The sequence below is a fragment of the Centroberyx affinis genome, unplaced genomic scaffold (genome assembly GCF_046629955.1).
Source record: "Centroberyx affinis isolate AG114_WGS23_722 - 3 ecotype Tasmania unplaced genomic scaffold, CSIRO-AGI_Caff_v1 ptg002859l_1, whole genome shotgun sequence".
Lineage (NCBI taxonomy): Eukaryota > Metazoa > Chordata > Actinopteri > Beryciformes > Berycidae > Centroberyx > Centroberyx affinis.
In genome coordinates this window covers 125,207-269,385 of record NW_027280994.1, presented here as the reverse complement: position 1 = coordinate 269,385, position 144,179 = coordinate 125,207, and the positions used below count along the sequence as shown (strand labels likewise).

Sequence of the window (144,179 nt, the reverse complement as noted above, 5' to 3'; positions counted from 1 at the left end):
TTTCGCAAACAATATTTTTAATTGGACAATTTGGACTGGCTGTGAAATGGTTGGCATGTGATTGGCTGCAACGCTTCTCCTGTGTTCTAGAGTGTTCTGTGTGGAATGTTCTCAAGCCAGCAGAGAGAGCAGTTTCTCTTTCAGAGAACTGGGAGGAACCCATCAGATTCACTCAGCGTGAAACCTGCCAGTGGCACTGACGCAAGTCACTGCAACGTTAGGCTGACAAACGATATTCAGAATTTAACAAAGGTAAGTATAACGTTAGGTGCATCTGTTGTGGTATCATTTGAGCAGGGAGATAGACAAATAGCAGTAGCGTATATTGCTAAACGTCAACTAACGTTAACGTTAAACATTCGGTGACGTTACAGGTAGCCAAGTTTTAGTTAACGTTAAATAATCAACACAATTTTCGCTGTCGCCCAGTTAATATTATTTATTATTTGCCAACTGAGTTGCCCTGGATGCTGTAAGTTAACTGTCTGTAGCTTGCGAGCTATCTGAGAAATAAAGTTAGCCAGCTAGGAAACAAAGTTAGCAGGTAAGAGATGAGACAGCTAACAAGCTGGTGCGTGCCTGCCCAGTCAGACTGGGGCTTGCTGTCACGTCAGGACTTGGCTGGCTAAGGTATGGTAAAGTGATTCAGCTTGAAGGCTTGGCTTTTTAATTATTGTTAACAATGTTATTTGGGTGGCACACAACGCTTCCTGACTGGTGTACAACTGGTGAACCGAATGTTCCAGCAATTTCTCAACCACCCAAATCCAGGAATGGCACGCCCTCTTACTGTAGCTGTTGTTGTGATAATGATGCAGCATTCACTTTACTGTTGTTGTATAATGAAGGCCAATATGACTTACATCACGTTAAATGGGTTGACATGATATTGATGGGCTGCTGCTGTAGCAACACTAAACTGCCACCCTGTCTGTTGTTGCCATAATAAAGCTGTTGTGTTGCCAAGCTGTCAGAAGTGGGAGGCTTGAAAACAGGTGCTGGGGACCTTCATTGAGAGAATTTACTTCCACTTATGTTTGCTCAAACTCTAATAATAGCATCATTATCCCATACAGAAGTCTATCTTGGTAGCCACCCATAGTGCCTAGAGAAGTCATTTATACTCTTTTCAAAACCCTAGGCTGTTCTATAGAAGATTACAGTGCTTTTGAGTGTGGCTATTGAGTTATTGACATTTTCAGTAATGTACCATAATTTAACAATCTAATAATTTCCCCATTAACTCAGGAACCATGTCAAAGGGACCAGCTGTTGGCATTGACCTGGGCACCACCTACTCCTGTGTAGGGGTGTTTCAACATGGCAAAGTGGAGATCATTGCCAATGACCAGGGCAACAGGACCACACCCAGTTATGTTGCCTTCACAGACACAGAGAGGCTGATTGGGGATGCAGCCAAGAATCAGGTGGCCATGAACCCCACCAACACAGTATTTGGTAAGAAAACTTTATTGCACAAAGTACAGGCAGTGAGCTCTGCTGCTTTTGCTTATTCATCTCCTTTTATTCTCCCCTCAGATGCAAAGCGTCTAATTGGACGGCGGTTCGATGACAGCGTCGTCCAGTCAGACATGAAGCACTGGCCATTTACAGTCATTAATGATTCGTCCCGACCCAAAGTACAAGTGGAGTACAAGGGAGAGACCAAGGCCTTCTACCCAGAGGAGATCTCCTCCATGGTGCTGGTCAAAATGAAAGAGATCGCTGAGGCCTACCTTGGCAAAGTAAACAAGCATCATTAATTTATACATCTGTGTCATTCGTTCACTCATTTATTTTATTTTATTTTTTTATATTTTTTATTTGGAGCGGAGGATCTAGGTCACAGGGGTGGTCCACATACGCAATATACACCTCATAAAAAATAATATTTGTTTCATAATCATTGCATAAACAATGCACCACCGGAAGTTGCCAGGTTGTTCATCAAAGTCCACTGTTTTGGATGTGATGTTCCCAACATGCAAATGTAAACAAAACCTGCACAATTTGTGTCCTGTTCTTTTGTTTAAACAGAGTAGAAATCTGTCTGCTCTCATTTAAGTAAATATGACTAAAATACAATTTTAAAAACAGACTTGGAACAATTGGTAATATCCACAGTTGTCATCAACGTCTCATTAACTAAGTTGTTGTAACTGTTTCCCCTCTGCAGTCGGTGACCAATGCTGTGGTGACTGTGCCTGCCTACTTCAACGACTCTCAGCGTCAGGCCACTAAAGATGCAGGGACCATCTCTGGGCTTAATGTCCTCCGTATCATCAACGAGCCAACGGCTGCTGCTATTGCTTATGGCCTAGACAAAAAGGTGAAATAATTCATAAGCTACAGCTTCCTATATAATACATACTTTACTTTGATTATAGATATTAGAGGCGTATTGACAAAGTGTTTTTTGTAGTTGCATCCTAAAGGCCCTATCTATAATTGCAGTAGCCTATAGCTAACCCTTTTGAAAGACTATCACTCCTTTTAAGGGTTTGTTTACATAGTGATTTATAGGATTTATAGTCTTTTTTATGACAGCTTAACATATTTTGACAGTTTCACATGGAATTTAAGGATCTACAATGTCTAATATTTGTAACCACTGAAGTACAATAGACCTCTATTTTGAGGTTTTGATAGATTATGAAAGTTTCAAAAAGCTTATTTTCCACCTACGTCTAAGTCTTCAAGAATACAAGTGAATATACCCAATATTTAGATGGTCAAATAAATTCCAGATTGTATTTAAATTACAGGTTGGATCTGAACGAAATGTCCTTATCTTTGATCTGGGCGGTGGCACATTTGATGTCTCCATCCTGACTATTGAAGATGGGATCTTCGAGGTGAAGTCCACAGCAGGGGATACACACTTGGGTGGAGAAGACTTTGACAACCGCATGGTCAACCACTTCATCTCAGAGTTCAAACGCAAGTACAAGAAAGACATCAGCGACAATAAGAGGGCTGTGCGTCGTCTGCGCACAGCTTGCGAGAGGGCCAAGCGCACCTTGTCCTCCAGCACTCAGGCCAGCATTGAGATTGATTCTCTGTACGAGGGCATCGATTTCTACACCTCCATCACCAGGGCCCGATTTGAGGAGCTAAACGCAGACCTGTTCCGTGGCACCCTGGACCCCGTGGAAAAGTCTCTCCGTGACGCAAAGCTGGACAAGGCCCAGATCCACGACATTGTCCTGGTGGGAGGCTCCACTCGTATCCCCAAGATCCAGAAGCTGCTGCAGGACTTTTTCAATGGGAAAGAGCTTAATAAGAGCATTAACCCAGATGAAGCTGTGGCCTATGGTGCAGGTATGGCTCCTGTATGCTCTTTTCTTAACATAAAAGGCATAACTAACCTGTTGAACTAAAAATCTGACAAATGTGTTGCTACAGTTTTAACTTGCAAATCCACCTATTTGTTTTGTAGCTGTGCAGGCAGCCATCTTGTCAGGCGACAAGTCAGAGAATGTGCAGGACCTGCTGCTGCTGGATGTTACCCCCTTGTCACTAGGCATTGAGACTGCTGGAGGAGTCATGACTGTGCTCATCAAAAGGAACACCACCATCCCCACCAAGCAGACCCAGACTTTCACCACCTATTCAGACAATCAGCCTGGTGTGCTCATTCAGGTATGACTGCCATCTTCTTTTGCCTCAGCAGAGTAGTGGTTTTTGTATATTTATATATGTTTGTATCTTGACTGGACTTAAACATGTTAATTAATGAAGGAATAATTTTATAATATTGACTCAAAGATACTTAAAATGGGTTTAGAGCAGACCTTTGAATTTCAAATTAATCTACTTGATGGGTTGACCTGAGATTGTGCCCGCAGGTGTATGAGGGTGAAAGAGCCATGACCAAAGACAACAACCTTCTGGGGAAGTTTGAGCTGACTGGAATCCCACCAGCCCCCAGAGGAGTTCCTCAGATTGAAGTGACCTTTGATATTGACGCCAACGGCATCATGAATGTGTCTGCGGTTGACAAGAGCACCGGCAAGGAGAACAAGATCACAATCACCAACGACAAAGGTAAACTGTAAAGGACTTTGCTCAAGACGTTGTGAAATTTGACTTATTCACCCCCATCTTCACTTTGTCAGTATCTTTCTAACAAAATCCATCCTTTGTTCTGCCACTCATCAGGTCGCTTGAGCAAGGAGGACATTGAGCGCATGGTCCAGGAAGCTGAGAAGTACAAGGCTGAGGATGACGTGCAGAGAGACAAGGTGTCTGCCAAGAACGGCCTGGAGTCTTACGCCTTCAATATGAAGTCAACAGTGGAGGATGAGAAGTTGAAGGGCAAGATCAGCGATGAGGACAAACAGAAGATCCAGGACAAGTGTAACGAGGTCATCAGCTGGCTGGATAAAAACCAGGTATGAATTAGGTGGATACATGATGCAATGTGACAATCAAAGATTACAATATACACTGCCAGTCAAAAGTTTGGACACACACATTTTTCTTTATTTTTACAATTTTTCACATTTTAGAACGATAGTAAAGACATCAAAACTATGAAATAACAAATGCAGTGACCAAAAGAGTTTTAAACAAATGAAAACTATCTTATTATCTTTAAAGTAGCCACCCTTTGCCTTGATGGAAAGGCATAAATTCAAACATAGGCATCAACTTCACTATTTATATTTGTCTAAAAAACAAATTTCAAGCATTTAAGCACAAGCCTTTAGATCTGACTTTAAGATAATGAAAAACATAGTACGTTCAATCAGGTGTGTCCAAACTTTTGACTGGTAGTATAGCTTCAGATCTCTCCGGACGCAGTGTGGGTTTTTCTAACTTTTTTGAACACGTGTTTATACAATCGTCAGCCCGGTATCAGATTGACATTTCAGTTCCGCTTCTTTCTCTCTGTTCTCAGTCTGCGGAAAAGGACGAGTTTGAGCATCAGCAGAAGGAGCTGGAGAAGGTGTGTAACCCCATCATCACCAAGCTGTACCAGAGCGCTGGGGGAATGCCAGGTGGGATGCCAGGTGGCTTTCCGGGGGCGGGTGCTGCTCCCGGAGGAGGAGGATCCTCTGGCCCCACCATCGAAGAGGTCGACTAAACCATGAGTTGTCCTCTTGCCTCTTTTGCGGTTAGTGTGAAGAGCTATCGCCTTGACAACAGCGCTGAATTATCTAAATCATTATAACCAGAATCATTAACCACCTGTTTTATGGGATAAGTTCATATTTGTATATGCTACGCTAAATGCAACACCTCTGTGGCCTTTTGGTGAGCATTCTCTCCTACAGTGTCCATGTTGCGTTCAGTTAAACCAGTTAATGTTTACATTACCACAGCATGTTTTTCTTTGTGAGTTGGTCTACAGGGTTGAAATGGTTGCTATTGCACTAAAATAAAGATTTTTTTGAATTCTGATTCATCCTCATGTTTCATCACCTTTACTGTAACACTTATCAGGATGAACTTCTCTGTTATTGTTTTTGGATGTTATCACTGCTGTTTTATTAGCATAGAGAAAACGTTTTTTAACTGATGACAAACAAATATTTTGGATATTCCCATTTATTTTGCTTATTCTTCAATGTCCAGGTTAACAGGAAAAGTCTAGGAAAGTTCACAGGGATATTGGTTCCTCATGGCCATAAATAATGGACCAGTGCTGGTGTGTGTGTGAAAGTGTTTGGCAGATCAACGTGAGTTAGAGTTTCTTGGGCATTCATGCATCCGGTAGGCACACATGTAGAAGATACCTAGAAAGAGAGAAATCCAGGTTATACAAATCACAAAGATGTGCATTATTCCGATAACAAATAAGTAGGCTTATTAGCAAAGTTTGAACATTTGAATGAGGCACAGTTGGTTCCTGCCTAGAAGTTTGCAGGTGTCCATGTGATGGCAAACATACCTGAGAAGAATGTGAGCACCACAGCCACCCAGCCCATTATATAGGACCAGGAGAATCGCCAGCTCCCATAGCGTTTACCATAGTAGTTCACTGTCACTCCTGTGTAGACAGCCATTGCCAGCAACACAAAGAAGCCTACAGAGAGAGGAAAAGATCATGAAGTACAACTGTCTTTATACCAAAGCTGCATCAGAGAGGCTCACATGAGGCCATACTGTAGGAGAGGAGCTTACAGGAGATGAAGAAGAGGATGCCAGCTGCGAATGTCTTGTCAAACCCATCAAAGGAGGAGTAGTGGATGAAGGCCATGACACCGATCACAATGCCGATGAAACAAGCCAGCAGGGAAAGAATCATGAAGGCCCGGGTTGCATCCCAGTACGCTGGAGGTGAGAGAAACAAGAGTGCAAGCCTGAGATCTGGGAGACTACATTAGCAAGCATGTCCACTATTAAAGACACTATTATGCCTAAGGACTTAGACAGTGATGCAGTAGTGATGTGTACATAAACAAGCGGTCTATTAGCATAGCATTCCTACATAAAAGACATCATTCTGAGGTATCTGAAAGATCTCTTTCACTTGGACCCCAATATTATATTTTCTGCTATCAACCAGTCCAACAAAGCCCTAAACTGAAGGAACCCATGTTCCTTAGGGTTAGTGACTGAGTGACAGGGAACTGATGAATATGAACGAGGATCCGCCAGCCGTCCCCGAGCAATGGAGGATATCCTCTGAATCTTGCTCTCTTACCAATGCTGTCTGTGTGTGTCATGCATTTCCCAGGCACACAGTAACGCCACAGGCCCTGGTGCATGTAATTGTTGGAGGTACGGTACTGCATCCAGTAGTCAGTTGCCGTGGAGACAATGAGGAGTATGTTCCCGACTCCGGCACAGAACAACCGCCTCCCATGAAGCTGTACATCCTGCCAAACACACTGACTAACACAGAGGAACAGAGCGGGTCAGGGCCTTGCCACATCTGCCTCCCTGCTACACCAATTAGTGTGGGTATTCCCTGTTACAGAATAACACTGGCCATGAATAAAACAACATCCAAACACATTCAGCATACAGTGTGGATACATGTTATCATAGAGCTGGACCAATGATAGGAACACTACGTCTTGGACAATAACACTGAGAGGAACTTTGTAAGACAGACAGGTGGACAGGTCTATTTAAATGCAGCAATGGAAAAAAAAAACAATTACTCTATCTATGTAAAATGTATTGGGCAGGTATACACACACTGAATTTCACATGTCCACACATGCCAGGTTTTTATATATATTACCTACCTTTATCTTTTTTCCACAGAAAAAGTCAGAGATTCCAATATTACGGGGTTGTCAAAGCACGGAGGAGCCCAATATTGCCCAGGTGGCAGAAAGTTTTGTTTGTGCATAGGAAACCGAGCGAACAAACGGCCGATGGAACAATTGGAGCATGCTGAGCCACAACCAATCACAGAGGATGAGTTTTGTGTTTTAGGGAATCTGCTGAAAATACAAAACTGGTAAAGCGCTGTGCACGTCTCAGTAATACTGATGACACAGGGCTTTCAATTCAAAATGCTGCACAACCACACACAGTGAACCGATAGTCTGCAATAGGCTTAGCTTTAGTATTGCTGTAAAAGTTAATTTAACAAAGATTATTTCACAGGTGAAGTGAAGTGGTAAAATTTTGAAATATGGGTCTTCGGTCATTTTGAGCTTAATGTGTCTCATTGCCTCTTTTATGTTAATGCAAAAGCAACAGTTTCATTGAAGGTCACACACAGAATGTAATTTGAAAATGACTGAATGATTATTCAGTCATTTTTTTACCCTGTAGCTTTCAAATACTATTTTCTGTATTTTCTGGTATTATTGTTATGACAATTTATGTTGTGATTTACCCTCTTACATAGGTACATACAGTAAAACTCAAATCCTATTTTGAAATCAGGCATGTAGCATAAAATAATGAAGATACAACAGAAACTACATTCACTGCAGTGTGTTTTTTCGTGTCCTTTCATCCCACATAATCAACTGTGGAGAGGAAAAAGTTGGGCTAATTAATGAATAATACATTTACTGTCACATTTTAGGCATTTCAAGCCCTTTAATTGCCACACAGCCAGCTTAGTGGAATTCATTTAAGTACAGACGAAAACTTGCTCAGACATTTATAACACACAACAAATGGAAGTGAACATGGACACAACTGACAGCACAAATTTACAGGACAAGATACATCCAGCACGCTCAGAAGAACAGAGCATAATGAGCAGGGAAGTGGGTTGTTAATGGTTAGAGTTGTGCATCATACAGCTTGGGGGAAGAAGCTGGGATAAAAGTGAGGTTTGTCTTTCTTCCAAGAACTTGTAGCATCTTCCACTTCCATTGGTAGAGAGTTGAAAGAGAGTGAGCTGGGTATAGGAAATGTCTGATTATTTCCGCTGCGCTCTTGATTGGTGCATCTGGTGTATGTGAATAGATGCCGCGTCTGAAAGAGTCTAAACAGCAGCATGATCAGAGCCATCAGTGCAGCTTATTATGAAGTTTGTTTTCACAGAGAATTTGGTAGCTGAGAACAAGTTTAAAAATGCACTTGGGATAAATGCTATTCATGAACATAATTTGCAATTCACTTACAAAATTACAGCAACAAAAAGAATCCCCAAAACACTGCACCAAGGAGTTCTCCTTTATTGATGTTGCTCTTTGATTTTGGGACATTACCTATGACAGTTACTGAGGGCCAAAACACAAGGGCTCACCGAGCAGCACAATCACCATGCATGTCTCTCTTACTACCACTAGATAGCGCCTTTTATCAAGTCTTCCAACAAAGGGAACACAACTCTGTGGGCCTTTGGACTCTATTCAGTTGGATTCTGTCTCACATCAAAATGTCCAGTGCCACAGATGGTCTACCAGAAGCACAATGTTTGTTCGCTGTGAAATTCTCCCTCAGTCTTTACCTGCTCAATCAGGCAATAATGAGACGGTTGTTTTTTGCCGCACAATCCTGTGTGTTCTTCTTTTATCTTAACCCAAATAGATCTGCGCCTTGCTTGATCTATTAGATTGTTCGCACCACCAGCAGATATTGATAATGTGATGGTTTATTGATCCCTGTAGGGAAAATGTATTTTGTTTTGTCCCACTTCCAGGTCCAATCAGAGCACAGAGTCAGATACAGAGCAGCACCTGAGGAGCTGGTGGGGATTCAGTGTCTTCAGCAGGGTGAACTCTTGCTGCTTGAACCTGGATCCTACAGTCTCTCTAACAAATGGCCAGCCTGCCACCAGGTATGTAAACACAGGTATGCACTGTATGCACTATAATGTTAGCCTTTATACTAGATTATATCCCATATTGACAATCCTATCATCTGGATTTTCAATAATATGGAACATAATAGTTTACACACTGTTACTGTATGATATGTTAAGACAGACAATTTCACTCTAAATGTCTAAATAAATCACATTTAAAATACTTTCATGTCTACAAAAAATCACTTTTTACAGCACAAGAGAAAATCACCCTCTCTCTCTCTCTCTCTCTCTCTCTCTCACACACACACACACACACACACACACACACACATACAAAGTGGTATATTCCTCTTCTTGTGCTAGTACAGCATGTGTGTGGACAGATGTGAAGTGGCCACTCTGGCCTCTGTCACTGAGTGTGGCTGTTTGAGCTGAGCAGTGGGGGGTGGTAAAATCACAGAGACCCTAATCCATGCTACAGGCCTAAAAGCCTAAACTAGTAGAACCCCTCTAAGTTGCATAACTCCTTTAAATTGCATTGGATTACCATTATCCTCTAGCCCGGTGGGACCTACTGGGCATTTGCCAAAGGCAGCGGAGTCCAACTCACTTCCAACTCCATCCAGCTGCTTTCCTGCCAAATTTTACTCTGCCTTCAACCAAGATCGACACACGAGAGAAGCATTCAGCTCTGTCATATTGCAAGAATCGATGCAATAAGACATGGGTAACCTCCTCTCCTTTGCTATATCTGATATATTATAAAAGCCCCAGGATATCTCACAATATTCTCTCAGTGCAGCTTGAGACAGCGTTGAAAGATAGTGCAGCAGATATCAGTGTTGTCATCGCTGCCACTGCATTTTGCTGAGAACACTAGATTATGAACTCAAAGTTCATTTCAGACTCGGCTTTTAATGACCTCAGGGAAGTTTGGCTCAGATGGAAAGATTTGAGCTCGCACTCCTGTCTGTCTCTTTCTACCTTCTGCCAAAATTCCTGGCAAGTCAGCTGGCTTGACCCACCTCAACACATATCCACATTCCTGTTCACTCTCCTCCCTTGTTCTGCTGAAATTATCTCAGATATTTTGATGGGCTGTGTCAACATTTTCCAGTAAAATCCAGTTATATTAATACTTCCATACAAATGAAACAAAAACCAGAACTTTGCCTATAATGTTTTATAACTGACTATCGATTTGGAATATTTATTTCAAACATCGAGAGAAAACAATTTTGTAACAAATGCTTTATTGGTCAATTTAAAAATCTTTGACAGAACTAACACACTGGTGATCAACAGGGGTACAGTACACAATCACAGAGAGATGAGATAAAAACAGTAACACACACACACACACACACACACACAAACACTGCGCACATGCACTGACACACACGCCCACACACATCCACATGATGGCTTATCAACACATTTTCTGCCTTATATCTTTTCCAATCTTTCATCCAACAAACATCATCATGGATCATCATTTTCAAGAGTAAACATAAGTTACATTCAATAATCTGCTGTACAATATGTAATAGTTATATTTAATTCCCATTTGCTAAAAATACAATATTATTTTTCCCCCAGATCCTTTTCAGTACCATATCAGATCGCATCTTTAAAAAGTTGCAAAGATGTCTATATACATGTGGAGGCAGGGCAAGAAATCACAAAAAATAAAGAATAAATTATTAAATAAAAAATTGAATACAAATAGCAATTAGTGAAAAGGCAGATGGCAAGCCTTGACGCTTTCTCTTTTGTCTTCAGTTTTTCATGAGATACCATGGCAACAGATTGATGGTTCGCAAAGACAGGAAATCAGGGAGGGAAAAGGAGACTGTCATGTCACGAAATCTGCTTCTGTCTATATGAGGTTCTGAAAGCAAACAAACACAAGACAATCAGTAATGGGACGGGTACAAACGACTAATCCTGATGCTGACAGTGTAATTTAGCTACAGCTTAGCCACAGAAACATGGAGCTTGTTATGCGGTAGCCAAGTAATTCTACTTTCTTCTGTTACCATTATCAAAACCTGTTTAATTGAAGCTGAAAATATAGATCTATTTTTCTATGTAAAAAAAAGTTTAGACTTTCAAAATATATTTAAAACTGATGTTTTGCTGTCACATGGTATCATATTTATTGTATCAATAATCTCAGTCTGTCTTTTTAAATCTGTCTTTTTAACCTGATATATCACTACGTAAACAAAGTCCATTGTGGAACAATGTGGAACAAATAATTTCAAGAATGGGCTTTTAATGTTGTATTCATCAAAGAAAGTTTTGCTGAGCATGCATGCTTGTTTCAGCAACCCCCTGCTTCGCATTTATACGATTATACCCATTATACCCAAGCCCATTTCTCTAACCTGCAGGAAGCCATCGGCACTCTGAAAATATGTCCTGACATGGTGTGAATTTACCAACAGCTTCGATAAACTCCCATCATGGATTAGGAGACTTTAACTTCAGAGACAGGTGGAAACTTGACTTCTTTTTGGGTCACTATGTCTGTCGGCTACAAGTCTATACCAGTCAGGCACTGATTAAGACCCAGAAGAAACATTAATTGTCTTGAGCCAGTTGACAAGCAGCCCAAATTGCAGTCACTTTTTGTGAAGCCCTGTTCCTAAGTCTAGCCGTACCTCGTCTCTCCTCCGGCCGGCTGCGGGACCCCTCGGCCCAGTGGAGGCCCGCGGAAACACCCCTCCACCCAGGGAGCCGTAGCCCGACATCTGGACCTTGGGCAGGAAGCTGGACTGGCCGTATGGGATTACATTCTCATCTGCAGATGACAATGTAAAACCAATCACTCAAAAGTGCAGCTGGAATTATATGGGTCAAACCCTAAGTGGTGGAGCAGACTGACGGACAGACCCCCTGCTACTGTGTCTCAGAGCATTCCTGTCGGACGTCTGTGTGCTTACACTGATGGCTCCTTTTAAGTCCAAGGGGATTTGTATGTGTGTGAAACATTACAATAATAATATGCTTCTATCTGGATGCCAGTTGTCTAAGCAGGACGGCATGTGTCATTGGAAAATAACTAAAGTGTTTTGTCTTTTTATTACAGATCTATTTTTGGCTTATTGAGTGATGTGAAATTATATTATAAAAGCCTAAAAAAGTTGCAGAGTGTCATATACTATACGTACCCTCTGATAACCAATTTGTAGGCCCTCTCCTCTGGGGCGAGAAGTGCTCCCCCCTCCTCTGAAGGGTAGGCGAGTCGCTCCCCTCCCTTCTTTCACTGTCTGTTCGGCTGCAGCTCAACACATCAGCCAAGAGCTGCAGGGAGTCGTTTGCAGGGGGAGGGGCTGGCGGAGGGGGAAGATCTGCATATGATTGATTGTTGATGATTAGTATGTCCAGAAATAAATGCTGCACTAAATGTCTGTGACAAACAGTAGCAATATGATGACTTGATGAACATTATTGGAAGAGGAATAATGCAGGCTGAAATCTGTCTGAAAAATTATTAAATGCTGTATTCTGAAGTAAACTTGTAATCCCTCTTCCCTTTTCTCAAGTGGTGAAAATAAAACAGAATTTAGAGACACTACAAACTATGTGTCATACCTGCTTGGTTGTGTAGCTCTCGCCTGAGTTGTCCATCCTTGGGGGTTTTCTTCTTAGTCCTGGATCTGTGTGCCTGGGCTGCAGGGCTCGACTCGGCAGCCGGAGCGGGAGATTGTCCTGACAAGAAAGCACACTGATGTCATCCTCTGGACACTTAGGGGAACTAAGGAATACTGAGCTACCCTTTGAATAAATCTGACTTGATTTTCATGTACAAACACTTTCTGTTAGGTAACATCATAAACTAAATTATACATGACACCGTGTGGTTGTGCGCCGACTCTTGGATGTGAGGCAAAACACTGAGCTAAAACGCTGCACAATACCATTAAAAGACTTTGTGGTTCGAACCAGAGAACAACCAACCTTTGCCGACGTTCTCCCCCTTGAAATCATAGGTCCACTGGCTGGTGTGGTACGCCTCGCTGACATCGCGGACCTCCTTGTTGGCAAACAGATCTGGGTTGGACTGGGTGATCTGGGACACAGAGCGGTGGCGGGCCAGCAGGTCAAAGTGCTGCAGCCGTGAACTGTCACTGGGCTTGTGTGTGTCCTGCTGGGGGGAAGGAGGCAGTGTAGCTGTGGACTGCAGACTGTAGGACAGCTCCTCTCCTCTGGAGGGCAGACCGGAGAGCTCCTCCCTGGAGCCGTCCATCAGGTAGGTTCTGGCGGGCAGCGGAGGACACCAGTCCTCATCATCCTCCTCAGAGCTAGAGGAGCGAGGAACAGCACTGTGAGGATGGAGCACTGGGAACATGTCAAAACTACCCTGATATAAACTCAGATTCAGATTCACATTTATTATCACCAAGCACATGGTCACATATGAGGAATTTATCTTGGTAAGTTGGTGCGGTGCAAATAGCAGACAGACAAAAACAAAACAAGAACACAATAAAATAAAGTGGCATCCAGTGCAATATTCAGACACAAGCAATAGACAATAGGCAATAAGCATAATATTCAAGCAGTACAATTAGCAGTTAAAAATGAGAATAGCACTAGAAAATATGAATGTAAATATAAAAATATATTAAAAAAATTACAAAATGATAAATTAAATAGATTTAACACCAGTACAAAACAACAAAAATATATAATATATAAATATATTTTATATATATATACGTATATATAAAGTGACATAGCAGAGATTTGCTTCTCTTTTTCTTATTTGTTTCTCTTAGTCTTATTTGCTTCCTTCATATCTCATTGTCATTGTCCATGTTATTGTCCATTTTATTGTTTTGTCCCAGCACCTATTGCACGCTCAACCGTCCTGGTGGAGAATCTCTCTTTGAATTGCCCCGCCCAAGGTTTCTTCCATTGTATTTCCTAATAAGGTTTTTCTTGGGAATTTTTCCTTGTCTTCACTGAGGGTCTAAGGTTGGTGGTTCCAGTTAGGCTAGGCTAGGCAAGGTAGGTTAGGTTAGGTTAAATAAATTTGACTTGACTATTCACTTTTAATTTTAACAGCCACAATATTTCAAAAAGATGAAAATCTATTGCAACCCATTTGATAAAGTTTGCATAAAAGGGGACCGATATAGAGTTGCAGAGGACAAGAACCACCTCAGTGATTTATGTTGTCACTTCAGCGCCGTCAGGGCTAATTTAATGGTGGACATGTCATTGAAAATGGAAACTACTAATCCAGACTGTCAGATGGTGGCTAATGTCATTACAAAAGACACGGCACAGTCAGAACAGCCCTCCAATCGCACCCCGTTATGTCCACAATCTAATCTGTCAGAACTAGTTAGAGGAGAGGCTCCCTTCCATAACCTCAATACGCGATCTACTCGCTGCCTGCAGACATAACTGTTGTTAATTCCAAAACTCCCCAAACTCAAAACTTCACTCAAGTTTTGTTTGACAGCCTTGCCAGTTACAGGGCAGGTTTGATATCCATCTGCCTTAACTCTGTCTGTCATGTAGTTGAAGTCAGAGGCCTTGGATCTAATAATAACCTACAGTACTTAGTGGATGAATATTAGACAGTACAAAAAGCAATCACGTTGTTAGAGGAGGACCTAGACTTATGGTGAAAGAAGGCCTTGATGTGTAACTTAAGACTTCCTTCTTCATCACTGTTTAGGGTTACAGAGATAAGTCTTACCTGGGTCGCTCCTCATCCTGCTCTCTGTTTGTACGACCTCTGTCTTTGTTGGCAGGAAGCGGCAGAGACAGAACGTCCACCCAGTTGAGAGGAGCTGGCTTGGACGAAGACCCAGTGGATCTCTGCTTCACCAGTTTGTCTATAAAGACAAAACACAAGAATATGGATTTTCAACAAGAATCAAACTGACATTAAACAATGCTGGCCAGTATTGCACTGCAACTGCTTACTTTCAGTGAGCAGCAATATGTGCATCAACTATATCAGATCAGGTGAGATGAAATTAAAGATTTTTTTCTGCTATGTGATACAAAAGTTGATCATATTGATTGACTGACTGAATTGATTGAATCCTTTATAACAGGCAAGTCCCATTGAGATTGAGATCTCATTTTCAAGAGAGACCTGCGTACATTCATAAATAGACAAAATATTTTAAAAAAAATATTCAGAATTGCAGAGCCTAAAACTAAATTAAAAACAAATTATTTAGAATTACAAGACATTCCACCTGCAAACATATTAAGAAAGCCTATTAAGAAAAACAAGAGCAATCCCTATATAACACATCACTCAGCAGTAACCTCAACTCCTCTAGGGAGACAGGTTGCTCCAATTTGAGTGAGTCTTGGAGCCTATTCTATCTGTAAGGTGCGTAAAAGGTGAAAGCTGTCTTTCCCTGTGTTCACATGTGCAATATCCAATCTAATATATTCTTGTGAATGTGTATGGCGTCCTATAGCACTCGATTTTAAAACGATGAAATATAAAATGGTAGCTTGTCAAGTAAGGCTTTGTAAATAAACAAAAGGCATTGTTCTCTTCGGGTGGTAAGAGATTAGTAGAGATATGTATATGCAGAAAATCCTCACCACTTGTTGTCCTGGTATACTGGAGCTTGGCATATTCAGACCCAGACTGCCCAGACTGGATGGTCCACTGGTCCAGGTCCTGCTCCAGACCCACCAGGCCGCTGTTTGACAGTACTGGGGTGCTGGCGTATGGGTCGGGCCCCTGGGTGTAGGACGTGCTGGAGTAGGTGTCATAGTACGCCAACAAGTCCTCGTCAGCAGCCGTGTTAATGGTGCTGTAGATGGGACTGTCATTGGAAGCCGAGCTGTACTTCTCCGACTGGTTCGGGTAGCTGTGGATGCCGACTGCCGGACAGCAACGGACTGTGTTACGTAAACGACGACAAATCATCTATTTTGTAATCTAAAATGTATTATGTATCCAGCGATGACCTACTTTGAAAGCTCTTACCATTATAATATCTGTCTGAGTCCAGCTTGCTGGAGCAACAGTTGACAGAGTCTTTGCTGTTGTTGTGGGTGAGGTTAGGAGCCGGCCAGGAGTCGGCCAGCCAGGGGTAGTTACCCATGTTTGACCCCAACATGCCCGGCCTGGAAACAAGAGGTGAGATTAGGTCAGTGCTTTTTAAAACATACACTGTGGCAATTATTATCTAATCTAATAATTAAATTGTGATCTGCAGTATACCCTCCATTGATGATCCCAGATCCTTCACCATGAGCAAAGCCGACTGGAAGGACATACAAGAGACAGCTGTTAGTCGGAAATCTTGTTTTACAATAGAAAGCATAAGCCTGATTTCCAAAGATAGATGATTTTATATTGTGTTGCACTCAAGGCCACATACACAGTTCGTCCCACATGGGATTAAAGCATGCAGATTTTAATTGACATTTTAACAAGGATACACTGGTGACCTACATACACTACGAGGCACACAACTCACTATAAATCACTGTATCACTATACAAGTGCAGATGTAATTTCAATAAGATGGAATTTCAACTTCCATTAGGAGTCTATGCTATCCAAAATGACAAGATGATATAAGATTTATACTGTAATGTGAAATAATAAAATATCTTTTAGTTCAATGGCAATAGATATAGTATATATAGTATAGTAGTATATTAATAATTAAAATGGTAATAACAGTCATTGTGAAATATTATTGGGGTAGTAGAATAAAAAAAAAAAATTATCTTTAACAGTCCAATCAGTATTTGTGAACATGAACAAAGTCTCTCAAAGTCAAAAACCAACTTATGTATTTATGTAATAATGTGCCTAAGGGTATATTATAAATATATGTAGCGGACGCTGTTTACATATATATATGAGAGTGTTTTAAATGTATACTTTATGCCCGCTGTGAAAATTGCCCAGCGGACATAAATGAATTTTAATTAACTGAATATGCAATGAAAGTGCATGCATCGCGTTGTGGAATATAAACCAAAATTGAAAACATTCATCACTGCTGGAGATATCCTCAACATTCTATTAGCAATTTTATCACCATCACTTGTTGAAAAATAAAATCCGACGGTCTGCTCTACAATGCGGCCACAACAACAGAAATTGTTCCCTCTGTTATTTCCGCCTTTCGTGAACAAGAGATATGCAATAAATAAGATTTGACAGTTGGCGCATTAGAATGCCATGCATGCTTTCAGTGATGATGGGATGTCTCCAAAATTGAAAATCATCCTGCGTGGTGTCATTGTAACCTTTTCCACGTTTTACAAATCATTCTTTATGGAGCTATACATCTGTCTGACATCAAAGATTAGGAGGTGGGGGAAATTATTCTCTCTCATCTGGCAACGGGAGATAATATTCAGAATTTCCACCACTACAGATCAACGGTGTTAGGGCATAAGGACGTCACATTTAGGCAACTGAAATAATTTAGTAACATTTCCAGTTAATACTTGGATACTTAATGTCACATGACGCTAAAAAAAACAAAAAAAAACACTTCCTAACTCACACACCTGCAGGTGTGTATGCGAAGGAGGTGGTGTAGTGTCCCAGCTGCTTCCTCCTGCGGTGCCGGCAGTACAGCCACCCACTGAAGCCCATCAGGACCAACCATGAAGCCACACCCAGTCCTGCAATGAAGGCAGGCTGGCGGACCACACCTGTGATCTGCTCCGATAGGCTGAGGCTGCTGTCCTTCTGCACAGGAGCGGAAGACTTGTCCGCCGGCAAGGCTGAGGGGACGAGAAAAGAAAAACAGACTAATTAATGCAAGACCGATTATATAACAAAGAAGAGAGCTGTTATCATCTTTATTATAAACAAGTGGTCTGATACTGGTACTTTAATGTTTCCGGTCCATCCAGTATCATTTAGATTATCTAACAGCACTCCAGTAGCAGCAAAACTTGAACAAATTCACTGCTTCACTGTAAATTACAGACTTGCACGTTTTACATTATCACACTCGAAATATCAACCTTGTGAACGCTCCGATTTCAATTTATTCACACAATCTAAACGACACTCTGCAAACAGATTTCACCTGCCGTTAACTCAGTCCACTGGGGGCACGTCTAGCCGTATTTCTCCAGCCGTAGTAGCTGTTAACAGTTTGAGTGACTCACTGAGAAGCAGGTTGACAGGCGGGCTGTGGGCGCCCACACCCAGGCTGGTGACAGCAGCTACCACAACACTGTAGCGGACGTCAGGCAGCAGGCCCGTCAGCAGGATGGACAGCACCGCTCCATCCACTGTGCGGTTGATCTGGCTCTCCCTCTCCAGGTTGCTGCCCAGACACCAGACCTGAAGACCACCAGGCAGCGAGGGTTAATGCTCGCCAACAGGCACATGTGCATAAAACACCTTACTTTACACAACATGCCCTGCGATAAGAAATATCCTATTAAGAGAGCCTTTGATGAACACCTGTGTTCTTTTTGGATTCGTTTTTTTACGGCACAGCTGCTTTATCTGATCGTACGCTGTGGAGGCTGACAGGAAAGATAGAGGAGAAAGAGAAAGGGATGTCAATGCAATGATGGTCGCGAGCCAGATTCAAAACCCTGATGTTGCACATTTATCGCATGCGCCTTAGGCCAGGATCACACCTTATGTGTCGACTGTGTTACTCTCCCATGGAAGTTAATGCATTTTGGATGAGAGAATCTTCTGCTGCTGCATCATTCTGTTTTTTTAACCAGCTCTTTATGAAGTTTGTGTGATGCAAACATTTCATCAGTGATTCAGAGTTGCATTGAAAATATGTTTTTGGTTTTTTTTTGTTTATCAATTTTTATTCTTCTTTAACATAAAACAGGGATCAACACAGCGCATTTTCACATACATTAGCACCCAGTCATAGTCTTAACGTCCTGCAGTAATGTAAATTATGCACTGCTTGCCGAGAGAGAGAGAGAGAGAGAGAGAGAGAGAGAGAGAGAGAGAGAGAGAGAGAGAGAAAAAAAAAGAAAAGGTATGTTGCAACACTATAAATATATAACCATATTTTCTCAGTTTCATCGCAATATGTTTGAGCCATGGGGTGCTGGCACAGAACTCTGCATGTAACGCAAATGTACTACGGATTAAGTGTGATATCAGCATTAGTTTTAAGATGATTTGTTATATATGTACAACACACAGAGTAAATTGCATAAGGAAACCCGTCGAGGAGCCAGGATCAACCGCTAACTTGTAGGTACGATTACGATCTTGGAGTTTCATGATCGGACTTCTCTAAACTTGCGGCATGCAGACACAGATGGGAGAACAAAACGAAATAATAGAACTCAGTGTTCCATTTTGATGTTTTTTCTGGAATAGCAGCTAGATGATTAGTAATCAGTGTTCTGCTCACACTAAAGGACAGATAATCAGAACTCTCTGTTTTTCACAGAGAGAACAGATGACAGGGACAGTCAGCGTTCAGCTGAGAATCTGATGACAAAATTGGTTCTCTTTCAGCGGCAGGGCCCGTATTGGCAGCAGATAAGAGGCAATAAGTAATTACTAATTGTTAATTAAAATCAGTGTTTTTCATAAGTATCTAAACAGCGAATTTTGACAACAATGACTGTTTGAAATCAGAACACCGTGGATTAAAAGATCAAATTTCTTCACTATATTTTCCCAAATCTACAGCTGGCATCACTGATTGGCTGTCTTACAAACACAAATAAGTGTCAGAGACAAAGACAGAGATGCAGTCTTTACCAGGCAGGTGTAGGCTCACCTTGTACTCTTGAATGATGCCGCTCTGAATATTATGCGGCGGAGGCTCCCAGGAGACGCTGATACTGGAGCTATTGCTGAGCTGAACCACTGATACAGCTTGTGGCGCCGGGCTTAAGACTGGACAGTGATAAGAAGGGAAATGGTATCAGGTTTAAAGCAAAATGAGCAACCGAGTGATATACACTACCAGTCAAAAGTTTGGACACACCTGATTGAATGTACTGTGTTTTTCATTATCTTAAAGCCATTTTGATCTAAAGGCTTATGCTTAAATGCTTGAAATTAGTTTTTTAGACAAATATAAATAGTGAAGTTGATGCCTATGTGTGAATTTCTTTCTAACGCCTTTGCCTTTCCATCAAAGCAAAGGGCGGCTACTTTAAAGAATGTAAAATATAAGATAGTTTTGATTTATTTAACACTTTTTTGGCCACTGCATAATTCCATTTGTGTTATTTCATAGTTTTGATGTCTTTACTATTATTCTAAACTTGAGTGGCATATTAAGAACAATAATATCAACAGAGGCTACTGAATAATCTTTGATAAATGCAGCCATGTGTAATCTACAAAGCTGCTGCCATGTAATTCTTACCCTCCTCAGGCGTACGCAGCAGAACCATAAGGCTGTCAAGGCCCTGCAGCTCGTTGAAGTACGGCCGGATCTTAACCTCGTACTCCGTGTCGCTGCGTAGATCTGCTAGGATGGTACTATGTTCAGGCGTGGCCTCCACATCCTGGACCGACCAGGAGTTGCCGATGGTCCGGTAAAATATACGGTAACCCTGAACGTACCGGGACTGACGGGCCACCTGAAAAACACAAAACAAATGCAGAAACAGAAATTCACGCTCACACCGATAATCAGAGGCAGAACCAGCTGTGTTTGTAATTGAAATAAATCTATTTGTGTCACATAGTGTTTAAAATAGTTTTTGTATGTCTTTCACACTGCCAGCAAACTTTCAAAAGTAGAATATTTTCATCAGCCAACTATTCGACTCACGGTCCAAGAAATCTTGGCACTGGAAGGCGAGAGAACCACAGGTTTCTGCAGGTAGACGGACACCTCTCCCAACTCCCTCTGCACCTGTCTGTGGTCCACACCCTGTTCTGTAGGACTCCCATCTGAAACAACAAAGCATTCAACTCAATCTAGGCCAAAAAAACTACAGTTAGCAGCTACTCTGCTAAAGGCTTTTAGGTTAATTCCAACATTGCTCACGACAGAAGAGTATCACACTGAGAAAACAATTCGTTTTGAGCCTATATACACATTTGTAATAAATTGTAATGAAATAATAAATAAACTGCCAACGGGGCGAGATTATTTCTGTTATTTCTTTTTCATATATTTCAAAACAAGTGAACTGTAGTGAAACAATACAAATTGTATCACCCCACTGGCGGATTTCTCTTCTCCTGTTTTAGAATAAGAAAATAAAAACATGATTTTACGGCTCAGGACAAGATTAAATTACTTTAAATGTGTGCAGTGTGTACTCACCCTGCGTTCTGACAGGCTCAGAGATCGGACTGGGGTCACTGAGGCCGTAGGAGTTGACCGCTCGCACAATAAACAGATAAACTGTGTTGGGGAAGAGTCCGATGACTGTGTGCTTCTCCTGCTTCACATGGTCCGCCACTGTCTGCCAGGTGCTGCCCACTGATTGGCTGGGGAAGAAAAAAGTTATTTGTCACTAAAGATTGTAGATGCGCTAAGAAACAAAACTGCAGAAGCCCAGAGCGGCTGTGGTTGTTATCTCGAGATCACAACATAATTATCTTGTTATCTCAAGATATCAGACTTTGTTTTCTTGTGATCATTTTTAATTACACCATTACTGTGAGATAACAAAATGTGCTTTCTGAAGATCACAGCTTAATTAGATAAATGATTTTGGTTAGGTCACGAGATGATGTCACACTACCAGGTCAAGCTCTTTATCGGGAGGATGCTCGTCTACTTGAAAAGTAAGTTTATGGTTAAACATACAATTGGCAGTCAATGAAGTCTGGTTTCAGTTGGCAAATGTGCCATCTGTGACTCGACTTGCTCTGTGCACGGCCGTGGTTGCTCATTTCTTTTTACTCCCGTTATCTCAAGATCACGACTTAATTATCTTATCTCCAGATGACAAAATACTGGTTTGCCAAGATCACAACTCTTGTCCGACTTTTGCTGTTGCCTAGTGTAGAGAGACTAAAGTGGAACTGACAATGTCAGAAAATCAGATTTGACTTTAGTCAAGGTATGACACAGGCAGAGATTGCAACCCCCATCAGATACCTGATTAAGTCGTGATCTCGAGAAAAACCTTTTTTATCTCATGATCATGAGAAAATGAAGTGGGATATCTTGAGATAATGACATACTTTCGTTCTGATCTTGATATAATAGGAGTAAAATAAAAATTAGCAACTAGGGCCGCTCTCAACTTCTGAACAATCACTATTTTTACTTCTTTTTTCATTACAATAGTTCATAAGCATGGCTTTTGAACAGTCCAGTGAGGATACGACAATCCAGGACTGTGGGGACTAACAACCAGCATGAGCACAATTTAACACTCTCTTCATCTCGTTAGAGAAAAAGCAGGGTAATTACAACAAGCAGGCCACAGTTTTTTCTCATCATCCATTTCTTCCCTCTTCTACCTTTCTCGCCAACCGTTCTCCAGAGGAACAGTTTTGCCATTTAAATAGAGCCATCCAGCTCTATTTAAAGCTACGTCTGTAAATGGATTTGGAGGGAAGCTACAGTGGTTGCTATTATATAAATCCCCCATCACGCATCTCTCCTGCATTTGTCCACTTCTTCTTTCTGAAGTAAAAAAGTAGAAATGACTAGGGGTATTGTAACCTAAAAAAGCAGTGGTACTGTAACAGAAAAAAAAATGGTTCCTAGATCTTTATTTTTGTTCCTGCTGATGCCTGAGAGAAAAAAAATTCCAAGCAATTACTGTTGGTGGTGGAGCATGCAGTAGAGAGTTCGGCTTCAACCGCGGCTACATGGAAAGATCCTCAGCTCTCTAACAGCACTGACAGTTCAGGCTGCGCGCAAATCTGCCACAGTGGGCTTCCTGTTACACAGAGCCTGTTGGACTGTGTGTGTGTGTGTCTGTGTCCACACTTGGCCTATACCCTCTCTCCCGCTTCTATAATGAGTGAATTCTCCAACTGGTCTAGCATCCCCCTCCATTGCCCCAGGACAGGACAGAGCTGCTGAGCTGACCATTGCAATAATTGTCCTCTCTCTCACTCACTCTCTCTCTTGCTATATAGCCCATGGTTGGTTGTTATAGTTGTTACGGTTGTCTGCGGATGGTACGGCTATATACTGCACCGATGCAGTGAGTGTCACATTTTCTTGTTTCACTTCACGTCACTTCACAGAACTGTCTCTCCCTCAGGCTGCAATGAATCACCTCCGAGATGTAATGACTAAATGAGAAAGGCATTCATGACCTGGGAATAGTCAGAATACTAACAGTAAAAACAGAAACGGACAGTTTGAAATAGCTACAAATAGCTACCTATTATACTGACTGTACTGAGGTCTGTATCAAGGGGTGGAAAGTGTACCAAAATGTCCAACTCAAATAGACAAGTATACAAGTAGTTTCTGAATAACTCTACTAATACAAAAAAAAAAACGTACAAGCACACAAAAAAGCTACAAACAAGAGTAAATGTAATTTGTTGCTTCCACCCTTGCCTATATATCTGTGTGTCACTGAGTACCTGAAGGCCTCGATAATGTAGGAGGTGACGGCGGCCCCGCCCTCATGGGGGTTGGACTGCCAGGTGAGGGTGACGGTGTTCTTGGTCACCTCCGTCACCACCGGCTTCTGGGGCGGACCAGGAAGCTGGATGGACTCTGAAACCCTGGACACCGAAGAAACTCCATCCTCTGTTACATAAACGGGAAAACAGCAGGAAGGCAATATAGTCACATGCTTTATTCTTTGTCTCAGTCAAAACTGCAAAAGAACAGTGAGTATTTTGGCTGAAGCTGGAATGCGTTTTGTCATACTGCGGCTGCAGAATGTGATCTCTTACATTATGGAGAACATTGGCAAAGTGTGTTGTTTCTTATGCAGGGAGGTGTAGTAGCGTAAGAGTGACAGGGTGTGAGGTGCAGGAGAGTGACAGGGTGTGCAGAGAGTTATGGTGTGAGTACCTCTGACAGTCAACATCCCACTCCAGCTCGACTCCCCTGTGGCACTGGAAACCACGCATGTGTACATCCCAGAGTCTGTGTCCTGTTAAAACGGCAGGCAATTCCATATGAGAGCGTCTCCCAAAAAAGCAAAAGGAATGAACGTTTCAAGTGACAATTTTTGAAGAATGATTTGGATGTATTTAGATCATTGGAGGAATGCTGGAGTCCAAATTGTTTTTGCTTCAGTATGTCTCAATTTAGCTGTTTTGGTGCCATCCTCAGGTTCAGACATAAAATCTATGCATACTTAAATTCAAAACATGACCAAAAAGCCACTTTTTCACTTGATAGTCATCACCCAAAAGCAGTGCCCAATACGTTTCCCTGCTGCCCCCCTGAGGCACCGCACCATGCTCTACCTGCCCTCTATTTACATTGTGAACTGTACATGCCCGCATGCTTCACTGACACTATCGGTGTTAACGTCTAACCCCGGCCTGGCAGAGAGCCAGTCTGCTGGAACTATCATCAGACCATATGAGATCATTCACCGCAGCGCTGACCTCTGGCTGACAGACAGCGCAGCGTGTGGGCAGGCAAACTTCTTTAGATGACTCTACCTACTACTGAAATATTGATGACAGGAAGGGGCATCAGCAGGGTAAATATTTTTAGTGCCTCACTCGTCATCTCCATTTCCCCTTTTTTCCTTGTCATCCCCTTGATGCCACACTAATGCATCTCTTCTGTTCCATTGAGCACAGTGGCATGGCAGATTTCCCCCGCCTCAGCGGTGCACTGAACCAAACCTTAATGCTCTAAGTTTACTGAGCACCGCTGCTGAGCGTGGCACAGCCAGAGAAAGAGGACGAGAGAGGAAGCGAACGAGCACAGTCCAGGCAGGAGATTTAATTAAAGTCCGTTAGATCGTTAATCATCTATCGCCAGTCAATTAATGGAAATGATGCTGCTTTGCTCCGTCCTCCGTGCACTCGCTAACCTCCAGGTGGGGTTATAACACAAAGGGGCCACTGGCTGCTCTTTCATCAAAGCAGAACACATTAGCATTTACAAACAAGCACCTTCATTAACATTACAATTACACACTGCATGAGCACATAATTGTGCCGGAGAGATATGTGCTGCCTTAGAGAGATTGGTCTTTGAAATTCAGTCTCACCTTAATTTTAAAAACTGAAAAGGAATTTATAATGGAAAAGAAGAAAAAAATGTCGTCAGTGTGGGCTGTAGCCGAAGTTTCAATGGGGAGAAAGTCAAAGAAGTTTGGCGATCAGGCAAGGCTGTTTACGGTATTCTATATAGTCCTTGTGTACTTTCCTTCAGTGAAGGGCTTTCAAACCACATCCCTACTCATGCCCTTCACACACTTTACACAAACACACACACACCTTTATGTTGGTGATTTGCAAAGTGCCATTCTCCATCAAGGTCATTCGAGGTTTATCTCCCTCAATTCTCTCTCCATCTTTCTCCCATGAAATCCTGGCTGAGGGTCCGCCGATTACACGGCACTGCAGCTGTGCTGCCGACCCCAGAGATACGGTCTGATTGGCCGGGCCTTGGCGAATGATTGGTGGAACGTGACCTGAAGGACCTACAAGTTAGAAAGTAGAAGAGGCAGAATGTTATGTCAGTTGATCCTGTGGAAGAGATGCAAAACTTCTTTCCTACGTGTCATTTCTTTCTTCATTAGCTATCCACCAGAGCACAGTGGGGAAAATATATAATAACAGCTTCCAAAAGGCCTGCAGAAAACAAGAAGTTGGCTGCCGCTACACTAAAAAGGGTGAAAAGTTATTAATTGCTTAGTGGGCACAAAACAATAGGGCGCATAAAGAGCCAAAAACTCAAGCTTAGTGCTTAGATGCTGCCTGAGGAAGAGCGCCAAGCTTGAATCACGTTGCTTATCCTGCATGTAGTAGAGAAGCCTTATTGTTTTGCGCCTACTAAGCAATTAATACATTTTCTCCTCATTAGCTGACAGTACAGCGAGACACTCACCCCCCTCTACCTCCAGCAGAGCTTTGGTCAGCACACTTCCCGCTACACTGATGGCCTGGCAGATGTAGAAACCAGAGTCTTCAGGATGGACATCAGTGATGGTCAGCTCCCCACTCATGGAAACAGAGTAACGACCAGACTGGGATGTTGGCTGGCCAGGGAACAGCAACATCTACACACACACACACACACACACAGACCTAAATCATGATGATACATGAGAAGTTCACACAAGCATCCAGCGCACATCCCATCACCTTCCAAACACAAAGAGAGGACCGAACTGGACGGGACGGGATGTTTTGGTGTTTCGGGATGATGCACACCAACAGACGTTTTATAGTTGTCCCAGTCTGTTTCAGTAAGTGAGATGGATGTGAACAAGGGGGAAGGGAGGCACATCAATCCATTCATCCATCCATTTCATTCCTCTAAGAGGCTTAGACTACACTGGAGGGGCCAAGGTTATAAGGCTACAGATAATCCCCAAAATACAGCAAAAAGCTCTACAAACAGAGAAGCCATGCCTCAACTATCCTGCAGACTGAAGCTTATTCAGAAAAGCTGTAGCTGAACTTCCTACTTCCTCTCTGACTTGCGGGGTTCCAAAGCTTCTAAAACATCTAAAGTTCCTCCTCCAAGTCAGTGATCTCAGCTGTTTTTGAGCAACAGGGTATTTATAGTTGGGTACAATGTGGAAGGAGGACAGTGTTTTTCTGTGGGTTTGCCCTGAAGAAGCAGTTTCCACACCTGGTGTACTTCCTTGGACTCAACCCCTCCCTTCTCCTTTTCCACTTCTCCCGCTCCTCCTCCCCCATCACTTTGCTCTTCCCCTGCGTCTGCAAGCAGCAGAAAATTTCTCGCCAACGCAATACCGCATTGCCTTCCAACACTTATCTGTCCTCATATCTCAGAGCCAAATGCAAATGTGCTGCCCTCCCTTGTTCGCCTCTCGCCCATTTCCCTCGGAAAATGTGTCTTGAACAGTGTGGGCAATCATAAAAAAAAAAAGTGTCGGAAAAGGCACGATTAAATCAAACAAAACCTGTTTGTGTCGCGGTGAATCATTCTCAGCTTAAAAACAAACAAGGTGTGAAAGCAACTACGCTGCTCATCAAAATAACACTTTAAAACACAAGTAAGGTTTCGAGACAGAAAGCCCCCGAAACCTGTACACAAAAATTACAAACTTAGCGTTCAAAGACATTTATTCACATGCACTCCGATGGTTTCTGGACAGGATTCTTTTTCCATTAATGTACTGGATGTTTTGTGATGCTGCAACATAAAGCGTTATTCTTTCGAGGACCTCTCGTTCTCTGCTCCAGTCTGCTCTGCCTCTTACCTGGCTGCCCTCTTTCTGCCAGAAGATGGCAGGTGGAGGGTTTCCTGTGGTGCCGCATTGGAAGGCGACGCTCCTCCCCTGGGTAGCAATCTGGTCCCGGGGCTTAATGGCAATCTGGGGTGGTACTGGAGAGGAAAAGTAGTATGACCATCAGTTAGAAGCCTTAGACATTACTAGGAGCCTCTAAAAAACTGGCCAACCTCCAGCTTTTTAGATTTATATTCTTTCCACCGTGCAATCAATACCTGCTTGTTTATGCCAGAACTGTATTGATGAACCACTTAGCATCACTCCTTACAGGCAAGATTCGAAATGTTGTCACTTTAACCTTCTGAACCCGTTGATCTATCACTATACTGCATATTTTATATAACCTGCTCTCTCATCTTTATTGAGACACATAACCCCCTCCATATCCCTTGAAACGACAAATCATCACTGTCCACTGCAGTGCCTTCCTGATGACATTTACTGAGTTATTTTGAGAAAGGTCTGGGCAGAGCTGCCAATTGCCAGTTTGTGTCAGATCATCGCGTTAACCACATCATCAGCTCCTCTATTGGATGATACTGTCACTGCCTGCTACCTCAGTCTGAATCACAGGCTTACTCCCAACGAGAGGTTTCTCCCCCCTGTGTTCCTTCTCTATACACATACAGCAGTACAATATAACAATATGTGCACAGCCACTCACACAAATGCATGAAAACATCTGGCTCAATACACAAGGGAACTGAGTCATCTACGTTCTCACTAAGAGAACGGACAGTGCATCTTCCCTCTCCCAACACAGAGGTCACAGGAGAAAAGAAAAATATTTTTTCTCATTAACATGGAAGATATAATTCCATTTTGTTTTTTTTTGTGAAAAATTGATAGGTTTGTTTTATTGAATTTGCTCCTCAAGATGTTGTATTGAGGACAATACAACATCTTGAGGAGCAAATTCAATACAGAGACAGGTAGAAAATCTTAACAATAATAGCGAAAATAACACTAGTGCTACTATAACTACTACCACCGCCACTAATAATAATAATAATAATAATAATAATAATAATAATAACATTCAATGTTTTGCTAAAAGAACATTTATGTGTGCAACCATCTAAAATGAAGATACTGAGTTTGCTGGACAAGCAAGTTGTACCACAGTTTAGAACCCAAATAATAAGAGTAGTGAAAGCCTGATTAATTTAGAGATTTGAAACAGACAATAAGCCTTTGCCTATAAGGTTATACTTCAGTTTGTAGCAAGTTGTAAGGTAAACAATGTAACCAGAGGTCAAACTGTGTCTTTATTTAAAAGTTATTCAAGTTAAAATCATTACTTCTTTTTAGCTGTAATTAAAAGCCTTGCAGCTGCATTTTGAACTAGCTGCAAATGAGAAAGGGATTTACGTGGTGTCACACTCTCCTGACACACTTCCCTAAACACACCAGATGTGTGTTTGATAGCAGTCGTTAATCTGGTGTACTTTAAGTCAGTATGTCTGAGGCTTACTTAATGCCTGACTGCAGCAACAGGCATGTTGTAAACAACTCCGTACCTAATGAAACAACCTATTTACACCATTAGGCACTGATACTGAAAAATCATTACGTATAAAGAGAAGCCCATTTTTTAAAATTAAATGAGCGTAGCACAACACTTATTCTGGAAAAGAAATAAACAGAATGTTAACTTACAGAACGGGCCAACTGGAATGACGATACAGTACGAAACAGGATGGAGAGAGATGAAAAATGCATGAGATGGATGAGTACGCTGGTACAGTATATGAAATGCACAGCTACAAAACTGGTGACAGCATGGGACAGAATGAAAAAAAAATGTCTAGTAAATGGAAAAACGCTTGGTTTGGATTTCATTTACACTGATAAAAGCCACGGTGGATGAAGTCGTCTCAGACCATTTGAGCCAAGACACACAGAGGCACAGAGAGCGAGCGAGCGAGAGAGAGAGCGAGAGAGAGAGCGAGAGAGAGAGAGAGGAAGAGAGTGAGGGAGATAGAGAGTGAGAGAGTCATGTCTTATTAATACTCTGACTGCTCCCTGGCAGTGTGTTAAAGCACACATCTACCAAACATCTGTCAAATGGCGTAATCCATACGGTTTAGCATAAGCTCCTGGCAGCACCGCTGGACAGGGACTCGCACAGATACACTGATATCACACACACACACACACACACACACACACACACGCACACACACACTTTTGGATAGGAAACAGGCATGAGCATGTGTGTTGCTGTTGCCATGTGACTGCTTGTTACCTTATGCATGAGCATGTCTTGAGGTACGAGAGCTCGTTCCTGCATGTTTAAGTATGCGTGCGTACGTGCGTGTGTGTGTGTGTTTGTGTGTGTGTGATCTGCATACTCTGCAGTTACAGATCATATACAATATGCATGATGTCTTTCTCACCATGGACCTGTAACATGGCTGAGGCCTCTGTCTTGCCCACACTGTTCTCAGATGTGCAGGTATACGTTCCTTCATCCTCCTCTCTCACTCTGAGCAGACGCAGGCTGTTGTCACTGCGGATCTCAAACCTGAGAAGGAGAAACAGACAGCGAGACAATGAAAGATCTATCAGGACTACGCGGCAAAAAAAATGCTGTCCATGTTAACAAGCCGCTTGGTCTGTGAAGTGAAGGAAATCTGCCAGTGGCGGGCGCAAGATAATTTCACTTATTTCCCATGCTAATCAACCCGTTGTCAAGGATTTTCTTCAATCAAGTGACATTATCTTGGAGTGGAGAGGAGCAATCTGCCTTATTTCAGGATGTTGTCACTGGTTCCAAGAAAATTCTTGAAACAAGTAAAACTCAGTTGGAAACTCAGTTGTGCAAAATGATCTCACCCCATTGGCAGTTTTTTCGCTTGTTGTAAGAAAAATAACATTTCTCAAGTCTCAATCATAGATTAAATAAGATGGAATTTTTGCAGTGCAGAATCACTTCAATTGCCAAACACAATTTAACTGCCAAATACAGAAAGTTTGTTCAACAGTGGACTGTTCAAGACCATAAACATCACTCCAGCTCTACATATAATATAGCACTCTTTAACCTAGATACACAATATAATTCCTGGTTGCATTTGAGATGAGCTCTATGAAAGTATTATATTTTTAGTCTTAGAATGTTATTATGATGTTAGAAAGTGAAAATTATGTCCATTTGTAAAACGCACTGGATACTTAAAGGCTTAGTTATATAGATGTTGTGAGCACAGTTCTTACATTGCATACAAAATGCAAGGTTTAGGTAAAAAAAAATGATCTGCATAAAAGCTGACTGGTCACAGGAGGATTCTGCCAACTAATGACTTTCTGTGGTCGCAAATTTGCATCGGTTGACTTGTGGAAAGACATGAAATAATGAGCAATTACTTACTCTGCTTTCTAGGCCACACACTTTAATCAGATACAGTATTCATCTCTGGTGAATCTGCATCACTAATTCAGTCAATCTGTCAATATCTCAGACACCACACATCACCAGCCTGATGTCTCTATCGGTCTGCGGTCTTGTCCGTCGCTCTCTCACCTCCCCCGGGGAAGTTCTCCCTCGTCTCTGCGCCATCGCACGGTGGGGGCCGGATCTCCGTGGACGTCACAGAGGAAGTCCACCGTCTCTTCCTCCATGACCACCTGGTTCACGGGCCTCCGTATCAACACAGGACGTTCTGCCGGAACGGAGAAGGTTTCAAACATGTGCAACTTGTCCACCACACAACAGCACAAATTCACATTAACACACTGTTCCCATACACGCTCCTGGAAGGACGTGATGGTACACACATTAATGTTGGGAACTCACCGTACACCACCAGCTCTGCAGGATCGCTGTCCCTCTCTCCAACCATATTAGTGCCCACGCAAACATACATGCCAGCATCACTTTTCCTGGTGTGAGAGATCATCAGTTTGCCCCCACGCATCTGAAAAGCAACACAGCGTTGTTGACCTCTGGGAAGCTCTGAGTGAAGACACAAACTTGACACTGATCAAAGCTATCATCAGAGCCATTAAAGACAAAAAAATACACTGTTATATCTTCAATCTGTGATGTTCAATGCATTCCAGCAGTTGTTTTGATGAACTGTTGTAATTTACTTTTTCGGTGTACCCATTTTCCCTCAATCGAAGAGTTTTCGCAGACGAGAAAAAGCAAGAGTCACGCCCATTACTCAAAATGCATCATGTCTTGTAGCTGCATTGCATTCTGGTTTATTGAGGCTGCTGTTAGTGGAGAAATTGGGTCTCTCTGCCTCTTCTATGATGGATTTCTCCCTGTCTGATTGCTGAACGTCGGTGCAAAATGTTGAGTCTAGAAAGAAGCCCTCGCTTTTTGATTCTGAGGCACTGACACCAAAACCTGATGTTTACTGTTGATGCTTTAGACAGTTGAAAAAAATGTATCAGCAATCAAACTCCATTGTTTCTGCATTGGAAATATCTTGATGTGACATCACGTTGTCTCTTTTTGACCAGTTATCCATGGAAATAAGAAAAATACACCAACAAAAAATGGGCCCAGAAATTCAAGGTTCATTGCTAATAGCAGTTTTTTAGTGTTTTAGAGTGTATTTTCCCTTTAACACTTTTGATAATGTTAGGATTTAACTTCAGAGGGTTTCAACTCCAGTGAGCTGAACTGTGCCAGATGTCAGCCCGTTAAGTGTTTATCTAATCAGTCTGAAATGCGAGCTATGCATTCAGTCTTTGTTCAGTGTATATGGTGAACTCACAGAGATGCGTTCGTCCTTGGTGCTGACGCGGACATTGTTGCGTTTCCAGGATACGGTGGGCTCAGGGTGACCGCGTGGAGGCACACACTCCAAGACTGCAGGCTCACCGGCAGCCACCACCACATCGCTGGGGGCCTGCCGGAAGTCATCTCTCAGGACTAGGAGTAAGACACAAAGAATCTGAATTAGGCTCAAACATTAGAAACACTAGTGCAGTGCCCGTTCAAAACATGCCTGTTCAGAACGGGCTGATTGCTTGGCCTCCGGTATTGCTGCTTGCAGCTTTCTCGAGAACCGCTCATCCAAACAACTTCACACTCGACACTGCATGTCCTTGGGTCCCCAGCAACACACCTGCCAAGTGTGAAGTAAATCAGACGAACGGTTCTCGAGATATGCAAAGGACACACATACATACAGAGATTCCTTGCTTTATAGTATGATTGTCAGTCCACTGTATTTAAAACACAGACTGAATATCTTAACCACAGATCTGCCAGTAGTGAGATGTATGGCCAGTTTCATCAAAAGAACGAGGGAGATCTGTGCCGGGAATCATTTATTTCCTTGAGTGAACTGTCTTCCTGAAGGTTAGATGAAAACAAGCTTATTGAGTGAGAGTCGATTATTGTGTTTGCATGTGCATGACTGCTCAAATCCCTGGCAACGTCCTTGTTAGGCTGTGCTCTGTTTTAATGTTTTCCCCGGCCCGTGTCCTAGTCTGCTGTCTCTCCTGTCAGCGGAGATGAATAATGCACATCTCTCAGTCCAACACAGAGTAAACAAATAACAGCGCATTCATAATTTAACCCGCGTGAGAGGGAGGAAAAAAAATGGCCTCTGCATTAATGAAAGGTTTGTGTCTCTGATTCCAAACACTATCCGCAACGCAGTTCTGACAGGAATAAAAACCGCTGGCACCTATCCTCATGTCACCCCTGAAGTTCGCCGCCACCCGGTGAATGAAGACAGGATGAGAAGCTTGACATGGCGACCTTTGATATCTTCTAATCTCCTGCTGTGATTGACAGATGAAAGCCACAGTGTGAATCTGGAACCTGGAGCATCCCCGGAGATCCGCTGTACAATGGGAACTCATAGCTGGACTCTGCCATGCTCACATGTTCAAACACTCACTCACACACACACACACAAAAAACTGCTTCACTCATCATTTTGGACCACATCCTGTAGCTAAGCCTACAGGCTTTTTCCTCGACCAATGCGTATTATTCCAGAATGATCAATCAATATATTCTCCTTTTAAACCTCCATTAATATTTCAGCAATCTTTCACAAATATACAAGCAATGACAGACCATCTGCTTTCATGTCGATCTACAATCTGCAATATGTTAACAGAGTAAACATTAACACCTCTTGCACAGTAATCATTATCACTCCAACAACGTTGAGTTAGTGTAATCTCAGTTTACTTGTACTAAATATATTGTGAATTAGTGTAATTACTATAATCCACGTGAAATTGAGTCTTTATTAAGCAGTTAATTTATACTAAGCAAATTACTCTGAGCAAATAAGTCTAAACCTACGCCACATCAATTATCAACCGACACGTCTGACAGGTCTATGTCAACACGGCAGCGCTGCCCTTTAATACGGCATCAATATTCAGACCCACAGGGTTTGAATATAATCTCGTTTGGAATGACTTTATCACTGCCATTTAAAAAGAGAGGAAAAAAAAAACATCCATCACTCTTGTTTGAGGGCTGCAATCGTCCTTGGTAAATGCGTATGAATATTCCAGACTCGGTGAAGCGGTGGACAGGCTTCACTCAGGTTTCAGATCCGTCGTCGGAATTGAAGTGGTCATCAGTCGATCTGCCCCCTCCCCTCCCCTCGTCTTCAGCTACGAGATATGAGACAATCTTTCATGCTCTACCTGCCCACTCAAAGCCGGCCCTATTCAAATGCAGTGGTAATCTCTATGAGGTGGGCTGCTTTTGCATTATAATGAAGCACATTCTATTCACCGTCTGGAACCATTTTTTTTTTTATTATTATAACTGCTGTGACATTTAGCAAAATATGAAATCTTTTTTTTTTTTTTTTATGAATACTCATTCAGGAATTCCAACCCGCTTCCACTTCATTCAATTTCTCTTTCTTTATTCAGATGATATTTTAATTATAATTCACATTCAAAATGTGAATACATGTCAGTGCAGAAGCCCTGTCAAGCTCCGGTGACCAGGGGAAGCTGAGGGCCCATGCAGACAGGAGTGAGTAATCCCTGGAGGGGGTTCTTTGGGGAAAGCTTGGGGGCGCGTGTTGCCTGGACATCTGTCCACCTAGAGGTATAGCACCCTAAACAGCCTCACCCCTACACCGAGCACCCTCCCATAAACCTTAACAAAAGAGAACAGCACAATAAAACGGCCCTAGCAGGAGCTGTAGCAAAGAGATGGATGAACTATAACCAGCCAAGGCACTCACACTCCTCCCAAAAGTCTGTTCGCCAAATAACCCCGACCCTATTCACTTGGCTGCCTGTTTCAAATGCTTTGCAGAGCTGAGGGGCTAATTGAAAGCACTGCATTATTTTTAGACCTCCGTCTGTAAGGCCTGGTTAGATGGGAGCGCAGAGACCTTTGTTTCACTGCCATGGTGACTGAAGTGAAAAAGTTATGGGCAGAGAGCTAATCCTTGAACCTCACACGGGCACATACACACCCACAGATACAAATCCACACACACACACACACACACATACACACACACACACACACACACACACACACACACAAACACACATAGGCAGGCACGGACACACACACCTTCAGCATTTAGTGCTGGAGCCCAGAGTCCCCGGGCATAGAGTCTTGGAAAGTGGGACATTTGAGGGTTGAAACACATGCCAGAGAGCAGGATATATCCCTCAGATCACTCCCCCAAACACTGTGCACTACGAGCTCCGAAACTCTTTGAAGCCACGGTGAAGTTAATGTGATCCTTCCTCACTCAGGCTTTAAAACCCGCCATGCTAAACTAAGTTTCACACGCATGTTTGTATGAGATGTTGATCCCACCACAGAATCAACCAATGCTCTAAGAAACACAGAGACAGGCGGCCTCCTGAGGGGCTACTGTCCCTAACTTCACTCCTCGGAAATAATGTGACTACTCCGGCTGCCAAATATTCTCCTCAACTACACCCTTTGCTCTCCCTGCTGTAGCTGTCCATACTCAGCACCAACAGAGAGCAGGACTATTGTACGGCAGCTGAGGTTTGACCCTTCCTCTGCAGGGACAAAGACAAATCCTCATATTCCCCCATGCAGCCACCTCCTGTGAGCTTAAATAATGGCAAAGCAGAGCTAAATGACTTCAACGGCTTCATCATTATTTCTGTGCGCGCTATTCTGGGAGCGGAGCGCCCATTCATTTTCATAACTTTAATATTTCAGGGATATACAGATTAAGAGATTTAATCTCCCCCAGAATATTCATCACTTGATTTTTAAGTGACATTTATCTCTATAATACAGTGTTTAGCAGAGCACAGCTTTAGGACTGCGGAAAGGCCATCTGTTGGTGTTTTTAGAAGAATGGAGAGAGAGAGGAGGAGAGATTAATCGCAAGAATAATAGTATGCATTGCACTCTCTCTCTGCCAATCTGTTTGTATTGCATGTATTAAATCATGTATAATATTGATGAATGTATAGTGTTGATGTCATTTTTATTGACTATCAAGATGCCTAAAACCAGGCAGCCAGAGGGCCGGTGACTGAACACTTCACAGATGGCAAGTTGAAAGAAACATAATTGACAGGGTGTGTGACGTGACAGACAGGACAGGAAAAAAACAGAGCAGTGCTTAAGGAGAGGTGACAGTGAGTGTGGGAGGCAGGCAGGACAGATGTGTGAATGGGCACCAGGCACGGCTGAGAAGTAGGAGGGTGGAGGTTAAAGGACAGTGGAAATATACATTTTGAGAACCTGGGATGACCTGCTGCTGTGCCGTTATTGTTCTTTTGTTTCTAAGAGCAGTAAACCCATTAGGGAGGTGGGCTAATCCCATTGCCATGATACTGTCCTGTCACAGCTAATGGAGGCTTTGCCTACAGAGAAGAGAGATTGCTTTAATCCAACCATTGTCTGGCTGTGTTGATGGAGGTTGAGAAGGCACTCCGGGGCTGTCTTAACAAGCAAACTCTTGTCTACAAATTCCTCCAATTCCAAAAACCTCAAGGATGTTTCAATTACAGAGACTGTTGCAAACAAACATTACACATGCAAGTAAGGATACATTCTAAACTGCAATACAACATGCAGAAATCTTATTCATCAGGGATGATGTCTGCAGATTTTGTCCAGTGAGAAGAGGCTGTAGAGGACAGGAAGCCAAGAAACAAGCTGCAACCAGAACTTTGATTCCTTCAATAATCCCTCATCAGGAGTAAGAGGAACATCTGGCTCTAAAGCCTTTTAAGCAAGTTTTATTTTTTATTTGTCCTACTTTATTCTAATCCAGCCACAGCATGTGACTGTCTCCTCTCTGCGGCAGACATCCACATTCATGGCTTTGAAACAGATACTACTTTTATTTTACATAAAAAGCCAAAAGACAGAGCGAGAAAACTGTTTGGGAAGAATGCAGGAATGGATTTCAGTCCACTCCCACTGTCTCATTATTCTGGTTTTTCAACAGCCAAGCAAGTCAGCCGGTCACTGGCAGCTTAGGGTAAAAAAAAAAAGAGAAAAAAACAATTGACAACAGAATGACTGTTGCTAACATTTCCAAGCAGAGCAAGCATCCTTACAAAAGTATCCAGACAAAAGTTTAAGTCTGTTCGGATGACACAATACATTATGCATCATGCATTGGCAACAGTGTAATTAACGTGGTTAAGACATGATGAGTGTCAGCAATCCTGCTTCAGTGGTCCGAGCCGCACTAAGACTAACAGATGCATCGGTATTAATTACTGCTCAGTGGGAGTTTAAAGCTCTTCCTTCTCCCACCTGTTGTCCGTCACACTCCTACCCAATTCTCCACACACACACACACACACACACACACACACAGAGTTACACCCACCCCCGCACTACCCTGCCCCCTTCCTGCAAGACCACCAGCCTAAACCGGCCTCTCATTGACACTGCACACTCCCTCCTTCCTGCCAGAGCTAATTGGGTCACTAATTACCCCACAGTCAGCACAACCTCACGCAGAGGGAGGGGGGAGCCTAAGACCACCACCATACTGTCATAGCATATGCCCCGGCTACCCAGGAGGCATCGAGATTAGAACAAAACAGGCACTCATTAATACTGTTAGTCACTCAGTGCCTGCAGGTGAATCATCCCTTTACCGATATGATTGTAGTACTGTAATCTTCAGCTGCACACAAAGCAGAATATCATCATCAAGAATTTAAAAGAGGCAATATGACAGTATATGCTTCATATCGTCTCCCAGCTGCGATATTTGCGTTACTTGTAGCCGCTTATGGTTCCCAATATATAACTGAGGAGGCTGTCCCTATTTTTGGACACGAGGCTACAGATGAGGTCAGCCAGCCATGAGCACTTACAGACACACTGCCAGTGAGGAAGCCTCAATATGGTGGAAGATAAGAAATGCTCAAATTGCTGTTTTGTGTTTTTAACGAGGACAATTCGACCTCACTAATCTGTTATGCTCCTTTCCCTAATCAACGCACTGACTAATCCATTTCCTAATGCCAAGGAAAACTGCTGTTCAGCCCAGGGCCGAGCCACACTGGCACAATTAGGAGCGATGGAAGACAATGGCACGTGTCCAGCACTGAGGAGGAAAAATAATAGACATGGCTCTTAGTGGGAGCTTTTTTCTTCAGTGCGCTTTCACCAAGATACGTGAAAGCTCATCTTCGCCTGCTGTAATCTTTAGCCTCTTTGGGAGACAATAACACCTCCACACAAAGAGCAGAAAATAAATACATTTAGACATGCACACTCACATGCATGCTCTTAAAGGTTCACAGAGAAGGCTTTCAGGTGATGTAACTCACCCAATGGCGGCCATAATGGAGGTCCTCCACTCTTGGGCAACAGTGGCCGTAAACAACTAATTGCATTTCTAAACATACAATTTGTCTCAACAGAATTAAGTAGGCTTATTTTCTGTGCTGATACATCTGATCGGTTTTGTGTTGATGTCAGCTGGTTTGCTAGCAAACCATCTGGTCATCTTAACCAATGTCTTGTAAACACATCTGGTTTGCCCACTAGCTAACGTATCTAGTGCGTTAGCATAAGTAGTGTCTAGATCATGTTAATGTTTACATCCTTTGCTTTGCTAAATTAGTCTGCTGGTTAGTTAGCTAGCTAACAATGCCAAAACACAGCTGCTTGTTCTGGTTAACTCACCTGATTTTCTCAAGCTACAACTTTTCTCAAACTACAACGAACTATAGGACCAAAGACAAGACAGTTTACTTTATTGTCACAGTAAACTAAATTTGGGAACAAATCCATGGACCATTCTTATTACTGGACTAACCTACACCCACACCACAATCTTTTTAAGGTATGCTCTCTTTTTCTAGCCTGATTGTTATATATTTACCTTTATTTGCGCACAGTCAATTCTCCAGTGACCTCCATAATGGCGCCAGAAGGTTGCTAAGAGATTTGTGACGCAATTCCAAAAGCCTTTATACACAAACAACATTCACACAAATGCACGCACACATCTACACACACACTTTAATGAATTAGATCAATAACACAATTCCTTACTGGCAACTTCAAGGGAAGCATTACGACTTATGGCCTCTCCCAGGTAGTTGCGGGCGACACAGGTGTAGATGCCCTCATCTGGCTTGCTCCGTCGTCCGTGTACGATGCGAAGGAAGAAGAGGGAGCCGCTGGGCAGGAGCATGCGATGAGAGCGTGGGTCGTCTTTGTCCGTCTCCACGCGCTCCCCATCCTTATACCACTCTATATTGGGAGTGGGTCGGCCCTCTGCCTTGCAGTTGAGGGTCGCAGGCTCCCCTTGGACACGATCAAATCCGAGGGGTCCTCCGCAATCCGAGGGGGGCTGTCTTCAAACCGCGCCCTGGACCCTGTGAAGTGGAGATGAGGGCAGATGTTATCTATCCAGCCGACCACCTACCATTCATGAAAACAGACACATTGATATAATCTCATTGTATCAGGACAAGCAGCAGAGAAGCTCTTTGAGAGGCAAAAATATCTACTGTTAGGACCAAAAAATGGGAGTATTGGATAGATTGGTGTGTCTATTGGCAAAGTATTATACTCTCTATTTTAAAGCTGACTCTGTTTTCAAGGTAACAAGTCATATGCTGTATTGCAATAACATGCTGTGGCTTTGAGCTTATAGAATTGGATATCCACTTGTTCTGTTGTGCTATATTCTGCAAACAGCATGATAGGCCCATAATGGAACAGTGTATTGCAGAGTCTGGTAAAGAGTATGTGTGTATACAGGGTATTTTCACAGGAGAAACAAGCTGCAAGGGATTCAATCACCCATGTGATATGGTAATGGCCAATCTCTCTGTCAATCAGGATTCCTTGCACAGTGGAGATGATGGGCGGTGGAAAGCTGAGAATGAGATGGGCAGAGCGGTATGACCTATACATTTAAGGGGAGAAAGATCTAAGTTGAGAGAATGAGAGAGGTAAAGAGATATAGATAACTCCCATATCCGTCTCCCTGGGGATCCATTACTATCTTCCCTTGGCTGTGAGGGAGAGTCAGACAACTTCAAGGCCTAAGGTAAGCTTTTAGAGCAAGACCAAATGTCTCTAACAATGTGTTACAGTTAAATAACATGAATAATTCAAATGCTGCTGCTTTCGGTTTGGTTCTTAGGAACAGATGGGCTCTCAAAAAAAATAAAAAAAATAATAATATTGTCAAATGGTCACTGTGCCACTGATTATTGTGCTGGTCTGGCTGAAGCGTACTTTTCAGTATATAATCTAGACTACATGAAAATCCTCCATTACCGAAATCGTATGGTGGAGGGGAGCAGTCAGGAGTAACCTAATGACATACATGTTGCACACGCTGCTGTTACATTATACTTAAATCTGAGGCAGTGGGATAAATCCTCACTTTTAGCTGTAAGCAGATTTATATCTTTTCATGAACTGATTTGATCCACATCAGACAGGAGGCACCATCATGGCATGAACCTGAAGTAAACATCTAAAGAGCAATCCCATCGCTCTCAGCTAACACCGCTCACAGCTCAAACGCTAATGCAGGATGTGGATGAACACTACTCAAGCCATTAAAACGTGCTATAGCACCTTCAGTGGGTCCCGACCAAACGCACACACTTCTGTTTACAGAAAGGGAACAAGCGTAAAATATCGCATGGTGTGTCTTGTGAACCAATGAGCTACCCCCCCCCCCCCAATCCTTCAAGATATCACATATGTTACACATGTCACACATGTTATTTCTTTTAAATTAACCTGTATCTGTATGGTATGTTTGACACAACTGAACACATCTGACTGTGTTCATCCACAGGAATATGATTTTGATAAGAAGCGTGTCTGCATCCCAGGGATGTCCTGGTGGTGAACCAGGTTTGTTTAGCACACACATGGAAAAGGTTCACAGTCAGTTTCAAATCCCAACTCATGTAATACAGTTACATTGCTCTCCACTCTATTCCCTGTCTCTCTTTATTGAATACTGCCACAAAAGCCAATGGTATACTGGGGAACAGTTGACCTCCCGACTGATTTATTTTGATTGTACTTAATTTCCCTTTAAATGTCTGCATAAGTAGCTTTAAAGGTAAAATAACATGTGTCCTCAGTTAATGTCATGCAAATATTCTTTATCTACCATTTTTAACACCTACTTTATGCTATAACATGTATATTGAGTGATATAATCAAACAATTATGTAAAAATGTGTATCTCTTAATCCCCTTGTACACATTTAGTTGCTAAGTGTTTGTTCAGCGTTTGTGAGATCCAGTTGTCCGTGTATCAGCATGTACTGTGAAACTCCATAAGTTGTCAATATGCACGAACAGCATGAATGTCACCATGAAAAATTATTGCGTGTTAATTTTATTTGCCGATTACATATTTGCGTAATATCTTTGAAATTAATTGGAAGCCTGAGCAAATCTAATTTCCACAGGTTGAAAAATAGTTTTCCCATTCCTGCAGCAACCATTCATGGGGGTAACTAATGAGGGTTAATGGGTACTTACTTAGGCTACTTCATAATAGAAACAATTAGACAGCATGCTGATCTATTAGAGAGAAAATAGTCTCGTCAAAGGACGAAAAGCAAACGGCTTCAGGTGACCGAGTGACAAGCAACAACCCACTCCTGTGACAAGCGTGCAATCAGCGAAAACTCTGTGCCACCTTGAGCATGACAGCAACACCTTTCCTTTGTGAGAAAGCTTTGATGTATATTCAATGTTTGGTTCATGACAGGAAGATTGTGGTGCAGCGGTTGAAAGCACCTTTCAGCAACAGAACCTCTGCCAGCCCGGTTTGTGACGGGGAAAAATACATGTCACCGACAACAACACGGACCTCTGCGATGCTGTGTTTCCAGTCAGATAATGATCACGGCCCATTAGTTCTCAACACCATTCAATGGCATGAAATAAATGCCCTAGTACAGTAGGTCCTCAGAGATATCCAAGTGCATGAGGGAATTAATAGTGCGACTTGATTTGTCCACAAAACATGCTTCTAGGTCATTCCGGTGTGAAATGACACTTTCAAATTAAATTAATTCAAAGAAAGAGGACGAACAACTGGGGAAGGGCATAGGCTGTTCATGTGCTAAAGTTTGCATAAACACAAGAAAAGTCGCAAGATTGTTGTAAATCGTCTGAGCTCCTTTGTGGTGTAGTTACACAGCATGGATCGCTTTTTTTGCTGAAGCAGAGTCTGAGCAGACGAATCACCGAATCCCTACTAAACACGTCTTTGCTTCTAAAAAACCTCAGAGACTTTCGGCACGAGGGCAAAAGAGAGCTTAATCCATAAGAGTGAATGGCAGGCAACCTTGAGCTGTCTTCCAATATGGAGGAGCTTTGTGAATGAGAGTGTGATGGCCTCATACAAGGTTATCACTCTACTACGCTTTCAAGGATATCGTCAATCTGTGGAGGTTGTGTAGAAACGAAAGTGTCCTAGTGTGAGCGCTGGCAGCGGTAGAGGCTTTTTGCTGGGAGAAATAAATAAATTCAACAGCTCTTATTTTTCCTCCAAGCTCATTAGATTCATGTCTTGAAAATGAAACTATTTCCTATTCTTATCCTCCTCTTATACCCTTCACATACAGCATCATTATGGTAGTCAACCATGTCAGTGAGTGTAGCTCCTAACTGATGCCGTACTGTCATACGACTGATTATGCATGCAAGAATGATTAAAGATATGCAGTATCAATTCTCATGATTACTTCTGATCTGTGAGAAATTCTTCATTTATGTGCGGAGAAAATGAAACATCCACAGCAAGCAAGCAAACACTGTCAACGGTGAACGCCCATTAGTGCCGCACGCAGCCCTGATAGACAAGTTATCGCATTGGCCCTAATTGCAAACTCTGACACACACCCACATGTTTGCTCATGGCTTCTCATATATTTCTGCCTTATTTAACATGGAGAGTTAGCAGGATGGGAGCTAAGGGGGTGATCAAGATCTCGTCTTTACAACCCAGTTGATTCAGGCTATATTTGGCGTATGGCTTCCAGCTGTGGCATTACGTAACGGGGGTACTTTCATTAATTAATATTTACAAATATTAACCCTGCGTCGGTCTCTTCCTCCCTAGGGGCAGAAGTGTACTCCTGTCATGTGTACACATCTCTGAAACCAGAGAGGGCGATGTGCTGCTTTGCTTCAAATGCCGTTGTTGACCGGGGTTACAGCTCGGCTCTGAGCTAAATGCTCCGCAACACTGACCCTGGACCCGTCTCAGCTATCTGGTGAGACACACAACAATCTACCTGTTAGGCAGAATGCTCCGAGACTAACTTTGCACGAGACTTAAACCGAGAAGCGGCGCAGAAGCTGAAGGCAGGCACGTCTTTGAGGCTGGTTGCTGTCTTCTTGAGATTTATTCATGACTTTTCAATTTCAATTAATTTGCATAATTAAAAAGGCCTAAAACATTTTGGGATTTCTCGTGACATTGCCAAGCGATCTCTGTGGGAGGATGATAACACGCCGGAGCAAAAAAAAACAAAATTCCAAGCGGAAGAGAGTCAGGTTGAATTTGCTCTGGCACTAGTCTCCGTGTTTTGTGCCTTTGTTTGGCAACTGTCCTTGCCCGTCATCTAATCTCGGTGATGTCATCACCAACTGTACCAGAAGTAGGACATCAACATTCTGTGATATGACTCAAGCCGCTGCCTGTTCGTGTGGCATATTAGACGACCGAACAGCTTCTGCAGTGGTTTCATCATCCACAGTCATTTCATCAAGCAGGGGCTCTGAGAGGCTTTAGTCAGCCCTCAGCCATATTTGTCACTAAGTAATGGAGGGGAGGACAGACTGGACACAAATCACCGGTTAGGGCTTGTTTAGCACTGATTAGTTCCACACCAAGCACATCAACAGCTTAGCTTGAATTCAGCTCAAGATAACTGAAATTTCAATGAGTCGTATTAGGCCCACTGATGGTATAGTCAGTTAATTGAGACATGATTTGGTCTGTGTGTGTGTGAGAGTGTGTGTGTCATGGTTTGTCAGTGAGAGAGAGAGAGGAAGAGAGAGAGAGCTGCTGTGTTAAATCGAAGGCAAATTGTAAAGGAGACTGTTTTTGCACATAATCAAACCGGGGTTTAGAAAGACATGAACAACACACTCCCATGCAATCTCCAGAGCAACTTGGGAAGAGAAGAACTTACTGAACTCCTGCTTAGAGCAAATTCCTATTGGACACACTAACACAAACAAAAAAGTGTCTGACTGTTATCACTCTAAAACTCACTTACTTTTGTTCCCTTTTCCTAAATCAAGCGGTAAAAATCTGCCAATAGGCCACGGGTGTTATGAATTCTGTTTGAATCCTATTCTCTCTATAGGGCTGGGGTTGAGAGGAAAGGCCCGCCCCAGGTTAGGAACATGTAGGCAGATGGGATGGATGTTGAAAGATGCCTTTAATGTTGAGAGGTGGGACCCGTTTAGAAAAATGTACCAGACTGAATGTGTGTGGCGACTGGTTTTGCTATTCAGTGGACTCACTTCATTCGCTCACACCCTGGGGTCTCATTTCTGCATGGCTGGAGATTTATAGTCAAAGTGTATAATTAAAGGAAACATCAATTTACTTTTTAATTTCAACATTGCTAAAGATAAAGATCTCTTGGTTTTCTTTTCAGTCCAATTGAATTCAGCTCACTGCAATTCAATTTGATAGAAGTGTACAATGCACACTGAAACAAACCATTCCCATCTTAAAATACATTTAAAATCTGATGATTAACTGCAAAAATATACTTCAAGTCCTTCTGTCAAAAGTCTGTCAATTCATTTGAGAATGAAAAAAAATGCCTGCACTCTCATGATTTGTTTTTCTGTGGACTATGCTTTTATTTGTGTTTGGATTAAGGCTTGGGCATTTAAGCTGTTATTAAAGCAATGGTTAAAAATGATAATCCTTCTCTCAAAGGTAATCAAGAATGAGCTTTTAAAAGCAGTTTTTTCAATAAATATGTGGCCGTCCTCAGAACCACCTCAGATTATTGGGGGCGGGGGCTATTCTGACTGCCCCCATTCCCCGAGAGTTTCTGTGCACACCACTGGTTTTAAAACTAAGAGACTCAGACTGAAAAACAGCATCACACTTGCTAGGTCAAGGATGAGCATCTTTATATAGTGCAAGACCCCTGTTGCCTTCATGATGATGTATCTTACTGTCCAAACGGCTCCCTTGTGTCATTACAGTTATTTACCCCGGTGCTCAGAGGGACATTCTATGCAAATATGCATATTTTTGGCATGCAGTGGTGAGTCAGTATTACAAATTAAGGCATCTGTCACATTATTCCCCTTGTAGTGCAACTTGCTCATTTGTAATTGTCAAAGAGGAAGCTGCGCTCATCAGTCATGATTTCTGTTTGAATCCTGTTAAAAAGAACATTTACTTCCATCTGGAATTAAAGCCTAGATGATAAGACACCTCAAATGGTAATACATCATACTACTATACTGTGTGTGTGTGTGTGTGTGTGTGTGTGTGTGTGTGTGCTCATCAGTTAGATGTCATGAATTCTGTTTGAATCATGTTAAACAGAACATTTACATCCATCTGGAGCAAAAGCCTACATTATAAGACATCTCAAATGGCACTACATTACACTATACTACACTGTGTGTGTGTGTGGAGAGAGAGAGACAGACAGAGAGAGAGAGAGAGGGCACAAACACTATGTATGATGCTTTCTAAACAGCCACCTTTATCTAGTTAAGGATGTGTAATATGAGTAATTATATTTTACCTGAGGCTACGGGGATGAATGAGAGAGTCACTAGTAGAAAATGTCCAAAGTTCATCTCCACACTCCCGGTGTCAAATCCACTTGGCGTCTCAACGGGTCTCGACTCGACAGTCCACTTGTGTCAAATGATCGGTTATATCAAATCCCCTGACACATATAGTCCTGAACAGATGCCAGAATCTCACCGAGACCAGGTAAGCGAAACAGTGTGGAAGCAGGACCTCAGCTGGGATACTTCAAGCGAATAAAAATCACCCCGCGAAACTTTGATATAACTCCCAGAAACCCATGACAGTATCGCCCCAAGAAATCTACCAAAACTCAGCAGCATCACTTCGCCCCCGCATGGACGCGCACAAAACCATGATCTTCTGAAGCAGTGAGTTCACTCTGAGATGCCTCGCTCAAGTCATGGGGGGGAAACAGAAACGGTTATCTATCTATATTTAGACCGGTCGTAATAATAAAATAACACGGCGCTGATTATTCTCGTGCTGATCCAGTCGGTTGTAAGGTTGCGGCGGCAGTTTTGTGCGAATATGAAGCGATGCACATGCCGAGCTGCGCACACCCAGCTCTCCGCAACAAATCCTCGCCAATCTACAGGAGTCTGTGCTTTAAAGAGACAGAAACGGCATCTGTGCGGCGCGCGCGCGCGTGTGTGTGTGCGTGGAGAGAGAGACAGAAAAGAGAGGGAGAGACGGAGAGAGAGAGACCTGTCTGTCTGCTCTACACGCTTCTCATGCTGTTTGATCCCCGCCTGACTACATGCGATACTGCTGATGGCAAATGAGCAATAACAAAGTCAGAAAGTGACATTGTGCTGAACTTAAGATAAACATAACAGACTGAAGTTATGAGAATTATTCGAGCAAATCAAATGAATAATCGAGGAAATGGGAAATGTTGAATTTCAGTGAAGCACAGTTTTTGCTAAAAACAAAAAACAGAAAAGGGGTATTTTTTTGAGTAATTATGCCATTTGTAGCTTATAGATGAGATTATTATGCACTGTGATGGTGCTGACTGCTATTGTTTATTGATTATCACACTGCAAAAACAATGTTGCCTCCCACCGTCATCACCCTCTTAATTTCGTCATCATTTTCATCATCATTGCTGCTATCTTTATCCTTATTCTTGTTAACTGTTCATTCACTGCCGCCTCTAATGTGGAGCTTTACTATGTGCAGCAACAGTCTTCCTCTGCCCCATCACTCCGGATCATTCTCTGGTCCTGATGTTTTCCAAGCAGCAAATACATTAGTACATATGTAAGCAATGCATAAACAGCAATATGTACAAGTCAATATAAAGATAATGTTTTATTTTTATCATTTACCCCAGAAGATGTAGATATTTACTAAACTTTCACTTTTAAACCCAATGTAGGTCTAGCCTAATTTTAACCTAGATGCCTATAACCATTTAGACGTCTTTTAATCGGCTAATCAACATAAAATTGCTCAGTGGGTTAGAGTCCATGGTGATTTATTAAGCAGCTGTTGTTTCACACCCACTCTTCCCTTTCATTGATCCACAATCTGGCCCTGGTGGAGTCTCCAGTGGCCGGTCTTGCTCTGGGGAGATGTGGACACGCCACTCCCTGGGGGGTATGGGCTCCATTTCACTCTCTCTCCAACCCCCCCAGCCCAGACCAGGCCAGATCCTCGGTGCCGTTGGTCTCTCTCTCCCTCCGCCTCATTGTCTCCACGTCAGCCTCTGAGAGCCCGACATGATGGAGAGTGGCTGTGGACGGCCGGGCGCCTGCTCTCCTTTGTCCCCCTGAATGGGGCTGGAAATTGGGCGACAGAAGAGGAGTCCAGATGCCTGTCGCAGGGCGTGACTCAAAGAGAGGCCACAATGGCATCAATCTCAGCTCCAGTGGAAGTGTGCGCCTTATTAAGGAGCACAAAGGCTAAACGGCATAAAATAGAGGCATCTCATCGGAAGCGTGGCTGCAGTCTCAGTGGTGTCACCTGGGCAAGCTGGTCTTATTTAGACAGTAACCTCAGTGGACTTGTCAGGACACACCCTCTCAAATAGCTTAAAGGGGCCCTATTATAGGAATTCAAATGTCCCTCTCCTTATATGTGATCATAGATCTTTAACAAAGACACTGCTACATTTATTTTGTTTGAGTGGTTAAATTCAACATTATTGCATGCTCAAAAACACATCGTGTTTGAAGCAGCTTCAGACAGTCAACGCATCACAACCGGTCTTGATCTTGATTGGCTCAACTCGCGAAACAATTGATAAAATCCTTCCAATGAAGACAGCTTGTAGCATTTGAACTGGCAAATCTCCTCTGGAAAGGCTCCACTCAGCAGGTTTACCTCATTTGAATTAGAAGAGCTGCTGTTGTCAGCCAATCAGGGTCCAGTATTGTGACTGTTCTGCCTGCGAGGACTTCACATTCATTCAATAAATGGCATTTTAATTAAAAAACATTTATTTGCAAAACATCATGAAGAACATTATTCTTATCCTGAGCCACAGGATATTTGAAAACAAAATCATTTTAAGCTTTAACACACAATACAATTAAATCATATCACCAATGTCATTTCTTTGTTTGCGTGTGTGTGTGTGTGTGTGTGTGTGTGTGTGTGTGTGTGTGTGTGTGTGTGCGTGCGCGTGTCTGTCTGAACATGTGTGTATCTAACACCGTGACAGTGCACAAGTAGCTTGGTACAAATAGTAGGAGATGTGTAGAGCGGTCTACATTTTTGTTTTTTCCTGTGTGCTGTAGGTAAGTGAGAGTGAGTGTGTGTGTGGGTGTGTGTGTTTGTGTTTTGTGTTTGTGCATGTGTGTGTGTGTGACACAGCAGCGAGGTACAGATGGTGGGATGTGGCAGTCTGTCTGACTCCGGTGAAGAATGTGAGATTCAGCTGTCGGCCCTTTGCCCCCCGGCTCTGACCTTATGTGTCCCTGATCACCGTCTGGCTCCATCCCATTATGACAAACTCAATATGGCTTTACTCTCCCAAACACAATCATGCTCTAGATATAGAACAGCTACAATAATTACTAAACACAAACTCTCAACAAAGACACTAAATACACTACTAGACACTGATATTTCTTCTCAGCACATGCAGAGTCATGCCTTTGGATCCTTGTTTGCCGTCACTAATTGCCTGGACTGAGCTCCCATTATCTCTTTCTTTACATGGGAGACGGTCCTAGCTGTTGACCTGGTAAGCTACCTTGTCAGCAGATTTCATTAGTCACAGGAGCAGCGCCTTTGTCTTCCAGCAATGTGTGTGTGTGTGTGTGTGTGTATGTTTTGTGTGTGTAAGTGCAAAGGACCTTCAGATAGCCTGGAGGACTCCAGAGTTTATTTATAGGCTCAGTGTCACAACAGCGCAGGGCCAACAGCAAGTCATTTACATCCAATGCACTAGAGTGCTAAGGTAAGCACCTAATATAACAGCAACTTTTGGCTCCCAGCCTAGTTTTTTTTCTCGTTTTGGGACCCTTGCCAGCAGAGGGAGCAATATTTGGCAATGTGCATCCTCTTTTGTCATGCTCTTAATGGCAGTGTCACATTGTCTGTAAGTTGTGTTTGTACTGAGCATCGCACAGAGCTGCAGGAGCCCTGGAGGAGCCCTGACTCGACAGATATAATGAGCCTGAAAGAGGCTGCTTCTCCCATACAATACAGTGTGTTATGAGAAATATTACAGTTTTTCTCAATTGATTTGACACATTTTTCCCAATTACGGTTCATGCTCTCAAAACCGTTAACACAGCCACCGAAACACACTCTCTCGATTCCAAAGCAAAGTGAAGGCTGCTTGCTTTCCTTTCAGATAACATCTTTATAGAAAGCAAACATTGACATCAAAACAGCACATATCTATTGATTTGATAATATATTCAGCTATATCTGAACAGGAATACTAATGATAAGGTCGTGTTCATCAGAAAAGATCCACAGTCTTAATTAATCACAGTCATAATATGATTTCATAAATCAGATTATGTAAATTTTGGTAATGTCTTATCTGACATTTTTACACATTTGTCTAATGTGATTCAGTAAGAAGAAGCATCGAACACAATAAATCATAATGTACCTCAGAAGATGCATGTTTACTGTTGTAAATGACTATTCATCATCAGCACTTTCATTTCTATCAGGCCAGATGTCACACTGTATTTATATGTAGTTGTGTAATTTGTGTCAAAATAATGAAAATGTACAGTGAGTTTTGCAAAATTAGTGAGTTTTGGAAGCTATGTTAAGCATAAGCATGGACCTGTGGAGAGTTTTTGGAAAAATGATTATGTAGTTTTGTATTTTGTGGGAAAACGATGAAAGTGTACATTTAGTTTTGCAAGATTATGAAACATTTAGATGGCTGTGGTAACTTTTGAGAGCTGAGGTTTTTGCTCCATGTCCGCTGGATTTTGATGTTTGCAGAAATGACACAAATGACCTCTCAGTCTCCACATCTTCAACAGCTGATTGCTTGGTGCAAATGGATCTCTCATGTAATTGCCACTTATGTTTGAAAGCTCATTTGTCTTGTCTGCCACGTTGCATCACAGGCCCCACAAGTCGTGCCTCTGCTCTGTGTTCCTGTGGTGAAAACATCAGAGACGCTTTTTGCATCTGCTACAGCTACAGAACTGTTAATCCACTGAGGCTGTTTGAGTGCCAGGAGACATAACGTCATCTCTGGCAGGTATCAGTCATCTCTGTGCTGGTCTCATGGTATGTAAACACTACCATGTCGATATTTCCATTTGCAAATACAACAATTGCTCAAGAAAGAGCTAAAGAGGTATTGAAAACAGAAGGATGGAAGGCGTATAAGGATCATTGTGGATCCAACAGAATGCTTGGAGCTGTTCTGGCTGATTATTGCAGAGGCTCAGACTGTCCCCTGCTGGCCTATCTTCATAAATGCACGTCTTTCCAGGGAGCTATCATCGCTGTGTGGGTCTGCAGAAGCGCCAGCAGTGATACTTTATCGATTTTTACTTTGTAGGTGGGCCAGATGAGACCAGATGTCAAACGCCTATTCAAAAGAATGGAGTCATGCTCATATGCTTTATTGATCCACCGATGGGAAATTTCTCTCTCACTGGAACACTACAAGTAATAGAATAAACAGAACAGAAGTACAATTAGGACACTGCTCACAGAGACTGAACTGAAATGCATCAATAACATCAGGAATACAGTGTGCATATACAAGAAATAACCATAAAATCCCACTGGGAAGCCACTAAGTCATTAAGAGAATTACTCGAGTAAAACACCATTGTGTTCATCCTAAAGTCTCAGGAATAAACGCCCACTTGATCCCGTCTGTGGGCATGAAAACCTACTGCTGGAGCAAAGTCTGTGCTGCGTCATTATTATATCATATTGTCCACAATTATATAAACTTAAAACATGTCTCTTTTATTGTACAGTTGGTTCCTTCACTGACTCATGATTGCACCCAGTAGTTGCACCAGATTGTTTGATAATCTCTCTCAGCTGGTTGTCACCCTGTTTTGATTGAAGTCCTTTCCAACATGAGAAGCCATGGCCGGACACATGCCGCATGGAAGGACACATGCCAGGGCGCTGTTATCAAAAATGATGGAGGAATCTTATTAGACACATAAAATAGACATTACCTTCTTGAAGAAGCAGAGTCTCTATTGTGTCTTCTTATTTTTTGAATGCTATTTTATGCTTTTTTGTTTTGCTGTGTTTACCCTAAATCCTAATCCAGATCCACTTGGGTTCTGGTTACCAAAAAATGACTTTGCTCCTGTAGAGGTTTGGGTCTAGTTTTATTGTGATGAGTCTCAGTTGTTGAAATTAAAATCTAATTTATCACACCAGAAAATAGTTTGTTTGTTCCGGGATCTCTTAGGGTTATGGTGAGAAAGAGTCAATAGAAGAGTTGCATAGCTAACATGAAGCACATGGGTAAATTGGTTTAAAACACAGGTATGTCAAAGCCTTTTTTTCATCTTGTCTGTAAAAACAATTAGAACTGGACAGACATGGTTTCGCTTTAGGTTTCGCTTTTTTTTTTCTTGTGCCACTTGCCTCTAGTCTGATTATTCCTGAATTCATCTGCATGAAAGGTTAATACTTTTATGGTCCAAGAAAGAAAGTCAGGTTTTTCAGGTTGTTTATGATGTTTTGGAGGATTTCATCTTCACATTTTGTTCCACTTTGTTTGAGTGTTGTAAGACTCATAACTTGAAGACACTGCTGTCAAATCCGTTTCTCAAACATGATGAAGGATTGCTAGGCTTTTAATCCAAAATGCTATATATCCATTTTAGGAACAAATGCTGCTTGAAATGCATGATTCATGACTTCCAGATAATTCTATCCTCAGACAGAAACATAATTATTTTGTAAACAAAATGTGTTCAGATGACTCATAGGTCCTTTACTTTGATGCCAGCAATCATTTTGTCAAAATTTGTTTTTACAGATGGTGGATATTTTGTTATGGAATTAAACTGTTTATCCCCCAAATGGAGACAGAATGTTTTTGTAATACAAGGTACTTATGTGATAGATGGATTAAGTGTGATAAGAAAATGATCAAAACAAATCAAAGAACAAGTGATCATCACCTAATAAGTATATTGATTACAAATGTTAGAGCTCTGCTAATTCAACTCATGTGCCAATATGTGTGCAGAAGCATGACAACATGACTCCAATAAGGATTAAATCACATATTCTCGCATTACAAAGAATTCATGTATCCTTATGATTTAAATATGAATTTCACAATCACACATAACAACACAAAGATTCAAACGGCTGTAGAGTAGAGCTGGTGCTCTGAGAATATGCATTATTCTGTTGCACAAGCTAAATATCTCATTATAAGATCATTTTCAAATTCCTTATGTTCCATCCAAATCTAATCTCCTCTCTAATGACGGTAAACGGTGATAAACGACAGAAGGCCCATTACACAGAGGGCTCGTATCGCTAAACAAGCGGCAGACATCCAGCCTCACTCACAGCCTCTGAGGCTGTTAGCCAACCCCACCGGCACATCTCTCTGCTGCTTGTCCCTGCTACACACTGTGAGTGTGTGAGTCCTAAATCTGTAATGGAAATGGAGGAGGGAAGCAGCCAATGTCCAGCGTAAACTAACAGTCAGTTCTGATTTCACAGTGAGAATTCGTCATGCTCTTATCATCCAAAATCACAAATGTATCCAGCACAGTAGCACTGATGACATGTAGCCTAACTTAAAGGTCCAGTGCAATGAGAATTGCATTTCTCACTTTCATGGTATAATTTAACAGAGGACCTGTTAATGTAAAGTTACCAAAATTATTATAACTGTCTGCATTGTGAAAATTTGACATTCCTCTCCATCTGGTTGTCAGCAGAATCAAACAGATTTAGAATTCCAATCTACTTCCTGGTGTAAATGATGTCACCTACACCCAGGTTTTAATGAATGCTCTGATTGGTCGACAGTATGCATAGTTAATGGGGTGCCCCATGGTCTGTCAGACAATACCCAGCCAGCTACTTGCCAAACTATCCATAATCTCCATGTCTCCATTGTTAGTGGGTGCTGAAGTTCCAACACTGGATATTTGTTCCCCAAAGAAATATTGTCATACAGTGGACAGTACAATCACAGGGAAGGACCGGCTTTCACTCAGTCCTATAAGCTTTGTGCCATCTAACCATCAAAAACTGAACAAAATGAAGCTCATTGTGTTAGAAATCAACATCAAACTTTCCCTGACTGAGTTGAAATCATTGCACTCGATCTTTAAGAAATAGCAGAGAGGAAAATTAAGCTGATTCAAAAGAATTTAACTGCACACAACAAAATATTCCTGCTATCTTTGTTCAATGTTTTGAAAACACAAATGGTTATCTCTAACGTTAGTAATGTAGTTTTCACGCAAAGGTCAGAAGAAAGCTAGTAACTTCATCAACATTCCCTAGTGAGCTTTACTTTCATGCCACCAATCTTTGAAGTTTTCATATGGTGGATAACTAATTTCACAGGGAAACGTCCATTTTATATAGGATTGGTTGTTGTAGGTGTTCTCCATGAACAATACCTGTGATAGATCAGTTTTATTGAATAGATCAGTGAAGCAACAATGCTCTACGTTTACTGGGTTTTTGCAGATGCAGGTGAGTCTTAATATGTCAAATGTCATCCTTCACAACTGTGTGCAGCTATCACAGCCTTATATATGCCTTTTTAAATTAAATTGCACAGCTCTAAAGTCAGTTTGTCAAAAAAGCACTCGCATCAAGAAAAAACAGCTTACCTTAGAGCAATATTAAAATCAGGTCAATGCTGTTTCACAAAGAAATCCTACATAATTTCACAGCTGACCATGTTGCCGAAATCCTCTTTGCTAATAGGTGCACACATTATCACTGAGAACATTACACATGAGGGGAAAAAAGATGTCTTGCATATTTTTGTTGATGGAATCCATTAATCTTATCCTCAAATATCCTCATCAGGTGTTTCACCTAAAAAATTGTGACTTCAGCTTCCCCATCATCCCCTGTAAGTGTAGAACTAATGAGCACTAGTATTGTATAGAAGTACATTGAGATGGAGTACCACCTGGTCCAGGTTTGGTTTTGAACTCACAAATTAAATGATATTGCACATTGAAGTGAGAAACAAAAAAGAAAGAAGAAAGAAGGAAAGAAGAAGAAAGAAGAAGAAAGAACATGGCATGCCATGACAGAGAAACTCGACAAAATTAAAGAAAATGAAAGGAAATAAATCTGGTATCAGCGAGATTCAACTGTAATCTGATATGTAATCGTTTTGAATATAGCTTTAGGAGGCACTTTTCTATTTTCTGTGACATCCTATTGGGTTCTGAGGTCCTCAGTTTCACAATAAGCAAAGTGTAATATCAGCAGTGCTAAGGTTAAGCAGCTGATTCCCTCTGAGGCCAGTGGAGTGTAGACTGTAAAAAGTTCAAAACTGCACTTAGAGGAAACAAATGGCAGTCTGCAAATACATTAATGAATAAGATCATATATGAAGTATAAGGTCTGTTTATCTATTGTGTATTACATGTGCATTCTGGGAGGGAAGAATGATGAAAAAAGCAAAAGAACTCACAGTAACAAGTGAAGGGATTTTCCCCCCAGAGATCCTATCCTCTTGAGTATAATAAGAGCAAGGTCTCCTTGCAATTTAAATTTAGACCCTTAAACAAGGCCTATTTCACCCATTCCACCCTCATCCCCATGATTTCCCATAATGCTGTAGGTTGATAGAATGTATTTAATTAAAGTGCATAGTGAAATTCTATTTAGGGATTAAGATCCTCATTTGTGAACAAGACCGAGAACACCTGGTATTATCTCCCAGCGCAGCGGTGTTAGCAGTGACTAATGCTCGGTTACTGGTGGAGGCAGCTGCTCTAATGAAACAAGGTAGAGGATATTATTTCGATAACACACCCATAAAAGGCCCAGGCCTTTCTGTGTGGAGTTTGCACGATCTCCCCTGTCTTTGTGTGGGTTTCCTCTGGGTGCTCCAGTTTCCTCCCATAGACCAAAGACGTGCAAGTTATTTGGATTGGAGACTCTAAACCGCCCACGGGTATGAATGTGAGTGTGATGGTCTGTATATCTGTGTTAACTCTGTGATGGGCTGGTGAACTGTCCAGGTTGCTTCCCTACCTTTCACCCAAGGTATGATGGGAAAGGCTCCAGCCCCTCATGACCCCTGAAAAGGATTAAGCAGATAGAGAAAATGCATGGAGACTGCACAGATACTTCAGATGTTGACCACTAGATGGCACAAATGAATCAACAAATGCTCAACGACAAAACACATGGTCTGAAATCTATGCAGTATTTAGGAATGCCAGTAATCCATCATTATTTTATCCAGTCACTGTAAAATGCAGTGGAACAACGTACAAAGAGGTGAGTATGGCCTCCAGAAAGAAGGCCAGCCATGCTATCAAGGAGCGGACTGTCAAGGCCGGGCTCATCTTCTACCATCTGGCAATGAGATAACAGCGTCTCCGCCATCCAACGCTTAAACAATGGACTTGTTCAGGAACTATTCAGGAGTGTGTTTGCTCCAGATAGCCACTGAAACTGGACACAAAATGGTGAGATGGTGGAGAATCTCCCCCAGAAACATTTCTTGGACCAGCGTCATTAAAGATTACATTTTTCTTACACGTTTCAGTGTGTGATGCAAAATAATTTATCCTTTTTTTTTTTTTTTACAAAGCATGAAAGCACAGGTGATGAAGTATTCTGCAATCATGTTGTTGAACAAATTTCTCGAAATCTGCCCCAGTAAAAATCTATTGAGGAGAAGACTGTAGAAAGGCCTGTGAATGTGCAAACTGTGCAGTGTGACAGTGTCACATTGGTGCTTCTCTCACACTACTACGGGCCATCAATAATTCACACATAACACTGAAATCACATTTCTAATGTCAAAGTGCACCTATATCCAAGTTATACATATTCATCACACACACACACACACACACACACACACACATATAGCACACATATATAGCAGTGTTTTTTGAAATGAAATGCACAGTATGTCCATAAAGATATCCTTAGTTCGGTGTTTGTCCTCCTGTTCAAGACTTAATAATTCCAGTATCATTCACACACGGCATCATGACTAGATAGACTCATGTTTCACTTTATCTGCAGCTGAATCATACTCAATCACATTTAAGTTCTGTTCTGACCGGATAAGATCGACTGTGGCTTGCACACAGTTTTTTAAAATCTTCCCATGCAGGTATAACCTTAAAACTGGACAAAAAATGGCTGACAATGTAAGAAGACGGGGAACAGCAGGCCCCACAATATGAGAACAACATAAATAAGTCAGGAGCCTGCCAGTCAGATATTAACTCTATTGAACCAGGAAAAAAACACACAAACACACACAAGGCCCTACATATCTGTTGCGATGACATGGCTGAATAAAGGTCGGTGGCACTCGTGCTTATGGTTTGAGCCTCAGTGCAGGTTAAGGTGAGGGCAATGCAGTCAGAAAACATGGGAAAGTTAATATAGTGTAATAAATCCATTACACTCCATTACTAAAACAACGCATTGGCCCACGTACATAAATATTTCACCTGACAGCCCATTTATGAGTTGAGCCGGGACTTCAGACTTACGTACATTACAATGTAAAAGCCCACAGTAGCTCCTGTTCTCTTGTATAAGAGTCTGCAAATGTGTTCCCATGAGACTTTTACCTGTGACACTTGATTCTGCTCTTAGACTCCTGAATTAGACTTTGTAATTCATCAGGTAATGCATGATAATTGAGTTGACAGTACTTTTATAGACCTAAGTGTATTTGGGCATTGTACTTAGGGGACTTTTTTCCCATTATTTTATTATTTCCAGCTAAATAACACTGGCCTATATAAAGCCAAGCCACTCCATTAAGAAAATAAAGGCATTTGATATTAAATACATTATATGTAAATGTAAATAAACTGTCATGGAGAATGAAAGGTATTTGTAGCAATATTGTCTTGTCCACCTTGTTACCCACTTATAGTTTTTAGAATTGGTCACTCACACGCACACGCATGTGAAAGTAAAGTAAGTCAAATATCTAGTTTTATCATTTATTCATTTTGTTCTGATTTAACTCTCAACTATATTGTGAAACAAAGAGACATTCAAGTGGAACCAGATGTTGAGGCCCTGTTTTGAAGGTTTCCAGTAACATGACTTTATATATGTGCATGAGCTGGGAGCATGGTCGGCATGTGCTCTCTCATGGCTTTATGCCAATTGGTTGAAAGTATTTAAGAAAATATGCATTGACCAATCACAGATCATTTCTTTGTCTCTTAGAAAACTATATAAGATTAAGTATTCTCAAACATATAGTTGGAAATACTCTAGAGAAATCAAAGCTAATGCTAGATTTATGATGATTAATGCAGGATGGCATACATTTTGCACCATTAAAATGAACCACGAGCCGGAAAAAAAAAATTCCTAACACATTTTTAGGGGGTACAAATTTTGGCACCTGTCTAACTCAACTGGCTGAGCATGGCACAAAAAAAACAGATTTTTCGCCAGATACTAAGGTCGTTATATAATCTATCAAATAAAAGATGAATAATGTAATTTGGGTTCGACAAGCTGCAGTCGACTGGGGATTGAGGGTTTGTCAGTCATTATTTGCCAGGGGGCGTTACCGAGCAGGCTCAGGTGTATACGCTTCCCTCACACTTAACTGTACAGTGTGAGCAGGACAAGGAGCGGTGAAGACACGCTGAAGTGGAAACGGGTGGCAGAAGTAAAGCTGTGGCAGACTGAATTCAACATTAAAACGAGAGAAAGAGGAAAGAAAAAAACCCCCACAGAAACCTCAGTCGAAATGGTTTTACCTTCCACCGGCTTCTGAAGTGCGGTGCGCGCTCTGCAATGCCAGCTATTGTTTGTACTCGGGATGGGAAGAGGAGAGAAACCGTTTCCAACCGCGACCTCTCTGGTTTCTTTACTGGACAGTTAATTGCTACCTGAAGACAATTAGCAACAGGACAACAAGCAGCAGTTGGAGTGCAGCCAGTTGGCGTCAAGTTTGAAGCTGGTGCTCTCTCTCTTCTTCTGGAGCAGCCGGTGGATGTTGCGCCATGGAGATAAAGACAAGATTTCGAGCCATACTGATGTTGTTATGGATTTTTCAAGGTAAGGTAATTAATTTGTTCGACGGTCATTAAAGTGGTTTGTTGCTAAGTGGTAGCCTTCAAGTGAAGTCGTAGCCAAGAGGCAGTTTGTGCAATTTCTGGAGACTTAAAGTGAATCCAAAAGAGATTTATTTGGAGAGATATGGGCTACTTTGAAAGGCAATGTGTTTAAGTCCAAAGCTACAAACCAAAAAAAAATCAAGCTTCCCTCCTCGAAAAGAGCAGTCTGCATTCAGGCTTTGAGGTCAAACTTCATGTCAAACTCCACTTTGAACCCACGGTTTATTGGAAAGTTAATGTTTGAGGTGTTTGAAGTAATACAACAATACACAGTTTCTCTGATAACCATCTTTTCACACAGACTTCGTGGATATAAAGGACTAATTTATACGTTATGTGACTTTTGGGGTTTAATTTGGATTTGATAAAGCATTTATGACCTTTCCAACAGGCTCCATTAAGGCATGATTTAGCCACTTTGCATGAATACACGAGAGACTGTAAATGTATTCAAATGCAGGACTTGGGAAATTTCTTTCCATCACATGTCCATTCCCAGAAGACTTATTGGCGCTTATGAGACGCTATTAGCCTGGTCAGATTCAAAGACTATCTCTTTCTCCATGGAAATTCTAAATTCAAATGCAAGAACAAGCGCTGACGAAATATGTGATTTTTTTTTTATTGCTGTGAATTCCACAGTGACTGCTGCTTGTGTTTTACCAAAGGTCCCCTTTTTAGCACAGAGTATACTCCCATCTTAAGAGGACATAATGTTGTTCCATGGTTGAATGGTCTGAAATGAATTTCAAGAAGTTAAATGTTTTTTTGTTTTTTTTTTACTTGTGAATATTATTGTCCCTTGGGAGGAAAAAACTTCAGTCTCACTGAAAGGGTAGAATATCATTAAACTTGTGGCCAAGAAATCCCTCTTGTCAGTTAGGATAAGGGTCACCTAACAGGCACGTGACCCTGAGTTTTGCACTTCAAGGACTCATAATTAGGTCATGTCAGATATGCACACTTGACCAATAGTGTCATCCCATATTGGCTTTTCACAGGTATGGCATATAATGTTGTCAACAATGCACTAATAAATTACTACACAAATTGATATTTTATTGATAATTTCCCATTGACACCAGACTTCTGAAGAAAATAACAATTCTATTCAAAATCCTAGCATATAAATTTGTTGTAGAATGCTATTTGGATATTAAGAGTGTGATTTCAATCCAATCACTATCTTTTAGTGGTCAGTGTGGAGTTTTTAAACTACTCTTTTGGAGCCAAAACTGACAACTATTCCTAAAGAAATGTTGATATTTCACTTAATAACAAGCAAACACAAAACAAAAATATCAATAGATATATTAAATACTACTAATTTTCCCTTATTGACATTAATACCCATATTCTGCATCATTCCATCTCAAAACAGCCCTTCTGGCTCTTCTGGCTTAGCCAATCCTGTTTCTGTGTACTGTGCTGTTAATGTGCTGTGTATCATTTATTACCAGACGCTGGCTTTCCTCCAGTGTGGAAATCAGAGAATTTCTGGTTTGGAAGCTAAGGCTTATGTTCATATACCTTTATGTTAGGATTTATTTAGTTCACACTGAGGTTTCACTGAGCAACAGTGTTGAGGAAGATGCTTCCAGAAAGTGGCGTTGCATATTAACCTTCAATCAAAGCAGTGTAACACTCAAAGTAGCCATAAATAACCCTTTCTATGGAAAGTGATGAGTTACTTTTCAATGCTGTAAAAAGCATGTAGGTCATCATATCGATTTAATAATGTAGAGGACACCTGTGTGTATTTCTTCATGGAAAAGCTTATTGGAGGTGACGTTACAACTTCTACCTTTCTTTGATTTGCCTTAATTGCTAAATGGAGTGAAATACATAAATTCATTGTGTTTGCAGCTCAGCCTGAGATATTGAGGACCAAGTTTGGTCACTCTGCACTCTCAGGATTGCTATGATGATCAAATGGATTTCTTAATTTGCATCATGGATTTCTTTTTACATCAGCATTGCTGGCAGCAACCAAGCCAGTCAAAAGCCAATCAAGCCTCACGTCAGAAACTTCTCACTTCGCAAATCAAACAATTGCAGCGCTGAACCGTTAGACCCGTCTGTCAGACAGGGCTTGAAATGAATAAAATAGACTTAGCTGGTATTGATGAAACAGAGCAACTCATTGGCTTTACTTGAGAAGACCCATAGCTAATTGGCCACTAAGCACTAAAATAAATCTCTAATACTCAGCTGACATTAGATTCCCTTTCATTTTTGATGATCTGACTGCGAACGCTGAACTTGTCTGTCAGCAGCGAGTCACGTTCTACTGTTGCCATACAGTTTGTCACATCTGTTGCTACAACACATTACTGCTAGCCATCAGACAGTTCAATTGGCCTAAGAACAGTGATTTGGTTGCAAATGGTCTCTGAACACAGTCTCACGTTTACATGCCTGCCAATTTGAACCCCCTTGTAAAACTGCCATTCTCTTTGGCCTGGGCAAAGAGAATGGCAGTTTTACAATCCTCTGATGAGGAAACATCCTGATGAGGTAAATCTTCTGAGTCACTTAATTGTGTTTATATTTATCTGGTTTCACTGGCTCAGACAGTCTAAGGTGGGAGCGAATTGACACCGATTTCTCCACCTTTTGTGAGTCTGTTGCGTACCTTGGTGTGGGTGTTTCCCAAAGAGAGACCAGTTGCACTCAGATGCTGCTGATTATGGTGGGATCTGAAGGATAGCAGCAGTAATGGGAGACAAGGCTTCAGACTCACACGGCCCCTTCCACCAGGTCGATGCTGTGATGTGGGTGGAGGCTTCCCATCTGGCACCGGCCTTCCACATGCCATCCTTGGTTATGAATTTGGCCAAACTTCCAAGAACCTTCCCCTCATCAGTATGAAGGTGGGGTGCCAAGGCTGTTATTATGCTATAGGCTGAGATTTTCTCTTCACTCGACAGGCTATGTGCTGTGGAATATTGTGGACTTCCCAGCTCAATTTGGGTCCAGCATGTAGGCAGCTGCTTGAATTGGATGGATGCAAAATCCCTGGTGTTTCTGAATGAATTGAACAACTGCCTTCTCCTCTCTGAATAGAAACAATGATGGGAATGTGACACGGATCTTATCCTGTTAATCAGTGAAATGCCTCAAGACATTTAGACAAGAATGCCTCATCCCCTTCAACCTGCTCAATGCAAGATGCAACTGGGGAGAGAAATGTCAGGCTGCTCAGTGTTTGTTTGACACACCCACCTTGATATCAAGTAGGGATGAGACGATTTGCTTATCTCACGATACGTTTTGATACATGATATAGGATTCACGATTCGATACAACCACAATATGATTTAATAAATAAAAGGTCAAGGACAACAAAGTGTGACACTGCAGAGTTATGTTTATTTCTGAGACACAAATCGTTCTAGCGATGGCATTGGCTTGCTAGAATGTAAACAACAATTTAAAAATATCATTACAAAGTGCAAATAATGTCATTTGAATGGAGTGTTTGTGAAACTGTGATGGGGCAGCCGTCTAATTTGTGATTACTACAGCAGAACAAAATGTAAATAATATCGCGATTCATTTTTCGCGATTCATACATATCGTCACATTTTTTAATTGCGGTATATTGAATTTCGATATATCGTCCCATCCCTAGTATCAAGTGAGAGAGTTTGGACAATTGTAGAGAAGCACATTTGATTTCATATAGAAAGTGGGTTTTTTTTGCATCTATTTGAAAATTCCTAAATTTTACATGGGAAATTACCAAGGAAGCTTTCTGAAAATTAGCGAGAATACAACCTCCCTTTTACTGACGAGTTTTGTGGCTACGAATCTGGCCCTCTGCTGAAGTCGGAAAGGGATTTGTAATCCTTTGATTTGCCTTTGCAGTTCTAACTATGCAAGTACAAGGTAGCCTACACACTCACTAGTGGTCTTTAGTGATGAGATTAAAACGTGACTAGTGACGAAGACTCGACTCCTCCTTCCCCTGTTTGAGTGGGATTAAAGTGACCTATGTGGAGTATGCTAGTTTCAAAGACTTCATCAGCGTCTCTATAGGTCTGCAATCTACTCTGTGTGCCATGAGTGCACCGCCGACCCTTGTAGTGGCGGTAAGCTCTGAGGATGTATACACAGACTGGAGGCAGAACAACCCACTATTATCTAAAGAATTGTCTCATGTACAACTAGGTCAAACTAATTGGCACAGTGTTGATTGGAGTCATGGAGCTGATATGACTCTGGGGCAGGTGATCTAAACAATATAAATGTGTTAAATTAAGTGTGATGGGTGTGGGCTGATATAAACACTGGCATAGGGTTGGGTTTTTTTTACACTCAAGAGTTAAATTAACACTGACGATTTTGCTGTGAATTGGCTGCAATTTTAGTGACAGTTTTTCTCAAACCTTCTGCATATCCCGTCACCGTTGCAGAGAGCGAAAACACATCCAGTAGGCTACTGCAGATACTGAACATTACAGACATAAAAAGCTTGTGTGTTGGCCTTTGAAATTATGCTCATATTATGCACACTATCATCACACTCACAAAATGTTCCCATGCTCTTGGCACAGTCTGCAACTTGTCATTGTAGGTTATGTCTGCTTTGTTGTTATGGAGGTAATCTCCCTATCTAATTGCATTTTAACCATGCACATTTTACTAGGTGCCCATGAAAATGAAATGTCTAGGTTTTTCCTTCACCTAAATGAAAGATATGAGACAAAAATATCAAAGTCCTCGCTTCAGTAATACATTTGTTGTTGTTGTTTTTCCTTTGCCACCTAACCTACTATTGTTGCCTTTCATGTTCATGCATTTAGCTTGCTGAATGGCTTGCTTTGATGTTAAGTACACTGGATTAATGACTTGCGTTCCACAGTACTGACCTTATCTGAATAAAATCATTCCTATATATCATCTATGAGTGTCTTGACAGAGTAAGGAATTATTTGGAACGACTGTGGCAATAGCACAAACTCTGAAGAGGATTTCGTAGTCTATTCATGTCACATGCATTTCCTATCAATATGGTGCTTTGCCACATACACAGCTCATTGGCTGTGGCTGTCATTTGATTATAATCGCCTCTTAATTTATTACAATCACCTGTTATTTTCCTACCAAGATGGCCATGTAACAGAATATTATTAATATGTAGAAGAAAGATCATCAGCACACTCCTCTCTCCATGTTTGTAAAACCTCTGTGGTTGGCCCTTATTTTGGTTCAAACTGAAAGAAAACACAGCTTCTTATGAGAGCAGGAGAGTTATTCATTCTGTCAGTAGCCTCGCCTAACCAATCTAGTGTGATGTGTTCATCAATATGAGTTTCACATTGTGACAGGCAATTCATTCATTCATTCATTGAAGATATGAGTATCTGAAAGCAGTCGGCCTCAAGCAGCACCAAGGCAATCACTGGTTCGAGTTCACCCTGCATTAGTAGAATACTCAAACTGCAAATCTAAAAACGGGATAATAACACCTTGATTTCAAATTAATGAATATCTGTAATGTCTTGACTGTGCATATTTGTCTTTGTGCACAGCTGTGTTACTGGAAAGCAATATAGCCTTTATTGCATTGCTACACAAGATTTTTAGTGGAATTCACAGAGATGCTGAGAGACAGATGGTAAATTTTGAGATTAGATTGAAAATATTAACCCATGCTCGCCAAATTCATGAACCTGAAAAACTGTGATGTGATGTCTAACCTCTGGAGCCAGTGAGTAATTTCTACACAAAACAACCAAAAATAATTTCCTCTATTTTCTTCTTGTGAATGCTCTGTGGAGGTTAGCTCATCCTGTATTTGGTGCCGTAACATTTTGTTTGACATTTCCAGGGGGCTTGTTAGTTTATCTTTACCACAGATTGGCATGCTGGTGATTTCAATAAAGTGAGTGATGATCCAAGTAAGTTACACCAAGTATAAAAACCTGTTTGACTATAATAATATCCTCAGTGTCTGTTGTTGCCTTTGGGCATTAGCTGGCATTGTCACCAACTCAATGCCCACTCCCACAGTTCAACTTGTGTAACTCCTTCCCATATTTCCTTTTTATCAGCGCCACGTGTCATGAACTGAGCTCCGATTTCAGCTTCATTGTGCCTTTTAAGGTCATTGCTTGTGCTCAGAGAGATGGTGTAATGGTGAGATGAGTGAGTATTGTTGGAAATTTGTCAATACTGATACCGGATTCTGTCAGTCAGACTCTATAATAAGTCAAATCTGTTGAATTTTAGCCATCATATTGGATTTAAGGAAAAATCCAGAATGACTGTCTTGTTTAATTGCAAGAGTATGGTTCAAAAATGTGCCGTAAAACTCCCTTTGAAGACTTTAACTGAACAAAGTGCCACTTTCTCTGGTCTAGTACAGCAATCTGTATGTTGTGTCGCCCCACAACCACTGGAATTGTTGTTTGACATTGGATGTTAAGGACTATGAATGGAAGGTTTAAACATACAGAAGATGTTTGTAATAGCTTTCTATATTTGCATGCATTGTTCCATCCCAGCCCCTGCACGGTGTTTACTGGCATTATTGAAATTACTTGGAGAAAGGACTGCTCAGGGTCATGGATAAGTTAAGACAGTGTTTTCCTTTATTCTGCAGCGGCATTCCTCTGCTACTTGAAAATTGCCCCAACTGCTTGAAAAAATCAAGACAATGACAATTTATCATCTGGCAATTCATCATGTTTCTCACTAAAAGCAAAAAATAAATATATTTATAAAAGTTGCAATACCATTACTGCATATCTATTATGCTATAAGTATTCAGTTAAGAGACATTTTCAAATCACATTCTGGGACCAGAAGTAAACCTTGGGCCCTAAACTGAAATTACACCTGTTCCCCAGCTCTACAAAAATAAATAAATCTAGCCTAAGGCAAACAGTTTAAGTATGCTGCTCAAGACCTTTGAGAATTAATTATCCTCAGCAGCTAGCAGGTAACCATCAAAAACTATTGTTACAATAATAAGCTTGGTAAGTAGCCAGGAATGTATTTTCCATTTATTTTGTACCTAGTCATTAACTGTCCAGACTTATCATTTTGTATCATAGGCAGCAGTAGCAGATAAGAGTAAATGGTAATGATCCTATTAGACTGAGATGGATAGGAAATATATCTAAAAATCGGCCAATTACAGAGACTAAACAGTATATGATAATGACACCTCTATGTGGCTCATTGAACATTTCGCTTAAATTATTATTATTACTAGCAGTAGTAGTATGTTGAGTAATCATTGCCATCGTGCTAAGGAACCTTAGTACCTTGCTAAGGAGCAGTACCTGCTTCATACCCACACTATTGAAATTATGCTTTAACTCTTTTACCTGTACATCATTATGTTTCATATTCCATAGTAGTTGTTGTTTTTTGTTTCTTTAAAGATTTTTCTCTTGAATTGGAAAGGGCGATAGCAGAAAAATAAAATACATACAGTATGAGGAGCAGAAGATGCAGTCATAGGAAATTAAACCTAAACCCATATGAGTTTGTTGAGTGTTTCTTGAGTGTTTTTTCCTCCGAATGGTTCTCATAATGGAAAAGCAACAGTGCAATTCATAATAATATATTTAGTAATGATACTCCTGAGAAGTTTAAGCGGCGTTACTCGTGTTTGGCTTGATCTGTCTGAAGTTAACAAGTATAGTAACAGAAACCCTGGAGGTGGATCCTCTCAGCATGAATTGTTAGTGAGGCTAATGCCAAGTTAGCATCGAGGCAATTATATTTGCTCCCCACAAAGCAGCCACAACTCACCTCACTGACAGTCAATATTTCACCTCATTAACTCCCACTGCTCACTAAGTTGTTTCACATGTTTACTGGATACACATAAATGTTTATCAGCCTTCACACTTATTCCTTTGGTGTCAAGCTGTAATAAAGATATTGTATTTTTCATGTAACATGTTGTTGAGTGATTTCGGTAATAATACATGGGTTTGGTACGCAAATGTGGGATGCATACAGCCAGTGAAATTGAATGTGCAGTAGTGTATTTGATATCTCTCACAATCAGATGAAAGTGACAGATGGAGCCAATTCTTGAACTTTATTGTAAAAAAAAAAAATATTCTGTTCGGTAAGTTAACCAAATCCATCTGTAAACCTGCTTGCAGTTTGTGACTGACTAAAATACATATCCTAACATAATGAAACACCAATTAAAGACTCAGTGCAGTGAATCGTAACAAAGCACGGGCCGATTGAGCAACTGCAGTAAAGCTGCTGGCGCTGCAGCCTGACAGGAGTGTTTCCCCGTCACCTCTCCATCCATGTTCCATCTTCATGTGACTAATGATGTAGCCGGCGGTGACCGGACCGGCTCGGCCACCAGGGAGACGAAACTATCAGGACACTTAGCCAGGAACTCTGCCACAATCTTCCCTCTCCGCCAATTACATAGTCATCTTTCTCTTTGCTTATCTCAGCTATCTTAATAGTATCTGGAATTGTCATTGTTCTGCACAGAAAAAGCATGCAAACGAGATATGTTGAATTTATACTAGCCGCAGGTTTCCCCCGCTGAGCGTAGCCCATAAATGATGCATCTCGGAGGAGTGTGTCATTTACACCCCGGCGTAGGCGAGGGTCGTGATGATTTAGACCAGGTGCACCCTGGGAAAATGGCACACACTAATGAGGTACATTCCCTCTTCAAATGAGACCTTTGCTCTGATAGACACCAGTGTGTGAGACCAGGCATACACACACACACACTGAACGCATACTATATACAAGACTACAAACTAACGTCAAGCAACGTTTGATTTGCCAAGAGGCTTTTTTCTTTTTTGATGTTTGAGACACACAATCCTGTTAGACTGAATGCTGGTGTTCGTGGTTCTAGTGCTGTGGCTGAGAAACTAGTCTTGACCTGAGGAATTTATGTTCATAGTGTTTTTTTGCAATTCATCACAATTATTCTTTCCTTCTAATTGCAAAGGAGTGTCACAATTGTAATAGTGAGGGGGTTGTTTTGCTAGAGCTTGCTAACACAGAGAAGCCTTTTTTTGTTTCAAGCTATATAACTATAAAAACCTGTTTCATCAGCATCTTAAAATGTTTGCTTTTATCCAAAGAGGAAAATTGATTTCCAAGGGTAAAAGCCGTGAAAACCGCTGGTCTGTAAAAAAACACCTTTATTCTTTTGACTTTGTTGTGCCGGTAGGAAATGGGCTGTCTGCTGGCAGCAGATGAGTTTTGCACTAAGAAGATGGAAGATTATAGTCCTGTTTGGCTGTTATAGTAGAGCAATAGGAGATGGGATTTTTTTTTCCAGTGGTATAAAAAGCTAGGATAGGTTTGTAGGCAAGCTGGGATTGGAGATTGGTTAGTTTTGAAATGGTAGATGATAGGCCTGCAGAACAGAGGCAGATGGGTTTTTAAGTGTAAAAGGGCAGAATTTGCCTTTTTGGAATAGAAGAAAAGGGGTGATCTTGTCTGCGAGGAGATGAGAGATTAGTATTCATTGAGGAGTTAGAGGCATCCTCGCTCCTTTCTCCTGTTGCTACACTGTCTTAGCCAGATGGAGGGGAGGGTTGTAGTGACCAGATTAATGTTGTCATCTGGTTTTAGGTGTAACCCGGTTTCAGAGGCTTCAGGCGTGGCTATGTGAGGCTACAGAAGGTCTCCTGAGTCAATCTGGTCGTGTGGCAACTCACGCCCAGGCAGTGTGGTTATTCTTCCCCAAAGATTAAAACTGAATTACGCTGTGCCTCCATAACATTACTCTCTCTCACGTAATGCTCACTTCAAAGGAAAGGCTGCTGCTTCATTTTCAGTGGACACTCCATATCCACCTATTGAATACTTGCCGTAGTCTTTTCTCTTTCGTGGTTATTTACTTAAAGAGATTTCCCTTATCCGCTGACAAAATGATAAAGGTTACTGAAGCACTGGTCTTTGTTAGCCTAACTACCGATTCTTGTGTCAATGAATCCCACAAATCCTCCTGTAAGTCGCATTGTTGTGACCATAAAAGCCATTGCTTGGTTTTCAGACCCTGAGGTCCTTATTGTAGCTGTAACATCAATTTAGTATGTGCATCAAACTTTCACTCTCTTTTGTCCCTCTGGTAGTGTGGCAATTGCCATTAGAATTAATACCTCAGGGTTTTGATGCTGAAAATAGAAGCAATCCACCAAGCAGAAAAAAAGGGCCAAACAGTATTGTATTTTACAATCTCACTGATCTGTCAAAGCCAAGAATAATTGGGTCTTTGGAATGACTGAGAATTGAAGCCAGGCTAGGTAATGACCCTAGTATCACTTTAAGTGACATTCCTGTCTGTAGCCCTCTCCAGACACCATTAGTATGAACAGGCAAAAGGTTTGGTGAATGAAATCTTTTCTTTAGCTCCCCCCACTAATGTTATCCTTTCTGTTAGGACTGTAGCCCTGTCCAGATGGGATTGGTATTACAGGCCAGATTGAGTAATGTAATTATTTACATTGCACACCAGTGATTGCAATAAACAATCACACAGGATAAATCTATTACATTTTAATTCCCCGGAGTTATTCAGGAGGTGTTTCATTTTCAATACGTCACACACTATTTCCGTTGACAACTTTTCCGCACAGAAAAAATGACACAAATCACAGCTCACATGGAAGTTACGCTGCAAGAGTTGAAATGGCTGGCATTTAATAAAAAAAAAAAGGAAAAAAAAAGTTGGTTTACTGAAATACAGTCAGATATTTATGCTGTAACTGTTACTCCCTGGTGGATGGCTTGTAACAATCACAAATAACATTGTTTGGCATAGGACTAAAATCAGTGAATTTCACTAGTGGGAATTATCTCACCTCCTCCAGTAAAACTAATCTTGCACTTATTGGGCTAATGTCAGTTATTTTCCCCAAATACCTTGGTGAAAATTAGTTTCTCTGTGGTAGGTAGGGTAATTTTAATTATCATTTGAGCCATTTTATTTATTGCAGCCATGTAAGTGATTGCAGCCATGTAAGTGATTTTCCCCCTTGACCACAGTATTAATTTCAGCTTCAATTATCTGCTGTTTTTCAGTGCACTTGTAGGTGTTCTGTTAATTGTAGACGATGTGGAGACACACTTCTGTGCTTCAACTCATTTGCAGCTGGTTGGGCAGCAGTCAGCTACTTCATGATTTACAAAGAGCAAGCAATTCAAATCGTCTGAGGAGGCTTTTGCTAATTAGACTATGGTATGAACTATGGCTGCACGGATCAGGTTTCCTGGGGCCGATTCTGATTGGCGATTTTTCAACAGTTTATCACTGATTTGATCACTGATTGAAATTATACATTTTACAAAATTCAAATATTGCACTGTGTTTAACAGATTGTTTGTATGGCTGCATGACATAGGCCTATAGGTTGCCGACATAGGCTGGCCTATCCATGTGTAAATAAATCATGATTTTATAGTAATTACTTGTTAGTGTGTGCTTGGTGACTGAGGTGTTTACTCACCTATTGCTGCTGGTAGTGCATGAAAAGTTTTTCATTGCGGCAGAACAGTGAACCACAGTGGAAGTGACCGAATGTCTACCTTTAGTCTATCTATTAAATAACAAGTAAACGTGTCATCCACCACGAATGATGCAGGCATCCCTTGGGCCAATCAGTAACAATATGCATCATCCCTCAAGTTTTATCAGAATTGGACCGGTGGTGTAGGAGGTTTGAAATTTTGACCTTTAATTACAGCATCCCCATGAGGTCAATCAGTGTAATTTATTTTAAACACCAGAACACACTGCCAAAATGCATCATCCCTCCGAGTTTCATCAAAATTGGACTGGTGGTGTTTGAGATATCATGTTTGAGTTTAAAATTTTGACCTTTATACCATCCCCATGAGGCCAATCAGTGCAATTTATATGCTGGAACACAGTGCAAAGATGCATTGTTCCTGCAAGTTTCAGCAAAATCAGATCAGTGGTGTCTTGAGATTTCACCTGAGATATCAAGTTTGACGAACAGATAGACGGACAGAAGGAGGGTTGGGATTCGAAAAGCATTTTATCGAATCTGAATCCAGTGTTGAATCTGCTTATCGAATGTGAATCCTTTTGAATCCCTTATCAAACCTTTTTACATCGTTTGTTGGGGAAAAAAGGACAAAGAAAATTTCAAAAACACAGCACTCGTCATAAGTGTATATTCATCGCACTTGTGCACCAAATTACAAATATCACTTTTCTGACGACCTACAATATGTGAAACTTGTCATCTGGTGAGAGCTCATCACTATGATAGGCTTTCTGTCAATCAGCTTAACTCTGAACTTATATGTTAAAGCAACGGCACATCCCAAGACAGATTCACTTATGTTACACCTACTATCTTAAACTATAGTTAGACCCATCATTTCAACGTGATTTTTGAGATCTGATTCTACAAATTGGATTGCATTGCTGTATATCCAGACTGAAAAATTAAAAATGCCTGTATCTCCTGTGGCTGTTTTTAAATGTGTCTGTGTTTCTATTTCCCGCTCCCTCTCTCTTTTTACATGTCATGTACGCATTGTGGCTGGATTTTGACAGCAAAATCCAATTTTTGTACTTTCAGACCTGTAACTAATACATTGCCTGGCATGATTGGATGAAAAGACAAGACACTGCAATCAATATTGTTGAACAATATTTTTAAACAAAGTAAAAAACTGGAGAACCTGCGAATCTATGAAACTCTCAGCAAATCTAATAGGAAAGGTTTCCTTTTAGAACATTTTATTGTCAAGAACCTCCCTTGAACTCCTCCTCTTTTGCAACAGTTTTTTCCAGATTAAAAAAAGTTTTAAGCGAAACGATTATAAATAACTAAGAACCCTTTTAGTAACCGAGAGGGAACAAGAGCAATATGAATGTATAGAACATGAACATGCAAGGGAATTGAAACAGACATGGCTCCTGCTCTTCCATTATACTTTCTCCACCACCACATATGCATAAATCTGACTAATAGATTTGAAACCGCATCAACTGGCAATATGCTTAGACAATAACTGGTTGGCAAGCCATTTGAATCATCAGGTTTAGAGCCAGGTGAGTAGGTACACTCTTGAATACTCTCATGAGTGTTGAAAAATAGCTTACTTAATAATAAATTTAGCCTAACTGATGCCTCGGCATGCATCCAAAGACATGAGCTGCTTTGTTAAATACTCTCCTGCATCTTTCCATTTCATAATGATGTAACAGCAGCACATATGTCATGCATTAAGTTCCATATATCAGGAAATATAGAGTGAGTATAAAGTATATAGTTTTTTTTTTATTTCAAGTTTTCAGCTGGGGAATTTGCTCATTTCTATTTCAGGCCCAGAGGTTGGTTGGCTCTCTAAATTGATCTAGCGAACACAGCTGCTTCTGAGAAACCTGCTCAGACCTGATAAGCTCAGTAACCATGGCACCTTTAGAGGCATAGCTCAGACATCATGGCTCAGACATCAAATATGCTTCATTTCAGATGGGAAGGTGAAGTCATACAATTTCTCTGGTATCAAGTCTACCCCCAAAATATGGAATTTATTCTGAAAATTATGGGACATAGGACAAATGATTTAACCCCCAGTCACCCCTGAAACTGACACCTGCTTGGGGTTAAATAGACTCGAGGGTGGAGATGCTTCAATATACAGTAGCTGTGGCATACTGTATTCAGCTAGTCATTACTTCAGCTCGCACATAGACTCTCCTATACTCCACAGACAAGATAGTTTGAAGATGTTTTCTTTGACGATGTAAGGGATGAGTCATGTAACCAATTAACTAGCATAACCCTACCTGAGTTTAGCATTGTGTGTTAGCTGAGTGTCTAGCTTCATTTGGGTGGGAGAAAGCATTGGGAGAAAAACAAAAAAGATTCATGGAGGTGGCTGTTTATTTTCTATAACAGATTACTAAATTACTATAAGCTCAAACTCTGAATGGGAGCTTTTTTTCACAGCAAGGTTAGAGGAAGACAGATTGATAAAACAGTGCCCCTGTTTTCCGAATTCCACTATTGAATTCCCCTTCAGGCGGACTATAACTAATATTTTTTGGCAGCTTCAGAGGCAACCATCATCATGTAGTCCACTCAGTAGGCACGGGTATTGTCAGATGGTAATTGCGGAAGGCTGTTTTTTTGAGGATGACTGGTTCAGCTTCATAGAGAAAATCTGGGATGTGTAAAATAGAATTTTGCAAAATTGATTTGCTTGTTGGGAAGGTCTCTGGCCAGCCAAGCCTGACATTGACTCCCCTCAGTGGCAGAGATAGTGGCATTTTCCAAACCCAACAGGATCCATTCAGAGTAGAATGGGCCAGGAGGGGTACTGATTAATTTTTGCCATGAATAAATTCCAAACGAGTAATGGGTGCATACCCAGGGCCGCCAGCGGGCCGTGAAAAAATCTCCACCATGTTCAGTGAGATTCCAATCAGTCAGAGTTGACTTTGATAACTGCAAAGGTAACTGCAAACATGGCGCCTCTGCAGTATGCATGACATGGTAACTTCACATACTAACCAAAACTCTAATGAACCTGAGATCTGCAGACGCTATTTGCCAAAAGTGTCCCAGTGGCATCAAGCATTTGGTTTGGTTACATATGATAAGGTTTTATGCTTTTGTTCTGTTTGCTCTTGTATCTCATTTTTGATGCTTCTGTTCTGTTGTGATTTGCTTGCTATTAATTGCATTGTATAAAGTGATGCTACACTGAAATACACTTGATTTTTGTTTAATATGATGATGATAGTGGTAAAGATAATTATAAATATCATAGTGTTATAAATAGGGATGCTATGATTGTGGTCATCCTGGGCAGTTAGTTAAAAATATGCATACAGACTGAGAAAGACACCAATGTAAGGTTTTCTGGGCACTAGGCAGCTTGTGTTAGCACTTTGGCCGTGAGCAATTAGAGAGCTGTCACTGTCCGGTGCCCAGCCTCTTTGTCAAAATCAGCTTTAGAGCAACAATATTGATCAAAAACAAGATAAGCAGGACACTGCTGTAAGAGTAATAACAGTAACACTAAATGGTCAGATGATACAAATAATTGGATCTTAGAAATGCATGAATATTCATTGTTACAACAGAAAAAAATAGCACTAGCAAAAAAAAAAAACGACCAATGTTCTATTTTCAGTGATTCAAACTCTACCACTTGCTGGATTCATACTGTTCAAGACTGTTTCTTTATCCACCTGTTCTCCTGTGCATTGAAACTGAGTAATTGCCCGAAAGCAGACTGAAGATTCTCCAGGATTTTTCAGCAAAATCCTCGGAGATTACTGCTATGCATTTAAATCCTCCAATCAGTGCACTTGTGCACAGCTGCACTTGCATGTCTTGCCTGATTTGAAATTAGAAAATGAGTGTAACTGCCCCAGAGACAGATCTAGAGCTTGAGTATTAAAGGACATGTAGGTTTTAGAAAGGGATCTGATGTCCCCGCGACACCAGCAGAGGATTTTTAGGCTGAAGGCATTGTTACAGGCGGAGACACTTGTAAATCCCACATTTGGCCCACAGTTCAGGACACAGTGGATTAGGTGGAAAAGTGAAGTAAGATGCAAAGCAGCATGCAAGGGGGGCTAAGGTAAAGGTTTGATGGAGTTAAATACTTTGGAAAGCATTTATTTCAAGGTTGTGTTTATTCATTATTTTATTAATTTCATAGTGTTTATCGAGGAATAAATTGCACCGTGTCTTTGATAATATGTGTGACAGAAAAAGTGTGGCAGAAAATCTTAATTTTTGTTTTAATTTCACACCTGAACTACTTACTGTACCAGTCACACAGTCCTCAGAGTCTGTCCCATCTCAATCCATCCCAATCCTAAACAGTCTACCTTTTAAGATTATACTCATTCAGTTGAAGCTATTCCAGGCTATGTGAATTAAATTGCTCTCATAGTTTCCCACATTAATAAATAATTCCTCCCTTTGTCAATTAGGGGTTCTTCTTTTGATATCATGTTTTTTTTTTGCAGTTTTCACATGAGCCAAATAGTTGTCAGCTCTCTCATAACATTGCTGAGAACTAACAAGATCATTACACAAAGACAAAAACAGGTAGAGTGTGTCTGTGTATGTGTGCATGTATGCACAAATGGATATGAATATGTTAGTGAAAGAAATATGTTGCAGATAATTGGGTTCCCTCTGTTACGTTCAGTTTTAGTTTAATGGTCTGTATCTAACTTGTCAGAATGAAAATATTTGCTCTGTGAAACGGTAATGTATGCATGCTTTGCCAACCTATGTGATTTATTAGGGTACACGTTTCATCTTGTTTTGTTTACTTGTGTGACTGACCAGTGCAATGTCTGCATTGTGTTGTTGTTAATGAGAACCGACTCCAGGGATGTATCCTCGTTCACAAATAATGACGACCATTTATTTTGAACGCGAGCTCAATAGCTACTGAATCATGCTGTAGTATATCACTAGGTGCAGTATATCTGCCTAAAGAATGATGGCCATAGGAATTTAGAAGTGACTGCAAAATATAAGATGCATTATGATTATGATACAGGAAGCGTATAAAACCCACCTCTTCCCAAAAGGAAAATCAGAAGAGGGGAAGGTCAGTTTTAAAATGGGACAAGGCACAGCAGGGGTGCAGGAGGAGGAGTTAATCTTCACTCTGCACACAAAGTCGCTCACAGTAGGAGGTTTGCCACTACTTCAGGTAATATAACCATAAATGCAAGTTTTTTTGTGGGTAAAAGTGAATATTTCCCATCCCAGTTACAGGTGCATCGATGCTTAGCAACACTTAGACCTAATTGGTTTAGCTGAAGGCCTGGACAATGGCTTGTGCCCTCGGGAGCTCTCTTCACTTCCTAGAAGAGCATTTTCTTTGAATTTGCTTTAAGACAGAGGTTAGATAGATAATTTTAATCAGGTTACAGCTTCATGGCACAAGGCCCAACGCTGACGGCTGGTTCGTGACAGAGTGTGTGTGGTCAAAATGACATAATTGTGGCCAAAACGACTGGGCGTGTTGGCTGCATTTGGGAGTCACACTCGATGTCACACAACACTTGAAATTTGAAACAACGTGGACGCCTAATTGTGGAAGTGGCTGGAATCAATTCCTTGACTCCTATACATTAAACCATAGGAAGCGCTGTGTAGGCGGCAGCAGCACCCAAAGGTCTAAGCCATGGGAACTCTTATGTGAGGGAATAGCCTAAAGCTAATTCACACAAATTAAGAAGAACAATAATAATTTTGCACTAGTTTATTTTAAGGTAGCCATAGTATTAAAGGTAATTTCTTTGACAGACAGTGAGCGAGCACTAGACTATGTACACAATGCTCGTTCCCTTATGAAGTCCCGCCTTCATGTTAAAACAGCTGAACAATTGGTCAAGTGGTATCTTGACCATTTAGCTATTTTATGTATGCAGACAACAGGAAAGTAGGTCCTTTGCACACGGATATCAGGAGATGGGTGCGTAGGAGAGTCTTGGAAGCCCACAGAACATGCGAAAAGTAACTTAAAACTAAAATTGAAATCAAAATTGTAAATGAAAGCATCACAATACTTGCTAATTTGATGATTTTCAATACACAAAGTAGCAATGTTGCAATAATTGCAATTGATTCCATTTTTTCATTTGACTACAGTAAAAAGCTGAAGTTACATACATATGGGTAATAACCTGCCAAACTGAGTTATGCTAATGTATAAAAATCCATGAATAAATTACTAGATGAAATTCAATGCTTTTTTCCAGACTCAAGTGAGTACTTGTAGGCATTCTTAAACGGTCCTTTTTTCATTTTAAAGAGCATCATTATGAATTATAAATGAATGTACTGATGCTTGATGTCAAAGTAATGGTACAATATTAAGGGGGGAAATATTGTCATATTATACTATATTGATTTTTTTCCCCACCTCTAGTGGAGAACACTGTGCCTTTTAAGATTTTCACATTAACTAAAAGGTCCCCAGGTTGTGTGTTAATTCAGCCTGGACTAATCTATAGTCCAGAGTCATGAATTTTGAAGAAACACAGATTATGCACTGCAAACCCTCAGTAAATAGCTTGTGAAAGGGATATTTAACTACCCACACAATTGTCCCCGCGGTCGAAGCACAGTAGTCATATTGTGACGTCTCCTTGTGTACGACTTTTGTGTATCCTCATCTCCCTCCCCTCTAACGCCAGCTTGGGCTGATAATAAGATTAGAGTGTGGAGAGGCAGCTTAGCGACCTGGCCTAAGACACAGCAGTGCAGGATCCTTTATCTCCAAGAGTGCTGCAGGATGGACATGACTGGGGCCAGGGGGCTCAGAATAGAGAGTGGGGTTAAGGCTATGGAGGTTAAAGGGCAATAGTCGCCATTCAGCCACTGTACCAGGCCCGCACACAGCAAATACTGACATATCTTCAGAATCACCCCACGACACACACACACACACTCATAAACATGCACCAAGACCGAATTGTACACATTGTTTTTTGTACCAACAAACACTCCTAATTTATCCATCCTTAATTATCTCCTCCACAACACACACACACACACACACAAAACTTTCTTCCCTCAGGGGAAATCTGAGTGGCTTCATGACAGCAGCACATCCATCCACACTAATCAATGCGCTGTTGAACTGTGGCAGAATTAAAGGCTTAACCCCTTTGCCACCAACTGTCTACCGACATCTTAAAGAGAGATTTAGAGATGGGTATTGCGAGGCAGTCTGATTGTGGGACCTAAGCCACAATACAATACTATGACAATTCTGTAAATACTGAGATTGCAGTGTGAATATGTATGTGCTGCCATGAAAGGACATTTCCTTTCCTGTGATTCCAGCTTGGTTGAAAGAAAGGTTTAATCGCTCTTGTGTGGTGTCATTTGGCGATAGAGAGTAGCAAAACAGACATTTATTTATATGAAAAAGTTGTAGATAGTTACTTTCATGCATTTTTCCAATTAGTGGAGAAATTAAATGAAAGTGATTACTGACTTGGGGCCAATGGGACAATCAGAGGATGAACTGTTAATTGTCAAACACACAGAATCAGAGAAACAACATCCAAGAGAATAACAGACGAAATGTAACGGAGACCATTTTGCAGGATTTTACCAATGGCCTGCTCTGTGTGGTCTAGTCATAATGTGTTCAATTTGTACCTGATGTAGCATCTTGAATCTACAGAATTGGCTTTTGGTTTATCAAAAACCAGTTACTTGATAGTGTGTGCTGACTGTTCTACTATCTATTAAACTGCCTGTTTTTATCTGGAAGTTTCTGCAGACTGTGTGCAAGCTAGTTGCTCTGCAACATTAACACATAAAGAGAAGGTGAGAGCATGTGTTTGACTCCCATTGGCCAATACAGACCTATTCTGCTATTGGTGAAAAATTACAGTCTCATTACAGCTACAATATACTTCTTTTACCTGATAAATGAATACAATTTTATTGCACAGATTAAATGGAAGGGACACTTTTTGGCCACTACATGTGTCCATCACATCCCTAATTATCTGTATCCTTTGCTGCCTTCTTGTGGTCTGTAAGCAGGACTTCCCGTCAGGCAGACTGTCAGGTAAATCTTCTTGGCAAACTACTGACCGATAAAGCTCAGAGGCCAAGTTTTCCCCCACGCGATCAAACTGGATTTGAAAGAGAGACTGGTAAGATCCAACACAGGGCTCCAGTCGCTCTCGTGTTTGGATGATTTCATGTGAGAGACAAGATGTTTCAGAAGTAACCAGTATTGAAAAGTGAAGGTACGGCCTGATGTGGAGTACAACAGTTGAGAAAGAATACTGCGAGCAATGCGGATAGATGCAGGATAGACTTAAAGATGACCAGTGGTGGGCTCGTTACCCCACCAAAAATAACATGTTACTCATTATTCGTTACTCATTTTAAATATTATGTTATTGCATTACTCATTAGACCCTGGGAGCAGTAATTCATTACACTACACATCATATTACTTTCTGTTACACCGCCAAAAATTGTTGTTTGCATCCTCTTACCTTCAAGAATTGGGATAACTCAGTTTCCTCGCCTGTGTCAACGGGGATCAGGGAAACCAAACATCGCTGCTATCTGATTTCCTTTTGCTTGATCAAATCAAAGAAGTAGAAAAACTTCCACTCGGAGAAAGTATGCTTCACTTTTTATTTCATCTAGTCTAGCTCGTAGCTTTTGGGCTCGCTCATGGCGTGTCTGCGTCAACTGAGAGAGGAACACACCTAAATATGAAGAAAGGGAATGACGGGGATAATCATAATTCCTGGATTATTCAACTTCATATGATATTTAAAGGAACAAAGCAAAAACGCTGCATGAACACTAACATGATTTATGTCGGTTGGAGTCTTTGCACTTCATCTTTGACATTGCTGTGTTACATCTCAATCCTCCGCTGACTTTCTAGAGAAGTCGTCCCAAAAATAAATATATATTCATATTTTTCAGATACTCCTTTAGATAAATGCAGTGTTATATTTGGTGAGGGTTTTTGCATGAGGTTGACAGTTTGAGTTACTAAAAAGAGATGCTTTTGATTCCTTCATGTGTAGATTTGGATTCATCCGAACTCAATGGTTGTATAGCAGAGATATGGAGCATTAGAGTAGATACTGCTTTCATATTGCCTGAACACTGTATGTACTTTATTGAGCCCATAATGGAAGAGTTCAGAGTTAGAGGTTATCTGATACGAAGGTGAGCTGTTTGGATAAACAAGGGTCACAAACCTGAGCCCCTGACACCCACTGCTCATACTTAGGGTGTCATCTGGAGGGGTAGAGGAAAGTAAAGTAGCTCAAGAGGATTACACAAACACCAGAATAAATCTCATTCATGTCTTTGACCATTACGGAGAGACACCACAAGATCAGTCTCAAGGGAGCCACTGTATTCCATCTAATCCCACCATTCAAGGGAGCACTTTACAACAGCACAGTTTCTAACGCATTCACAGGCGGACACTCGAGAGGCCTTAAAAGCCTGTCTTGCTTAATCTATTGTGGCAGGGTGTGGGAACCATTGAATCCTTTTACACTTTGATATAATCCATGCTGATTACACTCCTCTCGCCACTATAATTACATCCCCTCTTAATTGTGTTTGAAAATGCAAGTAGGCATTGTCTTTATCCTCTCCAGTGTTTACCATTTCCATTTCTCTTTGACTGTGTGTACACTAGGCGTATTGTCTAGCATTTTATTTTAACTCAAGTGCAAGATCAAGTTCAGTAGTTTAATTAGATCCATCGTGTCGCAACAGTTTCTGTTAGGGCTTGTTGACTGTTACTTATTATCTGTTTAGAAATCTGTCCTCTTCTTATGTGTCACTGGTTGTCAATGTAGCCTCTTTGGAATTCTCTTCTAACTTAAAGGATAAGTTGATTTAGGACCTACATATAATTTCTCTTGCATAACTGTAATATTTGGACCCACAGACAATTTTGGCTCCCGAGTCAGCTGTCAGTTGAAATAAAAAAAAATCCCATTGCTAGCCTCTTGCTGCCAAATGGGGTTTGTCAAAATATCTCCAAAAAGCCCTGCACCATTTTCACTCAGTTGGTAGTCTTCTCTCAAACCCTACCCGGCTCCATGTGCAATTGTTTACAATCTGACCTGACCATCCACAAAACTAGATCACGCCGCCAGTAACGCACTTTCACCCCACAGCAGTCTGTGCTACAGCAGATGGAAAAAATAGTTCATAATAGTGTCATGAAAGTGTCATGAAATCAGAGCTAATTTTAATTTATGCACTTTGCAACTTTTCCATTTACTCTCAACTCTCTGTGGAGTTGAAAGTCCTATCCTTTAACCACTCCCTCCCTCCCTCACTCTCATTCGCTCTGTGGGAGCATTCTGCTCTTTCTAGTGCTGAACATTTGCTGTAACTCAGATTTGTACTATATTGTAGTATATTGTATATGGCACAAGAAGTAACAAGAAGTTTACTTTTACATAAACCCAGCAATCAAAATGGCAGTTTAGGGAGAGAGGCTGAAATAGAGACGACACAGAATTAGGCAGGCTTGGGGCAGCAGGGCGGCATATTGAGTACGGTGACTGCCCTTCAACCGGAGGCCTCAGGTTCAAGCGACCGTGTCGGGAAGCATCTTTCAGCAAGACACTGAATCTCAACCAGCTCCAGGGCCGCTGTTCTGTAGCTGACCTCCCAAGGTAGCTGTAGCTGAGGCCAAGTGAAAAGAGAATTTCCCTATGGGGATCAATAAAGAATCGCATTAGCACAGTAATGCACACCAAGAAGTGAAGCCAGAGTGAAATTAGCTGTACAAATTACTCACCGCACTAATCTCGCCTGTGATTTGCCACTCAACGGTAAAATGTCAAAAGTGCACACTGCTGGCTGCAACAGTGGAAAGCTCCACAGATGCACGCAACTGAATGAGTTGGCTGCACTATACAAAAATACCTAGTAGATATTAACCGTTACTTGAATCTGCAACCCAGAGTGGTGAACATGTTATCTTCGAAAACATATTGATCTGCAGCATTGTAAAGACAATTCTACAAAAAATGTCCTTATCTTTTGTCACTTCTATTGCCCACAAGAACAATTATCATTTTTCATTGATTGGGTATTGAATTGAGTTGTTGAGTCTTACATATATATCTTATAGGTCCATAAGTCTGATATTAAGCATCAAGTAAGGACCCAGATGGCATCCTTTGTGATGTCAAGCTGCTCTTATGGTGTCCATGGTCCTTGTCTCTCCTAATCAGATGCTCTTGACATCCCAGCCTGTACATTTCAGAAAGAGACAGACTTCAACAAAGATCTTACAGTGTATGAAAATGTATCATTCATTTCATTGCTAAACCATATTGCGACAGTTTTAGCCACAGTGTGTGTGCAGTTTGTTGTGCTGCAGTAGATGAGCTACACCATGTGTGATCATTTGGGAGAAACGAGGACAAAACTAAAGCCACTGTTAATGTTTCCGCTCAGTAAAGAGGAGAGTAGCAGTGTGGGAACTGGGCTCAGGTGGGAGACATGACTGATTAAGTATTTTCTATGGTCTCTAAGCTCTGAGCTCCCACTCATCCTGCTGGCCAGGCCCCACACCTGTATGTGTATATGTGGGTGGGTGAGTGAGTGGGTCTCTTGGGTGCATGTGAGCGTGTATTAGACTGCTGGATCTAATGTACAGTAATGCTAGCTTGACACTGACCATCTGAGCACTGACTCTCCCACAGTCCCAGCCATTGTGTGTCAGTCTCCTCTAGGATTTCATCATATACTAGGCAATTTACAATTCTCCAAAGACATATTGTACCCAACAGACTCCCTCTTTCTCTAAATCTTAGACTTTTTCTCCATCTTTACCAGTACCTGTTTATTCAGCTATTCTATTTTGCCCATATTGACGTAGTCTGTGCCTGTCTCCCATACTTGCTCTATTAGAGGACGTGTACAGTAAATTGAAATTCTGGCTACTGTGTTCTGAATCCATAGTGGAATGCTACACTATAATTAGGTATTTTTAAAATATTGATATAGTCTGTATAATCCCTTGTGCACTAGATGATATAAATTTTTAATGACCTCATTTCCGTGGTTAAGGTATAGGTTGAGGTTATGATGTAACCTGCAGTGAGCGTGCCCCATTTTGAAATCGACTGTGATCTGCTCTATTATAAGGATATTCAAAAAGATGCTTTAAAAAGTGTTCATAATCATTTGTGTTGTCTACAGCTGAATGAGTTTGTGAAATAGTTTGACTTGAGCTAACCTAAACCTTCTTTGGACTGAAAGCGAAAAACCCAATGTATGATCAAATTTGGAGATGGTATTCCTATGATATGTCTAGATTTGTGTACAAGGAGCTAGAAATATGAAAGCCTTGACTCTCTCCTATTCATCCAACCACTCAGTTGGATGAATAGCAGACTGACTATGTGGACACTGTAACAGCATCTTGGGTGATTTTCTGGGGATATGCATTTCTGCTTGAAAAACTGTTAGCCATGTTAGGAAATAAAACATATTTTGATGTTAATGTTTAAGCAAACATTTTGTGACTCCACAAATTCATCATCAAACTTTATTGTTCATTGAGAATCTCTACGAAATGTCTTTTAATCTCCTCACAATTAAATTTTTGGTACCCGGGATACTGAATCTGAGAGAGGGCTAGGTTTTAAAGTGTTTTTCCTTTAGCACAGAATGAATGGCATGATCCATGAAAATAAGTCTGCAAGATAATATTGATTAGTGACCACCAAGTCAGTCATATGGATTCGATTTCACTTCATACAATCTATACCAGGGCTTTGTGGGTAGCTCTCTGAGTGTGGGAAGAGGGACTGACTGATGGTACTTTGATTGTACACAGGGGCATCTGGAGTAAGACTTAACCACAGATTGCCTGGAGAAAGTTGATTTCTTTTGCCTCAGACGGTCTCCTCTCCTGTAAAGCTCCTGCTAACTTCATGGCCTACATTGCATTAACAATAGCCAGGAAGCTGGGACTTATAATCACAAGAGCGAGGACTGTTCCCCTCTGGAGTCTCCAAGATGTCATTTTTCTGGTCCCCAGATGTTGAGACATGCATGCAAATTGCACTGCACCATACACCTCTCAACCATGATGAACTTGAGAGGAATTTGAGTATTGCATGTTGCATATACAGATTATAGGCCTCCCCCTGTAATTCCTCTCTGATAAGAGCTCAGCTGAAATCTGAAATCAGATCACTCAACTTCTTAATTACAGTCGCACTGCATTAAGCCCCTGTGTCCCACAGGCAGCAAAGTGGCGAGGCAGTCGGAGCGTCAGCCGCAGAGCCAGACCCCAGACTTCTGCAGCAGCAGCCGTATCAGAGCCCTCACCCTGTCACTCTGTCAGCACAGCTTCCCTCTTGCATGGAAACACATGACAGATCTGGGAGATAAAACAGCCAACCCTCGCCCTGCTGCCACACTAATGGTTTATAAATATCTTCTTCAAAGACCCAAGACGGTGTATGGGGTGGCAGGGTGGTTATAGGCTCTGTTGTGGTGTAACATTGCAGACCCATTTAAGCTCACAGTTTGCCTTTCATTCCCTGCCACCATTCCCTGCCACAGGGAGCCCAGAGTTAGCTGGGGGGAAATGAGGGGCAGTGTGGGACTTGTGATGGACAGCTGGGCTGAAGAGGCCACTGGCATCCACCAGGCCGACATGAGTGCGAGGCTGACCACACACACCCTCACCCATCCCACCCACCAGAAGACATCGACTACTGTAATAATGTTGCGCAGGCTCTTCAGTGTCAAATTGCACCTGTTTCTCTATAGTGGTAAAACATTTACACTCGCATTCATATTCAAACATAAATACGCACACGTATACAGACCTAGGAACTTTTCCCCAATTGTTAAGTACTTCACAAAAGTTGGGGTTCTTTGTTTTTCTACATAAATAGTAGAGCTGAACAATTAATTGAAAAAAAAAAAAAAAAAACGCAATATGAACATATGCAATTTCCAAATCACAGATGCTGCAATTAATTGCTTAAGAGAGAGAGGATTTCTGAACAAGGTGTTTTAGTGCTCTGGGTAATCTTTCATCCATGAATCAAGTACAATATTGGTGAAAACCTTTCATCATACTCAAAATCAGTAAATCCTGCACACTGACATTTAGTTGTTTTTTAACAAAATCACTTTTCTTTAAACAGTTTTAAAGTTCTATAGATGTATGACAAGAAAAAAGATAATATGAATCACAGTTTAAATTGCAATTGCTGTATTCTGTCAAATAATCGCAGTTAGATTTTTTGTCAATATTGTTCAGCCCTAATAAATACCTATATCCCTAGTACGTGGTATTTCCTTGTGATCAAAGCTTCAACCCACGGATCCCTCCTTCCCTCATCGACCCCCATCTGCGTTCCTCTCTTTCTCATAGGTCTGTCTGATGTTTTGTTCAGCTCCGAGGGCTGTGTGTGAAAATGCGCTCAGTGTTAGATGTCAGAGTTGTAAAAATGTAAGGCATCCGGCATAAACACACAGGCATGCATGCCTCCGTCGCTGTAAATGTATAATTATTCACGTAAACAAACATGTGAAGAAGAGTCAAAGGACAAACGGCAGCCGTGTGCAAAGGTTCAAAAGGTTCCAGTAGATAGAAAACCACCAGTACCTCTCCTCTCAACTTCCACAACACACATCCACACATACACACACACACACACACACACACACACACACACACACACATACACAGGTACATGATGAATTTGAGGTCTCTGCTCTGTTTGTCACACCGACTCTCAATCAATGCATTGAATGTTCTGTCATCAAGCCAAGTGGGTTACAGCCTGGGTGTATGACAATGATCAATGAAAAGATGATTATCAAAGGTTGTATTGGTGATGATCGTGTCAGTGACGATTTAACGGTCACGAGATGAAGGTTATAAATAGCAGCTGAAATGAGAAGTTGAAGGGGAGCTTCTTTTTAATGTCGGTGGGGCCTCGCAATCTATCATACAACATTTTCCTCAATGCTTTTGTCTCGCCCGAGTCTCATCCGTCTGCCTTTGTGTGGGTGATGGAGACGGTGGCATGGAGACTGATGCAGAGAACTGAGAACTGCCCCAGTGCCAGAGGAGAAATGAAGAGTCAGTGGTACTTTTCTTGTTCCCTTGCTTTGAGTTTTTTAGGTGGCTTTGATACTTCATATTCCCTCGTCAGACTTCCCCAAGAGACCACACTGGTCTTTTTAGTAATTATTGCAAGACAAGCGTGACAAGTACCAAGCTGTTCTTCAAGGATACAACATGCTGGCCAGATCAACCGTGATAATCTATCAAAATGTATATTGGTGGCTGACACTGAGAAGCACTTTGAAATCTTCTGGCGTCGTTGGTGGTCTGGGCAACGTGCTTTTAGCAGGATGAACCGTCAGAGCATTTTCTAAATTCAGCTTTTACTAGCTCTTCAACAGAGAGAGAAATGGAAGGGTTCTCTTTAGATTCATCCTCAAGTTTTCTTTCATTTTTCCTACAATTGATTTGACCTAGATGTAAGAGAAGGGTGTCTGGTAAATAGAAATTGATAAACGTTCACTTCAGTTCTGCTATCTGTTCACTTTGGTTATTAACTTAACTCCTAAGTTTTTACATTTGTCGAATTTTTTTATGCAGACTCAAAGTGAATCTTGTACAAAAGTTAGTGCGCTTGGACTAATTCCAGTTCTGACTGACTTCTGTCATGACTGGAGTTGTACGTGTGGTATGACCTCAAGGTGATACTCAAATAATATTTAAGATTTAGCTGTGTGTGTGTGTGTGTATGACTGTACATGCAGATGTTTGTGCAAGTGGGAGGAAGCTCGCTGTGTGAGGACCAGAGGGGGGTGTGGGAGTTTTGAACCATGTGTGCATGGAGAATCAATTTAAACACAATCAAAAGTTAAGAGGGATTAAAGCTACTGTGATGAGATAGCACACTCAAAATGGCTTAAAATAGCAGCAGAGATTACACTAATGTAATCCAATTTAAAGGAGCCTTCTCCAAATATTTATTATTGAAGCACCATCTGTTTGAAGCCTGTAGGGTCAGTCCAATATGCACAGTTTTACACCATGAAGGCTATTTTGTTGTCCTACATTCCCTCCTGTCCTGTCTGTCAAAAAGTCGGAGAATAACCCCATTTTGTTTGCATCCTCATATCTTGATTCACATTTGTCCTCTTTTGACATGACCAAATCTGGAACAATACCAGCTTGACGTTTTCCTAATGCAAAACCACATTTCCGTGTTAGTTAAATGCCTGAATAAAGGTATGTAAGTTCACAAACCAAAAAACGATGAATCTACTACTCACTGCCTTGTCTTTTCTGTAGTAAAATATACAGTAAAACTCTAGCAAGTAGTAAACAAAATCCTGATTTGAACCTTGTTTATTCAAACCTCTAAACTTGAGGTTATCCAGACTTCTGAACTACCCAGTCTAATGAAAGATTATAATGAGGAAAAAAAATCTGAGGTGTAAATAGTGTATTATTATGATGTGTGTTGCTGCATGGCTAGGAGTTTATGGGGTCATGTTAAGACTTTGTTGCCACTATTCTGACACAGATCCCAGCTCAGCACAGACACACATGCCGTATGGTTTCATGCACATGAGCGCTGCCACTTCAGACGTGTTGCTACACAGAAGATCTTCTCTCAGATTAACAATATAGCATCATGTCGAGGATAAGGCAGTGCCACACTTAACGGTGAAGATGTTGACGCCTCTTTCCTCACTTTCAATACAACAAAAGTGAATATGTCAGGTTGTGGAGTGTATGTCATATGGTTGTCATGACACCCTGGAGAAGGCATATTGCCGAAACATCTTGTGATGTAAAATAAATATTTTGTATGGAGAGAAGTGTGCAACCTTCATATATTTATTTTTTCTGACTTTGGACCGATGGTGTTCACCTTTTTTATGGGTGTGTGCTCTACTACTGAATTACTAGACTGTGAAATGTAAACATAAATTGGAGTCAGAGCTTGGGACATTCTCAACATTATTTCATCAATTGTCATTTGTGGGAAAACAATCAGTTTGGTCAGCGATCAAATGAGACCACAAGAATAGATATCACGTTTTCTCACTTAGACTGCCTCTCAGTGAGGTTTTCTCTGCCACTCACAAAGGTAAATGCAGGATATTGATTTTTACCATGACCATTTAGCGTAATAGAAATGTACACATGTTCAGTGATGATGGGTGCCTCAATATTGTGTTTACATGAGGTTGACATATGAACATAAAGGGAGAAAGGGTTATTCCAAACATTTAACATTCTCGCTAAATTCACAGCAGTGCACACAAAATTTCTGTATGATATAAGACTTTGACAGTATCACACTTTGGAAAATGTATATAAAATAATAGGAAAATTTAACGGTGCAGTCTCTCCCTTCAGTCCCACTCTCCTCTCAGCGGAAGACCTTTTACCCTTAAACATGCTGCTGCTTTCACTTGCTCCAGATTAGCGGTACATTCTGAGTCCCAGCTGAAGCTTTAGCTACAGAATAGGGCTCACATTAGAAAAAGACATGGGTGAAAAGAGAGATTACTCCGGGAGATAGAGTGGGGCTGGTTAAAGAGGATCAGTTTATCTTCACACGGGCCTACATGCTCCCCGAGGGCTTTAAGAGAGGGACTGCCTTTTTATCCTTCACTTGATCACACACAGTCAAATTAGCTTGGAATGCCTTGTTAGGCATGTGAATTAAATGTAATTCATCAATAAATTAAGAAATGTATTCATTTAATCTTTACCTGCACCTGTGTGGCCGCTCTGTAGCATAGCCTGGATTTCAAATTCCCATTTACTGCACAGTTAATCTGTATTAACTCTATTTGCACTTATTGTATTTGTTTGTAAAGGGTCTTAGATGTGGATGCTTCACTGTTTTGGGACGTGATATGATTTTTTTCCGCAATATACTAGCACATCAGTTTAAAGGGTTTTATCTATTATCACTACAGATGATCTGTTTTATCATATGAATGTGCTGCCCTCTATGGATTACTCCTGATACTACAGCAGATGCACATTTGATCTCTTAATTGAGCTCCAGCACAGGCGTGCATGACAGGGCCGACTTTTCTTTGATTATTCTGTGCAAGTTTCTGAACCCAGCATCCCTGCTGTCTTAATTGCTGTTGCAGGAACTTAAACAGCCAATATCTCATAGTCAGGATGCCCTCCGGGAAAATAAAAACATTGTTTATTCTAAAGAGAAGAATCCAATTAGCAGATATAAAGCGTGGCTAGGTTGAACGATGGCCGTCGGCTAAATATAATTAGGGCACAGTTTACTGAGACTACATAGTACCACATCTACATCCCCTTTATTGGCAGCTTTTCGTGTTTTTTTTTTTTTTTTTTTGTTTTTTTTTCCTCCATACAACAGATTTAGATTGACTTCATACCCATATCCACATCTTGAACTGTGTCTCTGTCTGTCTGTGTCTATAGCCATACACACTAACCCTAACCCAGATGGAGATGGCCAGGGATTAGGGAAAGATTTTCCTTCATTTAATAAACAATTCAATGACACAGTTCTGAGGATAAACCTGCTCAAAGAAGCACAAGAATAGTCTGGAGTGAGGAGACTACAGGGCATTATCCGACTTTATCATGGAATCTATGTATCATTCAGAATTACTGTCTGCATCCATCGCTCCTCTCTCTACAGCTGTCGCTCATTCACTTTGAGAGGCACATGGAGTCTCATCACCTTAAGAGAAAACCTGATCCGTTCTGATTGCTGTCTTTGGTACACAACGTATATTAATCAAAATGCACTGCTTGCATAGCACATCATAGTATTATACAAGGCAAGATATTCCAAGTAATGTCCATGTAGATACAATCGTAGTTTCATCCCAAACAAGTCTCTCAGGGCAAAGCTCTGATGATAAAAAAAAAAAAAAAAAAAAAAAAAAGACTTTTCAATATTGTTACGTAATTGAACTGAAGCACATCCAAATCTTTTTTGCACATTGCTTTGCTGTTCGGCGCGAAGAGCAAAGACAATACCCCCCTGCCTCTGGAAATGAAATCTCAGCACTGACAGGATTTGTGAGAAAAACTGTGTTTCAATTCAAAAAAAAAAACTAACAAACAAATAGACAGGATTCATAACTCCTCTGGGCGACTGTACATTATGAAAAACCGGACTGATATGACTGTGATTGTGGGAAAGATGATGATGAAGATATTAATCTCATGCATGCTTGTCCAATGGATGGTTTTACAGCTTTACACCATTGACATGAGCAAGGCTGGATATCAGGACAGGCTTTACGATTAGACAGGATAAAAATTTTGTGCTAAAAAAAAAAAAAATACACATATCTGTGTTGACCTGCTTTCATGTGTTGATGATAAAAGCGTGTGGGACTCTTTTGCCTTGGGCAGATAAATAACCAGTCGCTTTTACCAATAATCAGCTGATCTGACAAAACATCTGCACTATTTTTAAAATGTTTAAAGTAAACAAATGAAAGGTTTAATTCAGAAATACTGTATATCTATTGGAAGAAAATCATTACCTGTTCATCATTCAGAATCTCTCATTTTGTTAGTCAATTTACCTTAAAAAATTGCCACCATTTGTTTTCATTTTGTGCTATCAAACATTCTGTAAGTAATCATTCATTCATTATATAAACAATCTGGAGTGTATCTTTCTTTTTTTTTTTTTTCAAATGATGGATGTCTCATTTTGGAGCAAAACTGTTCACATGTGGACGCCAAAAATAGGCTTGGCAGAGATCGCATGACATGACTGATTAAATGTAAAGCAAAGCAATCTGCTAATCAGTAATTTAGAGAATGTGAATGCTGTCACAGCGATGACAAGCGGCTGTGTTGGTGGCTGAAGTGACCATGTGTTACATCATATCCATGTCCAGCTGAGCTCTGTCTGCTCACGTGAGGTGAGAGGATTGAGCCTGGGATTGTTTAGAGATTAGTCAGCAGCAGGACTTACTAGATTCAGAGATACAGAAATTAAGGGAACACCATTGCAGTGGGGTCACTTTGTCCCAGGAGGAATAAAAAAAAAAAGCATAGAGTCACTACACCCGAACTATAAGCCAAAAACAAGATTTTGTCTCTCTGTTTCACTCTCTCTCACGCATACGCAAACTCACTCTCTCTCTCTCTCTCTCTCTCTCCACACCACACACACACACTCGTCCTCTTCATCCATGCCCCCCCCCCACTACCACCAATCGCCTAATTCTCCCAGCTGCATACGCTTTCAGTCTGAAAAAGAAGGAAGGCGTGCCTGTTCAACAGATGTGGAGAGGTCTCTCTCTCTCTCTCTCTCTCTCTCTCTCTCTCTCTCTCTCTCTCTCTCTCTCTCTCTCTCTCTCTCTCTCTCTCTCTCTCTCTCTCTCTCTCTCTCTCTCTCTCTCTCTCTCTCTCTCTCTCTCTCGCTCGCTCGCTATTTATCCATCTACTTTATTGTACATTATCCATTTGAGTCTATGAGGGACCCTCCTCTCAAAGTTGCAGCGTTCTCTGCAGTCAGAGGATTTATTGCGGTCTGTGGGCAGCTGATTTGCCGCGGTTTACTCTTTGCGTGAGTTCAGACCAGGCGTCAAAGTGGCGACACAGGAGGACCCCGGCTGCTGGGATCAGTTGATCCAACTTCAGCTGTCCGGTTCAGGTGACTGGGCACCCTGTGAGTTCAACATCTTACTCTCTTCCGTTCCTTTTATCTCTTGACTTCTTCTTTCTCTCTCACCTCATGTATGTCATCATCATCGTTTCTTCCTCTGCTGACAGCTTTCTTTTCCTTGTGTTTCCTGTGTAGTCATTTAAGGTTTTTCTTGACCGATGCAGCTATATGTTTTTTTTTTTCCTCTCAAGAATATTTTTATTGAATTTTACACAAAGTAAACAAAATATACACAGGAAGTTTGTAAAGTGCACAACAGATATGTCAAGTTTAAAGAGCACATCAGAAATGTCGACTGTGCAGAAAACAGCCATGATAGAGGAGCACATCGTGCAATCTTGTCCCAATCACCCCTCACCCCCCCTAGCCCCATCTACAAGCCGGAATTCCATATATAAAAGGGTACTTCGTCCCTGGAGTAATACAGGAAGGTGCTGGAAGTCAGGTTTTATATTTAGAAAAGAAAGAAAGGGCTAAGTGTTTTTTTTAGCTTGATATTTGTGAGCTTGGCTCCATCTTCACATACCACAAGGACAGCAAAGCCTTTCCAAAAGTCCCTTTTTAGGTTGTCCAATCAACTTAAATGTTTGAGATTATGTTATTTTTCTGATAATCTATACGATTTAATTTCTTTAGATTAGCTAAAAGCTTTTTGTGGTTCTCTGATCATCTCTAATTCTATAGATTGGAAAATGAGATAAGATTTGCTTCTTTTGTGCTTTGGCTCTTGCATGCTTGGAAATGCATTGCTTGAGAAATAAGTAGTTTTGCAGCCCAAATGTTATGTGCAGACCAGTGTGGTGCAATGGAAATTAAATAGAAATGAAAGTAAAATCTCAGTCTAAAAGTCATCACTTGCAGGTGCTACATGTGGAAGTTAGTGAGAGATCATACCATGTTGGTTTTGGAGGAGCAGAGTGCAGCTCAGTGCCGTCTAGGTTGCGTGATGATCCATTTCATTCAGATGCATTTTATCTTTATTCAACATTAATCAAGGCACGTGTCATTATTCTGCTTTTGATGTCATTTCTGTAATGTGCTCACTCCATATTCTCCTGCTGTCATATGATCTGGGCTTTGCATGTTTGAGTGTCCTCAGTTTGTTATTGTTGGATTACTGCCAGCACATGTGTTGGATTACGGTGGTTGAATGTACACAGAGGTCTAAAGGACGCCGCTGATGTCAAGATGTCAGAGGGATCAATGATTAGGATTGAATGACCCCGAGGTCCTTGGTGTTCATCTGGGACTTAATAACACAGTTATAGTTTGCAACTCAAGTGGATGACAAATTCCATTTGAGGGGTTTATTGAGTGATTCTGTTTTTTCCATTTCAGTTTATAGTTTATTCTACTTGGCTCTCTAACGCTGCTCTTGTGCTGATCACTCTTTTTGATATTCCATTTGCCAACGCAGTTCCAGCGACAACAGTGTGTGCTACCAGTGCGGCCCAGTTCAGTGTGGTTTAATTTGATCAAGTTGAGCATTGTTAAACCCCGTCTGTACCGGTTGTGTTGCTGTTCCAGGTGACACCCAGAGGGTGGAGATCCCCAGAGGAGAGATGGAGGTGGTCAGGGGCCAGATGGTGGTATTGCAAGCCTGGTACAGCCCCAACTCAGACATTGCCAAAAACTCTGTCATTTGGCAGTTCGTGGGAAATGAGTCCAAGCAGGTGAGTGGGTCAAGACGATAAACTCAGAAAAGACAGCTGTGACTATCTAATATGGGCCAGCAGGGTGGTGTAGTGAGCAGGGAGCCCATCCTTCACCCGAAGGACACATGTTCACGCCCTTCTGTCGGCAAGCATCTGCCCTGCTGAAGTGTCATTCAGCAAGACACTGAATCATCAGGGCCACTGCTCTGTAACTGACCCTGACCTCTGACCTCTTGTGGAGGGGTGAAAGCAAAAATTGTTTCCTTACAGGGAGCAATAAAGTAATACATTCTGTTCATTGATCCATATATTATCTTCCAGTTAGTAGAAGATAGCTCAGCATATTTTTCTACAAACAAGCAAAACATATGGGAAGCCTGTTGAAGATATCGACTTTTCATTGTACTACATTCATAAAAAATGAATTGCTGGATTTCTTATTTTAGAACCGACCAAGCCTTTCAGACGAGACAGGATGTACATACCATGACTGTACATGCTAGGCCTACCACTTATGAATTTATAAATGAGGAAGTGATTCTCTAATGCGTGATACTGGTATATCCTGAGAAACACATCCAGTGGTCTGAAAGGTGAAAGAGATGCTGATCTGTAGAGATTAGGATTACTGCCAACACCACTGCAGATGTCTAATACATAACGGAAGGATGGAAGGATTTTATTAACAAAGTAAAGGGTGCCACTAATGACATTCCACCTCTACATTATACTGTATATGCTATATATAGCCTAAAGCTGCCAGGGGAAACTGTATGTATGTCCATGCATGTGTGTGTGTGTCTGTGTGAGTGTGTGCGGTCTTTGCAGTGATTATTATAATCTCAGTAGTTTCAGTGTCTGTTGCCTGTGAGCTTATCTCAACCAGAAAATCAGCCTAAAATTCAACATCCACCATCTGTACATACATATCAGGATTATCTTTATGAAGGACGTTGAATTCTGTTATATGGTTAATCTGCGCATCTTAATATGCCTATAGCAAATAAAACCAGAAATATTTCGTTTGAATGACTATCATAGAGAGAGATGTCTCTGTAATAGTCTTTTTAAAATATTTTGTATTCTACAAAAATGTTTATCTAATTACTACTAATTAACATTGTGATCATATATATGCAGCTTGCTCTGTTTTAGTAAGATGTTTCCTTTACTGTGTGGCTCTGCACAGGTGATAAACTTCAGCTCAGGTGAGGTCGGGCACGGCCAGAACGAGTTCGCCAAGAGAGTGGGCTTCAGTGTGGCCATGCCCTCGGCCAACCTCTCCATCTACATCAACAACACCCAAGAGTCTGACTCTGGACGCTTCATCTGCAATGTCATCATCCCTGGAGATAATGGCATTTACGGAGAGATGCGCCTTAATGTCAAAGGTAATGGACCAGTCAACATCACAAGCATTTTAAAGGTTAGACTTTGTCCAGATTGGCTGCGAATGTGTTCGTTACAAAGATTAGAAGCATTTTGATGCAAGAATCTCTAGTGTAAGATCAGGTTATCACATTGCATGCATCCATGTTATTATTTTTTTGTTTAATTTGAAAACAAGCTACTACAAAGCTCACACTGCATTGGATTTAGAAAAAAAAAATCATTATTCATTCATTATGCAATTTGGCTGCCACCCCTAGAAATCGCCCCTTGTTTGGCAATGGATTTAAAGCCTACCTTATGAAGTCAATAGGAACTCATTTTTCTTATATTCTTAACTTAACTTGTGTTTATACTTGCATCTCCTGTCTTGATATCACTCTGTCTGTCTGTCTGTCTCTCTCTGTCTCTCTCTCTCGCTCTCTCTCTCTCTCTCTCTCCCCCAGTCCCTCCCTCTCCTCCAGTGTGTACAATGACAGGGAGCCCGGTGCTGAAGGGCAACGTGACTCTGAGCTGTCAGTCCAGCCATGGCAAACCTGTCCCCCAATACAAATGGACCAAGGCTGCTCCCATGTCTGAGGTCTTCTTCTCCCCAATGCAGAGTGAGTACTTCCTGCTATTTATCTTTCCACAAAATTAGGATGCAACTCTTATGTTTTGTAATTGGATGACAGCAGACATAATTCAAATAAATTCACCAGAACTGGTATCATGCACACACAACACAGATTCACACCTGAGACAAATTTGCCAATACAGTTGAAAAAATGGGTTAGATACAGTCAGGCAGTTTCTGTAACTTCGTCCTGTTCTTGTTGTATTCTTTGTTGAAGGCAGCTTCACAAAAACTACATGACATTTTTGTCCTTTACCAGGATAACATTGGGTAGTTTTGGAGAGGAAAAGACATATTATCTTAACTTAGTCCGGTATGGATTATTCATTACGTTAACATGCGCAATAATATTCCATTTACATTTAGGATATTCAGATATTCTGTTTATGAGTTATTTACAATAACCGGGATAAGCCCATATATGCAGGTTGAGATGTGCTGATATTAGCCGGTATTTTGCCATGCGAATGCCATATCCCATTTATTGTTGGGTTTGCATGTTTCCATGGAGTCACAAGCTTGTCTACAATGTACAAACACAAGCAGCAGGAAAACTATACAGCGTTATACTTTCTCCATGTATACAGGTATATGAAAAAAACTGGTTACTGGTTGTGCCATATTCTGAATAAGACCTTAGCCGGGATAATATTTGCAATGTTAATGTGCATGTAAACAGTCAACGTTGGCTAGCCAGACGGTAAGCTGGCTAAAATTTTCCACTAAACCTAGGTATGTATCAAAACAAATGCTAAACTGTAGCAGAGATCCATAAACCTCGATGAGTAGACCAGAAATATTTAAATCCAGACGTCACGCACTGTGCTGCTGGCATTAAAACTTTCCATGCAAATGGGGCTATACACATTGGAAATGTGTCCTCAGGTCAAATAAAAGTTCCTAAAAGGCCAGACCCGGCCCATGGGCCTTACTTTGCTGATAGCTGTTCCACACTTTACCTCAGAAAAAGATTCTCTATCACACCATAACATTTAGCGTGAAATCCTGTTTACAGATTGTGCTACTCAAGGCACACAGCATACTCTTCCCAGAATATTTGCCTTGCTTAGAGGAAAAACTGCATTTCTCGGTTTCTTTTTGTTGCAGGCTGTGCATATGCTTATATTGTTGTATTAGAGGTTTGTTCCCAGATAATGATGCTGCAGAGAAAACACCATCTGTTTCTGAATAATAGGACTTAGGCTGATTGACCGAGTATTGACTTAACTGCTTTGATCCGCTCCCCTCATCCCATCCCTGTTATAGCAGAAAAGTCTTCAGATTCATACAATTGAAAAGTACTCCCCTGATTATGACCCAGGATTTTGTGTTGCAGTGTGCACACACTCATGCTTACAGTATGAGCTGCCTTACATGCTGTGAACACTCTGAGTGCAAAACCCATGCTCATCTTTTTATCTGCACTGATGTATGCTCTCTCTGACACTGAACCTCACTCGGCCATCATTGCTTATCTCTTTCAGCAATCTCTCTCTCTCTCGATCTGTCTCTCTGCTGATCCTCTCTCAGCACTTCTCATTTCCTGTTAACCTTACTGCCTAACCTAACAAGCCCCATGTCCTTACTTGATCAGCCATCTAAGAGGCATGAGTTGGATTTGGGACGGAGAGCGTAGTACATCTCATCATTCCACCCCCTCCGCATCAGTCTGTACCATTACTTCCCCACCTCACTGTCACACTTTCTCTCTCTCTCTCTCTCTCTCTCTACCATCTTTCCTTCTGCAAAAACCCCAGAGTGGAGAGTCTGTCCCCAGCCCTTGCTTGTCCTTGGGTTCATGGGTAAGGGTTTCAGTCATACTCATCCCATTTATTTACCCCCCCCCATCCCAGCATCACCCACAAACCCTGACATCCCTAGGAGGCAGAGTCCCACCCTGAATCACTCAATTAAAAGCTGTGGAAAAGCTTTAAAGGAAAAAATCAACCCAAACTGTAAATAGGCATATAGGCTTATGTTTCAAAATTGATTATCATCAACAAAAAAAAGCTTAGCAAAGATGTCAAGCCAGGTGATATTGCACTCAACCTTCGCTTTCTTGCTTTTCCCCTCTGAAAGGTGTATTTCTAGGTGGGGAGAAGGCAAATCAATTATGCATGTGATGAGAGTCTGTGCAAGGCATTCATGCAAATGGGCTACATGAACAACTGGCAGTACAATAAACAATAATGCTTCAAGCAGGACTTGACAGTAACTTCTGGTGGCGCTGCTGCCTCTAACATTTTTACTTTGTACTGCCAGCATGTAATTTTGTGCCATCATGCATATCGATGAATGGCTGCTATAGAAAGGATTGTGTGCTATTGTGATAATGTTTTAATGTTAATGTGTGCCTTACACCGCGCTGCCTTTATAAAGGTTGCTGCAATGGGTAGTTAAGTGTCATGATCGGTTCAGTTCATGTATCCTTTATAAAAATGTTGCTTTGCAATAAGTAATAATATAGTGGAGTGCTTATATTAAAAATGATGATGCACGTTGCAATAAAAGCAGTAAACTTGGCACATTCATATCATGAACCATTGGAAACATATTAAAGATGTTAAACTCTTGGAAAAGCAGGTGACACAAGGGGGAGCTAAATAGCTTTAAAAGTGATTTTTCTTACATAACAACTGCAAGAATATGATATGAATGCATCAGTAGTTAGGACTTTGAGACTTACATTGCTATATGTGTTGAATCCACATACCCAGAAAATGTAAGCTAGTAATGTAGTTATAATATTTATTGAAGTCACAATTTGTAATTTGCAAATTTGAAAAATTATTGGCCCGCCACATGCAGCAAAGTTTGATTCACTGAGCCTGAGATTGGGAATTAGTGTGAGACTATGTATGTTTATTTAGCAGCTTATATATGGTTAGTTCATCAGACACTTTACAAACAACGTGAATTGCAGTTACATATATCTTACAGTACTCTTGAGTTGATCATGGGTTGATTTTTCCCTTTACAGTATGTGTTTTGTGTTAGATTTAGCTGTCAGCCTATTGCATTTACAGTACATCCCTCAACTTTTCATTGTGTGCTATATTTAGACTGCCAGTAAGCCGACACTCTGACTTAAAGTCCAGGTCTTCCAGGCAGGTTAGAGTAGTATTAGATAAACGTTTTTTTTTTTTTAGCATGGCTCAACGAAGATATGACCCTCGTTGACCGTCTGTCTGAACCAAAGGACATAGAAACACTGTGGTGTGGCAATAAAAAAAGACAACAATACAAGTACTATAAACTGAAATTATACAATTATTTGCAGAATTATATATGCAGAATTTATATGAATTAATCAATAGGCAGATACAGTATATTATCATTCTGATATACCATACAGTGCTGCATACAATCCCATTTTAGTTATATTTCTTGCTTTCTTCATATGCTTTTTATAAATATAGTTATCTAATCTTCCTCCATTAGTCCTGTAGAGGGACGTGAATGATACTTAGTAGATCTGGGGAGAGGAACACTTGAAATGATTGTTACTGCATCAGTTTTCTGATTCCTTTCCTCTTATGAATATTGTGTCTTACCACATGAATTAAACATTAATTCTGTGTTTGTGGATTGTGGATGTAAATTGCCAAAACTAATACACGATAGCTTGGATGGAGGTACTATTCCATGTGCATCAAATAGCAACATGGCTGATTGACATTAATCACATTTCATGTGTCAAGGCTCTGACAAATGCTTCTCATTGACCTTGCAGGGATGGCAGCGTAATGTGATTAATACTCCTGTCTTGATGTATGTAACGGTAGCTAACGTCAGATTCCCTTCAGCTCTGTCGCTGGAACCTGATCGCTGTGCGAGCTTGAACTCTTGCCAAGCTCAAAGTCAGCTGGGTCTCTGCTAATCTGTCAAAATTGGGTTTGGTTCTTCACAGCTGGTTTTCAACCCTGGGATTAAATAATCAGAGAGGGACAGGTACACATCACACTCATCTGCAATTGTTTTATTTGGCACCCACATTGATTTTGATCTCTGTGGCATAACCTTTAATACTCTGGTTGAAAGGTTAACACTAAAGTCTTTGGCTATGATCTGTCAGTTAATACCAATCTTACGTGTTTTCAATTTTCAGGTTTTTTATTGTGTGATCACATGGTTTCACATGGTTGGAAGAATTAGCAGACCAAGACCCTGATTTACTAAAGCCTTTCATGGGTGCAAAAACTTTTAGCATGTGCAAAGCCAATGACATAATCCCTGATTGGTCAACCAATGACTATAAACTTACCCCTGATTGGTCAACCAATGACATAGCCACTGATTGGTCAAGCAAATTGTCATGCACCGATCACAAGTCTTAGTGCTGACTTTGAACATAGGTTTTTGTACCCACCAAAGGTTTTAGTAAGCCCAAGGCGAATAGATGATGCATGAAAACATTACACTTCCCACTGAGTGTTTTTTTTTAGTTTGGGGTGAAATGGTGAGTATGATTTAGTCCTACTGTGGTTTGTGCGCCCCTATCTATCCTTAGTACTGAGGGTGCAGGAGCAGATGGTGCAAACAAATGTTATCAAACACAAAGCCCAATCCCTGCTTCGCTCCCATGACTTTGGGATAAAGGCAGCTGTTTGGACACAGTGATTGTTAAGGATTTTCTTTTGTCTCTCTCCATAATATGTAGATTGCTGTACCTTGACCTGTCCACTGAGGTGATTTGGATGAGTCATTGGGTTGCATTACTGCTTTTGGGGATACTTTTGTGCAGAAAGCAACAGGCGTACGCTCGGTTTGTTAAGGTTAGGAGGACTCCACCCCTCCACCAATAAGGTAGAAGGGTTGTCGACTGTACAAGACAGATTCACACCCACTGTTGTTTCCTTTTATATGCCCATGAAAACAAAAACACATCTGATGAAAACATGCTGCGATGTGACGTCTCCGAGTGGATTTCAGAGGATTTGTTTGATAAGTCCCTCATAAAGTGTGTTTATTTTTCTACAGCCTATGTTTGTAACAACACAGCATTTTAAAGCCAGATGTGCCAAGAGGAACAGATTGTGTTGAATGACAATACCCAGCTGTGAAATCACTGAGACGGATGCACAGGCTTATCTGCCCTGTCGTGACTACGGTGTGAGAAAAGATGTAAAAACAGATATTGCTGACAAACGGCATCACATAATGTATGTTGCAAAAGCAGAATCCTCCCCAGAACCCTATGTCTGCACTAATGGGAATCTACATGGTGTTGTTGTCGGGTAAAAACCTTGTGACTCCAGTTTTGGTGATTTCTATGTTTTAACTTAAATTGAAGGATTACATGGGCTGAGAAAGTTCTGGGCTTATGAAACCCTTTCAGACCCCATTGGATAAACTGAAATGCACATTCATCAAGCTAAAAACAAGTCTGCTTTTCTTAGTTCCTAAAAAGTTGACATTTTGGAGATACAAGGTTTTCACCTGACAACAGAGATGGGTACCGATACCAGACTAAAATAGGATGTCGGTATCAGAAAATTTCCTGCGCACTAAAATCTGATACTTTGAGCCACGTGTAAAATGTTAACATGCAACTTGATTTTTTTTGCCTTTTTCACAGCAAAAAATGTGTTACATCTCAATTATATTTGACAAGTGACCCCAAGCTAATGGTCTCAGTCTGTATTTTGATTTTTTTTTTTTAATGGATTGGACCAGTACTCATTAGCGCAGTACAGTTTACAGTACAGTCTAATGCTAGGAATCAGCACCTGCAGGCAAAGAATGGTATTGGTGCTTCCCCTCTATATAGTAACTATCAGAGAAGATTTTCTAGGAGAATAAAGTGTGATAGTATCTTAAAATTAGTTTCCATACAGTTCACTGTGGTATTATTGTATGTACTTGTGTTAGTTACTACAAAAATAGTCCCCAAATGTGTAATTTTTTATGTAACCCATCTGTATAATTAGCATTTTTATTATTTTGTTATTGTAGTTTAACCTAACTGACTTGAACAGCTCTGAAGTGTCTGTAACTCTGATTTTTTTGCAGACGAGAGACAAGGCACCCTCAGGCTGAGCAACCTCACCAAGAGCATGTCAGGGAAGTATGTCTGCCGAGCCAGCAACACTGCCGGCTCCGACAGCTGCTCCATTAACCTGGAGGTCATCACCTGTACGTACACTGTAAAAAAAAAATACAGTTACCTCCGCTGCACAACACACTGCCATATTTACAGTGCACCCCTTGAATTACACCGCTGTGACTCTTTGAAGTGTAAATCCCCTCTGCCTCCTCTGTTCCAGCTTCCAATGCAGGCATGATTGCGGCAGCTACACTGGGCTCCATAGTGGGACTGGTGGCCATGGTGCTCTTCCTAATATTCATACTGAGAAGGAGAGGGGACACTGAGGAGGAGATAGCCAATGAGATCAAGTGAGGTTTTTACTGTTTGTGTGTGTAAGGAGCATTAGGTAATCTATGACCTCTATTGGTGACCAGGAAGAAATGCAACAAAATCGATGGAACTGATCTCTGCCTCAGCCATGTTCTATGGAGACAGTTTTTTGCAAGCCAGAGTTGTGTGTGGTCATAAATAAATTGACCTTTGAACCCGCCCCAGTCACTGACCTTTCAACGTGCAGCCAATGGTTTTACAGCAGGTGGTTGTAGTACACCCACCATCTTTGTAGTCTTGTAATGATTACCAAAATGGAGGAAAACCTCATACTGTGTGTTGCAGAATTTCCCAAGCTGTACAGCAACTCTGTCAGAAAATACAAAGACCATACAAACAAGACTTATTACGTGTTGTTTGTGTTTTCACTTACCGTGCCTTGAGATGTATAGCGTGTTGCATGGAAGCTGTAGGCAGAGGCAAATTCTTTGTTTTTTTAGTTAGCGCCACCCAGTGTGCTGGAGAGGCTACAACATTGCGTTGTTGTATTCCAGTGGGATTCCAGTAGGTGGGGTGTTTTGTTCCAAACGGAGTACAAATCTATCAACCCCCTGCAGATATTATGGTCATTTTGTTCTACCGGGCAGTAAAAAAATCGTACCTGTTGCCTCGTTAACATGTCATCTTGATTTCACAAACATACCATTTTTTATTTTATGACTCTGTTGGCTTTCTCTGATTCGCTCTCTCTCTGTCTATCTACCATAGGGAAGATGCTCAGGCACCCAAGCGAGTGTCTTGGGCAAAGAGTAACACCGGCTCAGACATCGTGTCCAAGAACGGCACGCTGTCCTCTATAGCCACCAGTCCCCGGCCGCGAGACTCCCATCAGCCCAACTTCCACTACCCCTATTCCCCCACATCGACGTCCGACACGGGCTCTGTGATCAACGCCTACCAGCTGCGGCCAGGAGAAGCCAACACCCTGCAGGGACTTCCGGGGTACAACCTCGGCGGGACCCCTTCACGGAAGCATAAGCGGCCTCCCAGTACGAACGGGGCCCCTCCGCAGATCCTCCGGAGCCCCATGGCCAGCGCCCCAAACCGGACTGAGGGGGCCCAGCCTCAGGTGCCGCCTCCACTCACTGTGTCCCCGCAAATCAGCTCCTCTTCCCTGACACGCATGGGAGCTGTCGCAGTTATGGTGCCCGCTCAGAGCCAAGCTGGCTCGCTGGTGTAGCAACATCTGATGGAAATTTTGAAGACTGGAGAGACACTATGCTGGAGAGACACTATGCCTTGGAATGGAAAGCACGTTTTCCATAAAGAACTGAAAGAGTTTATAAGAGCAGAAAATATCTCACAGGTGGACTGTACTTCAAGTCAGCACAAACTTTACCCACCTCTGTTTTCATTCAGTTGACTCAGCATTGTTTTTAATTTCATTTTCTTTTTGTATGCTGCACTCTGGTTTACCAGAGAAAAAATGATATTTTTATTTATAAGCTTGTGAACAGGTCTTCAAAATGGTATTTGACAGTGTTACGATTATCGACAGGTATACATAAAATGCCAATTATTACAAGAGAGATGTGTTAACCTAAGCAACTCTGTCTGGATACTGTAAGCCATAATCAACAGTACTAACATTTTACTTAGGAGTTTTGCAGTTCTTGCAAGAAGTGACGTGATATTTTTGGATACATTTGTATATTATCTGGATAAACAGAATACTGTATACACATTTTCACAATTTCATTGCCATTTATATTACACAGTTCCTGTCTATGTAAGAAACACTTTTTCTCAGTCCGCTTCTCTCAGGCTAACTATACTTAAATACAGCACAATCACTATTCAGGTATTTCAAAGGGTGTCATGTTTTGTTACCTTTCGAAAGGCCAGCCTGCTTCGGCCCATACTTACTTGGTGTTTACCTAAGGGTCATTTATTTAACCAAACAATGTCAATATGATTTCATTGCATTCATGTCTACTGAGAGAAAATATTGCCTATTATGGTAGTTGGAATGTAATCAAAATAGTGAGTATAACGTTGTTGAGGTTGATGGGTTATAACTATTTTGTTAAAGGTGCTTCGTAGCATTTTTAAACATAAACATATTATTGACTAATTAAATGCGATACCTTGGTATAATTACTGTAAACAAATGAGACCATGGTCTAGACGACCCTAAAGCAATCCCATGAAATCCGACCCAGTGGCACACAATGTAATGTAGATTCCAGTCAAGGCTGCCAATCTCCTCGGCAATAGTCCCGCTTGTTTACGGTAATTATACTAATGTCTCAAAATGAACGCGGTAATGTTATATTGATGTTGAAATGCCACACGTAGCACCTTTAATGCCATTCAGATTGTTGACTTTTTTCAATAAACAGTGTTCTCAACTGATTGTTTTATGATTTTAGTCATACTGAATTACAATCACTTCACACTTTTAACTCGATGTTTACAGCACATATATAATCCCAGAAAATTAAAATGATAATTCCCAGGCAGCTATGAATCAGAGTGAGAATGGAAATGCTGAATCCTGTGAGAAAAGCTGAGACATGATCATTTTATTTGGAGTGTGACAAATGTGGTTTGTAAAGTGGCATTTGAATCCCATAATGCACAATACACATACCACATAATGCTTCCTATGGTAGAACACACAGTACATTTAACTTTAACCATTTTACATACTATAGGAAACACAATGGGATAAAATACAGCAACAAAACAGTAACCATGGACATAAATAACATGTGAAAGGCCACTTTAGGATCGAGATCTATGTACTGCATGTGCCATAGATATGTGACATACTGTTAATTACAACAAGATAACCAAACCCTTCATTAACACTCAGGCTTGTGTTTATTTTTTTGAATAATGGAGGTAACAAATCACTTTTACCAAAAATAGTGAAATAGATCTAAAGGAGCAGCTTTTATAGGGAAAAAAAAAAGAATCATGATCCAATATAGTACTAGAAACAGGTCTTACTGACTGGTTTAGCCCAAAATCTCCCATTACCTATGTGACCTTTTGAACAACTATGTGCAGTGGACATTTCAGGAAACCAGTCAAAGAATAACAAACCGGAGGTCAAGACCATTACAATATGGTCGCCATTTAAGTTAGTCAAGACTGATGTCATGACTCTGTCAGCAGGTTTCGGGAAATGATCATCCTCATCACCTCGTTTGTTCCTTCAAGGGAAACAAAAGAAAAATAGTCACAAAAGTTTGTCATCGCTACGAACAAGCAGAAATACTCTGACGTTGCTTTTAAATGCAAGAAAATTAATTGTTGAAAGTCATAATTAAAACTGGTTCATAGGAGAAAGTAAACTAGGACATATACACTACCAGTCAAAAGTTTGGACACTTTATTTTTACTATTTTTCACATTTTAGAATTTTAGTAAAGACATCAAAACTATGAAATAACACGAATTATGCAGTGACCAAAAAAATGGTAAACAAATCAAAACTCTTATATTTTAGATTCTTTAAAGTAGCCGCCCTTTGCCTTGATGGAAAGGCAAAGGCTTTGGAAAGAAATTCATACATAGGCATCAGCTTCAAGCATTTAAGCATAAGCCTTTAGATCCAAATGGCTTTAAGATAATGAAAAACATAGTACATTCAATCAGGCGTGTCCAAACGTTTGACTGACAGTGTAGCTCACGGTTCATTTTTAAAGACGCTCACCCTCTAGAATCTGGTGTACTCTGATGTCGCGGACAAACTGCTGCACTGCGTAGTCTTTGAGGTAACCGTACCCGCCGTGCATCTGGAGGGCCTGGTTGCAGATCTGCAGAGGGACAACAGACACCAATATGAAACACCTGAGACATTACACAGCTGTAACTGCAAACGAGTAGAAAACTGCAACATGTGTTGAGTGGAAATTAATACTCAAGATTTACTCACATTGAAGCACTCGTCTGTGACAAAGAGCTTGGCCATGGAGCAGAGGGACACGGCGTCGGGCCTGCCCTCCTGAAGCGCCGCTGCAGCTTCACGCACCAGAAGACGAGACGCAACCAACTTGGTGGCCATCTCTGCCAGCTTGAACTGTAGGAACTACAGGCAGAACACACATGGAGAGGAGAAAATTCAGGAAATAAAATGTCAATTACCTTTCATCACTGGCAGGACCAAAATGGCTGAATAGCTTAGTTGACTGGATCATTGTGACTGTGCTGTGGAAATGTGAGCTGCTCACCTGGTTGTTGGAGAGTGTCTCTCCAAACTGTTTGCGTACCAGCAGGTGATCTCTGGCTAGCTGCACACAGGCATGAGCCGCCCCAAGAGAGCAGGATGCTGCCGGCAGAGTGTTGACAGGAAAACTGATTATCTTGAATAGCTGGATGTCAAAGTCACTGTTTGAAAGCACTTATTACAAGAGTTGTCAACAGTTGACCCCATGTCAACCAAACAGTAAAAACAGCCTCTTTTCACCTCAAGAACATTGTCTCCATCCCTCACACTCATTCTCAGCCACCAAAACCTTTATTCACGCATTTATCACTTTGAGACTCAACTACTGTAACAGTATCCTCTATGGCACATCCTCCAAAATCCTAAAAGAAACAAAAACTACAATATGTGCAGAACTCTGCCTGCCCATTAGCTCACCCACACCCGCTCAGGAGATCATATACCTCCCATTCTACAAAACCTCCACTGACTTCCCATTCAGTTCAAATTACTTTTACAAGAGAAAACATCATGGAATCCATTTTCTATATCAATGTTCGTAAACTTGGCCAGTGTCCAGCCTCACTACTAGATTTTACTGAGTAGCTATGCAGAGCTACTTCACATCATTTGGCTCACTCAACACAGTCTTCACGACTCTAAACAATTACTGCACTCTTTGTCACAAGACTAGTTAGTTTTAACATCAAGAAATGAACATGCTGACTGGACAAAGTCAAAAATATTGGAAATGTATTGATACATGTGTTTTCTTTTGAGTTAAAGAACGTATCAGTGAACAAACAGTACTTTCTGAACCAGTAAATATACTCATGACTCCAGAAAATGATGATTTCCTTTGTCTTTGGAGCTGCTAAATCTGTGTTCCCAGTCATGTTCTCTGGTTTCTACCTATGTGAATAATAAACACGTTCCAGTATATAAATCAAACTGTCCTGCACTAAAGGGAGTAAAGTTGAAAGTGCTCGGTGTTTTCTTGTACTCTGCCCTCCTCACCAATATTGATCCTGCCTCCATTCAGGCCCTTCATGGCGATACTGAAGCCTTGTCCTTCCTCACCAAGCCGACTGCTGACTGGAATCGCGCAATCCTCAAAAATCACCGCCCTGGTAGGCTGCGAGTTCCATCCCACCTGGAGAAGAGAAATAATGAGTTATTACTGTAGTCGTCTGCTCTGGGCCGTAACTATGACTTAATTCTGCCATCTAGTGGATACCTACAAACAGTAGCGACAGAGCCAAAATAATTATAGCAAGAGTGTTCTGCATATCCAAGCCAAAAGGCACATTTGCAACTGCACTTCCCATATGAAACATGTTTTCTCAACACCAGTGAGCACTAATAAAGGCGGCACAGCTACCTTCTTTTCTTTCTTGCCAAAACTGAGCCCTGGAGTTCCCTTCTCCACCACCACACAAGAGATGCCCTTGGGTCCTTTGCCTCCCGTTCGGCACATCACTACGTAGACGTCTGTGTCACCTCCCCCGCTGATGAAGGCCTGAAAAGCCACAAAGAGAGAGGGAAAAGCTTTTGGCTCATCGTCGTCCTTTTGATGCAACAATTTGAAGTTACGTAAGCATCGAAACACAGCTGAATGGAAAGAGTAGGCTACCTTAGAGCCATTCAAGATGTAGTGGTCTCCTTTCAGCTGGGCAGTGGTCAGAAGCGAAGCAGCATCACTGCCACTACCTAAAAAGCAAACATTAAGGAAAAAAAAGCCTTTTCAACATACAGGTTTATTGTGTTCTTATTCTATAGTTAAAAGCATACATGCAACAAAATAGGACGTCAAAGGAAAAATCCACCATCCGATATTCTTCCACTCAAATATCATCAAGCTGTGATGTGTGTTTTAGGCTGGATTTTTCATATGTGCATATGAAAACTGACCTGGTTCAGTGAGACAATAGGAGGCGAACTTCTCCATTGAGCAGAGATCAGGACAGTACTTCTCCCTTTGCTCAGTATTGCCAAAGGTGTCTATCATCCAGGCACACATGCTGCAAAGTGAGAAGCATACTGTAGATTAGTGGGCAAGGCAGATATGTGTGATAACAAACATCATACTCCAATATACTGCTGCAATGTCATTTATTGACCCTTTTTGCACAAGACAAAGTAAAAGCAGCCATCTCTCTAAAAGTGAAAAATAAATTCGACATGCTTTTTGTCAATGACCATGTTTTTTTTAGACTTATTCTTTAATCTGTTACGAGTTGTTCCAACAGCTATCCCTTGCAAAATTGGTAATATAACTGATGTACATTTAGTAACAAAACTGGCAACTGGTCTGGTCAAGTCAGCATCTGGTCCATTTTACCCATCTTTGCAGGATTTTGTTATGATAAACTACAATCAGCCTCAAGTGACCTTTTAGCCAAGCATGCCATTCTCTCAAATTTTGGCCATTATAGCCACATAACAGGCTCGTACTTGTGGATGCTGATGTAAGCTGTGGTGCTGACACATCCTGTCGATAAGGCCTCAAAGATGACCGATGTGTCCAGGCGAGAAAGTCCTGATCCTCCCACATCTGGCTGAACATAGATTCCACCAAACCCCAGCTGGGCAGCCTTCCGCATGGTCTCCACTGGGAACATTTCCTAAAAAAAAATGACAATACACTGATATTCTACAAGTTTGGATAATGTCAGTTTACAACTTAGCATTGAAGACAACGTAGGGCTGGGCGATAATTCAATATTATTGTTTATCGTCTTTCAGTGGAATCATATCGTGATGATATGAAGATATTTTGATATCGTGACACATTTCTGCTGTCTAAATTGATGATGACACGCAAATTTTACTTAAAAACTCTCATAAAATGAGGTATGGTTGGAACATTATTTGAATATTCTGTTTTGTTTGACATCACACCTAACATTACCATTCGGTTCAATGAGATGAACATTAATTTGATTATTTAACGTGATTTTGCATACATGAACTATATCGTGATATATATTAATATCGAGAAAAATCCTTATGATTATCATGATATTGATTTCAACCATATTGCCCAGCCCTAAGACAAAGGGTTATCTAATGTGGAATATGATGAAGCTATATTTCACCATGATCCAATCATAAATACTGGAAAACACAAGGTTCCTTGTAGAATGCAAGATTTCAAACATATGGGCTGTAAGTTGTAATTTTTGGCAAAGACATATAGTAGGAAGTAGGGATACGGTAAGTGCAGCAACACCTCCTACCCTGCCAACCAAACTTCAAACGTATGCCAATAATGGTATTGGGATGTGATATTTTATGTATTTTCATAGGGAAACTGGCTCTTCCAGAGATGCTTCCCTGGAGCTGCTCCAGTGTCCTGCTCAAGGGCACTTCAGCAGGGTGGATGTTTACAATCACTGGGGCTTGAACCTGTGTCATCTGGTTGAAGAACAGTCTCTCTAACCACTAAACCAGACTGCTGTCCAGGCATTTAAAACATTTGTACTGTCTCCACTGTTTGTGTCGCACTATAAAATGCTATCATATTTAATAGTGCTGACTGTGGTATAATAAATCATGCAGCTCCTAATTGTCATCAGTCAACAAAAAGGGCAAATGTAACTTAACAGGTTATATAGCTCTAAGTCTGTCACAGTATGCCGTTACAAACAATAAGTGCCTTGCACCAACATACCTTTTGGTCCCATTCGGCCATGTGTGGAGCCATTTCATTGGCTGCAAAGTCGAAGGCCACTTTCTGAAACTCCTTCTGTTCATCTGAGAGTCCATGAGCAGCTGTCAACAAAAAATTGGGAATAGAAACATGCAGAACAATTTGTAGGATGATGTCTCTGCCTGTTGGTTGTAACAGTTTGTCATTCCTGGCACTGAAGAAGTCATAATTATTATATAGGGCAATTATTTCAGCACTCCCAAATTTAATTTACTGAACGCACAGATAAAGATTAATTATATGCAAACAGAATAGTCACACTTAGATAGCCTTTCCTGTCAGATTGGATTGGATTCATCAGCATGGTAATATCTTCTCCATATTATTGAACATGCATATTTTTTAGAAACAGATTTCTTTCAAATATCACAGGGTGACAGTAGCCTAAGGTTACAGGTGCAGGCTAGTGACTAGAAGATCATGGCTTTAGATTCCCAGAATATTCTGGGTGGGGGAGGTGAGAACGAAACACTCTCTTCTCCTTCAACAAGTACTGTCACAGTGCTCTTGAGCAAGGCACTTCACCCACAACAGTGGCCGACAAATGGCAAACTGTAGTTGCAATTTGCAGTTCCCAAGTGTGTGTTTGTGTGTGTGTGACTGTGACTGTATGAGTGCAAGTAGAGCTTCGTTAAAGACAAATTGCCTCCAGACTCAGCTAAAGTCCCTCACATCCATAGAGGAAAGAGGAGAGAGAGGCGGTGATAGGAAGGGGTGTGGAGCAGACTGACCAATGAGAACTAAGCCCAATATTAAAGCACCGAATGAATGGTCTGTGTTTATTTTAACGGTCAAATGTATTTCTGTTTCGGTCAAAAGTTATAGGGACTCGGTAACTGTAAACGTTATTACCAAAAACCGTCCGTCTGTCGTTATATTTGTCAGATTCCCCGTTGCCACTCAACTTACTTTAGCATTAGGCTACACATAGCCTAGCTGTCATGTTTGCTAGCCGTTAAATTGTAGGACTTACGATCGATGCATGAAGCTATCCCGCGTCTCTGTGTGCTTCTGTTAAATATTAAACGGTGGCTCCTACAGATGCTGGAGCCCAGTCTGGCAACTCTTGCTAGAGATCCGACAGCCGCCATGTTTACCTCCACACTGCTGGGGTTATGGATGTTATGCTTATGTCACAGCCACCCCGTCGCTGTAGGGAAATGTAGTTCTCTAAAAATGAAAACGGAAGGTGGGCGAGGAGTTAAAACGAGATGAATCAAAAGTAAGACAAGGTCGGGTTAAAATATATGTTAACCTGTGTTACACGGAAAGGCAGCCTGTTAACTGGAAAGTATAAAATAATATAGTTACACAACGCCACACTGGGACTAACCGGTAAATAAATCAAGTGCACCGCCAAGCTCTGTTGGTGTCACGTGTGTGGATTTTTTTCTACTGCGCGGGTTGATGAGTTTTGATGGCTGACTACTGACTGACTGCGCCTCTTTCAGGTAAGACTTATCACTGTTAGCCTATGTTACTTACCAAATTACCGTTTCTGTTAAACTGTAACCCACGTGTACATTGTGTTGTTCAGGTTTGCTGTGCAGAGATGCTCGGTTGTCATAACGTGCCATGTCCCACTAATGTTGCAAATAGTTAATGGTTATTCTATCATCAGCTGAGTGCTGTTATAGGCCTTGGATGAACATTACCTCCAAGACAAGATTCTATTCTAGATATCAGCTATTTTATCACGTCAAGGCAACATTTACACATATAAAGCCCAGGACACAAAACTAAGAGGGTAAAATAAGCATACAGAGGGTGTCATGCCAGACAAAAAAGTATTTCTATCTCAAAATGATAGGCCTATACACTGGATGCCACTCATGGATTTCCCATAATGATAACGGCACTTGATATCTAGGAGCCTTTCTCATATAAGCTCTATTTCAAAAGCTCCATTCATATCTGTTTAAAAACTCCTAATAATTTGGAGGGTGTGTATTACAGCCTACATCACCCATGATGTACACAATCTCTTGTTTCCTTCACTATGAAAATATACAACACTTACCTTTCGTCTTTAAATAAGTATATTTGTAAACACCACTCATCTTAATAGTAATAATACTTTTGTCCATGCTCTTCTCTATTATGGGTGATGCTGCATGTTCAAAACATGGCTCTTTGTAGACTGTGAGAGATGGCACCAAAGAAAAGGACCAGGACTACAAGAGCAGCAAAATCAGGTGAGGAAACTCACAAAGAATAAAACAGGTTGATCATTTTCTGGATCAGCGATAGAACTGAATGATGATTATTGCCTCAACATTACAGTTAAAGATGACCATGCAGAAAAGGGCGACAGTGAAATGGTCTCTGCTGTGGAGCCTGCTGCTCAAACCGTTCGGGGGAAGAGAAAAGCTTCGGCTTCTGATGCGACTGGAAAACAGGAGAGCACTAAAGGCGAAGCATCAGACGGTCGCCCACAGCTCTGTCACTGGCTGATGAAGTCTGAGCCCGAGAGCCGCTTCGAGAACGGAATCGACGTGAAGGTAACAGTGTAGAGACGGCCTCATCAGCACCTGATGACTGGATTATTATAGTCTTTTGTTTTTGCACAATCTTGCGGTTAATGCCTCTTGTTCATTCTGCAGTTTGGGATTGAGGATCTGAAGGCTCTGCCCAATCAGACTGGATGCTGGGATGGTGTTCGCAATTATCAGGTAGTGTCACTAGATTGACTCCTGTAATGAAAAGATGCTGACCTGAAATGAGCAACAACAGAACAAAAACACAATCACAATAGCCTGAAGAGGCTTTTTTCCAATCTTATTCTCCCCTGCCTCATGCAAATTATGCACCAGGGAACTGCCTTCAGCAAGAGAAAACAACACATACAATATGTTTTGTACACTCTCCATGGGAAAATACATGTCTTCCAAATTGTGATTATCCTCTGCAGGCGCGCAACTTCATGAGGGAGATGAAAGAAGAGCAGCTGGCGTTCTTCTACCACAGCAACTGCAAGGACCCTGGGGTAGCAGGAATCATGAAAGTAAGACTGTCCTTCCCAGCTGGTAGTATCCGTATTAGTCCGTATCAGTATTAAAGCATGATATTTCAGCTGTATTTCCCTTTTCTAGATTGTGAAGGAAGCATATGTGGACCACACTCAGTTTGACAAGAAAGATGTCCATTTTGATGCATCCAGCAAACCAGATAACCCCAAATGGAGCATGGTAAAATAATTCAGGAATAACAACTAATGCAAACACATAAATCCAGCCTATTTCTAAAGCAGATATTTTTATATACATTATTAATACTCTCTGTATTAGTACATATTTGTCCTGTTTCCAGGTATACTTTAGGTCACTAAAAATGATCCAGCTTTGTTTTTCATTATTATTGTTATTATTAAGAATTGTATACCCAGTATTTTCATATTCACTGTTTACAGTTGTTGATAGAAATCCAGATGATCGGGACTGAACTTGTTTTCTTTACTTGTCCTTTCTCAGGTTGACGTCCAGTATCAAAGAATGATGAAGCGTTTTGTTCCTCTGTCTGAGCTGAAGAAATACCACCTGCAGCACAAGACCAAAGGAGGGCCGCTGAAGGACATGGCGCTCTTCACCAGGGCCCGGCTGTCTGTCCAGCCGCTCACCACTGGTACGTAGACAGCATGTGTAGTTCAGCCGGTGGAACATTTTTGCACTGCTACTGAGGTTTACTTAAACTAATATTTGTCTATTTTTTTATGGTCTCACTCAGTAAATAGCGGTAGGCTAATTGTAAACACTGAGTCACACTCATTCTGCATTTTGCCTCCAGAGGAGTTTGACTTTGTCCTGAGTCTGGAGAACAAAGATCCGCTGTGAAGATTTGGACCAGGTGATGTTTCTGCTGATGATGCTTCATGATGTGGTGAAATTATGAAGCAGCAACCTACTGTACCATCAATCCACTGCTTATGTGAAATGCAATTAGTTTACTATACTGTACTGTTTTGTTTTTCTTGTGAGAGTATTATTAAAAGTAATTTTGTCAAACTACGACCCATTTACTTATTTACCAACAATCATTTTGGCCATGTCAGGAGATCCACTATCTGACCAGTAACAGTTACAGAGCCAGCTTTGCTTTTACAGTACTTTCATCAACCATTACATACAGTCTTAAAAAATACATGGCGGCAACACCTGACAATATATGAATATCAAGTATCTAATATTGAGTAAGGCCACCGGTTGCCTCCAGAACAGCTTCAATCCTCCTGGATGAGGTGAAGAGGTGAAACTCTACTTCACATATTGTGCTCCACAACTTCCCACAAAGGTTCAACAATGTTTTTGATCTGATGATTGGGGAGGCCAAATGTTTTTGACTTCATCCTGTGTGTGTTCATGAAACCACTCTTGAATTTGTTGAACAGTGTGTATGAGGGCGTTATTATCTGGGAATATGGGATCATCATGAGGGAACAGTGTTTTGTACCATAGGGTGCCCCTGGTCCAGTCATATTCTTTGGCCATTATATGACCATGCATAGCAGTAATCAGACCTAATGGCTCCTATGGCTGTCCATACCATTACAGATCCACCACTATGTTTAACATTGGCAGGTCAAATGCAATTTTTGGCCTTTTCCAAATGTAATGTAATGTCCAGATATAGGAAAAATGGTGACACTCATAAGCCCATATTTCTTGTATATTTCTTGTATCTCTTTGTGTTGGTCTTTGATAAAAGTGGTTTCCAAATGGCAGTCCTGCCATAAATACCAGCTTTGTCAAGTTTACGATGTGCAGGTTTTGTTGAGACTGTCACAGAGGTGTTGGTCTAATTCTGTGGTAGTTTTTGAGGCCTTAGATTTGTGGTGTTTTTCAGCTATCATGTTAACATCTGTCCCTGTAGTTGTGACCTTTCCTCCTCTCTGCAAATGCAGTTTGTTCATGTTTAGCCTACTGCATGTTGTCATATTTGAAACTGGTCCCCTTGCCACATTAAATAATTTTGTGGTTTTTGCAATTCAGAAGACAACTATTTGGCATCTTTGGAACTTTGTTAGTAGCCGTATGCAGCTTTGAAAACTCATAAAAATGGTGATTGCCATACCTCTTTGAAAGCTGGCACATAGTGCTAAGTAGCAATCGACTTAATATGACTAACCTGTTTAGTTGTGTTTGTAACTATGATTTGGTCATTTCAATACAAAAGTCCTTTTTCATGTGGTGTTTCCATTGTTTTGTCCTCCCACTCTATTTGAGTATATCATGTCTGACATGCACACATTCACTCAGTTCTGCAGCCAAGTACAACCGAGTCTGAGGATTTTCATTTGGCATCAATTTATTTGAGTTTTGGGGACAATAATAATTGATTAGTAATTTGCAAAAGATAGATAGTTCTACTGTACTCTTCTCTGGTTAAAAGACTAAAATTATGTTAGAGGCAGGAGGATTTCATTTGCTAGATACACTTAGGCACAACTTTCAAGTCTCTAATGAAGAAGATACAGAAGACTTCCTACTATCAGACCTTAAATACGAGCACTTAGACACCCTCCCCTAACACCACTGGAATGCTGAGGTAAAGCATATGAATATGAACGGTCATTTTGTGGCACTGTGTGTACTGCATAATCAACGTACACAAGCTTGAACAGGGCACAGGATAACAGGTTTTCATAGCTGCTCTTATTTACAGAGAATTTCTGGGATAATACTTAAGCCCTGTCACTCAATAAAAAGGAAAAAAAAACTAATTCCCATTCCAGTTTCCAATTCCACCATTTCTTTTGTGCAAACACACACAAATACAAAGAAAACAAACTAATAATAATGTATTCAGCAAGATATAGCAGTGCAAAGTTATTTCAGATTTCTTGACCTTACAACAATGTTAGGAATGCATTTGATTAAATGTGGAATGTTGGAAATCCATTACATTTCCTTGAAACTCCATGACAATCCAGTTTCATAATCAAGAGTTAGATTAAAATGAATTTACCCCCAAAAGCGTTAGAATGTCGAGACAAACAAAAGGATGATCGCTTAAAAATGAAATTAGAGAATTTCTTGGGAAAGGTTTTTTACACAGGAGGAGGCCATAAAGGGTGATTAGTTTGATTCTCATAAAAAAATAAGTGTTAACGATGAAGGACAAGACCAGCAGCCCGCAGCCGCCTGGAACGGCTCATGCAAACTGTTCTTTTTTTTTTTTTTTTGTAGTCGTTCACATGTATGTCGGTCTCCCTTCTTCCTCCTTTTTTCAGCAGCCGCGACAAACAAAGGAAGGCCGCTTCATCTGACGTTGTGGGTTAACGGGTGCCTCCGCCGTTTTCCGCCGCGGACACCTACGCGGCCTTCGGAGAGGAGACTGGAGGGCGGCGGCTTCTACCCGCTCTCCTCCTTGGCGGCCTGTTCCAGTGCGCTCTCTGAGGCGGCGGAGCCCTCGAACCTCTGGGCGCCGATGGTGGCCTGGTGGGACATGCTCTTCCTCACCACGTCTCCTTTCCTCCACAGTGTGATTTCCTTTAAGAAGAGGATGGGGAGCAGTGAAAAGAAACATTTAAAACTTCCTGAATATTTCTGACTAGCAGGGTTGGGGTTCATTCAATAATTGAATTGAGAATGCATAGTAAATTCCAATTCGATTCCTGCAGTTAGAATTGGAATTGTACCCAGCTCTATGGAAACAGAATTGGAACTTGAATTGGAATTCCATTAAATTCCACTTCTAAGAGCGGTTGTTTAGACTTGCTAAACATTCTAAAGTAAACATTATGCATCCAAAAATGACAGTTAAACAAATCAAATACATTCAATCATAATGTATGTATTACGATTACATGTTATGCTTCAAATATCACCTGAAAGGTTCCTTTAACATTTTATGATATTCAGTATTGATAATATATAACAATATGTGTCATCTCAGATATGTGGTAAGAAAAAGCGAACATGGAATTTCACAGGATTTCACTGAATTTAATTAAACTTCCTGAAATTCCAATTCAATTCCAATTCCTGTAGGTTTTTTCAAATTCCAGTTCCTCGGTTGAATTGGAATTGATGAGTTCATTCATGAATTGACCCCAACTCTAATTATTAGCAAGCTCGTAATGTGATTCACTCAGACGGGTCCTTGAATCTAAATTCTGGTACACGCCCCCTGCCGTCGCCTTACATGTACATGTCCTCCAAACGTGACGCTGATCCCAACACTGAGCTAGTTTGTCTCCTGTCAGTACCTGCTGTTTGAAGTAGCGTCTCTCCTCCTCGTCGATCAGCACCAGGTTCAGGTAGTAGCGCACAGAGAACTTCTTGTTGATGTCTCGCATGGTGGGAGTCATATCATAGCCAGCCAGAAATAGCCGGATTGGAATTGACTCTCCTAGAAATATGATACACCATAAGCGATTGGATGAAAACTCATTGCATCTTTCTCCTAACAGTAATGACTGAATGAGGAGAATATGAAAATCGTTTAAGATCTACTGTGTCATTTACCCCTGACTGGAGCCCCGTCCATGATCTCATACTTGGCGATAGTGTCATTTTCATGGTACACACTGGGGCCGGTGCCTGTCGTCTCACGTTTGATGATGTCGATCTCCATGTGTTTAATCTTAATCCTCACCAGCAAGAAGTAGATTTTTCCCACAATTACATCTTTAAGGTGGTACCTGTTAGAGGACAGACTGGGTTACAAGTCGAAAACCAAGAACGAGAACGCCATAACAAACTACGGAAGCTCATTGAGGACATATATTCATTCATATTTTATTTACGCCATTTTCCATTTAAGAAACAAATCTTAGTTTTCTTGAGATAACGAGATAATTGCTCTATGCCTATTACTTTATCTCGAAATAATGAGCCAATTGTGTCATTATCTTGGGAAAATTAAATGTATTATCTCTAAATAATAACAAAAACAACTCTATATCCTGAGAAAACAAAGAAAATTATCACTCGTTCTCACAGGTAAATGGCATAAATAAAATGAAATGTAATAAGATATATGTCCTCACTGGGCTTCTACTGCATGACCTCATTTCTTGAAATCACAGTCCGCTTATTGTGATCTGGATGTGATGTTGTTGTTATAACTTGGATAAGAGATTTACAAAGTGTGACTTGTGTGTTAATTACAACAAATGTGGGTGGAGAGTTAATGTTTCCTGAAGTCGTACTTGGATTTGTTGTACTCAAACTCGATGTGGAGACAGTCCTCGATGCCAACTTCCATTTTAATGGATGAGTTGAGTTCGGGGTAAGTGCTCAAAGTGTGAACCACGATATCCATCTCTTTACTGATGTCATTCAGCCTCCTGCTGACCGTGGCCCGTAGGAAGTATCTGCAAACAGAACAAACAGAGATAGAGCAAATCAAACTACTATTACTACAGTCTTAACTATATATATATATAGGCTATTTGTGAAAATGTGGGATACTGTCTCATTAGTAGGGCTGGGTGATGATTCAATATTATCATTTACCGTCTTTCAGTGGAATTATATTGTGAAGATATGAAGATATTTTGTACATCGTGATTCACAATTCTGCTGTCCAAATTTTTGATAACAAGCACATTTCATTTTAAAACTCTGACAAAATGAGGTATGAAAAAAATTAAATTTAAGGAATATTATTTGAAAATTTCAGAGTTTTGTTTGACATCACACTTAACAGTGGCACACAGTTTAATGCTATGAACATCAATTTGATCACTGAACATGTGATTTTTGCATACGTGAACCATGTTGTGATATATATCGATATCAAAATAAAGAATTCTTATGTTTATCATGATATTGATTTCAACCATATCGCCCAGCCGTAATGTTTAGTGCAAAATGAATGTGACATAAACAGTGAAAATGGATTAGTCTCACTGAGGAGGAGTGTAACCACATGACAGGCAGCTTAATGGTAAACACAAGTTAAAGAGTGACACATAAAGTCAGATTGGTAGTGTAAAGCAGAGTGAATGTTCAAGCTTTGTTTCCCCTTTTACCTGAGCTTGACATTCTGGCCTGTGTAAGACTCGTAAGGTTTCTCCACATGAGTGAACTCAAAGTCAAAGGTCTGCGACTGAGTGATTTCTCCAGGTCTTGCCAGGTCTTTCACCAGGGAGACAAACTCATGGTGGTTTCCTCTGTCGTAGTACAGCTCTAGAAAGGAAAACCAAGTATTATCAACAGGCTACTGACATTTCTGGCCTTCTGGTGCATTTCATTTCTGACTTGTGTGAAAACAGTTTGGATTCATTTTTTTGTAGAAACACCCACCTATCTGCCCGACAAACTCAATTTTGATCCCTTGGTGTTCCAGCCTCTTCCCAGGGTTCTTCAGTGTGACATTCACCTTTCCACTAACAGTCTCGCCATCGTAGAAAAGAAAGTATTTGTCTTTCTTCCCATCCTCAGTCTTGTGTTCAACCTTCTTCCTCGTTTCGGCATCGTTCAGAACTACATCGATTTCTGCACTTTGCCCAAAACTGAAGAAACTCATTGTGTTTCTGCGCTATGTAAACTCTAACCTCACTCGGCAGTCGTACTCTGACTTATTTGCAGAGTAATCCGCGACCCTGTTGATGTTTCATACACAGAATATAAAATACACTGCAGGCCTAACACGGTATGCGACCTGAGTTCCCACTCGGAGCAGACAGCAGGCTGTTACACATGAAAAGTCGAAGATATTTTAGAGAAATGTCTATGCTACATGTCCATACTCATTTCCATCGATGAAGTAAAATAGCAATACGGTACTAAGAAAACGCACAATACTGTGATATGTCCATCAGAAAATTAGCTGTTTGTTTTCCTCTGTCGAATTCAACAACATCTAGATTGGCCCCAAATGTAGCTTGTTTCGCAATGGACGCAATCCGCCGAGTATTGATACATTACATCTTTTCTAAAAGAGCGAATGTTGAATGTTGTCAAATGATCAGGATGTACGCCACCTGCATTAGCTCAACTGCTTCCGGGTGGTGTTTTTCAAAATAAAAGCCCAGCAGAGTGGCGCTCGAAACAGGAAGCAAGGGGAAGGGAAGGGGTTTTGTTTTGTTGAGTGAGTTAGTTTGTTTTTTCATAAATATGAAATTGACGAAGCATTGTGAGTTACAGCTTATACAGCTTATACGAGAACAGAAGTACTGCAACAGGGGAATTCAATGAAAAAATTAAGAGGAAAGAAAAGAACAGAAAGAAATAAAAACCTGCTTCAACTTATCAGCTTGAAATTAAGTTATTTTTCAAGCATATTGCCTGATCATTTCTATTTATCTATGGTGTTTATTGCTTTCTTTCTTCCTTTCTTCCTTTCTTTCTTTCTTTCTTTCTTTCTTTCTTGTTTTTAACATGCAATATTGGGTTTGGACCCCATCACCCTCAACTTATGTATAAGTTATGTATAAAAGTGTATAACTTTCAAATCTTCTAGTGTTTATTGTCTTAAGGTCTGAAATGAAAACGCATTAAATCAGATTTTTTTTACTTTAATTTGCAAATTGGATGAAGTAAAAACAAAAGGTTTCCCATTTTTTATATTAAAAATATGATTTATCCATACCATATATGACATTACAGACCCAAATCTGAGTTCAGATGTTAAAATACATGTTAAAACATCCATGTGTCTAGTTTAGGACAACACTTATTTGTGTTACTTTCAAGCATATGTTAATAACGAAATGCTTTGCTATTAACATGTGTGTTGCGCCAAAATACACAGATATGTTGAAATTGACTCAGTTAAAGACTGAAGTGTTAGTTTGACAAACTACATTATTTTGAGGGTAGTTAGAAAGTAATTTATTTTATTGTGTAGTAATTAGCTGGTTAATTACAGTTTCAGTGTAGTTTTCCCTGCACTGCATATAGCTCTACAAAAGCTTTCAGATTCATTTTCTTCCTTTGTATATTCACTTCCCCACTGCATGATCCTCTTTCTCACAATAAAAGTGAAGTCATTTCACAAAGGAAGTCATTGTCACAAAATGAAATGTTGAAGTCCCAAAAACATTTACAGTTAAAATGTATTTAATAGTAACAAAATAACATGAACATATAGCAGTAATATCAAATGAACAGTGGACATTTTACAACAGTTCCTGAGTTATTACACAAATCATTCTAATGAAAACTTTGAACACTGATACTAATGTCGGAAATGATATACCGTTATTGATAAGAGACTGACAAGGTCAACACTGTAGATACACACTGGATAGTAAATACTGTAGATTTATCTCCAACAAACAGTTTTATTGCCGTATTTACAATAAGGTATGGTGTGGTAATGTATGAAAATTAAAAGATCAAAAAAATGAAATATATTTATGTACATTTAATACTGAGTCAAAACTGGACAATATGTCCAATATTCACAAAATAATTAGTAAAGCACAGAAGGTCACTTATACACAGAAACAGCACTCTAAAAATCATACTTTACCCATTTTATAGTACATATTGAATTGCAGCATAATGGGATATACGGTATTCGAATTCACTGGAGTTATTTCGTACTCAGACATACTTGTTATCACCTGTAAATATAACAAAGGCTGATAAATTTGTGCCTTATGAGTCTGAGCTCATCAGCCTTTTACAGTATGCTACTTATTGCCTGTGTAACTACAGTATATACAAAACAAGGTTCAACCTTTCTCCACATGAACAGAGAACATGTTTATCTTATGATCAAAGATAATGAAAAACATTTTTGTAAAACAATTTCAGTGTATAGAGTAGAAAGTTTAGGAGTTAAAAAAGAGGATTTGTCCAAAAACCGTGAAGGAATGTAACTTCCAGCATCTTTTATAATGAGAATATGGGCCAAAGATCAAATGTCAAATGTCACAGCTTTGAAATGGTATTGTTATGTAATAAAAAAATATGTAAGAAAAGGACAAAGTAAAATCTAAATAAAAAACCTAATTTTATTGGTGGAAATGAACAGTAACAAAGTAACATAAAATGATCATTCCATTATAAAAATCATGAAATAACGCCACAAAAACGATGTCATTAAAATTACTTTGGCAAGTTGGTTGATTTGACTTTGATGTGCATCAGAGAATAATGTGCCGTGTTACACCTCAGGTTTTATCATGTGGAGCATCGTTGTTGCAATTTAATCCGACCTTCTTCTTCTGTCTTCGGTTCCTTCTCATCCTCTGTCAGCTGTCAAATGATGAATGATGATTTGTGGCGGAAATGTCCCTAGAAACAATCAGACAGGAAAGTTATTCCTACTAATACTCCCAGTACTATCACTACTACTTTTAATACAAAGAACTTAACATAAATTATGCAGATTTTGTTTACCTCATCTGCATCACCATAGTCAACACCATCATCCTGTGCTGGCAGTTTGTAGCTGAAATGTAAATATACATATAAATAATTTCTTCACAAAGATAAAAAGACAAAAATCACATAGCACACAACTAAAGAATAATTTACAGACTAACATATTGCCTCTTTCCTTCTTCAAAGCTCTATAGTTCATGACACACTCACTTGTTTTCAGTGTGATCTTTGCTGGCGAAGCATCCATGTTTATAGGCGAGACAAATCCAGGCAGTCACACAGATGAATACAACCAGGGCAGCGCACGACTTCAGGAAAATCCCAAGAATGTCGACGTCATCTGGAATTATTGAAACAGGCCTTTGAGAGACGAGACGCTTCAGTGACATCTTGACAAGGTCAGACAACTCAGAGGAATGGCTTTGAAATGACAACATCTAACAGATATCAATGCCTGTCATTTAGAGCCACAGTAATACATTGCAACTAGAATGACTAAGCAGAGGTTTCTTAACAACAAGTTGACATGTTTTATATTAAAACAGATTTATAAGACCAAAGTTAACACAACACACAATATAACCAGGAATTTTTTGATAATGAAACTGAAAGATTTTTGGCAACATATCTAATTTATTGCAAATTGGTTGAATTTTGATGATTAAAGCAGAAAACCTTTACTTTCTCTTTAAAAAAAAACCCCTGAAATATCAATTTCCATGAGTCATTAAAATCAAACTGCAACTATACTGCAATAAACAACCTGAAACAAACAATTTATCTTTTAACATGCTGTGTTCAACACTCCCTTGTTTACCGCAATGAAGCAAATAAAATCTCACAACCTGCCTCACAACGTTTCAAGAAAGTTGCAAAAATGTAAAAGAATGTAAGAACGTCACTCACAGACTTCCATCATCTGTGCTGGACACTGCGCATGTCCGGCATCGTTCTTCGCCTGGCAGTAGTACTCTCCTGCATCCTCCTTCCTCACCCTGCGGAATTTCTGTGGAGATATTTTCAGAAATCTTTCAAGGTAACATCACGCAGCTCCATTTTCTACCAAACACCAAGGCATGCTTGGGTGTCTAAAATATAAACCATTTCCCTTGTGTTATGATATTACAGACTTGTGGATAAATTCCTTTAATATTTTCCAATGGTCTTGTATCACTGATTGTCTTTAACTGTGCTGTAAGCCATGTAACCTCTTAATAGGTGTAAGCAGACTTTTTGATGTGGACTTGAAAGGTTGTCTTCATCACTTTTGCTGTGATTAAAAATGTAACATTGTAACCTTGTGACCGTTTCCAAGTTACTGTGTTTTCAAAATGAAACGTTAACGCCTGTTGCACTGGCTTTGAATGCAAAGTAGTCCTGTTTTTGGCTTGGCTTCCTCACTGGGAACATTTACATGTGCAGCGTGACCCAGCCTTTGGCCATAGTCCGCTGCATAAACCAATTAACAGAATATTCCTTTCCACCTGAGGAGTCCCATCCACTAATAGAACAGTCCAGCAGCAAAAAGAATGAAAAGGTGCAACTGCCAGCTACTCCCTCCCTATTTGACTGAGATTTCTTCTAATAGAGGGGAAAGTAATGATGATCCCTATAGTAATGGTAATAATAATAGTATGTTCATGTAAACGTAGCCACTGACTTTCCCATCCCTCATCCTTGACACCACACACATCGGTTTCTGCAGCGCACTAATAACAGTCAATTCAAGAACCAAAAAAAAACATCAAAGCGCATCAAAGCAAATGAGAGAGGCTCTCTTTCTTACCAGGCCTCCAGTGTCAGGGTTGATGGTGTAGGAAGAGTTGACAAACTTGGGGCTGCTCTTGGGGTCCTGAGGAAGCTCCTCGTTGTTGTGGAACCAGCGGTACTGAGGGGCAGGGAAGCCCTCGTTCTCCAGACAGCGCAGCTCAGAGGTCGTCCCCACCGTGACCGCCACCGGCACACTGCACCGCGGCACCACAGGCTTCACTGCACAGAGACACAGACGTTAATGAGACATTAGCAGTCAAACACAAATTAATCTTTATTACAGGATCAGGAAAAACAGGTTGCATCGCATTTGTGATATACCACTACTAGGCCAAAATAATTTCAGAACATCTTAAAATGTAACTCTGGATGCAAATATAAGCCATGGACAAGTTGGTGGTGTGGTATCCTAAGAAAGTACCAGCTCACCGTACCTCTTACTGCAAGACTAATAAGTATCTCATCAAAGTCCCTTTGGTCGTCGATGGCGGCCACCTCACAGCGGTATTCAGCAGTGTCTGACCGGCTCGTGTTGAAGATCAGAATGTTTGCCGGCTCTCTGAGCTGCGCTCTGTGCTCCAAGTCCCCTTGTGAGAGAGACAAAACCCTTTACAATCGCTCATTCATATACACAGCCAGACCTCACAGTTGAAAGGCAAAAATCATTGCCAAGTTCTTTGAAGGTACTATTCATTCAGCCAAGTTTTGATGAGGCACTTCTTTTGAAATGCTGTGGTGTGCTGTTTGATGGATATTTCCAAGAAAAAAGACTTTCCAAGCAGTAGTAGTATTTACCTGCTATCCTGTTTTGAAAGTACACATAACTGGGGACACCGTTTTTAATCTTTTTCCATTCAATCCTTGGGTTGTTTGTTGAGATTGACTCTATCAAACAGGTCAATTCAATGGCTGTGAAGGAAACAGAATATATGAGAGCAGGAGCTGGCATGCCAAATCAGGGAAAGAAAAGCTACTTTGACTAAATAGGTTAGAGTGATTTTCCAGCAACTTACGTTCAAACTCATTTGCCCACACAATCTTGTCCGTGGTTCGGAGGATTACCCCAAGCGATGATGGAATGTGGCCTGCGAAAAAAGGAAACAAGACGCACAATGCTGAGTAACACTAATGGCACACACAAGTGTTTTCATTAGCAGACATTGACAACCGGGCATGTTGCCTAATAAACAGTGGATTTGAGTGATAAATATAGAACCTCAGAGAGTGTGACAGCCTTAGGATCAGATTTAGGGTAAACATAGCTTATTAATTACTCCCCACTTCCATCCCAAAAGATAAGCACCTGGGGCCAAATGTATAAATGGTGCATTTTTAATGAGCGTACCGCACAGCCCCTTGGCATAAACTTCCTCCTAAGTTGAAATATCCTCACTTCACCATTTGAATTGGTTCCTTTTAAGTAGCTAATTGGATAATAATTTCTCATTTAATTTTGCAGTGCTGCTGGTGGTTAGGGAGGGCTAGTGCTGAATGTTAAGTTGCCAGTACTCCAAAAAGTAATACATGACTTATTGCTACTTACTCATTTTAAAAGTTTTATATTATTTCATCCTCTCCTATTCTCCAAAATTAGGCATGCAATGTATTTTTTATTGTTCCACTGTCCTGAATAATCTTACTTAAAAACATTCTGCAAACTTTTATGGAACAATCAATGAATGTATCTATGTGGTGGCTGGTGCTGATCAGGTAAATGCAGGTTGTGTATTACCCAGTCTGTGAACAGCAGTTTTAGACCTGATGTTCCCTCAGCCCATCATTCACTCATTGCAGTTTCCCCCTATTTTACACCTTATGTTCCCTCAATGCCAGAATGATATTGGCACAGGTTCATCATATGATCATGTTTTTTTAATTCAACAATAAATTATGCAGTGTATATTTTATAGCACTGTGTATGTGTGTGTGTGTATGTGTGTGCGTGTGTGTCGAGAGAAGCAGGTAGAGAGGAGGGAAGAGAGAAAGACCTGCCAGTTCCAACAGACTGTACAAAATACTACTCGCTAAAACGCTGAATTTGCTTTAAAAATTGTAGTAGCCATTTATCAGCATTTAGTTTAACTGTTCAGCATAACTTGATATATTGCCATACATCAGGGTTTCAACTTCTACAACCATTGGCTATTCAAGATTGTGAGAAAGCAATATAACCCCATACACCTATGGTGCTAAAAAATAATCAATCAACCAAATAGGTTGTAGTAAATAAAGAGAAAGAATTTTTGCACATGCACCTAAAAGTCTTGAGTGACAGGTGCAGTATCTACCAAAAAGGTAGATACTGAGAAAGCAATATAATCCTGCACACTGTCTACACTTTACACATAATAATAATAATCTATGCAAGTGTAGACAGTGTGTGGGATTATATTACTTTCTCAGTATCTACCTTTTCGTTTTTTGTCCTTCACACCTGTCTCTCAAGACTTTTATGTGTGTAAAACTTTTTTTTCTTTATTTACTCTCCAAGATTGTAAAACAGTCTAGGCTTAGGGTTAGTGGAGAGTTAACTGTTCATATGTGGCACAGTGAAATCCTTCTGGTTAATGTAAATTATCACCATATGAGCATAGAGAAAATACTTCCAGAGCCAAAGGGAGTGGACATGTCTGAGCTGTCAAAAACAAACTTGATGTGAGAATGTGAATACGTCTACAGCGTTGTTTAAGATCTTTAAGATCTTTTGGGCCATGATAGCACCTATGTAGAATAGCTGGAACTAGTCAGTGGTGTGAAACCCACAAGAGCATTCAATTACACAGCTCCTCTACAAAATGCCAACCTGATCACTTCTTTTCTCTAAAGTGTCAACTCTACTGGTGAGTTCAGCAAATTTAGCCAACCGTTTGGGCCAAGGTGCAATTCAAATATTTATTCACTCACACCAACAATGGTTTCTGGGAAGTAGTGCACAATTTCTCAACGTAGCTATGCAGAATTTGTGTTGAAGCTGATTTCTGTTTAAAAGCCATACACCCTCAAACACAAGACACACTTTTCATTCAGTAATTCCAGGTTTAGTGGAGGAGCCTGTCTGCTAAAGTGGGACGCTTATTTATAATGAATTTACAGAAAAGAAAGAACATATTAACAACCCAAAACAAAACAAATCATAGAACCACAAAACAACAGTACAAATGTGCTTAAAATCAAAACACATTTAATCAACCATCTTGGTTTCCCTCTGGCACAAACAAAGCATTTGATATACTTGTTCAAAGTTTTCAGCTCATTGCTTCAGTGCACTCCTTAAAGCAATCAGTGTCATTTTGTAAATGTCAGATCTTAATGGCAAGATGCATCATTCACAAATACTTTTGGTCAAACTGGGCCAGCAGAAAGACAATTTAAGTGGTAAATAGGTGAATATGGGGGGTTAAAACTACAGTTGCAAAATGTGGGAGTTGACAGGGTGTGAAAATTAAGATCCCTAATGTTAATGATCCATAATTTTTGTATGAGAATAAATAAGCATGTTTCCACCTTCTACCGTGTCTCTATATTCAACCTACTGTGTCTGCCACAAAACACTTCCAAATGTAATAATTGCTGGGTACACATGCTATTAACCGCACCCATGCTGAGTAATGAACGCATTCCCTCTCCCTGTGGGGGCAATATGAAGGGTTTTAAATGAGGGGTGAAATTAGACAATAATAAGCAGCGTTGATCTGAATAGGCCTTGAACATGCTCTGCGCTTCATTTAAAATGTTTCATGATGGCAGGCTTGCTTGCCAATGCGTGGCGCATATGGACTGTAATTTCTAAGACGTAGCCTCCCGTCAGCTCATGGCACTGTGCACTACGCCTACTTCTGAGGTGTTTTTTCAGAGTTGCCTTGTTATCACACAAGTAGCCGAGAGATGTATGACTGGGGGCCAGAGGGAACTAGCAAATTGCTGCTGCTCGTCCTGAGAGTGAGGGGAACATGGGTCCTGCCAAAGCATCTAGTCATATTAGCACAGCTGTGGACACTGATGAGATCTGACTCCCAGGTCTCAGCTTCCGTCTCTGTTGCTGACTTTCCCACCCTGTACATCAAGAGCTATTTTTACCCCGGCAGTGACTGGACATCCTGAGAGACACAAGGAGAGCTCGCCGAACAAATGCTCGCTCAGAATACGTAAGGGCTTTTTAGTCTGTCTCTGTGAAAGCTACAGGACTAAGAGCGTAGACCAAGGTTAGTTGTGGGCTAAATCCAGAGTAAAGACAGATTCTTTCCTCAAACTGGGAGTTTCCATGAAGAGCAAGGCCCTCGTTTTCAGAAAAAACACAAATCTTGTGTACAAAGCTGGTATATGCAGCACAGCTTCGATTAAACACACTACAAGCACACTATAAAGTAGCACATTACAAGAAAACCCCCCACAAAAGCTTAGTATTAAAAACAAATAACAACTGGCATTCTTTACATGAACTATGACATCAACTGGGAGAGTGGAATGTTTTATTCTAATTTTACAAGAAATGTTTCATTTAATTACATTTTGTTTAAGTCCATTTAGGCCATAATAACAGATACTACTGTGATTATGATAGGATGCATGTGTACTGGGGCAGTAGGGCAGGGTATTAAAGTAGGGTCACGGGTGCATTAAAAACTACGTTCCTGTGAGCAAAAATATTGGTTTACAGAATCTGTAGTATTGTGTGCACGATACTTACTCTGCACTTCTATTCTTTGTGTCATGAACCTACTATATAACTTGGCCTAGTGTTGGCCTGGGTTTTGTAAAAGCCTCCCAAAGTATAGCCTACATCTCCTCATCTCTGCCTATACAATAAAGCAAAGAAAAATTAAGGCCGTGGGAAAGAATCACCATGGTCAATTAAATAGACAATGGCTAGCTAATTGCTAATATAAGCTTAGAATAAAAGCATTCATACACACAATGGAGGCCCCCCCCATGGTACAATGTAGGCTAAAGAGGACAGAATCTCTTATGTTATGAAAATAATCTCAGTGCTTGCTGGAAAGCATACACAAGCTCCTATTTAATCCCTCTGTTGTTGTAATGCATAGATAAAATAGGATAGCCTGTTCTGAGAGAAATGCTCTCTTAAATAGCCACATTCTGCAATCCTCTTACCCACTAAATATGAAAACAACTGCCCATCCCCATCCCCACTCCAAAGTTGTTGATCCAGTGCATCTAAAAAAAGCCTTTTTCCCAGACATTCCAGTGCAGTCATCACAAAAATGCCGAAGACAGAGTTAGCTGCGAGCAACATGGGGCAGTGTGGACCAGTGACCATAGGGATACGCAGCATACGAGAGTGACTGTGTAACAACAACTAAGCACGCCAGTAGGCCTGCATTAAAATGAGACAGTCATCTTGTCATAAGCACTGGAGGGGAAATGTGAGAAAGAGGCACCTAAGCTGTATTTTGCCCTTATAGTTTCTGAAGAGAATCTAGGCGGCTACACTTTTGACATTTCGGAAACTGTAGAAATCAGTCACCAGGAGCCCAGAGTGAATAAACATGGTTAGAGATATAGCTCCAGCAGGTTTTAGACCACATTTCTAACACATCTTCCAAAATGTATCAGGATAAGTAAAGAAAACCATTCACTTTGTTATTCTTCTCTTGATGTAATTTAAATTAATTCACAGAGGCACCCTAATTATACTTTACTGAATTCTGAATTAAATAATATTGATTCACATTCATTATTTTAAAGCTAAAGGCTTTAAAGTTAAGAGTAGAATTTCAGACCATTTCACAAATGCTACTAAGGTAGTGAACTATAACTAAGCACTAAGTCAGAAATGGTAGCTATCAAGTCAGTCCATTTCGGAACCAAAACAAGGCGAGAGGAACTTGATAAAGGAAGCTTTGCCTCCCAGCTCTGTCATTTGGTGACAAAATAAATTCACCTGACCACACACCTTTGCTCAACAGTCTGTGCATGTCTTGTCCACTTCACATTACTGCCAATGTAATCAAAGGTCACTGGCCTGGCACAAATTTCACACTCAGCTTTGACCTCAGTTTGGCCTGAAATGCGAACCTGTGACCACAAAAGTCCAATACTTGCTGATCCAAATCGGGCTTTATTTCACTTTAGGAGTGAGTGAGTTCACACCAAGTTCACACCAGAGGGGAATGTGATATACTGTATCACGCAGCATCAACTACATCACTCGCCCCTCTAAACACAGCCGGCCCAGCTGGTGGGCAGGGCTGAAACCATATTATCCAAGTCACGACACCGCTGTAACCGATGTCGAGAGGCCACTGGCAGGCTCTTCGCGTTCAGCAGATGCCATCGACCCGGCTCAAACCGCGAAACCTCCGCTCATCGTCACCATGTGACGGTCCTCCACACACAATCCGCCACTCGGGACGGATCCGGTTTGAATGGTGAAATGGCATTTCAACTTTGGAGTGAGGTTACACCAAAGGGCAATACTATGAGATATCAACCACCTCAAAACAAAGTCGAGCAAATCCTGTGTTTACATGCAAAATAGATCCAGTTTATTTGAGATGCTACTATAGGCCTAATAGCCTGTGATTTATGGTAGGTCAAGACTTTAAACCTCCCCCGTAGTTGCCGTTTGCTTTTGAAGAAGCCTTATTTTCATTCCAGAATTTCTTCAAAATTATTTTGCAATGACAGCTAAACACACCAGCTAGTTAATGTTAACGTTAGGCTTATGCTTTTCTGACAAAATATTTCAGCACGATTTCGTAACTATCTATCGTTATAAACAGCATGCTTGACAGCCATTGGTGATGTTATGTGTTTGAGATTAAATTACAATGCTGATAACGTTAACTTCCACAAACCAATTCTTAAAGCTAACGTTACACACAAATGTGCAGGCAGTGCATGCAGGATGCTCTTTACACATACATTTTCAGTTTTGAGTCGCATCATTTTGGTAACGTTAACGTAGCGTTGCTGGCATATAAAAGCCACTCAAGAATAGATTGCGATGCATTCCTAGCAAAATATCGATAATTGTCAACCTGTTTATGTCAAGCTAGCACATCTGCTCTAGCACTGACAGTCGATCATTTCCATTACTGAGCATTGCTTCGATTTAACGGTAGCCGCACCTAGTAAATCCACAAACGTTTTGATAATAGCTTTGCGAAAAGGAAAACAACTTACGTATGCTGGAATAAAGAACAAAACAAGCAATGAGTCGCGCAATCGCCATCTTGTAGCCTCTCTTTTATCGGTTATACTTGCACACATAAGCTAGGCTATATCAGACTCAGCACCTCTGAGAGGTATGAGGATGGGTAAAGCAGACTGGTGGATGTTGCCATCGACGAGTTTCCATAGCTACAAGCTCAAAGGGCGTGTGAGCCCTCGACGCTGCCTTACAGACGGCGGGTGGCGCCTTGGGTAACTCGCTAACTCCTCCCCCAACACACAGAAACATGGGCGTGCCTAAGCGTGTTCTTGGCTAGCTGCTAACCTTGTACCCAGCTAATACACCCATGGTCCCCAGGCAATTGTATGGTAAGTGTCGGTTACTAGGTTCAATGCTACACAAAAGAATCGCCTGGTAGATCCTCATGGAGGCTTTAGCCCCCATCCCAACTGGTAAACTCCTTGGACAGAATGGCTCACATGCATGAATCAATCAACAGGGTTTGTGTAAAGAGGATACAGATCGAAAGTGTAGCTGTAACCACCGTGTTGAAACCACTGGTAGCTAGCTAGTAACTATAACCTATATTTCTGATGATGTATCCATGTTCTCTTCCCTACATCTAGATTACTGCATTCGTTTTTACAAATTCTGTCCCCAGATGATGGTATGCTATGTCAGTGGTTGCTAGGTTACGCTAGGTAATAAATAGCCTGTGTGGTTTCACAAGAGACAGTAAACAGCACTTTCCTTGTTCTGTCTTTACCGCAGTTCTGCTCAAAGCCACTTTGCTAGTTACTCGGCTGCTAAAGCAACTCCCAGACAAATATAAAGGCAGCGGCCCAGCAAAAATAAAAATGTCTCCTAACCTACTGTAACACTTGCCCGATCGTTCGGCCCCAGCATGGAAGGCACACAATTACCAGTTTTTCTCCGTTGGATGTTGTTTATTTCTTTACACCTGAGGAGGGTAATTCTCCTCCTGCATCTGTCTTCCAAAAAGTTAATCAAGATGTAACCAAACAAATTGACTTGCATCCCAGACGAGGTTATATGGAAAGTTTCTGACAGACACATTTATAGCTAGAAGCCTACCAAAACTGTCTTCTAACATGGTTGCTAAAGAAAGCTAACTTCTAACACAGACAAGTTACTTAAAATACCTGTCAGACAATTATATAAGTAGCAACCTCTATCTTTATATCTATCTATATCTATATCTGTACCTATATATGTCACACACCTATTTGTCTTCCAGTTAGCCCTTCCCAGATAACTCTATTTGTAGAAAAAAAGGTGGTTGTCTGTAAGACAGAGTTGAGGGCTTAAACTCCCTTCCAGCCCGCTAAGCTACAAGGGCATCAGGGCGGAAGAGGGACCGCTCAGAGAGCGGAAATGCCGGTACATCATCAATCATAGAAACTCTGCTTTTCGATCTGCATGTCACCAACACGCTCTCTTTGCCTAATACAAATATTAACAAGATGCAATAAAATAAATAACCGATGAAAAAAAAGCAATATTAAATTCAAAGAGAAACAAAGGAGCTTTTTCATTTATATTTGATTTTTCTCATGCAAGAGGTCATACAGGCTATGTAAGAGGTATTATTATTGCTGACGTCAGAAGCCCCCCCTCTGAGATTTAATCAATTTCAGACTTTTATTTATTTGACAGATAGCTGACTATCCTGCAAACAGACAGCAGGTGGCAGTGTAAAACCAGTCATCATTGTCCCAGTCAATACATCAGACATATCTAACTGGTGTTATTGAAACAATTAAACTATATTAGAATGATCTCAACTCCCAAATTTGTCTGGGAATGAATTGTGTGTCCTCTGGATAATGGGCCAACATGTCTAAATAATGATAAAAACACAAACGAACATATGAACTCTTTGCCCTTTTTGAACGGCCCTGCACCAAGAGGCGATCCTGCCAGTCTTCCACTTTAGCAGTGTTGGTAGCATGTGTTGCTAGGCAATCACTTCTCAGTTGGACGGCCCCTTATGGATGACCTTTGTGTCATCTCATAGGAAATCGTAGGGTTTCATTATATATATCTCACAAATGCAGTGACTCAAGAAAGAAATATCCTGATTTGTTTTTCTTGAGAATAGACTATCAAGGCCCTCCCAAATTTCATTTTCACCGACATTGTATACCCAACACAATTCGATATCTTTATGGAAAATAAAATAATCTGTTGTAGGAAATAGTGATATTCAGATCCCTCATAGTTCAAGAATATGAGGTGATTCTCAGGCTGAGCCAAATTAGTCACAGCATTACGTAACACACTGAGTCATATTAGGCATGTTGCCTATTGGTCTCTTCATTCCCCCATGGTATTAATTAGAGGTAGTGACTATTCGTTTGTACCTCCAAAAAAAATGGCGTACACTGTACACCTACGTATGTTATAGGTATCCTTCATGCTATCAAGAACTACAGTGTCTGCTTTGGGTCAATATCTATCCAGTCTCAAACATGGAAGTCCTGTGTCTGCAAGCCCGATAGACAGGTGTGATACCAATCAATCCAATTCAAAGGTACACTCTTGAAATAGACACAGGATATTAAGACACATTGGTTTGTAACATTGTTTAAAATCGACAGTAAAATGAGATGGCAGTGAATAGAGAGTGGACTTCACCTCTCTCTGCACTGTAGCACACTTGTGTATGGCCTGGCCTGTCACCCCCTCTATTTCAGATTACACAACTTTTGAATTAATTGTCTCTCTGGACATTTCAGCTGTTTTGACATTAATGTAAATCTCACATTTACATTTATTCATATTTACCACATTGGTGAAAAGATCGGACAAATACTTCACAAAAAAATAGAAATATGCAAACAGACGATTATTCTAGTGCATTAAGCATTCTACTTTGGTAAAGTATTTGCTTTATAATACATTTTAAATATCAGAAGTCAAAGTACATATTCTATTTGACATTATCATATATTTTACATAATTATGCTCATATGTCTTGTATGTAAATCCTTTATTCCAAAGAATAAACGACTGCAAATCTCAGAAAAACGTAGTTGAGTCAAAAGTTTTATATTTTCCTTGAAAAGTAAATTTAAGGCATATTGTTCCTAAAGGTAGGCTATATGCTCTAATATAATTAGAAGTACTTTAAAAGGCAGGCCTATAATACTTGAGTTCTCAACTCCTGCATTTATCACTCATTTTCTGTTCTGTACTCAGATCTACAGCCTGCCATGACTACTGGACATACAGTAGACTACAGAGCAGTCTGGGTGATTTGTTGATATGAGTTATTGCTGGGGTTTTGTAATATACCCACAATAACCAAACCATGTCTTGTTTTGTTCAGTCCAAACCCAAACTGTGAAGGAGACATCGAGGAATATGCAGTACTGTATGTGATTGCAGTCTTTCCTAGTGATAACCTGGTGATACATAGCTAAACTGAGGTGCATCAACGTAAACCTGTCCAATGACAATTTGCCCAATCATCCTGAAACTCTGTTCATACTGTATGATCACTACACTCTAATGATGGACCAATTGAGGACACCACAAATGCCAAAAATACATACTGACCGATTGTTTTTATGAAATGTGTTGCCTGTGCTCTAGGGCCAAGCCAACACATTAAATCTGTCTGTGATTGGTGCATGCTGTGACTTACAACTCGAGATGGCTTCACAAAACCACTGTGTCATTTTGTCATTCTATCTACCCAGCCGGGCCTCTATTTGGAACAATCACACAAAATGTCATGCTAAATGAGTAAAGATGGGTGGGAGGGATCATGGCACTCTAAGTCTTTAGTAATTCAAACGGATCTTAATATAAAAATGGATGCATATAGGTCATAACTGTCTCAATGGCTTTGATGGATATCCTTATCTCTATGAAACCTGCTGTGAGTGTCAAACTTACTCTTTGAAGATTCCCATACAGCTCCCAACCCCCTCCTTGCAGCTATTATTAGTGTGCTTGTGAAGCGAGACACTTCTGTTCCTCCTCATATTTCTGCTACTTATTGTTCCTCTTCCACTGAAACTATACAATCTAACTATATCTTCATACTTTAAGCTATAACCTCGATTCCGACTCTAAACTTTGCAGATTCCTCGGGACATGTGTGCTATTTTTTATCTTCTCACTACTCTTAATATTTTACATACTGAAGCCTGTGGCTGACACACATCCGCCCAGCTTTCATTAAAGCGGGGAGAAGCCACAGCCAAAAGTGTCAGCCAGGCTCCTCAGAACAGGAGTGGGACCTTAAGTGGCAGCTTGAGGTTCACCTGGGGAGGTAGCTCAAAATCCCAGACACGATTGCAGTGACCACGCTTAAGGCCAGACTTTGTGCTGCTGTCTGAGATATCAAGACAGGTGGCCATGCTTGGGCTGTCCTTTCCCTGGGATGATCAGATGGAGGAGGCTAATGAGCGGGAGAGGAGCTAGTTTTTAGGTCTTGGTGGTCGAGTGCTGCAGGCGGAGGCGGCTTACGCTGTTTGTGCTCATCAAAGTAGGATGCAGGCAAGTCTTTCTGCAGGGCCTCCGGTCAAAACCAGCACAGAAGCTGCAGAGAGGGATTCAAGATGGCTGTGGATGTACAGGAGCGATCATGGACTAACATGCATCATGGACACAAGGGGTCTGATCTACCTCAGCTAGGTTGCCTGGAGGAGGGTGTTTGATGTTGAGAGACTGAAACACCCAGTGACCTTAGGTTTCATCAATGATGAAGAGCCCAAGTGCCTAAGAAGATCAATATATAAACGAGTAAACGCACATGAATGGCGGACTGTTAAGTGACTGAGCAAGGAGGCAGCTGATGATGTCACAAATCTCTCTGGCAGCAGCTATGAAACAGATTTCAAAGACTTCTATTATATTTCTAAACTAATTTATTGCGTTGAAATATTGTTTTGATAATTATCACCTTGACAAAGATGTATTCCACAAAACCCACTTCTGTATATTTTTACACTAGAACTTTTATGTTGTATTTCACTTTGACCTAGTTCATGGTTCTATTCATCTTTTTAAACTTTTTCATAGTTACATGTATTTTAAGTATGGTACTTAGAATATAAATAGTGTTTGAAATGGACGTACAGTATACTTGCTGAGTTAGGGCTTTTAGTACTTTGCTGATATGCCTCCTTTATATTTATAGCTATTTAGAACTATACTTTTGTTTGTTTGCTTCTTTCTTTCTTTCTTTCTCATCTACTTTATTTTTCAATTTAATATTTTCCTCAAATCATAGTAAATACCAATACACTATGCCGACTAAGCACTTTATGTTATTCCCATGTATTATCATTGTACTATGAGGATTATTCTCTTTGGTTGACACAACCACATCCATAGCTGCCAGGACATATAGAGACACGAAAGGAATTGTTTGGAAAGTTTTCAAAGGAAAAACTGACCTTGCAATATCCTCGTTATAAAGGCTTTTAAAATGCCATTAAATAACCAGAAACCAAGCTTCCAGACTCTCATACATAATCATTAATACCTAATCTGCTGTGAAAGTCTCTTCCATTCTATATCTATTTATAATTTGTTGTTATCATTCAACTAAACACTGTATTTATTTATACTCAATATGAAGCAGTGCTGACAAGGCCAAATTTGCTTTTAGGTGTCAATAAGAGCTGAATAGGACATTTTATGACCAGCATCCTGGGACAGTGTGTGCTCGAAATTAAAAAAAAAAAAGTCATAAAGGCAGATGAAAAATGGCTCCTTACTGTACATTTTCCTCCCAATGTATTGATCTCTGACTGAAAGACATACAGTCCAAGACACCAATTCAAAATTTTGTGAGCACACAAAAATTTTTAAATCTTTAAATTTTGAACCACTGTGCTTGTAATAGTTAATGTTGATGAATCTTAGCTCACACTAACCTCTTATGTACTGTTAGGCATCCCATTTGGGCCTAGTTAAACAAAGATGTCAAATGGATATCTGGAGGTTTGGTACCTAACTGAGTAGCTTGTTGTTAAAACAGGAGGACAATAGAAAGACCATCAATTATCTCCTTGGTTACCACCAGTTAGGTTAGCGACCAATCCATCAGGCATGGTTAGATAAGCCTTACACACTCGTAAAACACAGTTTGAAGGCCTATCTGACCAATCAGATGTCTTGTCTGGCACTACCTGTTGTTTGATATTTGCTCACTCCTTGGTGAATTTTGGATCTTGTCACATTCTCTATCTAAGTTATTCTGTCAATGTGTTTGTATTACAATCATCAGCAGCAACAGTTTGGCAAAAGCTTGGTCTGCTATAGCCATTTGGCAACCAAGAGCTGCTTATATAGAGCTTGTGTATATTTTCATCTCTAATACCCTGATGATGATGTAAATGTTGTGTTGATGAATATCTTTTCTTTTTTTTTCTAGCTGGTCTCCTTGTGGGCAAATGGTGGGTGTTTTTTTTTTTTTAATTTTATGGATCCATAAATAGTTTAACACAACTTCAAATCAAACGTTGAATAATGTGTTCAGATGATTATATTCAACTTATTGTCTGCCAACTGGGAAAAAAACTGTCCATAACTTCATATTTGATGGATTTTGGAGGCAAAGTAATTCAAACATAACTGGAGGCAATCTGATTCAATAACTTAGGATACTGATTGCAATTGTTAGCAGGGAATCAGTCATTAGTAACAGTTATAATTCTGCTCTAATAATAATCTTCTAGAAGTGACCTTCTACCCCCCATAGCTAGTATTAATCATTGGGAATACACTGTGCATGTCTAACATACACAGCTGATCAGCTGCTTGGCAGGCTGAATCAGGGAGGTTTGTGTTGCCAAGCACTGCAGAGAAAAAGTTTCTACTGTAGTCACAGAGGGATTAACTTGCTGAAAGTTATCACAAGTCGAAACAACATTAGATTCTCAAAAAAAATTGCATTCTTAATTTCACACACACTCACACACATACACTCCCCTCGGCCTCAGTAGCTTAAACTCCTTGTGCTTAGTTAAAGCAGTGCTGCCAACAGCCTCCAGCCTACAGTGACCTGCATCACATACAGACAGAGACCCTGGCTAAAGACTTCGCCCCTTTTCATGACCAACTAGGCCTGCTCTTTTTATAGGCAGTTGTTCTGCATTTCTACATTTAGAAACAGCGTTAGCTCAGTGACTGTGGTAGATATTAGAAGGAAGGAGCTCTTGCATATGATCTTGCGCTATAACACTATACCTATCAAAAGTCAGGAATTAGCAGACACTGCACCTAGAGCTTAATTAACACTGTGGTATTTATAGACTTCACAAGAGAGCTGAAAGACTATGTGATGCACAACAAAAATGTGTTTAGTTGCTTGATTTTAGGGTGAGAGGAACAGGACATTTTAAAGTAAGATTTTTTGCATAATTTTATCACCTGTGCAACTGTCCTGTTCTCTAGAATATTGATAACTGGATGTATTACAAAGGTGAACAGTAGATTTACCAATAAGCAGTGCTAATGCAGAGAACCGCATGAGAGCATTGGCAATGGCATACACACCTGTACAGAGATATGTGAAACCATGGCAACCATACATGTTACCTCCAGCTGTTAAATTGACTTCAACAAGATGTTTTAATGTGTGTAACGGTGACCTTGATAGCGCAGTGCTTTTAATAGGAGTGCAGAGATGATCTGAAAATTGACTGTGAAGAAAAGAGCTTGAATCATACAGGCTGAGTGTATCATTAGGATCAGTAACAGTCAGAAACTAGAGCTGGATTAGATCCACTCCATGTGGAGGCTTACTGGATGGACATATAGCTTCTGTAACTAAACATTTAATTATAAGTGCAGCACTGTTGTACTGTGTTTAACTGCCCAAGGTGATACAGATGGCACCTCTTTCGCAGCGTACAGAGAGGCATGGAGGATACTGTGGCAATTCAGTTCCCTGGAATAGACTAAGGGTGGCACTTCTGCACTCCCATATTTCCTCCACCCATCCGCCATTTGGGTGGGTGGTTCACAGATACTACTGATGGCCACTGAACATGACAAGTGATTCTCATGTGAGGAACAGAGGGAGAGAATGAAAGTGACTTTGAGGCCCTAAGTCCTCATGCCAAAGCATTGCCTGTGTCATTCACATCTGCTGTTCCAGACTTGAGAGGAAAAAAGTGAGACAGAGACACAGGAAGACTGGAAGAAGAGTTGCTGCATATCTGGGATTTTGAGGCAAACGGTTTGATTGAAGCAGTCAATGCAGATGCCATTCACAGTTTCCTTGATCCTTGAAGCCCGCTTGGCAGAGTAATGATGAAAAGATTTCTTAGCTATTTATTTATAGCTATTTTACTACAGATTTGCATGCACTGAGCTGGGGTTTGGAGTGTTATAATCTATATTTCTGTTGGTGGGGCAATGTTTTAAATCTCCACCCTAACCAACTGACATCACACTGTCTCTATCAGCAGTTAAAAGATAGATACAGACAGATAGTGAGTGAATGACATATAGTAAATTAGTTGTTCAAGTAAAAACTTTGAAGGCATGGCAGTTCGCCGACCAGAACTGTTGTTACATCTTTATATCACCTGCCTATTCTATCCATAATACAATTTTTTATTAAATGAAACCCATCACAGTGTTGATCTTCAGAGAGAGAACAAGCCATTGTGCTGGAACCCACACAGTCAGACTCAAGTTGTGACAGCTGGCAGCATCCTGCTCTGATCAAGTTAGGCTGTTGATTGTAAAGGAGGACTGCATCAGTGCTGACTGCCGACGTCAGTGCCAACGAGAGAAGCGTCGGCATTCAGTCTGCATATCAGATGCACACATATAAGGACAGTGGTGCAATGGGATAATGCATTCTGTTCATATGCTGTGGATATGATAAACCAGGGATTCTCAAGGGTTTTCATGCCATGGACTGATAAATAGATGCACAGTAGACCATGGACCCCCTTTTGAAAAGATTTAGTCCCAGGGACCCATATGGGAAGATTTTAGTTGTTTATTTAGTATTGAATTATAGAAAGTCTACACTGTATGTGGACAGATAATAGTGGTAAGAGTGAAACCTAATGTTACAATAGTCATTCTTATACATCCTCTAATTGGGGTTATTTCTAGGGAATTAAATTACAGTGGAATTAAACTATTCCTTATTTTGCTGGGGACCCACTGGAACCTCCTCAAGGACTCCTATAGGGGTCCCCGGCCCTCACTTTGAGACCCACTGTGATACACTGTTGAGGCTACTGTGAAATGATTATGAAACTCTAAAGATTGCCACACTTGTTTTGTAACAGATATTCCTCATCCCACGGACTTGGCTAGGTTGCATTACTTCTCGGAAGGAGTCTTTTTTCTTGGCCTCTATTACTTGTCCCTCATCAAAGCCAAGGGGCAAATACATTTTTCAGCCAAATTAGCTTATCTAGGATTTGTCCATTTTTGCTGACAGGAGGCTTGCATGGAGAGGAATTCACCACCATGTCTGCTGCATCCAGAGTTCTGCACACATGTATTCAGCAGTTAGGAGCAAGTGTCACCACTGCGGTTTGCCCTTTTATAATGAATATAAAATCTAGATGCACAGCGCCTCAGCATCTAATCTGTGAATAACCACCAAATGACTAACCCAAATGTGTAGCCTATTATAGGATTTCCAAAAATCTCAGTTGACAACATTTAAGAATAATTGTACAGATACGGTTGAAATGTTTGTGGAAACCCTTAAAGTATGATTTTCTTGACAAAAATATTCACCTTCTTGACTTTTGATATATCATCTTCTTCTACAAAGGATTTAAAAATGATGTTAGTTCTCTATGCCAAATACATTATTTTATCAAGATGAAAAGTAAAATCAATATATGTTATCATTACACTATAACTTGTATAAAAACACAAGTGTGATGGAAAAATAATAATAATGATGAATAGAAAGTCATTTCATTTACCTCATGGACAAAATGTCCTTTACATTACTCAAACTTAATCCTTAGATTACAATAAGGTGTTTTGCATAACATTTTCTGAATTGTTAATAAACAAACAAATAAATAAATATGGAAACTAAAAAGCATTGCTAGTCTCCTGTGGGAAATACACTGCTGACCACTACTGGTCAAAAGAATGCATAAATGCCTACAAGGAGTGTGAGACTATGGACATACAGAGCTTATAAAACATTATGCAGACATGCAGCAGAACATCTGTTCAGCAGCCAGCATGCAGGGAATCATGTCTGGTGCAGGCAGCTATCAACAGGCAGGTTAGTCGGCTGTTTAAGGATGGACTGACTGACTGGGTGCTGGTTGGGGCCTCAATGTACACAGACGTGTGTCTCTGTCACTAAAGCATTTGTGTCTCTCAGTGAGTCCATGCCTAGATACTCCAATGTAGAGATCTGTATGAGAATGGAAAAACTATTAACCAATATCAGAGTTAGCCAGAAAATAATTTTGTTTCAGTTTTGGTTCAACATTGCTGATTAGGTAAGTCATAATTCTATTCTTTTCCAGTTTATATTTTTCTTTGCCATTTTTCTTTTCCAGTTTTTATTTTGCTTCATTTCTTTACCAAGCCTCCGTCTTCAGTATCGTTGACCTTTCCAATCGGTACTTCCAGGTCGTTATGACAGCTAGGGACAACCAATTCTTCATCCTTATGATGGCTCTGTGACAGGGTTTCCCAGACTTTATCATGTCAAGGACCCCCGGATAGATACGCATTAGACCACAGATCCCCCATCTGATGAAGGTTTTTGCTTGCAGGGCCACGTCTCTTAGAAGATTTCTGGTGTCTGTCTGTGCTGCAGGTGGGGGAGATAACAGTGGAGAGAAAACCCCTGATCTCAGTAGTCATTCTTATATTCTTCCACTTTTAGTGAATGAAAGTGACAATGAAATTGACCTAATCCTCATTGTGCTGGAGGGCGTCCCTGGACCACGGGATGGGAACCCCTGGCCTATCAAATGCACTTACCTCAATGATGTACTCATTTTTACAGTATGTCTCTTTTAAAATCTTATGTGGTGGCTCTCCTGGAGTGTTTTCAAGGACACCCTGAACTAAAGCGTATGCCTCCATATGTAGTCGCACCGTGTTAGCCGAGGAGCTGCAGCCAGATGCTAGGAATCTGTCAGATGTGATGAATTGTCTCACATCATTATCATGTTTGTTTCTGTTTCTGTCCTTTCTTACTCTGTTTAAAGGAGACGTGAAATAAAGCCTTCAGATATGTATGGAAGATTCCCTCAGAACCACCAATGCATCCTTTCCTGACTTTTCAAACCACTTCACCACTCAGCGATGCCTTTAAGTTGGCAGTTGGTGTTGCTGTGAAGTCTAGAAGGATAAGAAACTGTGAAGACCAACGCCAGTCATCTGCTCACACAATCAGAAATAAAAGTGTTCTTCATACTGTGTAGAACTGTATAGTGTTGTGTGGTCCAGTCACCATTTTAGACATCAGAATTTAGTTTGTTCCCATTCGACAATAACCCTAAAACCAAATGAGTACACTGGACCTAAAGACTCATGTCTATTGTTTTTTTATACTATTACTTTTTGGCAGAACACCTGAAAGGCAGCAGATAGGGAAACACTGATGCTGATCTCGTCTAATCCCTGCCCTTGCCACAAAAGAAAAATACTATTTTTGTATTTATCCACTACTGGTCAAAACAACACTATACAGTATCAAAAACGACTGGGATTTACGACCTTTATTTCTGGGATCAAATACATTCCTTTCATCTCAGAATCTGCTGTAGAAACCAATACACATAGTTAACTTCTTATTTCTAAACCTTTTTGTTTCAGATCCATGGTGCCTTTGACAATTTGCCCCTGTAACAGCTTTACTCTGAATTCTGAATATTAGTGATTACTCCCCCATTGTCTGGCTCTTCATGGGTTTTATTTCTGTTTTTACACATAAAACTTGACCATTACCTCATATGCCTCTGTGAGAAAATCTATTTTCCATCCTCAGAGAGTCTGCAGTATCAAGTCTGCAAATTCAAACATGCAGAAAAGCTCATGAAAAACTGAATAGAAGAGGAAGAATCTGATCAATCATATTTAATTTCACCACATGCGGAATTTGTGGTGAAGATATATGAGAGTGCTGTGTCATGATTAGATGTTGGATGTTTTAACTGTCAGTGTGCTGCAGGAATTCAATACATTTAACAAGGGAGATAACCGCTTTCTGCAGAAAATAATTAAGGAGTTGTCTTTCTGGGCAGAATTGCAGCATCCAGTGGTACCAAAAATACATTTTAAAATTTGGAAAGATTTCATGTTCCATCGCTGCCCTTTGGTGACACGGCTATCTCCCCTAACAACGCTCTAAAACAAATACTTTCGTTGCATAAGAGATTATCTTAACTGTTCTTATCTGTCCTCTGCCCCAGCCTGTCACACTATTCAGAAAGAAATCATATTCTATCAGAAAAAAATATAATAAAAATAAAACAAATCTCTCTGTTTTCTGTGGCCTCGTGAAGCTGGGCAAATGCCATTATGTCATGTTTGTGTCACTGTGGAAACGGACTCTTGTTCTTATCAAGGCTCCCGAAGGGTCATGCGATGTTCTGGTGTTGTGTCAGCACTTCTGTAACTTTAGGCGAGCGTTGAGAGAGACAGAGGGGGGATAATGTGACCTTGTTTTGCCACGCAGCAGTCACAGAAGACTATTGCACACCTCCCCTGACAGTAATTGTAAGAATCTGGGAGCCTGATGGATGCTCCGCCCTCGAAATGGCTTGGTCATGGAAGGTAACGATTAGTACTCAGGCTCTTTCAATGGGAAAGAGAGTTTAAACAGTAGAACCATTATTTTGTCCTATTTAATCATATACCTATGCTACTAAACAAGCCTTCCCTATCACACAGCCATTGATACTTAGGATTGATAACTTATCTCTGTCACATTATACATTTATACCATTGAGTCTGCTGGTGGGAAAAGCTGCCCCTCCAGCCACACTCACGCCGGTCATTTTGTGGCTGTGGCTCATAACTCTATTCTAATTGGCTCTATTACAGGCACAGTAACATGTAAATAACCTTTCTAGAGGGCTTTTAATCCCCAAGTTCCTTTGGCTGAAAAGGTTAGTTTCCCACACTGGAGCTCCCTGCTATATCTGCTTGCAGAAAAGGCATGTATGCTGCATGGTGGGAGGGGCTCAGAGGACTGAGGGGCAAATCCTCTTCCAAATGCTGTCAGTACTTTCTTATTGTGTATGAAGCTGATTTTGTTTTTGGGAGAACACTAATATTTTTAACATGCACAGGACTATACAGTATCTTGATATGAGTTCAAAAACAAGTGGAGTGGTTGATGGTCAAGGTTAACAGTAAATTACACTGCACAATTTATGGCTGTAGACAGTCAAACACAACACCAACCATGACTGGGTTTTAGTCAAGTCCATTTATAGACCAAGGGAAAGTAAAATCCCAGTCAGTCAGTCCCAGTTGATTCTTAATGTGAGACAAATATAAAAACAGTGGGGAAATCTTCCAAATGTGTTGTGAAAATATCACTCAGCAGTGTTTTTCTGCAGGACTAACAAATACTGCAGAAAGAATGGAGGTTGTGGCTTTAACATATGGTAATTTATTGAGATTTCCAATGGTCTCAGACAGAAATATGACATTCTGCAAAAAAAAAAAGAAAAAAAAAAGACAATGCCAGGATGAAATGGGACTGATTCCGAGACAAGACTGCACTGAATTTCTCACAATTGACAGACATGTGGTATCTGACATAACAGCCACTGTCAGCGGTGTTATTTGTGCGAGATCCCAGTTGATCTTGAGATAGCCCAGTCAGTGCTGTGGCTGCATGATTTCTCCGTGGTCATGCATGTTGAAATCGCAGAGAGTTTATCAATGTAACCATGTGTGCGCAGTGGGCAGCATGATGAAGCAGCATCCTTTTGCACTTGCAGTCGTCGAGGAAAAAAACAGGCGAACGATATTGCATCTGTCGCCACACCCATCACATAAGCCAGACATAGTGCGGTAGCGGAAAAAAAAGAAGAGCGTTTTTATGTCGGTGACAGCGACATGACAACAGCCGAGGGCTATGGATGAGCGACAGATGAGTCACACACACATTCACAAGCTATTCCCCCTCAACCTCCTGATATCGCATAAACCTGCGGCATAGATAAGATGTGCCGATATTGATATGACGAATGAGAGCATTGTGCAAAGAGCGTGTAGATGAATGGATAATGGGCGGTAATGGTGCACGTGGAGTCACTTTAGGAGAGGTATTTAAAGATGTGGACACGGCTCTCTGTCAATGCGCATGATACTGCGGTTCCACTACTACGGCACGCTCCAACTCACCT

General features: G+C 40.8%; 7 protein-coding genes and 1 pseudogene across 7 annotated transcripts; 3 read left to right on the top strand and 5 right to left on the bottom strand.

Annotated features, from left to right (window-relative positions):
- The first annotated feature begins 131 nt into the window (after positions 1-131).
- LOC139658257 (heat shock cognate 71 kDa protein) lies at positions 132-5,406 on the top strand. The gene is made up of 9 exons (XM_071536341.1): positions 132-252; positions 1,249-1,458; positions 1,540-1,745; positions 2,177-2,329; positions 2,766-3,321; positions 3,440-3,642; positions 3,849-4,047; positions 4,162-4,394; positions 4,904-5,406. The coding sequence occupies exons 2-9, from the start codon at positions 1,254-1,256 to the stop codon at positions 5,087-5,089; spliced, it is 1,941 nt and encodes a 646-aa protein (XP_071392442.1). The 5' UTR covers positions 132-252; positions 1,249-1,253; the 3' UTR covers positions 5,090-5,406.
- Positions 5,407-5,679: 273 nt separating this feature from the next.
- LOC139658265 (lens fiber membrane intrinsic protein-like) lies at positions 5,680-6,826 on the bottom strand (annotated as a pseudogene).
- Positions 6,827-11,054: 4,228 nt separating this feature from the next.
- On the bottom strand, positions 11,055-45,758 carry LOC139658259 (roundabout homolog 2). The gene is given in 27 exon segments (XM_071536344.1): positions 11,055-11,066; positions 11,842-11,981; positions 12,352-12,531; positions 12,776-12,892; positions 13,142-13,485; positions 14,895-15,033; positions 15,770-16,051; positions 16,158-16,297; positions 16,395-16,437; positions 17,705-17,923; positions 18,317-18,494; positions 19,924-20,042; positions 20,521-20,737; positions 20,932-21,053; positions 21,433-21,599; positions 23,670-23,838; positions 24,109-24,190; positions 25,500-25,705; positions 26,113-26,284; positions 27,458-27,582; positions 29,887-30,014; positions 31,014-31,152; positions 31,287-31,407; positions 32,218-32,375; positions 38,970-39,227; positions 39,230-39,295; positions 45,704-45,758. Coding segments are annotated over 27 exon segments (4,098 nt in total).
- Positions 45,759-53,822: 8,064 nt separating this feature from the next.
- Positions 53,823-101,942, top strand: esamb (endothelial cell adhesion molecule b). Its single transcript, XM_071536342.1, has 9 exons — positions 53,823-53,856; positions 83,242-83,473; positions 90,596-90,687; positions 92,212-92,357; positions 93,529-93,730; positions 94,193-94,330; positions 100,357-100,479; positions 100,611-100,740; positions 101,471-101,942. The coding sequence occupies exons 1-9, from the start codon at positions 53,823-53,825 to the stop codon at positions 101,940-101,942; spliced, it is 1,569 nt and encodes a 522-aa protein (XP_071392443.1).
- A 1,318-nt stretch (positions 101,943-103,260) lies between these two features.
- On the bottom strand, positions 103,261-109,724 carry acad8 (acyl-CoA dehydrogenase family, member 8). The gene is made up of 11 exons (XM_071536348.1): positions 109,604-109,724; positions 108,592-108,692; positions 107,373-107,542; positions 106,830-106,939; positions 106,552-106,628; positions 106,300-106,437; positions 105,936-106,071; positions 104,944-105,041; positions 104,649-104,801; positions 104,427-104,529; positions 103,261-103,923 (listed from the first exon to the last, which is right to left on the bottom strand). Exons 1-11 carry the CDS (start codon positions 109,719-109,721, stop codon positions 103,868-103,870), a joined length of 1,260 nt encoding a protein of 419 aa, XP_071392449.1. The 5' UTR covers positions 109,722-109,724; the 3' UTR covers positions 103,261-103,867.
- A 102-nt stretch (positions 109,725-109,826) lies between these two features.
- Positions 109,827-112,616, top strand: thyn1 (thymocyte nuclear protein 1). The gene is made up of 8 exons (XM_071536351.1): positions 109,827-110,081; positions 110,770-110,825; positions 110,914-111,131; positions 111,234-111,302; positions 111,542-111,634; positions 111,723-111,818; positions 112,101-112,251; positions 112,414-112,616. The coding sequence occupies exons 2-8, from the start codon at positions 110,780-110,782 to the stop codon at positions 112,458-112,460; spliced, it is 720 nt and encodes a 239-aa protein (XP_071392452.1). The 5' UTR covers positions 109,827-110,081; positions 110,770-110,779; the 3' UTR covers positions 112,461-112,616.
- A 1,310-nt stretch (positions 112,617-113,926) lies between these two features.
- Positions 113,927-118,567, bottom strand: LOC139658263 (vacuolar protein sorting-associated protein 26B-like). The gene is made up of 6 exons (XM_071536349.1): positions 117,879-118,567; positions 117,605-117,761; positions 116,780-116,944; positions 116,094-116,269; positions 115,835-115,977; positions 113,927-115,115 (listed from the first exon to the last, which is right to left on the bottom strand). The coding sequence occupies exons 1-6, from the start codon at positions 118,099-118,101 to the stop codon at positions 114,978-114,980; spliced, it is 1,002 nt and encodes a 333-aa protein (XP_071392450.1). The 5' UTR covers positions 118,102-118,567; the 3' UTR covers positions 113,927-114,977.
- A 2,218-nt stretch (positions 118,568-120,785) lies between these two features.
- jam3a (junctional adhesion molecule 3a) lies at positions 120,786-129,960 on the bottom strand. The gene is made up of 9 exons (XM_071536352.1): positions 129,828-129,960; positions 123,695-123,766; positions 123,477-123,590; positions 123,116-123,268; positions 122,698-122,900; positions 121,818-121,917; positions 121,122-121,251; positions 120,927-120,978; positions 120,786-120,821 (listed from the first exon to the last, which is right to left on the bottom strand). Exons 1-9 carry the CDS (start codon positions 129,874-129,876, stop codon positions 120,786-120,788), a joined length of 909 nt encoding a protein of 302 aa, XP_071392453.1. The 5' UTR covers positions 129,877-129,960.
- Between the last annotated feature and the right edge of the window lie 14,219 nt (positions 129,961-144,179).

Excerpts from the sequence above, each read along its gene's own strand:
- LOC139658257 (XM_071536341.1), top strand. The coding sequence starts at position 1,254 with ATGTCAAAGGGACCAGCTGTTGGCATTGACCTGGGCACCACCTACTCC. Across the intron at positions 2,330-2,765 it reads CTTATGGCCTAGACAAAAAG|GTTGGATCTGAACGAAATGT; the intron begins GTGAAATAATTC and ends TTTAAATTACAG. Across the intron at positions 4,395-4,903 it reads GCTGGCTGGATAAAAACCAG|TCTGCGGAAAAGGACGAGTT; the intron begins GTATGAATTAGG and ends CTCTGTTCTCAG.
- esamb (XM_071536342.1), top strand. The coding sequence starts at position 53,823 with ATGCTCTACGTTTACTGGGTTTTTGCAGATGCAG. Across the intron at positions 83,474-90,595 it reads ACGGTGTATGGGGTGGCAGG|ACCAGGCGTCAAAGTGGCGA; the intron begins GTGGTTATAGGC and ends GCGTGAGTTCAG. Across the intron at positions 100,480-100,610 it reads TAACCTGGAGGTCATCACCT|CTTCCAATGCAGGCATGATT; the intron begins GTACGTACACTG and ends CCTCTGTTCCAG.
- acad8 (XM_071536348.1), bottom strand. The coding sequence starts at position 109,721 with ATGGCGGCTGTCGGATCTCTAGCAAGAGTTGCCAGACTGGGCTCCAGC. Across the intron at positions 106,940-107,372 it reads GCTTACATCAGCATCCACAA|CATGTGTGCCTGGATGATAG; the intron begins GTACGAGCCTGT and ends CTCACTTTGCAG. Across the intron at positions 103,924-104,426 it reads AGTACACCAGATTCTAGAGG|GAACAAACGAGGTGATGAGG; the intron begins GTGAGCGTCTTT and ends TTTCCCTTGAAG.
- thyn1 (XM_071536351.1), top strand. The coding sequence starts at position 110,780 with ATGGCACCAAAGAAAAGGACCAGGACTACAAGAGCAGCAAAATCAG. Across the intron at positions 111,132-111,233 it reads AGAACGGAATCGACGTGAAG|TTTGGGATTGAGGATCTGAA; the intron begins GTAACAGTGTAG and ends TTCATTCTGCAG. Across the intron at positions 111,303-111,541 it reads ATGGTGTTCGCAATTATCAG|GCGCGCAACTTCATGAGGGA; the intron begins GTAGTGTCACTA and ends TATCCTCTGCAG.
- LOC139658263 (XM_071536349.1), bottom strand. The coding sequence starts at position 118,101 with ATGAGTTTCTTCAGTTTTGGGCAAAGTGCAGAAATCGATGTAGTTCTG. Across the intron at positions 117,762-117,878 it reads TGAGTTTGTCGGGCAGATAG|AGCTGTACTACGACAGAGGA; the intron begins GTGGGTGTTTCT and ends TTTCCTTTCTAG. Across the intron at positions 116,945-117,604 it reads GGCCAGAATGTCAAGCTCAG|ATACTTCCTACGGGCCACGG; the intron begins GTAAAAGGGGAA and ends TTCTGTTTGCAG.
- jam3a (XM_071536352.1), bottom strand. The coding sequence starts at position 129,876 with ATGGCGATTGCGCGACTCATTGCTTGTTTTGTTCTTTATTCCAGCATA. Across the intron at positions 123,591-123,694 it reads GTGGGCAAATGAGTTTGAAC|CCATTGAATTGACCTGTTTG; the intron begins GTAAGTTGCTGG and ends TTTCCTTCACAG. Across the intron at positions 122,901-123,115 it reads TATTAGTCTTGCAGTAAGAG|TGAAGCCTGTGGTGCCGCGG; the intron begins GTACGGTGAGCT and ends GTCTCTGTGCAG.